Source organism: Epinephelus moara, chromosome 6, assembly GCF_006386435.1.
Source record: "Epinephelus moara isolate mb chromosome 6, YSFRI_EMoa_1.0, whole genome shotgun sequence".
Lineage (NCBI taxonomy): Eukaryota > Metazoa > Chordata > Actinopteri > Perciformes > Serranidae > Epinephelus > Epinephelus moara.
The window spans coordinates 29076777-29220955 of NC_065511.1; the positions used below are offsets into that span (position 1 = coordinate 29076777).

The 144179-nt window shown below is 43.2% G+C and overlaps 2 protein-coding genes across 7 annotated transcripts in view; both read right to left on the reverse strand.

The window, feature by feature from the left end:
- Positions 1-16382: 16382 nt before the first annotated feature.
- erfl3 (Ets2 repressor factor like 3) lies at positions 16383-70609 on the reverse strand. Its single transcript, XM_050047360.1, has 5 exons — positions 69985-70609; positions 29834-30068; positions 18896-19011; positions 17571-18724; positions 16383-17269 (listed from the first exon to the last, which is right to left on the reverse strand). Exons 1-5 carry the CDS (start codon positions 70004-70006, stop codon positions 16592-16594), a joined length of 2205 nt encoding a protein of 734 aa, XP_049903317.1. The 5' UTR covers positions 70007-70609; the 3' UTR covers positions 16383-16591.
- Positions 70610-96126: 25517 nt separating this feature from the next.
- Positions 96127-144179, reverse strand: part of pou2f2a (POU class 2 homeobox 2a) — a 49857-nt gene continuing 1804 nt past the window's right edge. The window contains exons 1-15 of one of the 6 annotated variants that reach the window (XM_050047371.1): positions 120470-120613; positions 115742-115807; positions 115564-115598; positions 114956-115012; positions 114001-114120; positions 112972-113077; positions 112779-112870; positions 112509-112649; positions 112264-112405; positions 112001-112149; positions 111434-111631; positions 111136-111335; positions 108642-108710; positions 108214-108287; positions 96127-104741 (exon numbers count right to left, since the gene is read on the reverse strand). In XM_050047371.1, the coding sequence (XP_049903328.1) occupies positions 104413-104741; positions 108214-108287; positions 108642-108710; positions 111136-111335; positions 111434-111631; positions 112001-112149; positions 112264-112405; positions 112509-112649; positions 112779-112870; positions 112972-113077; positions 114001-114120; positions 114956-115012; positions 115564-115598; positions 115742-115807; positions 120470-120524 (1833 nt within the window). In that variant the 5' untranslated portion in view covers positions 120525-120613 and the 3' untranslated portion in view covers positions 96127-104412. Of the gene's footprint in view, positions 104742-108213; positions 108288-108641; positions 108711-111135; positions 111336-111433; positions 111632-112000; positions 112150-112263; positions 112406-112508; positions 112871-112971; positions 113078-113423; positions 113772-114000; positions 114121-114955; positions 115013-115563; positions 115599-115741; positions 115808-120469; positions 120614-144179 lie in introns of those variants that run through there. The other 5 variants (XM_050047368.1, XM_050047370.1, XM_050047367.1 and 2 more) reach the window with 5 other exon arrangements.

Sequence of the window (144179 nt, forward strand, 5' to 3'; positions counted from 1 at the left end):
AGTGAACGGGACCGGTCTCGGCTGACGTCACTTCACCGGCAGGCGATTGGGCAGGTGTGCGACGTCTCAGGGCCAATGGGTGCGCGCGGCGGTGATGTCATCACGAGTGTTGCCACCAGCTGGACGGAGAGGGCGTGGTCTGGCGTAAACTCGGCTAACCCCGTGTTTGTAACTTGCAGGCAGTGGTGCTGGAGACGAACCGGTGTGCTGAGAGCTGACTGAAAGATGTGCATGTTTGAGATGATGGCACGTGCGCGAGACGGGCATCCTGCACGTGTCATAACTTCGATATATGACATATGCATGGTGACCTTTACCTCTGGGTAGAAACAGAGAAAGCTCACCATCTCGGTAGAGATATATCGCCATAATAGTAAACATTACATAATCCCCTGCTCTGTGTGTAGTAGAAAACCAGACTCATGCTGAGACAGACAGCCATGCGGGATCTCACAGGAGCAACGCCCCCTGTTGGTGTGATCTGATGCATGCATGCTGATCTCTCACTCAAGCTCAATGATGGGAGGGAAGAGATGTGAAGACCTAAAAACAGAAGAAAGTTCTGATTGGCTGAAAGGAGCTGTATATTTTGTGAGAGTGTGTTTACCACTTGTGTGTGTTTGCCTGTGTTTGTGCACGTGTGTGTGGAGCGAGGAGGGGGAGACAGAGGATGGAGAGGCTGGATGTTCATCAAATGTTGATGTAGCGTGACATCTAGTGGTGATTGTCTGGCACTGCAACTTACATGTTTCAACAGTGAACAATTTGTTCACAAATTTCTGCTAAACAAGTTGTTGTTTTTTTAATTCCCTTAAATCTTTCTAAAATCTTTGCCTTTTATTGGGAATTACTGGATTGTTTTCTCATTTGTAGGCATCAAACAATTCACATTAAACAATTAATTAAATCAATGAAACACTATGAAAAGTGAACATCATTTTTTATGGGTCATGGATAGATGTTGCTTCTCGTTAAAGCATCACAAGCCAAAACATTTGGGAACCACTACACTAGAACACTTCAGTTAGAACATAGAAGCTTGCAAGCTTTCAATATATTTGGTGTTTACTACATGTGCTGTAAATCTCTATCGCCATCTAAATCCTTCCCCTATCCCAAGAGTTCTTTCATTCCCATGTAGACCTATCTGCAGCTCAAAACCAGTGAGATGGAAGTGTCATACTGGGTTTCCAAATTTAACAATCATAAAAGAAACTGGATATTTCAGGTCAATACTGAAACCAATATTTGAGAGTTTAAAAAATAGACTAAAAATATACTGGTTGATTTCTTTTGTAGATAAACACACAACATTACAGTTGATGACAACAATCGCTTCAATTTGGTCATTAGAGAATTGTGACCAGGATATGTACTGAGCGGGCCATTTCACAGTTTACAAATAAGCTCGTCAGTGCTCTCTGGTGGACAAACTATGTAATAGAGACCCTGCTTCCTGACTGCTTCAAATAAATCTTCAGCACTTGTTGTCAGACATATTCTATTCTGATACCAGTCTATCTGTGATAAACTAATATCAGCCAGTACATTAACCTGGAGCATGTTATTGTCTGAATGAAGTAAAAATATGTAAAGTGATGCCTATCACCATCCAGAACGGAGGAGATGCAGTCCTACAAACTGAGGGAACTGCACAAGAGAGGTCAGTAGGTTTCTTTTGTCGAGGGCCCTTTGGAGGAGTATTTTATATGAAGGCTTGATAAATAAAGAATTGAAAATGGCTGGAAAACACATGAACTGTCAAATTGGCTGCTCTGTCCAAACAGCAGTCCAAACATTCTGCAGCCCAGCATGTGCACTACATATGTGAACAGTGCTGGACCTGGACTTCTGTTAGATTCCTGCAGGCTCTGCATTGCAGAATATAAAAGTGATAGTCAAGATACATGATAAGGCACACTACTATTGTACTTTTATCAGTGGACAGCATGTAATGTCCATATATTTAAGTTTTGAGTAAAATATCTCAGCAACTATTAAATGGATTGCAATGAAATATAGTACATTAATGTCCCTCTAAGGATGAGTTTGATCTTTTAACTTTTCAACCACTACCATCATCCGTAATGTTATTTTTTAGATGATGAAGAGTAAAGCTTTTACAGCATGCATCTATACACCCAGATGTTTTTATGTACATACAGTATGTGAGGGGTTGCCCTCTAGTTGTGATAAAGTGAATAGGAATGCATCCTGTCCGTTGGCTGTAATTTCGCAATAATCAAAGGTCCAGTGAGAAGGTTTAGGGGGTGTATTGGCAGAAATGGAATATAATATAAGTGTGTTTTCTTTACTGTATCATCATCTGAAAATGAGAATTGTTGTGTTTTCTTTACCTTAGAATGATACATTTCTATTCACATAGGGAGCAGATCCTCATCCATGGAGTCCACTCTTTCTCACTGCCATGATTTTACAGTACCCAAGAACGGACAAACCAAACACTGGTTCTAGAAAGAGCCGTTTGTGTTTTTGCTTCAGCCACCGTAGATAGCAGTCCCTCTGCAAAAAGCCAAACAGCATCTGAAAAACACAGATTTTTAATGCGAAACTGCTTTTTTCATTGTTTTTACTCATTTAAATCATCCAGTCCATTTGTTTTAAACAGCAGGGACCTCTGGATAATTCGGCTCTTGGTAAAAACTTACTGAATATCTGGATCTTAAGTCATCACAAAAAAGGTGACCATACATTAGCAGGTGCTGGGCTAGCGAACTGCAATGAGCTGACCAGCGTCTGAAAAACTCTGATTTGTAACATAAAACTGCTCTGTTCAGTGTTTTTACCTATTTGAATCACTTGCTCTGTTTGTTTTGGAGAGGAAGAGAGCTCTGCAGATAATTGGGCTCTTGGTCAAAACCTCCTGAACAATGAACACTGGAGGAATTCCAACTGGGAGTTCATGCTTGGCACACGGGTGAAGTTTCAGCTGGTTGCAATCTGCAATCCTCACCCCTAGATGCCACTAAATCCTACACACTGCTCCTTTTATTTAAAGACTGAAATATACATAAGTGTTAAAACTGTTGTTAAGTTGATATCTTTTAAGGCTGCATATAGAAATAAAATTATTTTAATTATTTTTTCTTTTGTATATCTAATTACAATTGCCGTTACAGTGGCTGCAATGCCGTACTATGAAGATCAATAAAGGCACATCATGTAATTTTTTCAATGCGTTTTTGCATCTCTTTTCCATGCATTAAACTCCAACAACCACCCCACCTCGTTACCATGTCCCCCATCTCTGTTTCCCCCAGCTCTACTCTCCCCCTCTCCATGGGAGCCTGACCTCTGACCTACACCCTTTACCCTCTCTCTGTGCGCTCATCACTGGTCTGTCAGTCAAACACCAGAGACCCTCCTCTCCTGCTGAGTTCTGCTGTCAGATGGGCCTCAGGTACAGACGGCAGCAGAGGAACACAGAGAAAGGGGAGAAGTAGAGAAACATTGTCAGTCTTGATGAGAAGAGAAAGGAAGACCATTACACAACCTGAGCTTGACAGATTGGTAACTTGGCATAAAATAAACATATACTTTTCCCCAAACTGTAAATCATTTTGAATGAACTAGTCTAAAGATAAGCAGTAATCTCATTTTGTCTCCCCACCGTTCACTTACTGTAAACTAAATATAAACTAACCCCAACTCCACACAAACACAGAAACAGAACCACATCAGGAATGTCTCTCACCTCAGCAGACGCTCACAGTAGCATAACCTCTGACCTTTGCCCCTCGCCTTGACCTCTCACCCAGCCCACTTGGACCATGCATGCCCCATCAAACTCCTGACAAGTGATGAAAATAGCAAACTGGAAGACTAAAAGGTTCTCAAAACAACAGCTTTGCTGTCATGGAGACGGTGCGCTCCAATAAAACGATCAAAACCAACAATAAAACTCAGATTCTCTGGGTTCAGTGTGGATTTCAGGTATACCACCATGAAGTTATCCACCCAGTTTCACCTGAAAGCCGGTCTACAACGGCCCCTGCAGCAATGGATTCTTGTTACCTAAAGGAATGGAATCATCAGAGATGGCCTTGGATTTAAAGTGGAAACAGATACCCCATTTTCCTCAGAGCCCAGCAACTACCAGAGTTTCCACACTTACTTTGGTTGTTCCACATCTGCCAATTTCCACTACTGGGGATAGTAACTGCAAAAAAAGTACACTGATACTCTGGTAACTAGAGATAGCTACTGATAGTCACTATGGAAGACAAAAGCACTATTTCTTCCTGCTTAGGTTCTGCAATGGTTGACGCACTTCCTTTGTGCCATAAATCAAGCCTTAAGGTTCCTGGGAGATCTTACCCATGTGCAGGCAAAAGTGGATAATAAAAGTGAGGCTTGTAGTCTAAACACAGATGGTGTCATTATTCTACACAGGTTTCCCCACACATTTTTACCAACAACTTTTTAAAAATTTGCCATAACTTTTCCGTGTTATTTTACCTGGGGCGTCGGTGGCTTAGTGGTAGAGCAGGCGCCCCATGTACAAGACTGTTGCCGCAGCAGCCCAGGTTCGAGTCCAGCCTGTGGCCCTTTGATGCATGTCTCTCCCTCTCTCTTTCCCCCCTCACACTTCACTGTCCTGTCGATTAAAGGCAAAAAATGCCCTAAAAAATATCTTTAAAAAAAATGGGTAGGCCTATATAGCAACACAGCCATACCTTATTGAACACGCACTTTCCAGGCATTTGTGGATAAGCAAACCGCTAGTGCTTGCTAACATTACTTGCTCAGATATTACCGCCACCAAATAGATGCATGTGCCAATAGACGAGAAAGGCACACATACGCACTTCGCAAATTGTCAAGACTACGCCGATTTTTGGGGAATAGAAAACTGAAGATGCTGTAGAAGTCAATGAAATTTGTCACAGCCTGAGATGTAGTTGGTGATGACACATATGCTGCTACACAGTGTGACTGTGACGTTACTACAGCAGCCTCCTACTCAAGCTAACGTTAGGTCAGTAGTAACTTTCACCATCATCATTTAGCACTTACCACGCTGACAGTGAATACTGATTAATCTTACGTGGCTTTTTATGTACAGATTTTTAACAATAGCCAAAATAATGTACGAATGTAAACTAAAATATTCAGCAAAGATGCACAACTTTTAGATTACTTATGTTTATTAGTCACGCTAGCAGCATGGCTGTATGGATGGCAGTGCATCCTAAAGACTTTGGTGATCTCCTGACTTTTCTTCTGGCATGACCATGGGGATGAAGGTTTTGTTTTTCAGTAAAATGCCTAGATTGCAATCTCATGTCCTCATCAGGATAAATTGTAATAACTTTGGTGATCCCCTGACTTTTCAACTAGGTTTTCAATTTGTCCAGTACTTTGTTTTATGACCAAATAACTGAAAAACTAATATTTCCATCAACCTCACCTGTACTGCATGAATTCCTACTTTGCAAATTAGCATACAAATATGTAAACCTAACATGCTGAATACTAGTTTTGAGCACTGCTGTACTGAAGTGCAGCATTATTTTAATTATATAACATTTTAATATTTAATACTTATTTTTCCTGATTTTATAATATTTCAGCTTTCAAATTATAATGTCTTATTTTGGTTTTAAAAGTTTCAGTTAGGCTTTTAACACATTTTTCAGCCATCAAACTTCCACAGGCTACCTGAAGCTGAGGCTAATTCTACAAAAGCATTTTTACATAAGTGGCCAAGAGTCTCTGAATAGATTTGTACTTTTTTCTCCCACTGAATTGTGTACTCTTTACCTTGGGCTTTTAGTTACAGAGTGTGTTAGTGAAGGAACGGAGGGGCTCTTTGTGTATCATGTGTCAGCGGAGGACAAGGCTGCTCCTGTGGCTTACAGGAGAAGGCAGAGGAGTCATGATGTCTAATAATGTCTGATAAATGCTGCACATGGACGCATGCAAGGTTAGGGATTTAGGGAAGATCATGCCAGCACACACTGGTATTAAACCTTGAGATAAATCCTCTGAGGATTTGAGTAAAAAGATGCCAGCACAAAAGGACGTATGGACAGAAATGTATAAAAATCTCTGTATATTGTATATCGATGCCACTGCCTCTGTGTCACTGCTGAATGGGAAAGGTAAAGATAGCACATCGTAGCATCATTAAAGAGGTGGCACAGAGAGCCGACATCCATACAGGCTGCAGTATGGAGAACAGTAGGCCCTTGTGCTCACTGCATTCTTGTTCACAGTAACTTTACACCACTCAGCTGTTCCTCAGGGTCCACGTCATGTCCCGGAGCTGAAGACAGGCCTCTCATGGACAGGCGTCCTTGGACACACAGATTCCTGCCTGCATTTGAGACAAGATGAGAAATGAATGGTTACTAAGCTTTTTCAAACCAGGGCACCCTTTTATGCTTACCCATTCTGTCTCCCCGTCACTTCAGTATTTTTGTTTTTCTTATTTCAACTTTTGCATTCAGTTTTGCACTTATCACATAGTGTATAGTGTAGTTTCATATCCGTATATGAGTAGTATATCAGAACACCACTACTCCAATTATATGAAGTTCCCATTCATAAAAATCAGGCCTTCTACAGCTTAAGGCAAGTTTGATTTAAGACTTTTTAAGACATTTTAAAGCCACTTGGAATTAAATTTGAGACCAATTTTACAATAACAAAACATGAAGGAAAAATACACATTTATTACTTAGGGTCAGGGACAATTTTACCCAAATATTTATAGAACATGACACATGAATTGTGGCAAAGGCAAGTGTAGAGCAGTACCCGGAAATACCTTCCGTCGATTTTGTGTTTCTCACCCTGCATTTAGGATTCCACTGCCTTGAGCCATGTGGCTGTAAATTAAATATGAGTGTTGTTGGTTCTTCTGTTCTGATCTATATCTGATTTGATCTGATCTATATTAATGCAAGAGGCATTCAGGACATTACAGGAAAGAAATGTTAATTATTAATTATTTCAAGATTCCATTGCAACATCAGAAAAAAAATCGATTCATGAAATTCTCTTTCCCATGTCTTAGCATTTTTAAGAGTATTCAAAGATTGATTTTAGACATTTTAATACCAACTAAAGCCTTGTTTTTTCATTTATTTAAATGATTTAAATGCCTTCTCAGACTTTTTAAAGATATGTTTGAACCCTGGAAAATGAGCTGTATCAACAGAACACACCTAGGTGTTGCTTTGTAATGGATCAAAACCAAATATATGCTCTCACCCATAAATCTACCAAGTTAGCCTTTTATAACTTCACATTTAACAGGGTTTTTATTACAGTGATTTTGATGTCTACAGCTTATTTCTTCAGTTTTGATGAGATCTTAATTCTTTAATGTGTTAAAACCTTACAAGAAATGTACAACAAAAGAAATGTAAATGGTCCCCTTCGCCCATCCTTGAGGCACCCCACCTCACTTTGGGAACCACTGATTTAGTGAGCAGAATGGAGTTCAAAATTTTAGTTGCTGTCTTGATATCTTACATCCTATTGCCACTTTATCTTATCTGATCTATTTCTATCTTATTTTATCATTATAATTTTTTATCTTATTTTATATTTATTTTTTTAATCTTATTCTGTCTTTATTTATCCTATTATATCCTTACTGCGTATGTGTTTTTAATTGCTGAACTAACCCATTCTCTTGTCTCAACACATTTCATTGTGCTATTGATTCTGTACACATGACTAATAAAGTAAAACTGAAAGCTTAAGTGAACTGAATAAAGTCTGAGATTTTTTCATTCATTGAGTGACTTTAAGTAGCAGAAACCAGTTAATAAATGAAAACAAGCATCTGATTCATGTTATCATCTCACTGGCAACTGAGTAAAAGAATAAAATGCATCTCCACACAGTTGATAGTACTAGGAAATACAGTATTTCAAATCAGCTTTAAGCTGTGTAATATGCTGTGCAGTATTACAACAACAGGGGGAGACATTCAATGTGAAATGACTAAGCAGATAAAGCAAAGAAAACCATTTTTGTTTTGGTGCATAAAAATGGCAAGTTAGACCAAGTTCATGGATTCTTATTTACTCTTCACACATCAGATCAGACACTGACATTTCAGTCCCCTGTGTGAGAGAACAATTAATATATTTCTATTGAGTTCAAATAGGTCGAAGAGAAAGATTGGCGGGAATGAAGGAGAAAAAGGAAATACAAGCATCAGAGTTTCAAACAAACCACATCAATGTGCGCACACATTCGTCTGTGCTCGGTGTGACAAAGTGCCGTCGCTGTGAAAGTGCCTTACTCTTGTGCGGTGCAGCTTTTCTCTGTATGGTGGAGGATGTGGTGAACTTACTAGCATGCCTCTGTATGTCACTATACCGTAACTCTCACAGAGGATGCAACAGCTGTGTGTCTATGTGTGTGTGCATTCACAAAGACTGATTGCTGTGCAGCGAGTGCATAATGCACAGGTTGTGGTTATATGTGGAGCACGGAACCGGCTCTGCGCAGGTTTCCGCGAAAGCAGGCGCTCAGAGGAAGCGAAGGGAGAGGGATGTGGCACAGGTGAGAGAGCACAGTGGTTCCTGTGGTCTTTCTCTCTTTCTCTCTCCTTCACTGTGAATGGAGCACCCGGATGATTGGTGTGTCAACAGATGGGGGCTGGGAATCTCTACACACACACATGCGCACACACACAGATACAGATACAAATACAGTGACCCTCAGCAAGGTCAAAGAAGGGAAAACCAGGTTACGTGAGCCGTACGTCACGCACTGACATATTGGGAGCACAGAGGCCTCTGTGTCAGTAAATCCTTTGAATCACTGACTCCAACATTTTTCACTAGTGAACCCTTAAATTGAAGTCTGCTTGTGACCCCTCCTCATAAACTGAATATGTCTATGACTTATGAGAAGTTGGTCTACAGAGTAATTTTCCCTCTTAACCCTCATATGGTTTCACGGGAGTAACTGTTAGAGGCCCAAGGAACTAAAACTTAATATTTCTCAGAAAAGTCAACAAAGATTAGAGATTAGAGGGAAGTCGTAAAGAATTTGTGTAGCAGCAGCATCTCTCCTATCCCATCAATCATCACCATGACCCTCCAACAACCCTCCTGCTTGGGGCTCTTGATTGCACCATTGCTTTAAAAGATAGTTTCAGATTTTGTTACTCACCTGCCCATACAAATGTCGAAAAAGTCATGGGTTGCTGTAATCATTCCTCCTCTCCACACAGTCCGTGAAGTGAGCTTACACTGGTGTGACTCACAGTCTTTTGAGCACAAAATGTCCTCTATCTGTTACAATCCCTCCACCGCTACTCAATGCAGAAATACTGTCTGGGGACACAAAACGGAAAGTTTGTATTAGAAAAGCTGAATTTGAAAGATATCCATTTGATTCATCTTACTCATACTTTTGAAACTGCTTATTACTTTGAGGTGCACCTGAATGCATTTTTGTATAAACACAGGACAGTGGGTTTTCTACCAGATCTCTTCCACCGTAGTCATATTAGGAAGCGATTAGTTTGAAGAGGAGGAGTGATTAAAAACACAGATAGTAGATCAAGTTTATCTATTAAACATCATGGTCAGCAAGCAAACAGTTACTTGTTTTCATTCTTAAAAATGTGATACTGCTAAAAATATGAAGAAAACTTAAACCTTAAAAAAACATGAACTGTGTTTTGCACAACACCCCTGAACAAAAGTTGATTCTTATGTCTTAATGTAAGACGTATTTTGCTTTTGCTTATATTTGTGTATGCATGTCTCTGTATACTTGTGTGTCATGAGACTGAGCCTTCATTTTGTGGTGTTTCATGTTCTTAATTGCATTTTATTTCTAACCTGTCCCATATGACATTAAGACACTCTAAGTGCCATTCAAGGCCAGCCACTCTTTACCCTAGCAGCTCATCTTCCTCCTCCTCCTCCTCCTCCTCCCCTTACAAACATTTGCCTGTAAGTGCGCTTAAGACAAGGGAGCTAGTACTGACGTCACGTTAAAAGGTAAATGGGTGAGCCTTATGTGAGCATTATGTGGGTGAGTGGGCAGCAGCACTGCAGACAAAGTGCTTTTCTTTATCACTGCTAAACATATGACCTCAGAGGCCTCTGCATCCTGGCAGCCCCGAGTGAGTGTGTGCGCTCATCTCGTCCACACAACCATCAGGGATCATGAAGTCCAAGATACAAGAAATGTCCTTGCTCTTTAACAATTGAAAAAAAAATGAGCGATTGAAATAAGGAAGAAAAAAATGCTTTCAAATATTTATCCTGTAAATCAACTTTTCTCATTTAGTGTCGTCCCTGCTGAGTCAGCACACATGTAGGCCTGATTCACTCTTCTGTCCTTTGTTTGGGCAAGTAACATCCTTAAATGTGCATGAAGCACCTCTTCACATCAATGACACATTAATTCATTTTATTTAATCTATAAACCCCTGGACTTTAATAGCTCATAGGTGTTGTTAACGAGTAGGCTTGCAGCAGTATGAGATTTTCACAGTATGATATTTTCACAGTATGATAACTCAGAAAATATTGCGGTTTACTATAAGTCAAAATGACCCTTAAAGGAATGAAACCAGAGGGGTTAATTTTTTGGTTGAGCAAATCATTTACTATAATTGAAACTTGAAACCATTTTTTGAATAAAAGTTTGTGATAAAATGATAAAATAAAGTTGAAAATGACCGCTGCAACCCTTCTGTAGACCTTTTTTTTTTTTTTTTTTTTAAATGGGAGTTTGTGTAAAATCCACCTTTTAAAATTAACTAAAATAAAGCTGAGATTCTCTGTGTAGTTGCATTTTGTTTCGATATGTTAGATAAGCAATTGTACACGGTATGATAATGCTAATCGTCGATTTCAGTACCTTAAAACCAGTATACCACTGAAACCCTTGTACATACACATACTTACAAACACTGCAACTGTACAACTGTCTTTGTATAAAGCAAATTGTGAGATACAAAATATAATAATAATAAAAAAAAAACAAAGACAAGAAGAAACAGTGAGGAAATTAGTTACAAACCAGGGCATGCCTGTCTGTATGGGATTTTTTTAAGCTTACATTACTCTTTGGACAGTGCACATTTGTTCCTCCAACATTTAGACTAAGCGTTGTATGTTTTCCCATTGTGTAAATAAACATTTCACAAAGCATTCTCATTTGTTATCTTACATTTCTTTCATTTTTAATTTTTAGCATTCAAAAAGTGGCGGAAACATGTCTCCAGTGTAAAAGACACCCATTTAAATGGACTGAAACATCTTTTGCTCTTTTTACTCTTTACACAAATATTTTTAGATTATTTGTATGCATGAATGTGTGTTCTCATGTTTGTAAACCAGTTTGTCTCTACTTGCTTCTAAAATATCTTTAAATTGAAAAACGTACACGGTAACGTCACATATAAAAGAATAGTTTGGCGTTAGAGGAGTTAAAAAAGAAAATGGCCTCCTAGCTTACCTGTTCGTTGGATAGGAAGCCAACGGTCAAGCTAGCAGCCGGTAACCTTGTGAGTGTAAACCGGGAAAACGGCTAACGTTAGCCTGGCTCTGTCAAATGTTAACAACATCCCACCAGCACACTTTAAGCTCACAAAATAAAACTTTGTATTTGGTTGTAATCCCCAAAAACACAGACGAATTAGAAAACGACCATTTTAAAGAGGAGTTGCGGTTTGGACAATTTCTTCGCTGTAGATCGTCGCCAGGCAACCAGCGGAGACTCCGGGAGGTTTAAGGTCACGGGCAACAAATGATGCTGCGTTCAAGTGCTCCTCGGATGGTCCCTTTTTCCAACTTGGAAAGTCGTTCTTCCGGCTTTGGTGTGCTCATGGTCTTAAAGTCATAATGTGGAAACAACATGTGTTACAAATAAGATGTGTTGAATGTTATTGCTCAGAGCATTTAAACAACACGTTGATAACAGTTTGAATTTTTAACAGTGGTACTCAATTTATGGCCCGTGGGCCAAATCTGGCCTGTGATCAGGTGCCAAGTGGCCTACCAACCATTTTCTAATTCCCAATGAAAATAACTTGATTCACAATGCGATTTTTTTTACTCTGGATTTAAATAATGTGCCAGAGTGTGTGGAAAAAAGCCTCAAAATACAGTTGGCTTATTTTAAAAAAGTGCCCAGAGGAGGTTTAGGCCAGGCCCCGAATATCATTAAATCCTAGAAACACCATTGTTCAAACATCAAAAGGTTGAAAACGGGCATTTATTATATATACTGATAAATATTTCTAATGTTAAAGTTTTAAACTGGCGTCTAGCCTCCTTCAATTTTGCAAAAGTGGCCCCTGGGCAAAGCAAGTCGAGAATCCCTGCCCTTTAACTACTAAAATATTGCTTTACCTGACTAGTGCTAGCAAATAACTTTTCGAACTCACATTGTCACACTATGTGGACAGCAATTGAAAATGGAACGCTTTTTAACCATGAACTTAACATGTACCTTAGTCAGCCATGTTTCTGCATATGTGACGTCAACTCCGGAACACGTGCCAATATCTTTGACTTCCTGAGTTGTTTTTCTGACTTGAGGGGGTGTTCATGTGGATTTTCCCTGTCGGAAACTGATTTTTCTGATTATTTCTACACCACATGATTGCAGGCTTAAACTGTTGCCTTCCAGAAAGCACAGCTGTGAGGACTTCTTTTTTAATTAATTGTAATTTTGAAGAATATAAATTCCACAAGGCCTCATATGACTGCCGACTTGCTGTTGACGAGACAAAAGTCAGGGGGTTAATCTCTTTGTTTACAACTAACCCGGTAATAAAACACCACTGTCTGATTGTGTGTCATTAATAAATATGGATGTATGAAAGAAGAGCAGACACAAACAAACACAGTGATATTCATATTGGGTTTCAACCGGTTTTAATTAACCCTGATTACAGCTTAATTACAAGTTTGAAAAAACAAAACAAAAAACAAAACACGAAAGAAGTGGAGAAATTCAATGTTACATCATGGTATTAACTCTCATCTCTCCATCTGAGTGTTATGTAACTGCTCGGGGGAGACGAGGCGAAAGAAGAGAGACTGAAAGAGGGAGAAGATAGACCTTTACACAGTCAAACAATACACATCTTTTTTCTTCTTTTAAAATGATACAACCCCCCCTCCCCTCCCACCCACCCCAAAAAATGAAAAAATATACAGAGGCAAAGAGAAAAAAGTAACATTATAAAATAAAAATTACAATACATGACAAAAAAAGATAAAATCACTCCCCCTCTGTCCCTAAATAAAATCCTCCGCTGCTGCTGCCCTTCCCTCTCAGTCCCCGATGTTATTTCTCTGTCAGCATCAAAATTAATATTACACATTTTAGTTATATTACATTTGTAAAAACTAAAGACAAGAAAAAAGGTCTCTGGTTTGGGGGCTTGAAGGTTTAAAACAGGGAATGGAGTTTGGGGGGGTTCCACATCATCCAAAATGATGTAACACAACATTAAAAAGCAACAGCTAACAGAGCCATGGAATAATAATAATGCCAGGTGGAGAGGTAAATAACCCAATGAGAACAATAATAACAACAATAATCAATAGCAATATTGACATCAGAAAAATAAACTGAGAAAACCTTTACTCTTCTGATAGAGAAATGTTTGTGCTGTTCGTCTACCGTTCTTTGACTGTAGAGGCCTGAAACAGGATGTGAGAGAGCCTGCGTTACAATCAATCTTTATACCCTGCAACATCATGACTGAGTCAGAGCACGCCGCAGTTTGCAGGAAGTCAGACAACGCCTGAAACACAGCGAGGAAAAATGAAACAGAAAGAAGAGAGGAACGGTGCAGAGCAGATAAGACTGATGTCTCATCTGTTGCCGAGATATGAAAAGTAGTAATAAGGCAGCTGTCAGTTCAAATACAGACACAGGACTTAGTGGGTTGAGTGTGTGTGTGTGTGTGTGTGTGTGTGTGTGTGTGTGTGTGTGGACATGTTGTGACATGCTCCAGCCCAGACCACAGGGGTCTGATGAGGAAATTCAATCAACTCAGCTACACAGACCGCCTGGAGGCCATCTATCTCACAGTTCGCTGCTATAGATCTGTCTTGTCGCTGGTCAGGCGGGGACAGGCCGCCGGTCAACACGGCTCAGTTAACCAATCAGACACCTGGATGACCTGGCCGCAGAGACGAAAAGCTCCAGGATGTTAAAACATAATCACAAGTATAATTATTTGTGTATGTGTGAATGTGCATAGTTTGAGGAGAGGGCCTTTAAGGAAAGGGCCTCGCATGTCCGACGTTTCCAGGCTGTCTTACAGTAATGATTAACCCCTTAAATCCTGCTCTCTCCCCCTTTGCCCAACCCAGAGCTGCTGTGTACTTTGGAGCATTGTGCTAACTGGCCTAAGAGAAAAGACAGGATTACTACTTTATAACCCATGAGCTAACTCTGAGCACACCCACCCACCCACACACACACACACAGAGGGCCTGGAGAGGTGGCCTGGGGCCAGCACAGCTCGGGCCGGGGAGAACCCTACTGTGCTGAGCGAGACTGTGCAGACAGGAAAGAGCAGAGTGCTGTGTGCTGAAAGGGCAAGCTACTGCAAATGAAGTGAACAGCAGAGTGAACCACACATCTGAATCATTAGCAGTCTGTTCGAGTCCTGTTTTTTTTTTCCCTTCCTCTTGCTGGTCTTGTTCTGGTGGACTGGCCTGTGCTGTTTTTCCTCTGGCTCTTTTGTCTATGAAACAAATGTACAAGAAAAAAAACCCGGACCCGGACCCGTACCCGTACCCCGCGTCAGTCTGCCCACCCCACCCTCCATACCACATTTCCTAGTAAGCGGCATGACATGTCTTACCGCTCAAAATAATCCACTTACAAAAAAATCCTGAATCAATCATATCATTAAAATGCTATCGCTCTTTTAAAATCTCACTTTCTTTAATAATTTCATTTAGAATATATAAAGATATAGTCTGTATGTGTGTTATCAGAGCTCAGTTTGCACTTTTGTACATGCTATAAAAACAAGGCATAGAGAGGCAGTGTCTGTGTGTGTGTGTGTGTGTGTGTGTGTGTGAGGTCTAAGATGTTCTCTGCTCTCTCAGACTCTCACACTCGTGTAGTTAACAGGCCTGGCAGTCTCACACACGCACACCATCTGAGGATGACGCCACTACAGAGCTGGAGGTCCAGACAGAGAGCAAGAGGGAGCATGTTTAAGAGCTAAAGGCAGTGTTGTGCATGTGTGTGTGCTTGTGTGTGTTTTGCTGGTTTAGTTTAACACTATCTATGATTGTTAGAGGAGCTTTAGCTGGTGAACTAGGATTCTGTGCTGCTGGGACTTCCGCGAAACAATTTTCAGTGTACAAGCCATGTTAGGTGAGGTGAGAAGGCTAGTTAATGGTTACTGGAACCCCTCAAACCCTTCCCCTCCCCCTGCTGCCTTCTCCTCATGGTCCCCTCAGCAGTCCTTTTCTCTACGTCGAAGTACTTCTTCATTTTTCTCTTTTCCTTTCCTCACATCTCCCTGGGGTTAAAATTATTTCTGTGAGTGGAGTCGTGATCTTTCCACAGGTGGTCCGCAAGAGAAAGAGGGGCAGGACAGGAGAGAGACAGAAGGAAGGTTATACAAAAGTCAATAGCTCTGAGAGAACAGTGTGCCAGAGTCAAAGTCTGTGGATGTGTAAATGTGAACGTGTGTTGAGTCTTGCGTCGCGGTGAACACTGTTAAGTGTCCATAAGCAATGCTTCCAATGTGAATCCCCTTCACTGTTGGCTGTTTTGTTTTTTTTTTGCTTGTGTGTGCTTGTGTGTATGAATCCGATAAACATACAGCAATAGGCTTCCCTGAGTGGAGTGGGCCAGGTTTAAGAGTCAGTCAGACAACACCCAACAGCCCCACTCTTCAGTTTTGGAGACACAGTTTCCTTTTTTCCCCCCATGATTTTTCAGTATCTGTCAAACGTAACAAGGGTTTCATGAGTCAAAGATTGATTACTTCAGTCCTCTCCTTTCTTTGCTCTCTTCCATGTCACTCCAGGGCTGTGGGTTTTTAGATACAGGCACTTATCAAAGTCCCGTCAGCTCATAGGAAAAGTAGCATAGGGGAGATCGTGCACATCCTCATCCTAGGTGTGTTGCTGGGTTTTAAGGGAGTGTGTGTCCCCTGAGCAAAGTGCTGACAGGCTGCTGATCCTACTGATGGGGCCTGAAGGCGGGAGCTGTGCTACTGGGGCAGGGCATCTGGAGCTTCACTGGCCAGGTGGGAGGGGATCTTGGAGCCAAGCATCATGAGGGAGCCTCCCTCAGATTCCAGCCCTGTTACACTCACTGTGCCTGGGATGGCTGAGTCTGAGTGAGTCCCACCTCCCAAAGGATGTGTCCCAGANGGGGGGGGGGGGGGGGGGGGGGGGGGTCCTGACAGAACACGAGTCTTTGAGGTGTTGGTTTTCTATGCGTGTATGTTGGACTGAGCGCTCAGTTCACTGGAGGTTTCAGGAATCTAGTTTGTCAGTGTGGGAAAGGGATTACAGAGGGGACATTTACATACTCCTGTGCCACCTCCAGTGCTTCCAGAGCAGTAGTGTTTGGGCTGTGTCTCTCATCAGCAGTCTTTGTTCTCCAGAGACAGCTGGGCAGTGGCACGATGCAGCTCAGCGCTCACCCTCCGCTGTGAGGCCAATGGCGTGGCTAAAGAGCCCTCGTACGCCAACGGAGGAGGACTGTCCCCTTCTCCGCTGCCTGTCCCGTCCTCCTCCATCTCCATCCGTCCATTACTTTGCCTCTCTCTTTCCATCTCTTCCTCTGGTCGTACTTTCTTATCGTCCGACTCCTCCTGCGAGGCCTCCATGCGCTGGTCTTCGCTCCAGCGCCTCTTGAAGCGCAGCTTGAGGGGGATGCACTTTGTCTGGGGAGCTCCCACTGAGCCCGTCTGAGGTGGAGGGGTGTTACCTTCCCCTGGTTCAGTGGGTTCACTCTTGAGGGTGGGCAGCATACGATGCACATTGGAGTGTGTGTGCTGCGAGGTGAAGAAGGGCATCAGGCCAGGTGGAGGCGGAGCAGGGGCTTTGAAGACATCCTCGTCCAGGTCCTCGTCAGGATGGGGTTGATGCTGGGGCGCAGCTGTGCCGTTAGCAAGGTGGTGGTGATGTTGGTTGTCAGGGGCTCTGGAGTGGCGTGAGGAGAAGAGATCAAACTCCTCATCTCTCTCATCTGGGTCCTCATCACTTATGTCAGTGACCTCCACCTCTTCCTCTGACTCGATATCAGAGATAGGCTCCACCTGAGCAGATGTAAAAATGGGAACAGAGACAATGATGAACACAGCAGCAAAAACAGGAAATGGAGGAACTCACTGACAATGAATTATGACATTTTAGTCCAGCATTGTTTTAAGAAACAGAAAACACCACTGAAGCCTATTTTAATCATATAAATTATTAAAAATGTAGCTTTAATAAAAACAAGTTTGCTCTAAGACAATGTCTGCCAGTGTTATTATTGTATATTAAATATACATTTAAGATGTCACACATTTCCCTGCATAGACCATAATGGGGGATATTTGGGTCCATGTATCTCACCTTTATCTTGGGAAGTCCTGCGCTGTTTAGGGACTGCGTTGAGGATGAGGCAGAGAGGAGGCCTGAGCCGCTGGCTGAGCTCAGGTCACTACCGAACGACAGCGAGGAGCCCAGGCCAGAGGTAGACGACATGGACCCAGATCCTGAGGACAGGGAGCTCTGCCTGGGTTTACTCTGGCTTTGACTCTCCCTCTGCTTCCTTCCCAGTGGTGGTGGCTGCAGCTTGAACTTGAAGGGAGACATGTGTGGAGGCTCCTCACCCAGGTGGAGTGGGTGATGCATGGGATGAGAATGGGTGTGAGGGTGGGCAGAATGAGGCGGATGCGGGTGGTGGTGGGCGGAGTGACCCAGAGGTGGATGGTGGTGCCGTTCTCCTCCCCTCTCTCCTCCCCCTGCCGTCGCTGCTCTTTCTGCTCTCTCGGCTGCTCCCCTCTCTCCGGTCAGACCGGCCTTGTCTGCGGCGGGCCGGTGGGGCTGAGGGATGACGATGTTGGGGTACTGGAGGAAAGCTCTGGGGCTGAGGCCGTAGTTGTACACTGACTGGGTGTGGGCCTGTAGGTAGCGCTTCATGTCCTCTGGGTTGAAGGAGAAGTGGGAGCCTAACATGGGTGACAGGGTGGGTGAGGGGGTGTAGGGGAGGTGAGATGTCGGGGTCATGGAGAGCGCTGGGGACAAAGGAGGAGCCAGGAGGCCAGCTCCTCCCGGCCCTGGCAAAGGGGACACAGGGAAGGGTGACAGAGACTCGGGGTGGATCCGGTGCCCTGTGTGACCACGGGAGCCTGGGTGCCCAGCAGGGTTACCTGGCCCTCCATACATGCGGAACAGGGTTTCATGAGACAGACGGGGATGGATGATACTCCGGTAACCTCCTCCTCCGCCACCACCGGGTCCTCCTCCTCCACTCACACCCCTTTCTCCCCTCTCCTCCCCAGCTCCCGTGTTGCCCTCCTCAATCTCAGAATTGACCGAGGTGCCATCGCTGCAATCGCTGACGGAGCCTCGCGCCATCCGTCGGGCCACAGAGCTGAACATGCCACCGGGGCTGCGCAGGTCCTCGTTTGGGGAGAGGACTTCGGAGGGCGTTGAAGGAGGAAAGCGAAAGTGAGTCCCTGCACCGGTGGGGACAGGAGGCGCGCTCTGAGGCACACTGCTTCCTAGAGACGTCAAGGGAGGGAGAAAAAAAAAGAAGAGGGTGGAAATACTGAGAAATAATAAATTATGTTTTCCTGTGTAATCCTATGTAATCATGCTATCCTATTGTGGGATTAGAAGATATCTGAACATGCACAGACATGCACACACAGCACTAGACTATCCAGGCTTACCAGTGGAGCCCATGTCGATGAAGGGGTAGTTGACCAAAACAAGTTTATTGAAGTTGAATTTATAGGTGAACCTCTTGCCTTTGGTCTTATGGAGGATCCTCTTGTTGTAGTAGTATCTGAAAAAGAAAACAAAGCAAAATATTAAGACTGTGCTCACACGTACAAATAAAGACACACATCAGGGTTAAATAATTGACTGCATTTCTTAACCACCAAGAAATACAGATACTAATCCCTGGCCTATTGACAACACCTAAACATTTAATTTAAATTCACACCTCATTTGCAAATATCATTTTCTTCCTGAAGTCAATGAGACTATGACAGATGCGCCTGCACACTCAAGCACACACTTTAATAAGCATGAAGTCTTTCATGTTGCCCCCCCTCCCTTCTAATGATAGATATTACAGAGTGTTGTATGACATTAGCACAAAGCAGACCCAGTAAAGGGAGGGGGGCCGGAGGAAGAGGACGAAGAGAGGGGAGAAAACAGATAGATGAGAAGCGGTGGGTGGATGGACTTGTGGAGCAGCAGTAATGTGTGGAGGGGTAAACAAATAATTTAGAGACCAGAGGTCAATGCACGATGCCAAATGTGGATTGTAATAGGTTGTAAGGCCACAAGGGTGTGTGAGGAGCTGTGTTTGTCTGACAGGTGTGAGTGGTACCTTCACTAATTTATATCAGTCTAAAAGGAGGTCAGGAATTAGAAAAAAAAGTCTTTTTGCTTCTTTTAAATTCAGGTTTTGACATACACACAACATTTTCTGTCATTCATTCTGCTAGATGGACCCATCTCTTTATGTAACAGCAAAGCAAAGCCACCAATAATTCACCCCATCTTTATCTGTTTATGTAATGGCCATTCTCTGTGTTTTTTTTTTCAAGCTTTCTCTCTCCCATGGCTCCTGCCTACAGTACAAGGCTCCATTTTTATTAACCTTTGTCCAGCTACAGCTCTTTATGTAACATCTCTCTGCTTTCTTCCCCAGATCCACATCCACTTTATGTAACCTCTAGATCCCTGGCTGCCAACCCTCACACACTGAGGGAGACGGAGCGAAGGAAAGAGGAAGAGATAAAGAGCAAGAAAAGGAACAAAGATGGTGTGTTTGTCCGTGAGGGAGATAACAAGCTTGTGTGGCATGCTGCTCACCAAAAACTACCACCTATCCTTTCCAACACTACCCCTGGCTATCGAACACAAGATTTATCCAGACTGCGCATTTGCTCATCATGTCTGCATACCTACCTACCTGCTTTTATAGCACTCGGCTCTGCTTTCCCTTCCTCCAGCCATGTGTCTGTTGGCACAAGTTAAGTGAAGTGTGCTGACAAAGACAGGGGCTTCAGGGTATGCAGGTAATGCAGAGTTAATCAGAGCCCATTGACTATCATTATACTGAATAGTAGTTATCCAGACGGCAGTGTGTGCGTGTCTGTCTGTTTGGTGGTGGGGAGGTGTCGCCCTTCACCCCCTCTTATTATGCTTATTACACAGACTGGTTGGGCCATTTTGCTCTGGGAACAGACTGTTGCTCTTTTTCACTTGTTCTCTTCAACCCTCCTCCTCCTCTCCCTTTATCCTACTGATACCTCTCTCTCTTTCTCTCATCAATTCACCTCCCCCTCTTTATCCCAACTCTCTCCATGCGCTCTCCACTCGTCCCCTGAGGCGATGGGAGAGAGAAAGAGAGAGAGCGAAGGAAAGACAGAGAGAGACAGGACAGGCCTGCACTGTTGAAAACATTGTTTACGCCAGGCACAAAGCAGCATGTAATTTCTGCTCTGAGGGAGACACTCACAAGGGCCGGGAAGGAGGGGAGAGAGGCTGTCGGGAGCAAGGGGACGGACAGAGACAGGCAGGAAGTCAAGCAGAATTAAAACCACAACAGGATTGTGATCAAATTAGCTGATGATAGAAAAGTCAACAGGCTGTGCTAGGGCCCACATATGGGTCTCATTTAAATACAGATTGCAAGGGTAGAAGACATAATCCAAAGTATCTAAAAAATATTTATCTTATGTATCACAGAGCATCACTGTACCCCGTAATTGAAAAAACATGTAATGACTGCACTTTTATCAACTTCTGGCACACCACACATACTAAAATTCGATATGAGCCAATTACAAGTGCAATATGTAAACTTAATATGGCAGTCTAATGGTGAGGACCCAAAAGAAGCAAAAAAAAAAAAAAAGTCATGCATCGTTCTCACTCGCTGCTAGTAAGTAGCATGCTAGTTAGCAAACACTGTGTAAATAAGCAACCTGTGGTTTAATTTTCTTAAAGGGACAGTTCACCCTAAAATCAAAAAGACATTTTTCCTCCTACCTGTAGTGCTGTTTATTAATCTAGATTGTTTAGATGTGAGTTGCTGAGTGTGGGAGATATCAACCGTCTATTATGATGAAACTAGATGGCACTCGGCTTGTGGTGCTCAAAGTGGCAAAAAATGCATTTGAAAAACTCAACAGCAATGTCTCTTTCCAGAAATCATGACCTGGTTACTCAAGATAATCCACAGACCTTGTTTTGAGCCGTTTGTTGTAGTAACAATTTTCTCTCTATCAAACTACACTCGCCAAACTTATCACCACGCAGAGGGAAGCGTGACTCTGCTAGCTCGTCTAGCACCACTGAGCTAGCTAACGTTACAGCTTAGCCTGCACAGTGATATAATTGACGGCTATAGTTCAGCAGAAATAAAATAGTTCCAACATAAAACTGCTCACAACAAGGTCTGGATTATTTTATGTAGCCCGGTCATGATTTCTGGAGAGAGACATTGCTGTTGAGTTTTTCAAATGTGTTTTTGGCACTTTGAGCACCACAAGCTAAGTGCCATCTAATTCCATTATATTGGAGAGAAGGCAGACATTTCTATGGTTGATATCTCCAACACTCTGCAACTCACACCAAAACAATCTAGATTGATAAACAGTACTTCAGGGAAGAGGAAGAATAAGTACCTTTTGACTTTGGTGTGAAATGTCCCTTTAATTTTGTGTGAAGTGGCAAGTTGTTTTTGTTCCTATCTGTAATATTGGAGGCAGGGGACGCGCAAAAGAGGGATCAAAGAGAATAAAATAAAGATCTTCTCTTCCACAGACATTCATACACAGCAGATAGAGGCTAAACTTCCTGACTCTCCACTGCATCACTTTGTTGTCAATCACTGCAGAGCTTCTGAGAGAATTTCTCCCTCTTTTGCATAAAGTTAAACATTTTCAACTTTTGACCTCTCCCTTTTTTCCATGTTGTTTATAACGCTTTTCATCAGCACCACAGACTACAGCTTCCAAAGTTACGATGAAGTCAAATCAACCCCTCCTTACAACAAAAACTGCTGTATTAGAATGCTTTTATTTTAGAAAGGTGGACCTGAGTGTGTAATTGGCATAAATATGGAACCGTCCCAAAGGCCGATACTATCACTGTGCTGACACATCTGTCTGACCCTGGCTCATAGCAGTTGGATAGTAGGGAGTACAGCCAACTAAAATCTTGTGTGCGCTTGGCTACACACACACATGCAGCTAATACAAAGAACGCAGAGACGCATAGTTGGAAGCAGACAACAACTTTGCGTAATCCTAGCCGCGGCAACTGAGGCTGTGTTTAGAGCACATGGTCACCCGCTCTTTCTCCATGCCCCCTCCTCCTGCGCCGTCATACAGGCAGACAGTCTTTGAAGAGCATTTGAACTCACTTCAAAAGAGAAGAAAGAGATTCTTTGAGTGCCTGTGTTTAGCTGCCCACCGCACTCGCCTTACACACACATATACACACACACACCTCTCCCATATCCTGACTGTATAACTGCCATCTCATTCAGGCATACTCAAACACATGGCCGCATGTGTGCCCCCACACACCCCCAGAACGTATCATCCAGAAGATACGGCTTTATCCCGCTCCCTGTTTAACCAAAAGAGTAGATTGTACAATCAATGTATGTATGGATTTCGGCAAAGCCTTCAGGGAAACAGAGAGGAGGTTTTCTATCAGCTCAGTTGTTACTGTGTGTGATTCTAGGCCAGGGATTAAGGCTGCGATTACACAGACCTGCTGTGGTCCAAAACATTATGATCAAAGCAGAGAGAGACGCACACACCGGAGTGCAGGAAGTCAACAGCAATGAATGAACATAGACATATCAAAACAGCACTTTAACCAGGCTAGACATCATGTAAACACCGCAGTGTTATCATTTACCATTGTTTTATTTTAGATCCTATTTTTATACTGGTGTCACTACTTCACCTGAGTAAATATATAACAGGAAATGGGAATTACGGAGCATTGTTGGGCAGCACCTAAATCTTGGAAGGACAAGTGTCCATAGCTATAGTAGCTGCTGGTCTTATCATCTGTCAATCATTCATCATCAGAAATAAGTAAAGTATGCAAAAAAGACAAAGGCCCATAAAGACAAGCTCTTGATAGAGACAAAGGAGTAAAATACTTCAATCAATGACATCGATCCTTACAGATCTTGACAGCTTGCCATCCTTTAACGGTACAGTCCCTGATGTCGATCTAGTGTTTGGCGTTAGCACCTGTCAGCACTTCAAAAACTTGAAATCTTTAGAGGCCTATGCCGAATTTACAGACAGGTGGGTAAAGGACACTCAGATCTACAAGCCAAATTCCAACGACGCAATCATCCGGACAAAGATAAGCAAGCTAACGTTACGCTGAGTGAATGCTAACAAAGCCTTGGTAAATCGTGCGTAATTAATGTACCAATATTTTACAAAATTAAATACATAATGTTAGCTTACCTTTGTGTCTGACTATATACTATATATACTACATTTGGTGTTTTGAATCTTATTCACTGAGTCGTGTTTTGTGTTAGTTCAGCAGTTCTTATGATGATTACAGTAACCGCCAGTGGATGGCACTCTTACCTTTGTCCTTCCAAAATGGCTAACCTGATGCTGATGACAACCGAGTAGCCTATTTCTTACGTTGAATAATATAAACAGCTTTAACCAAACCTTTCCATTTGCTTATTTAATAAACAAGCCAAACTTCTGAAACTACTGAACAGCCACAGTATTGTATGAAACTGGAAAAAGTTGTTACTTAAGGGAGTTTATTATTTAAAGTTTATTACAAATTCATTTAAATAAGTTGCTAATAGCTCTGTCCATCTGCTCTGTCAGATATGATGACAATATATTCGCTGTCCACTCATATTAATTTCCCCATTGGACTCACGGCCTAAGATAAGAAATAAAGAACTTGACGAAGCAATGGACGCAGATATATTTAAGTAAGTGCTTGTGGTAAAAACGGAAAAAAGAATTGGGCCTAAATGTGTACCATCTGTATATTCAGTTCAGGCAGTGAGGTATTACTGAAGGACAAAAGACCTGTCCGCTATGGCCAACTTTTTGTATTACCGTATGATACAATCTGTATTAGCTTACTAATCTATATCAGTATTACTCTCCCTTTACACACACACACACACACACACAAATGTCAACACTGAAAACGAAGTGAACCAACCTGCTTGTGTGTGCGTGGACAGGCTGTGCCTTGCCCATTGTTGGGCTGTAAATAGGCACTGACTGTGACAGGAAGTTGGGATTACAATACTCCCCATGAGCCCCGTGTTTATTTTCTGCCTCTTTCGTCAGCGTTGGCCGTTACACACACATCCCAGCCAGATCCTTCTCCACACACATGCAAACACACACACCAGCTGCTCACGCTCAGGTGTGTGTGCACAAGTTGCACACGTGAGGGTGCTTTGTGTCAGAGCCAGGTTTGATGAGTGTTTAGTGTCTCAAAGAGGAAGTGTGTTTGTGCAGGGATGTGGGCATATTTATATTATATTATATTTATATATAGTGTGTGTTTATGTGTTAAGAGGGGGGAATCTGGTCAGGGTCTGATTAGGACGATCACATGCTCTGTGGGTGTGAATATGTACTCGAGCACACTCTGGTGTGTGTGTGTATTCCGCCCTCATAGAAAATAAAGGCCTCATTCAGTCAGGGACAATGACATACACACGACGCTCATGTACGCTGAACACATACATGCTGCAGATAGAGACAATGGAAAGACAATGCAACAAGCATAGGTTGAACACAAAGTCATACAGTGGTACTGTCCCTGGGTGCTCCCTCTGCACTTTCCCTCTGGCCCTGGGTGTTTCCACACAATGCGCTGATGCAGAGAGAGGCCTTCTGACCTATAAACAGGCCCAGCCAGCTACATGAGTAACACTGTGTGCATATGCAGCAGTATTTCCTGCAGGATGTTTTGTAGATGTGGTCACTGGGGTTACGTCTAAATGCACATCAGAGCCAGTTTTAGTATAGCAGGTTAAAAATGGCTGCTGTATTTTAGGGTTTCCTTGGATGACAGGAACAGTAGCATTACACCATCATACCATGCCATCATTTCCCTTACAAACAGGCTCTTAGAGGCATGTTCTCATGTAGTTTTTCATGCAATAAACGGTAAAATGTTGTGAATTTACAGGATCACCGTACCCAGAAATCTTGTGGAACCTTCATTCTATTTAAGTGTTTTTCAGTGGTGGCAATTTTCCAGCTGTGGTGGCCAATCACAGTTAAATGAATGTTGGACGTGAAGCAAACACTACAAACATGTGCGCAGCCAAGCATGCATTGGCAGGAGTCTGTGTACAATGGTGCATTTGTGTATGTGAATGTGCACATGTGCTGTGTTGTTAATCTTTGCCAGCTGTGCACGGCAGTCCCCCTGACCTCTGACCACTGTGTTGGAGCCAGTGCTGGCTGCTTACTGGAGGACAGGGGGGCCTGGAGGTCTCAAGGAGCTGGGACCTCTTAGCATGATTACACTCATTAAGCCAGCACTCTGCAATGACTGATTGGCACCAGGCTTCATTTCCCCTACTCTCCTTTGTGCATACAGGTCTTTATATGAGAGAGAGGTGGTGGCGCAGGGAATCAGGAGGAGGGGTGGTGGCTTGGTCTTTTTATTAGTGGACAGGTTGACTTCCTCATCCTTCCAAATGATCCCTCAAGATGAAAATGCAGCTGGTGGTTAAAGATGGTGTCCTTGCTTTCATTTATTACTCGCACCAAAAAAATCAAAAAGCCCTGACTTTAGAGCCCTGACACACTCCGTAACCAGCCTTAATATTCTATTGCTTTGTTTTTTTATGCATTTGATTCAGAAAAACAAACTCATACATTACCAAATTAATAAACAGGACGATAATATGAAAGTCTAACCTCTTTCAACATAAAGCATGCCCACATGCATGCACACCCTTGCACATAAACACACACACACACACACACACACAGTGGGAGTGTAATCCTCTCAACAGGAGTGGGAATTTCACAGCGGCCGTGGGAGCGGGAGACCAAGATGACGCATGGACTGAGGCTGTGTCCCCTCGACGGAAAGCCAACACATACGCACATGTCCGCATACACACACACACAATGCAGCAGTGCTGATTAAGGGAATTTCCACCATGTGCATGGCAGACAGGAAAGAATAAGATCACTGAAGTAAAAAATAATAATTACAAAGGCTAAGTGATGAAAAGAACACTTCAAAACAGGCATGCCTTTTCAAGTATGCGAGCATGTGTGTGTATGCTAATTGCCACATGCCGACTCTCGTCTACTTTATTAGCAGACTCCAGGTTTTCTCCATATGAAGGGCACGAGGTGGCCTGCTCTCCAGCAGTTTGCTCCATATGGGGACTGTTACCATGCACATGTGTTTGTGTGCCTCCGTTATAACTTCATTAATCTTTAGTGTCATTAATCCTCTTGCCACATTACTATTGATGTGCGTCTTGCAAGGCTTCATTTCCAGTGTCTCCTGCGGTGAAGGACATATCTGGTGTCAAATCAGGTGACTACACGGACGTAGGTGTGTGTGCATGTGTGGGTTGTTTTGTTGACTGTTCTTCCCACTCTAAGCCTAAAGTGACTCTGCTCAATTTAGAGGCACAGAGGGAGATGGCCTGGCCGTAGGAGGGTGGATGAGGACACAAGAGCGCCAGAAGGGGATACTCCTGTGTAGAAAACTTTCTGATAATCAGCCTCTAAGGCCGGTCCATCAGATGGCACTAAGACCCGCTATATATACACACTTCCTTTAGCCTAAGCTCCAAATCTGTTACAGCTCTAGAGGATGGACATGCTATAAATACACAGCTTGACCACAAGTATCCGCATCCGTATCTTTTTTCTCTCTAATTCAGGAATCCGACTCCGAGTCTGAGTGTGTGTGTATCACATGCACATATCAGTAGTCCATGTTAATTCCCTCTGTCCCCATAGGATCTCATCTGTATGAGACATTATCTTAATCTCACCAGTGTAAATGACCGCACATAAACCCCCACCCTAAATTAAGCAATTCAATGCATTTCCCGCCTTTAATGGTCTACGTTGGCTTTCTTTAAAGTGATTATCCTAATCTTGGCCTCGTTCGGCAGTAAACATTAACAACAATCCGGGGACACACAACACAGTGAATGAGATGCTCTTTTTACAGCAACAGCTATCAACAGTCCTCCAGAGATATGTGATGTCTGTAATACTGGACTCTAATGTGCTGAGAGGTCACTATGTTATAGCATAGATCACGAGATTGATTAGATGTACAATCAAGCAACACTGTGACCTAATGTCTCACTGTGAGAGCCAAAAACACAAATGAAATCAGAAGCATCTGTTGTGTATCTAGATTTGATCCGTTTTATGGAACCGTTTCTACCTTGGAAAACACCAACTGTTTTGTTGGTCTTGAAACAATTTGCTTTATTGACATGTCAGTCCAATCTGATTTACCTCATGCTTAACAAATCCAATTTGAAGGTCAACAGAGCAGATCTAGCCAGAGAAAGACTCAACTAACCATTGGATGCACAGTTTAAAATATGCACAAATATTATTCCTCACAATAAAGTGAGTGACTGAGGTTTTAATCAGAGTTGTACTGTACCTGATTTCAAAATACTTGACTAATGGTGTTAAAATGTCACATTCTCATGTGATATTAATACCTGAACTTGAAGCTTGGGGTCACGTCCAAAACAGTTTCAAACCAGTGTTGTGACACGCTAATGGGTTTGGCTGAGCAGGTGTCCATTGATATAACCAAAAGGTGTAAAGGTGTGACCGGCCAAATGGGTCAGTGTTGTAACTCCACTTTAGTCGCTAAACTTCTCCAGGTCAATAGCGCATGAAGGCATGTGGCCAGGGTCAGTCTTACGACATTTACACGTATTATAGACTTGGTTAAGTGCTATTAGTGCCTTGGCAGGCATGACTAATGCAATGTCTGGGTGAAACAGAGCCAGAGAGTTAAAGCTATTGGGGTCTATGTGTCTGAATGAAAAGCTTCCAGCAGGTCGTTGCTATAACTGGAATCAAATGCCAGGGGCACAGACCATATTCTCAATTTGTTTCTTTATAATAAATGTAGCCTCAGGAGTCTCTGTGTGTGATTAAGAGTCAAAACATTATTTGCTAAATATATGCACCAGTGCTAGTTTATCTACAACATATATTCACATCCCTTTTGCACATGGAAACCATGTTGCCACCAAGAAGGAAAATGCAGTGTACATACTTGGCCTCATGATAAAGCATTTTAAAATGCCGCACTTCAGGAGTTCATGACCATAGGTGAGGGTTGGAACATTATAGACTGAAAAATAGTCTTCAGACTCAGCTTCCTCTTCACCACAAGAGTCCAATAAAATTGCTCCCGCTATATCAGTCCAAACAAATCCCATTCACCTCTTCCGTCATGCCACTACAGAGCCTTTTCACTACTTCGGTGACCTCCGCTAGAGAGAGTTAGGGCAATCTGGTGGCCTTGTTGTTGGTGCGCAGACTAATAGGTTGGACATCCCTAAATCATGTCCAGCTGAGGACTTGTAATTCCCTGTCTCTCTCTCCTCTCATTTCCTCTCATCTCTTCCTGTTCATCATCTAATAAAAGGCATAAAATGCCCAGAATTATTAGAAAAAGAGGTATGCAAGTCTTCAAAGTCTGCCTTCTCCACAGCCAGGCTTAGGGGTTCCTTAAAGGGTTCCTTCCACAACCTTGACAGTCTCCCTAGTCGAGGTCAGCAGTTCTCCTCCCCTGCTGAGAGGAGCCTGGGAAAGGCACTGCCTGTTCTTCTTGAATTATCTGGAAAAGGAGCAATTTCATCCTCTGTCCATGAGTTGAAACCCAGGGACAGTGCGATCTCAGGCTCATTCCCCTCAAAAAAGATGACATGGCATGCCTCGAGAGCTAGTAGCCGGTCAGTTCACCAAAGCCCCTGCTTTTGTCCACTGACCCTGTACAAACGCACTTCAACTCTACAATTGTCCACCACTCAAAAGATTGTGGCTTCATGTTAACTGTGTTGAAATACCAGGTCTGACAGATTACTGCAGGTTCACTCATCGGACTGGGTTTCAGAGGAGAACCAACCTGTTGTTGATTCATGAATCCCTCTTAGTCTGGCCCTCAATAACCAGTCAATGATTTCGAATTAATATATTTCATCTATAAAAGTTAATTTTTTCTCTCTTACTTAATTTCATCCCTCCATTCAAAGTGCAGTGTGGATTTACAGTATCGCCTTGGCCATTCTAAATCGACAAAAGCGTTTTTGTGTCATTTGATTGCAAGGCCTCTGTAAATTAGTCATTCAACCCGAGCATGTAGGCTCTTTAAATATTAGCATATGGTAAATGTTAATGTGAATATGCTGCCCTGTCAAGTCTACAGATCCTTATCATAATCATGAGATCGCCTGGTGTATTTGCTGATCCCCACAGAGGAGAAGTTAAAGGTCAGGAACAGGAGCAAATAGCGATGAATGAAAATGCACTCCCACATACAGATACACAAAGAATCAAAAACACATTCAGCGTATTTCTCTGTCATCATACCTGAGAGCCCTGCTCAGCTTGTCGTAGTTCATTTGGGGTTTACACTTCCTGGCCCCCCACAGCCGGGCCACCTCATCCGGGTCCTTGATGACGAACTCGCCGTAGTCCCCCTGCCAGGCGATGACGTCATGGTACTCTTCTTTCCTGAGCAGCTCCAGGATGAAGTGCCACAGCTGGATCTGTCTAGACCCGGGGCTAGACTCAGGCTTGTAAGCCCATTCTGGGAAGGCGATCCCTGCAACAGAGAGATAAAGAGAGGGGAACGATAAGCGTGCGTCACCGGAGCTCAACGAATAACACTGAATGATGTTACGACGAGCACATATTATAAATTTCACTGAAAAAAAAAACCTTCTAATACCAAACAGGTGTCGAGCAAAGTATAGCTCACATACAACAGAGCAGCACAGTCAAGCACAGAGTGGAGTGTCCTCATTCATATCTCACATGTAGCTGTGTTCACTACTGTCAAGTCTTCACAGGATTTTTCCTTTCAGTCAATCTTTGAAACAGGTTTGTGGGTTATTCTCAAGCACTTTCTCTTTCATTGGACAGTTTGACACCATGGAAGAGGAAGAGGAAGGGCAGGGAAAAGTAAAGACCTCAAAACAATCTGAGAAACACTAAAACATGCCTTGACCTGCTACATCCCAGGATGCCCCCGTAACTCTAATAGTCTTCATCTTACAAGACGGTCTAAAAGTACGTCCACATTAAGATGGCTGAATCTGTAAAGACCTTTTTTTTCCTTTCTGATTCAGCCCTCCATCCAGACAAAAACTGTGTTTTTGTGTTAATTTTAAAACGCCGCCTGGTATTTCAGCATGTGCGGGGTAAACAGAACTTTCCCAAAATTATTTTATGAAGCTGGTATAAAAGACAGATTTTTATCGCTGCAGCAGGCTGCTTGGATGTGACTGTTGGTTAACAGGTAGTAATCATGGGCAGTGATTGAATAACTGTTTGATACTCATTCAGTTGTCTGACAACAGAAAGAGAAAACTATGTAAATGAAACTATACTATTGAATCTGGCTGTCTTAAAACGCTATAGATGACCACAGAGAGCGAGAGGACACTGAATGGAGGTGTAACCAGGCCTCCAGGTGCAGCTCTGGGCTTTGAAGCCAATTTGACACCCAAAAACACTTTTCCCCATAGACTTAAATTGTGAAAGAGACATTTATAAATGAATGGATATATTTTTTGAGCATCACAACAACTATCAGGAGTGATCTATTTGGTTTGATAACATCTCTACACTCTGGAACAGCTGCACAGTAAAATAATATTATCCTTGTTCAAGACAGCAGAGGGCCAAACCAGAGGTTCGCCGCTTGGCTGGCAGAAGTCTCTAGTGCGCTTGCTCTATGGGCCCCACAATGAGGAAGATAATAATTAATATTAAAGGTAATTTATGTCTATACTCTTGTTACAGGAGGGGGCTGTGTGGCAGCAAAGTTAAGAGACAACTTTGTGTCTAACCTTTTCTGCATTTGTGCATTTAAAATGTCAATACAGTCGATATTATGGGACAGCTGTTGTTATTGACCTGTATTTATGGTTTTTACCAGATGTTGGCTGTGATACAGTTTTGTTTTCTGCAGAATGAAACCAGGGCCAAGACGGAGATTAGGCCCTTGTGTTGTTCAGGTGTTCCACTGTGGCCAGAGGTCTCTACAAACATGACCTAGAAATGCAAGTGGAGATGCAAATAAAAATGTAGACAGCTAATGTGGGGGTAAAGTGATGCTTTTGTATAAACCACATTGCTCTACTGTCATTACCACAGTGGCTCTTCACAGGAAACACACACACATACTGAAACTACAATACTGAAAGTTGTAGTGTTAGTGGGCTTTATGGAACAGCCAGGCACATTAAAAAAACCTTTCCACCTCTCCTCCACCTCTTTCCTCTCATGCAGTCATTCTTTCCTATGACCGGAGGAAAACAACATGGCCAGTCATCTCTCCTGTCTATCCCTCCATCTCTCTCCACCCGTCGCTCGAAGGAAACGCAGAGTAAGAGACAGAACGAGACTGTGGGCGTGGGTATATGACTGTTTGCATGAGCATGTGTGTGCCCAAATGTACAAGTTAGAAAGAGTTTATGTGCCAGTGCTCGTGTTTGAAAATGTTTGTGCAAGTCTCCCACTAACATTCTGTCGCCTGGGTGGTCAAGAAAATTTGACACGACCGAGCAAAATAGACGATTACAGTATAATATTCAGCCAGATATAGCCTGGCCTGGACTTTATTTTATCAACAATCATCCTTATGGTACTGAATATTGCACAAATGAGGACGTGGAGTTACCAAAGAAATAGTATCCACCCTGCTACAGTGTCATGCAGGAATTTTATACATGCTGATGTTGTTTTATAATGTTTGGTGCGAATAATGTTCAGCATCACATTACACTGAAGAAGCAGAAAACTTAAATTAAGCGTATGATGTAATTAAATGCAATATAATGGAAGATAAGTGCTCTTTACCTATTTTTTCCACGAGTTACATATAGAGGATTATCTGATATATGCTCAATGTTAGATATGTATATGGACATGGACTGAGCTTTCTGTCTGTACTCTGCCTTCAGTCGGTTTGTATTTGTGCACAGTTTTTGAAAGCTTACAGACAAGGACGAAACAGAGCAGTGCCACTGAGATCGTGGAGGCATTGTAGCAAATTTCAAGCAAGGCAAAAGCATAGCACACAACAAAGACACTTTAAAAATGGCAGAATGGGGTGAATCAGTATGATAGTGAAAAGAATTCTCTGTCCACATGTTGTTTCGTATTTAATGGCCTCACAGACCATCTTTGTCTACAAAGCTGCCTCGGTTAAAGGTATCACAACCTCCTTCACTGCCACTATGTTGGTTGTTGTCAGAAATTTTAGACAAAGCAGCAACCTCTAGGGCTGAAAAATGAAGCCAAAAACAAAGTACCAAAAACTGCAGTTCGTTACAGCAGAATTAAACATGTTTACAGCTGTGTACAAAAGACAGTTTTGGTCTCAATAACTAATTTCCCCTTCATGACAGCTGTACGGGTCGTTAATTTTTTTTATAAACACACCTGTTTACATTTTATTAAGGCTTCAAGTTACGCATAATTAAGGGCGGGCTGCTGTGTGACAGGATGTCTGCCATTAGTGTCCTCAGGGTCTCAGTCAGATCCACCCCTCGCTCCTACAGTGCCAGCCTCTCGGCCAAATATGGTAACTTCTGGCCAAAACCAAGATGGCGACAGCTGAAATTCGAACTTGAGGCTTCAAAACAGGAGTCCACAAACTAATGGGTGACATTACGGAAGCTACATCAATTATTTTTTACAGTTAATGCTATTGACTCTGCCCTCTAGTGCCATCTAGTGGATGTATCTTTCAACATAAAGGGCAGTGACGGTAATGTTTGAAATAAACAGATCAGTTTCGTACATATACAGAGTATAAATGAGCCTTAATAAAGCAACTTAAACACCCCTCTGTCACTGTCAAAATTAATTCAAAGCTATAACTTATCAAACTAGATTTATGAAATGGTTGTTGCTTTAAATGGGACATGAGTTTGTATTTTTCTACTCTCAAGGTTTATTTCATTATTACTTCCTGCTTTGGGAGGACACAGTAAGACCTATGAGGCTTGAATGAAGCCAGTGTTTGCAATACGTTTAAGTGCACCGCATTCAAATGGCAACGGAGGAAATGAGACAGGCTGAGCTGGAGACTGGAAAACAAACAGGCCCAAATCAACAGATTATGGACGTGCAAGCTTGTCAATGGATTTGCTGGATGACAGCCTGCGGCAGAGATAGATAGCCCTGATAATCTCTGCTGCACTAGCCTGTTCTGACCATTTAGTCACTGTTGCATAACACTAAATTATGTTGATAGCACATCTGCCAGATATTTATGAATCTGTACATAATACCGGAGCCTTTCACCAACATGAGTTAACTACTTTACGGTTTTTGCTTTTTATGCTATATAACAGCAGAGGCAGGCACATTTTGGTTTCCAGTTTTTCACTAAAAATAGGCAGAAAGGAAATTTATGTAGGCTAATAGCGATAACTCACCAACCTCCAACCACAGTGATATCATTTCAAAGGCATGGTCAATGAATCACTCAGTTGTCCCACCTACTCAGGAGTCATTCTGAGACTCAAAATAAGGATTTCTGAATATCAGTCAAACAATGTGCCTACACATTTTCCATCTCCACATTCCAGACAGGAATTTATCTGTGTTAAATATTCTGTAGATAGTAGGTGGCCAATGAGGCAACGAACAGGTTGTGCAAGCAGCTTAGCTACAGATTATTGTTCTTTATAACAAACATCACAATGTGCAAAGTGTGAAATGACCATGGGTGTAAAAAAAACTGCATCAACTGTGCCGTCTGTGGCTGTAATTTCTCAGACTTTCCAGACCTGCATAAGTAGGTAGCAGTTAGCATGCAAATGAACCAACACTCACTCACTGTCATTTAACTTTCTTTTTCCCACCCTCCTTCTCCTCTTTCACTTTCAAACACTTGTTGCACGATCAAACCCTTAGCGAGCTACAATCACAGAGGAACATGCCGGGGGCAATCGTAAACATACTGGCCCAGGCCGAGCCTCCAACAATAACACACAATCACCCACACACACACTCCCACTGCAGAGGACATCACATTCTTTCCAGACATAGCAAACTGATGGTGGCTGTGTCAAGGCAAGTCGAGATGTGACTGGTCAAATCCCCAGTCTGGCTGAGATGAATGGATGACCGCTGACCCTGTGGTGCTGCTGTCAAGCTGGAAACTGCTCCAATGAAGCAGCGGCTGTTCATAGTGGGAGCTTTTACTGGGTGTTAAACTGTCATGTAAAGCACGAGTTGCTAAAAATGAGCAAACAAAGCTCATCAAGCAGACATCAGATGAATATTAAAATGAAATCAACAACATCACAGCTTTTAAGAGTTTGACTTTGTGTGAATGTGAGTCAGTGATTTCATGAGTGTGTTTACGTCTGTCAAGATGCATCTGTAATGAGCTTTTTGACTTTGGCATGGACCACAGCGGTCAATATACACACACACATCATATTTCAGGTCCTTGAGTGAAATGGATCCCATGTAAATATTTGGAGGACTGGCAGCCAGGCTGTGTATGAATAAAGTCAAGAGGGCATTCTCTACCTGAAGTGACACATGATTCATTGTTATAAGCAGTATATAAAAGTGACCACGTTGCATTGCGTGCGTGTGTGTGTGTGTGTGTGTGTGTGTTAGAGATGGTAGGGATTAGGTTTAGAGGAATGCTGAGAGCAAGAACAGGTGCCTTTGTCCTTCTATCCACCCAGAGTCCAACCCAGCCCAAGCTGTCCTGACTCACACTGGATCAGCTATCACACACACACTCTGATCTGTTTCATCAGCCTTGTACACCCAATAGGAGAATTTCAACAGGGAATTTTTGGAATCTGTGTGTGTGTGTGTGTGTGTGTGTGTGTGTGTGTGTGAGTGCTCAATTTGTGTGAAGTTACGATGTAGAAGATAGAGAGAGGAGTAGCAGGCAGGGACGAGCCCGCAGAGTATGACCTAACCCCATCCACCACACTTAACCTCTGTGACCTCGACTCTCCCTCTCTTTGGCTCCTCTCCTTCCTCAACCCCCCTCCCCCTCCCTCCCTCCCAGGGGAGACACCAGATAGCCATTACAGCATGCATGCGCAAGTCTCACACTCTCACACACACATATACATAGACAGACTCAGCATCAATAATGTAGAGGCTGGTGTGGCGGGTTGACGATAGGGGTGCGCCTAATCTCTGGCCTGGGACACTAGAGAGTGCAAGTGCGTCAAGAGGTGTGTGTGTGTGTGTGTGTGTGTGTGTGTGTGTGTGGGACAAGTGAGGGGCAGGTGGTAGAAAGTGATGCAAAGGGGAGGAAGAGGAGGAGGATGAAGCGAGGGGGGTCACAGTGAAAGAGAAGAAGGCAAGACGAGATGGGGTGAGCAGTAGGACAAGTGGAGAACAGAGAAAAGAAAGTAGGAGGAAAAAGGGACGGGGGAGGGAGATCGGGGAAACAAAAGTGGGAAGAGAGAGAAAGAGAGACAATGGCATGAGTGGGAGAGGAGAGAGGGGGTGGATGGAGGGAAGGAAGGAAAAGGAGGGGGGCGGGGGTTTAAGGGAGCGATGAGATCATAGCTCGTCTGGTAGTCTGTTGTCATCCAGATCAGATTGCTTACCCCCCCCCACCTCCTCCTCCTCCTTCCCTTCATCCCCTCCTCCTTCCCACTCCCCTCCTCATCCTCCTCCCTCCTCCTCTCTAGGAGTGCGGATGCCTCTTTTCCTCTGTGTGATCTTGGTGGCAGGCCCCTAGCAGACTTCTAACACTGCTGCTATTCCAGCTATGTGCGCCGCTCACCCGTCCAACAATGACCTCCACTCTCTCTCACACCGCGAGAGCAGAAAGGGGAGGGGCAGAGGAGATGAAAGCAAATGAGTGAGAAAAGAGTGAACGTGAAAGAGAAGATGACAAAAGACCTGGGGAGATGAAGAGACCAGCCGCTGCGTTAAGGCTGGTTAAAGGGCAACTTCTTAAACAAACTTCAACAGATAAAGTTGCTCTAAGAGTGTCTGTGTTCGCCTGCTGCATTCTGGCACAGTTACTCATGACTTAATGTCCTATTTCTTGTAGTTCATAATTCATTTGATGTGTCATGCCTGTCTTGCATTCTCTCAAATGCCCTTCTGACGACACTACAAGAGAAAAACATAAAACAAGCAAAAAGGGCCAAACTATCTTCGGCTCCAGCTTCTTAAATATGATGATTTGCCTCTTTTCCTTCACATACATGACAGTTTAAGGTACCCGTAGCGCTATGGAGCAATGCAGGCAACAAAATACACGTCCCTGGTGCCAGTTTAATGCTATTCAACAACAGTTGGTAGCTGTAATACACCAATAATATAAACAGTAACAGTACGCCAATAAAGACAGAAGAAGAAGAAGAAGACTGCTAGCAAGCAAACAGGGATGTAAACAATGCAAGCTTTGCAAATGTTTTATGAGGAAGGAAATGTATACAGACAATGCATTTGGCGAGAAACAGGGTTTGTTTACAAGTGAAGTCCACATGGTACTTCTGACGGAATAGCTTTTGGACGAATGGGTGAATAAAACAAGACGTTTGAAGATCTTGGGCTCTGGAAAATGTTCTATTTTCTGACATTTTATTGACGACAAAAAAAAAAAAAAAAGAAAATTAACAGTGATTTAATCTGTGATGAAAATACTCGTTAGCTGCAGCTCTAAACATTTGACATCACCCCAAAGGCACGACTGACTGGATCACTGACCTGAAAGTGCCAAGGAGGGCGAGAGCTGATGGGAAGGAGGCAGAGACAGACGGGCAGTCAGACAAAGTAGTAGAGTGAGAAAAAAGATGAGGAGGAGAGATTCCCAGAGCTGCGAGTCCTACTCAGCAGCAAATAAACTGACAGGCCTGTGCCAAACTAACAGTGGAGTTGCAGACTCAGGGTTTTTATACAGGGCCAGGGCCTCTGAACAGCCATTAGCGGCAGTTGGCTAGCGCCGTACTACTTTAACCCAACTCAGCTTTAGCGTGGATGTGGGAAACGACCAGTGCAAGTGTGTGTGGGTGAGGGGGGGTGAGGTCACCGTCGGCTCTGAGAGTCTGTAAAAGCACTAAAAATTGAGAGACAGTCAGTTATTTGCCTATAGCAGTACATTCATACACAAGTATACACAGCCGTGTCTTTGTCACAGCTGCTTGGATAAGTGAAACTGCCTGAAGCGCCGAGCTTGGGGAACAGAGGAGACAGAAACACAAGACCAGGAGGTGAAGGGGAGGGATGGAGGGATAATAAAAGACTTGGAGGGTGAGACAGAGAAAGTAAGAGTGAAAGGAGGGAGAGAAAAGAGGAGGGTGGGCTCTGCAGGAGGAGGAGGAGGAGGAGGGTAATCAGAGCCCATACGCCTGAATCCCAAAGTGTCTGGACTCTTCCCACCAAGTCCATTAAAAATTCATTAGGCCAATACTTGACGAAGACTAGAGAGTGAGACACACAGAGAGAAAGACAGGGACACAGGGGAGTGACAGAGAAAGCAAAAGTTGGGAAACATGATTGGGAAAGAAGAACAATTTGTAACAGAACTTTTTCACTTAAAATGTACTTATTAAAAATGCTACTTGAATTTTGAAACAGAGCAGAGAAATTCAAGACCAATTTTAGAATAACCAAAACTGACATCAATTACTTAGGGAAACGGACAATTTTGCCCGAATGTTTGTAACATAAAATGTGACTTTTTTTGTCTCGTGGTGGAGATAGGGGTAGAGAAGAAGTGAGAAATACGTTGCATTTCTTTGTGAGATTTTTGGCAACTTTGTGATTTCACTCTGCATGTGGCACGTTGTTAGTTTCGCTACCCTGATCTGTGTGACAGTGAGAGGCATTTGGTAAATTGTAGGGAAAAAAAAAAAAAAAAATGCTACCTATAATTTTGAGATTTTTCAATGCAAGGGTAGAAATAAAACAATTCATAAAAATCCTACTTCTCATACCTTAGCATTTTTAACACTTCTGAAAGATTGGTTTAAGACAATTTAATACAGATTAAGGCATTATTATTAGATTAATGAATTCAATGCCTTTTAAGACTTTGTAAGAATCCGTGGAAGTACTAGTGGGTCTGCAAATAACAGATTTTCACTATGGATTAACTTGCTGATTACTTTCTCGATTAACACAGATTTATTTTTTGGTGAGAAATGTCTGACGTCTTCATTGCTTGTCCCAAAATATTCAACTTCTATCAAAGAAACGGAGAAAACCAGCAAATATGTACATCTGACAGACTAAAACCAGACAGTTTTTGGCATTTTGTTTTACAGAAAAAAAACATAGATATACAATTAATCAAGCATCAAAAACAGTTGCCAATAAATCTTCTGCCAATCCACTTATCAGTCTGCTCTCAACTACAAGCAGCAAACTAGTTGACTAATAGCTGGACTGTCTAACTAAAATGTTTTAGCATTTGGCTGCATGTTTTTTGCAACTCAAGTCTATTCAACCAGAAATGGTGGGATCAGATATTTTAAGCCGCCACCAGTGGAAATGTCTAGTGGAGATGCAGATTAGCAGAGCAACTGTTGACTGATTAGCTTAGTTTCCATTTGAATTTCACACTGGTTTACTTTTAATTCTGCTGAACTTGAGTTCGCTTATGATAAATAAGTAGGCAAGTTGTTTGATTAATTACACAAGCTTGGTTTTATTGTAACATGCAGAGTAGATTTTACTGGTTTGGAAACAGTCTTGAAAAGAAATGTGGGTTGTGAATAATCCAGATGGAGGCTAATTTCCTTTGGAGGAAAATGTTCTTGTTGGAGCCAAGAGCGTTCATGCCCCCTGCCTCACCTGAGTGCCAGGGGGGTTAAACATACATCACACAGAAAAACATGTTGGCCTAGCAGACTGCTTAACTATTCTTCGAGGTCACCCACGGTCTACATTTTCTATAGGCTCTTACTCACTGCCATATAGGTGCAGAGGAGAGAAACAGAGAAAGAGCAAGTGGGAAGAGAGTGCTTTGTGGCCTTGGAGAGGCCAAAAATAGCACCACACACACACTTACACACACTGGGGTTATTGTTCAACAGTGAGCGAGAACACACAACATGGATGGGGAGAAGAGGGAAAGTACAGAAGTGCTGAAGGAGGAAGAGGAGGAGGTGATGAGGGAACAAGTGGGACAGAGAATGAGAAGGGCTTGAAGTAAGATTCCGTCTCTCGGCCTCTCTCTGTATAACTCGTCTTCCAGTGAACAGACAAGACGTCTTTTCCAGGAAATTGAAGGGGAGGAGCAAGATGGGGGGAAAAAAAGCACGGCCGTCCATAGGGATCCGCTCTTCCAGAACAAGCTCCTCTCCTGCAGCCCTCCACATCTAGTTCACATACTCAACTGCGAGACAGTAAACTTGTTAAGTCATGACGTGGTTCAAATGTCCATTAGTTGAGAAAAAAGGTTGTGAAGTCTGTGGAAGAGCATGTGTCAGGGTTGACTTTGAAAGCAGAAACTTCAAGCCTACATGTCATTCATCATTTGTCTGATCACTTTATTAAAACTGAGAAGTGCACTCAGCAGAGTGCAGTTCTCTGCCAGGCAGCCGCCCAATCTGATTGCGGCCACTATAGACAGTTCCAGCACACACACCGCAGTGTGTTTCAGAAGAGTCCCAGAAAATACGCACCTTGTCTATCTTTGATGGAGCTGCAGCGCCCACTGTGCCACCTCAGAGCAAATCGAGTTCTCCTACTAAGAGACACTGTATGTGAAATATTGATGCAATGTAATTATAAGGATGAATGAATTTTTAATAACTAAAACACAGCCACAAATCTACGATCCATGTCATTCATGACTAGACCTTTAACGTTTTTAATTTTTTAGGATACAGCAAAGTACGAAATAACAACAATAAACACAACTAAAAAGACAAAAAAAATGAACATATCGTACTTACTGACTTAGGTTTATCACAAGTATCACGGAAAAAAATGACAAAATCAACAAAATCTGCAAGTCTACAAAATCAGGCAGGCAAAAATACTCCACATCTGAAATGCTCCTGGTGTGGTACCATGCCGTGAGGCGGACACAACAAAACCGCGTCACAGCCGTATTACAGAGAATTGCACCCAACGGTACTGTCCCTTTGGACTTCTACACAGTCAAGATGGCAGCCAAGATTACAAAAATGGTTGTGTTATTCATTGCTTATCGTGCCTAACTTTTGTGGATTATACCATTTCAGGTATGGAATTAATCTGCAGGTGTTTTGGTTCAAACTGAGACCAAACTTTTCTATGGATTCAGTTTTTGAGCTACGATAACCACCAAAATGTGGCCTGCAACAGTCAAGGTAAGCCTTGTAGTTTTTAGTCGAGACAATTGCAGTAAACTTGCAGCTCCTACCAACTGATTAAGAGGAGTGAGGAGTCAGCAGTCAATGACGGTATAAAACAGGTTTTTTTCTACAACTATAAATAACTGCAACCACGAGAGACTATTTATCAAAGCAAGCCAGAAGTTTTTAAACCGCTTTCCAGTTTTCCACACAGCCATTTAATTCAGTATATTTTTAAAGTCGACTTGCAGATAATTGAAACCGGTTTGAGCTCGTTAATCCAACACGGTGAACATTTGGTGACATGAGCTCTCTGTCAAAATTACCTTAACAATTGTTATAGTGTAGTTACGAGTCGGCAAAAATACACAATTTTGACAAGACAAGAAGAAAGTTATAAGTTAATTTTCATCAGCAGTGAAATAAATACAGGCCTTTGTCTGCCTAGATCAATAAAAAGTTGATGCACACTCAAACATAACTGCCAAATGTAATGTTAAGAAGACTGAAATGTGCAGAACAACCAGGGTATATCAAGACTGATAACAAAAAGAAAGAAAAAAGTTTGATTGCTAACCACCAGGTAAAACTAACTCAATGAATATGATCATCTACGGGGGGTTGCCTGGTCTCTAAAGAGGCTGAGTCTGTTTGTGGGAGCTTGATATTAGGCTGTGATGACCCCAGTCCTCTAGTATCTAACCACGTGGGACAACTAAACACACTATACAGCCAATGTAACTAGCAACATGTGCACACAGCAGGCAATTTTTCACCTGGGAGCTCTAAGAAAAGGCACAAACACACACACACACCTATCCAGCTTTTTCACACGGGAAATGGAAGACTAAAAGAGCAAAAGTCACAAATGCATGTAGGACGAGCACCATGTGAACAAAAACACTGAGCACTGTCCACGCACGAATACACACAAAGGCCCGAGGCACTGCACCTGATGCGCTCTCAGGTGGGCTGGACAACTGGACTCTTCTCTGTGTAAATACACTCATAAACAAGCCTGGTGGGAGTGTGTGTGTGTGTGTGTGTGTGTGTGTGTGTGTGTGTGTGTGTGTGTGTGTGTGTGTGTGTGTGTGTGTGTGTGTGTGTTCCCCAGAGTGTGTTAAGAGCGGGAGAATAATATTGTGTCAGTGAGAGAAGAGTCCTGTTGCTCTCAGGGTGCTGTTAGGTATATTTACTCTCACCAAAGTGACGCACTGCTCCCAGGACATTAACCTTTCTCCTTAGACATACACATGTACAAATAGACACACACACACACGCACACACACACACACACACACACACACACACACACACACCCTTACTATATGCTGCAGCCAATGTGGCCAGCGTGCACAAGACAGAATTTAAGTTTCTAAATTGGAATTAAGTAGATACAAAATACAGATTCAGATTTAGCAGTGTGATAGCCCATTGACAGCCTCATACACAGTTCAGTTGCTAGCATAAGTTTTTCCTTATCAAATAATAGTAAAATGGTTACAGAGTGAATTTTTAGGGAGATGCATGACCATAACTAAAATCTTGCACTGCTAAAATGTAAAAGGATAAGATGTAAAAAGTTATGTCGCCACTAAATGGCTTCAAATGTTTAGGAAAATATCTCTATGTCTGTGCATCCACGCTAAACTACACGGTCATTTTCCCATGATCGGCCAATCATTTTCTTCAAAGTTACTTTTCGGGAAAAGCTGTTAAGACCTAACACAACCATGTTACAGGCCAGAGGCGCCTCTCTTCTCTTTCACTCTGTTGCCCCACCTCACACGCTGGTGTTAATGTACTTCTCCAGCCAACAGCTTGGCAGAGAGCTGCCAGCTGACGCTTAACCTCTGGTTCAACAACACACTGCCTACACTCACTACTGCCTGCAAGAGTGTGTGTGACTGTGTGTGCACCTCTGTGTGTAGGAGTGTATAGGGATGCAGGTATAGGAATAATCTCAGTATTCATATGATGTGTACTGTTAATATTTTCTTCAAATGTCAAGTTTACCTTTAAGAGCTGAAATGATAAACTCCATCAACATTAAGTTAATTATCTTTTGGTCTTTTTTCAAAATGCCAAGTATTTGCTGGCTTTTCTGTTATACCTGACAATAAACTAATTATCTTTGGGCTTTGGACTGCTGGACAAATAAAGTTTTCAAGACATGAAGATGTCCACATGGGACTTTAGAAGGGGCACACAGACCTTTTTTTTTTGTTGCTAAAAATAAAAAAAACCTTGGTATAGGAGTCCAATTTTGGTTTTAAATACTCAGGTTTAATCGAAAATGCATGAGTTTGAGAAGTACTGAGCATACGCCTGGATAAATGAGACTCAGATTATACAGCACAAGTTGTGTGAGAGTTTGTAGATGGATGCTTTGATATAGTTTTGCTGTTGTTAAACGTCTTTACTTTAATTTAATATATCATTTAATTATTCTTGACTGTAGAAGAGTTTTACGTGGCCACAGGGCAGCGGATATGTGTCTGTGATCCCTTACAATATGCAGTGTGCGTGTTTGTCAGGTCCGTGGGTCAAAGGGTGACTTTGCCACACAGGAGTAAAATAGACATGGCATGATCGAACCATTAATGTGTCAGGTGTGCTTGTGTGCTTGTGTGCTTGTGTGTGTGTGTGTGTGTGTGTGTGTGTGTGTGTGTGTGTGTGTGTGTGTGTGTGTGTGTGTGTGTGTGAGAGAGAGTAAGAGATAGGTGGCACTTTTGGGAGGTGGTTTCCTGGAATGTGGTACTAGAGCGGGACAGGATGTTAGCAACTGTTATGCACCACAACAGATCAGTTTCCTGTGTGTGTGTGTCCATGCATGTCATTTCTGATACACGCCAAAATCTGTCAAGAATCAAAACTGACTCAGGAAATACAGAGGCAAGAATTGAGAGGATGTTAATCAGAAATAAAAGTTGTTTATGTTCTGTAAGAAAAAAGTGGAAGTAGTACAAGCATGTTGGAGGAAAACAGTGAGGCGTGTTTCAAAAATAAACAAGCGCAAATTTAAAAAAGCTGCGACCACATATGCGCGAGCATCCACATGTCGCCCATTTCCTCCAGTTGGCAGTTAACAATCAATCAGCTGACTTTTGGGCTTCATACAGACACACACTTGACCTCCGTGCCAAATTTCAGCCTTCTAGGACAAAAACTGTGGCCACCAAAGAGGGAGGGGAGAATTTTGTGAACCGACCAACCAACCGAGTGAGCGAGCTATAGAGCTGCTGGTCGCAGCTAGAAATATAATAAGAATGAAACGGTGACGCACACTTGTTGCAGCAGACTGTCTTTCAAACAAATGAACATGCACTCAGATCACGTGCAACTACCGGCCTGTACGTGTATATTCACTGACTCACTAAGGTGTGCACGTGACAGCAGGTGCTGAAGATGAGCCAGAATTTCCAAACATAAATGACAGTAACACACACAGAGCTCAGACCTGCTGAAAAGATACACAGAACCAGAAAAACAAGTCCACAATAACAGCTTCAGACTAAAACAGCCTGTGTGTGTGTGTGTGTGTGTGTGTGTGTGTGTGTGTGTGTGTGTGTGTGTGTATATTCATGTGTGAGTGTGTGTCAGTGCTGACTCAGTGCGTGAATGTTTTTGTAATTCAGCCTTCACAACGCAAACTCTCCTCCATTCTCTCTCTCTCTCTCTCTCTCTCTCTCTCTGACACTGTCTCCTAGCAACCAGACACTTAAAGCCTAAAAATAACCCCCCAGAAACGAACAGAACAAAAAAATAAAGCATAAACGGCAATTAATCCTTTCAAGCCTGGAACACGGACTCAAATAGACCAGGTATTAGAAAGGGAAGAGCAGGGCAGGAGCAAGGGAGAGCGGGAGATGGAGAGACACAGAGAGAAAGGAGTGGGAGGCTGAATCTGCCAGCAACAGGTAGTTGTTAGGAGACAGAGATCTGCACTACATAAGTGTGTGCGCACGATGTGTGTGTGTATGAGCGCGTGTGTGCCCACTAGCCTTGGCTGGGAACAAGACAGAACTTTTCCACCCTCTCCAAAAGCAAGGGCTGCTCAAGGCAAACAAGGCTCCAGTGTACACGAACCCAGCAGTCCTGCAACAAGCTGGCAACAAGGCCTGTGTTAAACCGAGTTTGAAGAGAATAACATGCCGCACGTCAAAAATACTTAGCAAGGCCTCTCTCTCTCTCTCTCTCTCTCTCTCTTTGACGGCGAGCACTTTTGTTGTGATTTTTTTCCCTCCCTCCTCTTCCTACAACATTATGAAATAAACAACGTTATGAAACGACGTAAAAGACAACTGAGTCATGAGCACACATGTACACAGAGGCCTGCTGTCTAGCGTCTGAAGCCGACACATTCCACAGTGGATTAAATTTTCTGCGTGATGGCAAGTGAGAGACAAAGCAGTGAGACACCTGATCTTTACACCAGACGTCGAACACTTTAGTTTGTTCTTGTTCTTTTAAAATCAAATCAGGGCTGTGCTGTGCACCTTTATCTTTCATTTGTATCTGGTGGTTTCTGGGTTTGTCTCTTGAAATGACGGAAGCGTGTTTAAGTCCTTTCATGGAGTAAAACTGTTACAAGGGTTCTGATTAACAAATCAGCCAGAAGAAAAACCAAAAAGTTAGCAAGAGATAAACCTCAATTTCTTGCAGTTTGTGTCATTATTAGGGCTGCAACTAACGACTGTTTAAATTTTCATACTTCATCAGTTGTTTAGGCTGCAAAAAAAGTACCAAGAGCCAAGAGGTACAATTAATTTGTACGTGCCCAAGGACAAATGCCGCCCCCACTCCTCCACTCTCCCGCCGTTTAGCTTTCACATTAGTAATATTGTTCTGTACCCGAGTACACTTGCGTCATCTTCTACGTGACATTGTAGTCATCATCTACATGACATATGTCATCGACTTGACATCTTTGTTGTGCTACAGTGTAGAAAAGGGCGCCACAGATGGACACTGCTGCCCTGGGGACCATCATCAGCGGGGAGTGGCGGAGCAGTGAAGCAAAGTTCTACCCCTAGCAGGAGGTGGAACTGCTGCTGTTGGGTGCGGAGCTCCCTGCCTCCTGCCGGGGCTCGGACTGCAGGTCGGAGGCAGCAGTGAAGCTGGATCTGGGTCTGTCTACTACTGTTTCATAGTAGGTTAAAAACTCCTTGTAGTCATGTTTAATAGCAGTCCACTTCTGTGTTTTGGTACATTTGGCGTTCACACCAGATGTGTACCATACCAGAGTACACATGAACCATACTTGGGACCACATTTTCAAGTAGACTCGGGCAAGGACGGCGTACTGTGCCCAGGTACAGTGCACAGTGTTCATACTAATCAAACAAACTCGACTTTAAAGTCTGGTGTACTCCAATCTGGGCCCAGGTCGCTGATGTGAAAGCCCCCGAAGGCAGTGTCTACAAATCTTTCTTTGTTAAACAACAGTCCAAAAGATATTTAATTTACATTTATTAAAAAAATAGGAAAATGGCAAAGTCTCACATTTGAGAGCTTGCAATGAGAAAAGGTTTTCTATTTTTGCTTATTAATCACTTTAACATTTAATCACTGCTCAAAATTGTTGCAGCTTGATCGACCAGTGTTTTAGGTCTTGTTAAAATCATGCGTGGTCCGGATGCAAAGCGAATTAACTTCACATCATTTTTATTACTATGACCCTGACCTTGTCTGGCTGGGCTGAATTGGTGCATTCAACTAATATGTTACTGTGTGAATAAAGCATTATTTCAAAAGCAGATTCATTTGGTTGTACTGTACTTTGTCAGACTTAAAAAAAAGTTCGACAGAACAATCTATTCTGCATGTGATAGTTTTTTAAGTGGGCTTTGAAGGACATCACATGCTCAGATATAAAGGTAGTTAACTCCTTGGTAAGTCAGTCCTTTATGAAGGCTCAGTATATCTCAAAGTGTAGTGGCCAGCCACTTTCAATATTTTGGACAAAAGGCTCCAGCTTTAATTGAAATGCAAACACTGTACAAGACAGAATTGTGTCTACAGCGCTTGCATTTTCAGACCTTTCCAGACACCTTTTCAGATGACAGGTGATGTCAATTAGGTGGTAAAACTTCAAGCCATTCAGTATTCAGTGAGTTTGGCATGCACATGTTGTCTCATTTCCCAAAATAGCCTCACTATAATCAAGGACCCTGCAAATGTTTTGAGCATTTATCCTCTTGATAGCGACTGGACGTTTCCATACAACAGCAGCTGTGATTTAACCCAATTAATTTTTTAGAAATTGGGTGTGACTATGCAGCTTTGTTGATCTAAGCCAGGCTTTTGAGCTGTATTGGTTGGTGACAAATCTATCTGCCGGTAGCAAAATTGCTAAATAAGCAAACTGATCACCCACTACTCGCCCTTTGCATGATGGGTTATGCTGGGTTAGTGTAGTATGAAAAGCCCAAGGTATCACTTTCATTTTTCTTAAAAAATGTGCTGTATTTGTATGACACAGTGAGCAGGACCACAATTATTCTATAATTAAACAACCTAGATTAGAGTGTGCCTGATGGAAATGTTTATTTTTATGCTGATGATGCTAATATTTACTGTTCTGTCAACTGTACTCTGCTGGACGGTCCTGGGACAGTGGCAAACGTTTATTTATTAAAGACACTCTCAGGTTACTACTACCATATTTATGTACTTATTTAACCAAAACTTTTAATGCCCTTTATGAAGGACTTATTTTTATTATTCATTTCCAAAATATGCATTTAATTGAACTTAATGTGTGCTGCACCAATCCACAATAGCATAAAGGGACAGGTCACCTTAAAAGCAAGGTTTATCAGTCTAGATTATCTTGGTATGAGTTGCAGAGTGTTGGAGATATCATCTGAAGAGATGTCTACCTTCTCTTGAAAATAATAAAACTAGAAGGCACTCGGCTTGTGGTGCTCAAAGCACCAAAAAAGTACATTTGAAAAACTCAAGAGCAATTTCTCTCTCTCTGGAAATCATGACCTGGTTACTCAAGACCTTGTGAAGAGCAGTTTCACGAAGAAACTATTTTCTCTATACCAAACTACACCCGTCAACCATATCAACACTAAGTAATAATTTACTGTCCCTGTAATATAGAAGTTATCTTGTCCTCTGCTCGAAGGGGTAAGAGCTCCCACACCTAATTGTCTTGCCAGTTTGCAGGTATTTTCTGTGCTGTTCTTCTCTGAGTTAGCTGCTAACTGCATCTCGCTGCTTTTAAATTCTCCCAACAGTGGGTTGCACACATTACATGTCCTCAAAACGCAATGTCTGTCTACAGAAATCATCAACATCTCTATGGCCAATATCTCCAACACTTAGGAACTCACACACTCAAGAGAGTACTATCATCAATAATTCTTTGGGATACACACATGTGGTAAGAGGTGAAATCATCTGATAGCAATACGATGCATGCAACCCATGATATAGTTTGTCAACATCTGCCTTAACATACAACTTGCAGAGCAACATCAGGCTTATAGTATTCAAATTTCCTCTTTTAGTAGTGCAGCTAGTGCAGCCAGAAGCTGCTGCATATAAAAATGCTTTTTGAAAAATATCTGACTGGACAAAGCAATACATTCATTGCAATGACACATAGTGTGGCCCTGACTTCTGAATAGATGCAAACTTGATGATCTATTTAGACCCAAAATGCATGGTATTCATCTGCTTTTTTCCTGCCGTTTTGATTTTAAGCCTGTAAACAGCCAACAAAGTATCTAACTGAAATGTAGCATCTAATGATGATGCACTAACGGACCAGAAAGCCCCGTCAGATTCTTGTTAACCCCAGAGAAAACCTGAGACATGCTTTATGCTGCTGTCAGTCAAAAAAAAAAGCAACACGTGGGTCTCTTGTCTCATGTTATTGAAGTACTTTCTCCCTAAATTACATGCCAATTACACATTAATGATGGGTAGCACAGCCCTCTCTAATTTTCTGGAGATGATGCTTTATTTTTTAATAAAATGTGGGATTCACACAGCATCGGCAAAATAGCTTAAAGTGTCATTTGTTCACATCCTCTGCCAGACAGTTTTCGATTTTGTGAACCACTAATACTTCTAGACACAATTTGCCTTTATTATGCCACTAGAGCATTCACTACTTAGCTATCTTCAATACAATAAATGGCTATCTAAAGCTATGTTTAGCCAAAATAATTCCCTGGTCCCTGGTTTGATACTTAACGCCTGTGTAGGAAAAAAAAGCTTTCATTCATTTTCTGTTACTTATTCAGCTGGAGCTACCTTTTATTCTAAAGACACAACAGCCACAGAAAAAAAACATCTTCACGCTCATCTTCAATAACTCAAAAGCTCAAATAGGAAGCCTGTGGATGTGCTATATGTGTGTGAGTGTTTGTGTGTGCCTCTTGTTATGAGCTGCATGCTGTTGTTCAGATGAGAGGTGAGAGTGGAATAGGTGACTGGCCCTGGGGAATCATGTTTTTCTCTGGTACTGCTCTGATGCTGCTAACTGTGCTGATGATGTCTTGCATTCACACGGCATTCACAGTGAGTAGCGTGGTACAAACATGGGCACGCACTCCCAGTTTCCCAGAGTGTTTTCTGAAAAGTGAAAGCAAGTATCACAAAAGCTGCCAACTACAAAACAAAAACATACACTGACAGTGCTTGTATGCGGAGGGAAAACAACATCAAAGTATCACTTGTTGACCAAGTGAACATGCTCCCATCCAACACATACACTCCCTTGTAGACTATGTGATCATCAGGGGAGACATAAACCTAACTTAAGGGTGAAGCAGAGGGCTGGTGGCCTGGTATTCTGAACGAGCCCTTGGGTGATGAGTGAACAGGGGACATGGGCAGCTTGCCAACCGGCGCTGTTGTCCCTAACACCTTCCTGCTGCTTAGGGTAGAGCTGCATTGGAGCTGTACATAGCATCCAGCTTCCAAGGTGCTAATTTATGGGTAATTACAAAAATTAAGGATGGGAAGTTTCACAGCAGCATTGCATCATGATGATGGTGAGATAAACAGACTGAAGTTAACAGGTCTGCTCTGATGTTTACAGCTGAAATGCAGGTCTTTACCGGACAGGATTTATTACAGACTGGGGCTGTGTTAGGTAAAAATGATCCATCAGATACCTTTCAATTCTCATTTTGAATCTCAATTATGGGATCAATAAAGGTGTATCTTATCTTATCTTAAAAGATAACTGCTGGTGCTGCAGCAGCGTTTACTGGCATAATTTTACTTCACAAAGCACACTGGCAAACAATATACATCTACATTACCACTGCTGCTCCTTTAATAAAGACTACTTCTCCCAAAAAAATCAACATTTATACATCAATTAGCTACTAGCTATGTGTTACGTTAAATTCGTGAAGAAAACTGTTTTTCTTGTGCACCTCCACAGTGAACAGAGAACCCAAAAAAGATTCTTGATGAATTCAAGTAAACAGGAATCGTGTTTTACAACAGCAAAACTATCAAAATCCTTTTTACAAACTTTACAAAGTTTTTTGCTAAAACAATATGATGTAAAATACTTCCGCCTATTATTAATTTTAATGTGTTTATTCATTCAAATTTAATTTAGTTATTTCGATTGTTTTTTGGCAGACTGGGACTGGTGCTGTACCCCCTCTTGTACGGATCTTGTACTTTTTTTTTTATTATTACAAAGATATCTATTGTACTGTTTTTACACACCTGTTTATACATTTTATTCACACCTTGTGATCTTATGTACTTTTAGGATTTTTCTTGTGTCAGTATGTGTGCTGTGTTCTTGTGATTTGTGTCTGTTTTTGTCATTATTGCCCCTGCTGCTGAGGACATTTTAAATTTCCCCCTGGGGATTAAATAATGTCTATCTATCTATCTATCTATCTATCTCCATTACCCTGTTTGTATTGTATTTTTATTTTGTTTGTCAAGATTGAATGTCTCATTTTATGTGTAGAATGGTCATGTACCAACCTAACCAAAAATCAATAAAAATTGGAATTATGACACACAAAAAAAGCGAGCCCTGACCGCACCTCAGCAACCATGTGCATATGAGCTTAACTTGAGCAAAGTTGAAACGCATGCACATGCTCAGGCGAGCTACTTCACTGTGCATGAGACTGTACTGACGTGTTTAAATCAGTGGTTCCCCACTGGTCCAGCCACGGATTTCTCTTTAGTCATTAGTTAAAGGTCCCACAGTTTATTACATTCAGCGTCATACCTGCGTTTGGCCATGTCGTTGAGCTAGTTTGCTGTCTCTTGCAAGTAGCTGTTGGTTAATCAATCACTCTACAGCAGACAACACTTCAAGCTCTTCAAAATAAAGGCTGGAAATTTACCGTATTTTAAAATAAAGTATGTTTTTTTTTACCAACTTGACACATTTGCTATTTACTTGTGGTCCATTCAGAATGGGCCTGTGACCCACTAGTTGGGAACCAGTGTTTTAAATCATAACATTTTAACAAAAGAGCATGATTTTACGAATTACTGAGAATACCACTGGATAGATGAGACTTGGATTACACTGCACGAGTTGTGTGAGAGTTTGTAAAAGGAGACCCCATTTACTTAAACTCATAAAGAAAGTTCACCTTTTTTCTAAGTCTTTGTTCACCGTGGAGGCATATGGGAAAAACAAAATATTCCTGATGAATTTGAGGTAACACGCAGTGCTTAATTAATATACAAATGGTCATGAAAGTATTCCTTTGATGCATTTAAGTATTCCTTTAATACATAAAATGTATTTCACATTAGTCCACACACCTGGAAATGTACTAAACACAGTGTATTATACAGCAATACAAGCACATTTAAACTATCAGGCAGCGGTAGACTTTTTGCCCTAAGTGGTTCCTGTGCGTCAGCAATGTGTGAGCAGCACCAAAAATACATACTACTTCACTAGGTCCCATCAACCTATTCCTTCCTCCACTTCTAGTCTATTTCTCCATCAGTCCCCCCATCCCAACCCCCCTCATCGCTCCTGTTTGTGCGTCCAACCCTGTGCGCTTTCCTGCCATTCTTCTATCTCAGCTAATTTTAGATGAAGGAAAAAGCTCTGTCCACATCTGCTAGTCATTCTTTAAGAGGTTTGTGTGTGTGTGTGTGTGTGTGTGTGTGTGTGTGTGTGGGGGATTGAGAAGAGAGAGAAAGGAAACTGGGAAAAGGTCAAAGGGAGAGAGAAGAAAGGAGAGGCGGTGGAATGGGTGCTGAAAAGGAAATAAAAGGAAAGGTATAAAACAACCAGGCTAAAGACAGAGTCGCTGTCACAACCAGAACAAACGTTTATCATGACTAAAATACAATTGTTTGGATTTAGAGTGTTTCCTCTACATTTACTTGACAGTGGTGAACCACAAAAGCAACAGACTGCCATCACAAGTAAAGAGAATGCGAGATAAACTAAACATCATAATTTAGCTCAATTTGCCCCAAAAGGCACGGACAGTGCCTTGAGAGGGAGCACTTGGAAACGGTGCTCTCTTTAATGATCATGAATCATCCAAATGTGAATAATTTGTACTCTGAAACAAAAGAAAGATGGAGAACCCACAACCTATAGTTTTGACATCCTGGCCACAGGAGAGGTCAAAGCTCAAGTAAAGGAATGTGATGTGCACAAAATAATTGCAGCAGGATTGTAGTATGCAACACATTCCTTTCCTTCACGAGTTGTAATGCTGCATTTAAGATTTACTTCAGAAGAAATTAAACATAACCCACATTATAAAGTTACAAAAATAGGGTGATTATCCAAATAAGATTAACTTACAGTGTATTTTTGATTAACACTGACTACTTGCTTGCCCTAAAAGCCTGTTTCTTGGCTCATTTTCCTGTAACATTAAACCTGCAAGAGTGGTGTTTACAGTGGTGAGTCACTGGACTAGCAACAACACATGCTGGCTGATTCAATGAATTCAACATTCATCATGTTGTCATGTCGAACACAGATTGTAAAAATATCAGGTTTACGTCTACGAAAGGCTACATGAGTCCGCTATAAAACACGACCCAAACAAAGACTCTTACTGTCTTGACTAGTGTGCGGTGACATGGTTGTCTTTCACCCCGAGTGGACAGAGCAAATCGCAAGAAAAACACACTCTCACACGCACAAAGCCGTAGACAAACACACACAGGCAAATGCACACAGGCGGGATCCTGGCAATCACCACCGTGCCTAACAGTGGGCTGTGAGGGGGACGCAGAGGGCAGAGCACAGCGTGTTTATGTGTTTGTGTTTATCCTGTCGTAAACAGGGACAAGAGACACATGCCGTGTCACCGCCTGTCACCACTTTCTCTTCTTCCCCTACTGTTCTCACCCTTTGCTCCGTTTCTCCTGTTTTCCATCAAGTCCTGTTCCTGTGCCCTTGCCCATGTGTTGCGCCCCTTCGCCCCATCGCTGCCTCCTCCTCCTCCTCCAACCCTCACCACACTTGGTCAGCTTGTTAAGCATGTCTCCTAAAGCTGATTAAGTAGTGTTGATCAGCCTTACGTAACATTCACCTCGTACAGACGTCGCTGCCAGCCAGCCAGCATACGGTCTTTGTGCCTCTGTGTATGTGTATCAGAGAAATCAGAGAAGGAAAATTCGCTAATGAACATTGCCCGGCATGGAGTATTTGCAGTTGTAAGACACACGCACACATAAGCCTGTGTGCATGTATTACTGTAACACTATGTCTTCTTGGTCTAGAGCCAAGTCAACGCATGGTCTCATAGACAGGAGCACCTCTGAGTATGTGGACATTTCAAAATAGTGAAATGTCCACATCCTCATAGCTTCCCAAAGTGTGTGTGTGTCTGTGTGTGCTCCTGCTGCAGTCTGTGTAGATAATCACTGCTTATCCCCCAGTTAGCATGGGGCTGCCAAGCGAGACCACGCACCTACAACACTGCGGCAGGGGTGTGCAATGCACACGCCAGCAGACACACAGTTGACATGACACGCTGAAGGCATAAATGATCAGAAAACATTTTTACAACCACAAGCATACAAACACGCACACTTTAACACTGTGTTGGCGGTGCCTGTAAACAAAGCCCTGCTCCAGATCTCATTAATTGGTGGAGTGATTGAGTTAACGAGGCAGCGCGCACAGGCAGGTTAGAAAGGTCGACTTGCCCAGCTCCTCTTCCCTCCTCTTCTGGTTTGCTCTTGCGCTCTGCCTCGTGGGAAAGATTAGAATCCTCAGCTGGAGCAAATAAAGCTGGACGTTATGCAAGAGCCCGGGAGAGGGAGGAAGAGTGCGAGAGAGAGAGAGAGAGAGAGAGAGACAGAGAGAGAGAGACAGAGAGAGACAGAGAGACAGAGAGAAAGGCTGATGATGATGTAACTTGAGGGAAAAGCAAAATACTGAAATGAACAAGAGAAAGAGAAGAAGAGCTACAGAGGTGTGTAGCAGGAGGCCTTGAAGCAGCTAACCGTACAAACATCTGCTGCTGTCATACCTTTCTGTACGATATGGTGCCAGTCATCCATCTTAACAATGGCAGCCAATGCTCCACTATGCAATGAGCTCAGCGGTAAACACACAGCTGTCTTGCACCAGCCCTCTTCACTTTCACACATCCTTTGCCAGACGCAAAACCAGACCACTCAATGTAAGGTCAATATAAGTGTTACATTTGGTTTCATTATTGCAATGCTCCTGATTCAACCTTCAATGTTGTTCTGACTGCCCTGCTAGACCCAGAGTGGCATCCAAGGTTAGTGAATACAATAAACACTTAACAAAATGTAAACACAACAGAAAGCTTCTCTAAAATGTGCAGTTTTATCACACAACACAATGCCACTGATGTCACAAGTTTTGAAGGAGCATGCCATTGGCATGCAGACTGCAGGACTGCCTGCCGGTGAACTGAATGTTCATTTCACTACCATAAACCATCTCTGACAGTATATCCAACATCCACACAAGTGTAGACTATGTGAAATCACGCCAGCTCAGGACCACATCTGGCTTCTTTACCTGCAAGATCATCTGAGACCAGCAACCTGACAGCTGATGCAACAGTTGGTTTACACAACCAAAATTTCTGCACAAACTGTCATAAACTGTCTCAGGGACGCTCACCTCAGTGGCTGGTCTCAGACAAGTCTAATCCTCATGCTCAGGTCACTAAAATGGAGGTTTAAAGACAGAAATGCCTTCTAAGATGCAGATTTTTCAAAACTCCAGTCACTTTGTATCCATGTGGCCAAGGAAACTGGATCATCTCCTCATTTATGTTTTGTTAGCACTGCTTGGTCTAATGACTACTTTACACTTTAACTAAGTACTGGTGCGCCACATCAAACAGAGGCGTGTGCTGCTCCTAATGTTTTTTGGTCCAATTCAGCGACCACAGTTTAAAGTCTGCAAGAAACAACAGTTTTGGATCAGGCCTGGTTGAACCAGATGAGGACTGGAAGGAAAACTTTCACATGTCCAGAACATCAGTCATATCTTTGAGTGAACTCCTTCATCCTTATATCGTAGAGGACTCAATGGAGATGAGATCTGGTGTTTTGGCAAAGGTAACGTTAGCCTGTACACTTTACTACCTTTGCGATGAGGAGGGACTGTGGTTAACAGAGTTGTTCTTGCCTTCTAGTGTGTTTGGATGGATTATGGCTTAAGTTGGCAAAGTGCTCACTTACACAGATTTAAACACATTTGTAAACAAAATTTGAAAGAACAAAGCCTTTGTGTGCGAGTACGGAAAAAGTATTAGATCTTATGGGAGGCAAAAACAGAGGTGTTGCGTTTATATTTTAGCTCAGTGTAAGTAGCTCTGATAGAGTGCAAACCAAATTCAAATTTCACAGTATGTAAGTGTAACATGCCCTCCCTGAGTGGGGGTGTTTGTAAAATGCACTGTCGCTCTGATCTGTTGCTCTGCTGCCCTATCAGTAAACTAAGCAATTGTTCTTTTTGTTAACACAATGGAATACACTAGCGAGCCAGACTGAACAGATAATCATGACACCAAACCATCTGACTTTAAGTATTGTGTAGGAGCAAACACCATAAATGGAAAAATCCTGGATAAAGGTGAGGGGGGTTGAAAATTCACATTAATTCTACAATGTAGTTTACAGTGTTTGAATAGGACTGAAACAATTAATTAAGAAAAATAACTGCCAACTTTTCTGATATATTAATCGTTTTGGTTATTTTTTCTGCAAAAATTGTGGAAAAAATGCCAATAATTCCCCCAAAATGCTGCTTTTCTTTGTTTTATATCATTATAAAATAAATATTGGGCATCAACTTGGACTCTGGGAAACTGAGACAGATTGTTTTGGTATATTCTGGCATTTCATAGACTAAATGATTAATCTATTATTATTATTATTATTATTATAACAAATGGCAATAATTGTTATTCTATTAATTGAAACATTTTCATGCAGACAAGAACAGGAAGGTCTGAAAGAGAGTATGACACAAAGGACCTGTGTTGGACAAGTAAGTAAGTAAACTTTTATTTATATAGCACCCTTCATAGTACGCGTACACAGAGTGCTTAACAATGCAAACAATAAGACCACAGTTCAGTAGGTCACAATAAACGTGCAACTGAAAATTCTAGAAAAAACATACACACAGGCATATGGCAGTGCAAGGTCAGTGCATGTAGAAGCATAAAATACATAAATAGATAAAAGTAACAATAGAACATGATCACATGGCACTGCAAAGCCAGAGGAAATGAGGAAGACAAGCTGAGAGACAACAGAAAGCGGCAAGTAAAACAATGGATATGGCCTAACACTCAAAAGCTAGACTGTACAGGTGTGTCTTTAACTGACCCTTGAAACTATTTACTGACAGGGCAGATCTCAGACCCAGGGGGAGTGCATTCCAAAGCCTAGGGGCCACTGCCCCAAAGGACCGGTCCCCCTTTGTCTTTAGCCGGGTCCGAGGCACTGACAGGAGGCCTAGGTCAGATGATCTCAAGGACCGGCTGGGGGTGTGGTGGTGAATGAGGTCGCAGATGTAACTGGGAGCTTGGCCGTGAATGGCTTTGAAAGTGAGCAGCAGCACCTTGTACTGGATTCTGAATGGGATGGGTAGCCAGTGCAAGGAGGCGAGTATGGGTGTAATATGGCAAGACTTTTTTGACCTAGTAAGTAATCTGGCAGCTGCATTCTGTACAAGTTGAAGGCGGTCGATGGATGACTGATTGAGACATGTGAACAGTGAATTGCAGTAGTCGAGCTTGGATGATATAAAGGCATGGATTGACATTTCTAGTTCTGAGTGAGACACAATGGAGAGTTTAGCAATGTTGACAAGGACCAAGGATGAGGAAGCAACATGTTCATATTAAAAGCTGCTGCACATCCATCACAGATTTTTGTCTGGGGAAAAAAATGCACAAAAATGTATATAAACTGCTTTTGTGGGTTCAGAAAATTTGTGCGGGTGAAAATATTTGGGCAGACCTCAGTTTGAGCAGATTTCCTACTGCGGAAAAATATTCTTGACCAATTGAATCCTTTGTTTCAACTGATGTCATACTTGGGTCATAGCTTGCTTGCTGCCAAAATGGGGGAACGTCTTATCAATTTCACTTCTGCTTCAGCAGCTGGGATGCAATGAATATAGTTATGTCGCTGATGTGCACTTGTTAATGTTGTATGTTTGTTACAGAACTGGCTAGCCAGAACAGCTGGCATTAGCATTAAATTTGGGTCCAATGGTCTTTGGCATTCTCTGTCTGGACAGATTTTTGTTGTGTGGATTGAGCACAGGCGCTATTTAGGAGGAAACTCTTTTTTTTTTTAAGGAAATGGAACAAGGCAACGTGTATAATTCATAACCAAACCATGTGTGCATAGTTGTCATGAAAATGCTGAAAATCTGTGTCCAAATTTTCCACATTTTCACATCGCACTGGAGTGTGACGGCTTTAAATCACTGATTCAACCCCAACAAAATGTCCTACCTTTACTAAATGTGATTTAAACATTAACATAATTCAACAGACACTCTTCCCTTCACCATACTTATTTCACTACTGTTACTGCTGACTGGGAACCAACTTATGTATGCCATAACACTATCATATACACTTATTATATTAAATGCTGCATTGTGTCACTTGTGATTTAGATGATGCTGTTGATAAATCATGCAAATCAAGTAAAAAACTATACAAACAACAAAACAAAACAGATGTCAGGAGACAGAGAGACAGAAAAAGGAAGTGAAAAAAGACAGAAATGAATGAGCGTCGCGGAAGGAAGTTCACAGAGATAAAACACTGACTGGCAGAGAGAGAGAGTGAGCAGTGAACTTTCTCCCCTCCGTCAGTATACTGCTTGGATGGTGTTATGTAAGAGCTGAGTGTACACACCGATTACCTCCGCTCGGTGGAACTCATAACATGAGGCGTCTGTGCATGTGCGTGTGTGTGTGTTGTGATTTGTGTGGGTGGGTACGTGGGTACATGTGTGTGAACATACAATAGTGATACCTCTCAGTTACATTTCACGCACAAAGACACGAACACACATTATACAGACAGCGCACATACAAACTATTGTCCTGATTCAAAAGGGCTCAGATCATCCGTCCAAGGTGTAAGGTAGCACGGGGGGTTTCCCATGAAGTGACAGCTGAAATGGCTCACAGTTACACCTCCACAATACCAGGTTGATGACACACACACACACACCCACATTCAAAAGAGCAGACTCAGTGCATTGACACACACATCTATTGATTAAGGTGTAATCAGATTTAGGAAATACTTCAATTACTGTACTATAAATTATTTAAAATCTAAATTGTGTTATCTTAGTTAAATTAAGGCAGAACCAGGAGTAAAACAGATTCAGTCTTCCACCTCTGAAATCACTGTAGCATGCAACTGATGTCTGTTTGAGTTTTAATTCGATTACAGTTGTGGAAAATTAAATAATCCTATTAATGTGAACACAAGACATTAACATGGTCTTTGCAATTTTCTTTCCCTTCCTTTCCTTCCCTAGAGCATATATGCAAGTTTTTTTAAACACTGAAGACCCCATTAAAAATAGGCTATGGCTTTCCCAATGACAGTAGACCAGAACCGTGATCCTGGTGTTTCACATTCGATGTCACAGACAGGCCAAAAGCAGGTTAGTAAGCCTGTAAAAAGCAGCGAGTAAAGTAAAGATGTTTATACCTTGAGTCTGGTATAGAATTGCAACTCTATTAATGTTTTTTTGTGCAGTGGGAAAGGGGCTTTATTTTGTAATATCATCTCTGACCATTAATTAACCATAGTTTGATCATTGCTAACCAAACAAACACCTAAAACCAAACTATTACCTTTAATCTGGTTATTTAACCTTTAATCTGGTTATTTAAAGTAATCATGGGTTGATATTTATTATTTGGGCAATTTTGAGTTACAATTTATGCCAAGGTATCAATCATCAAACAAACAAAAAGGCTTCTAAGCCACCTGCCTCCAACAAGCACACTGGAAAAGTGGGCAAGGAGCTTCATTCAACAATACGAAGTGCACATTCATGACTGTCATCTCATAATGAAATTTATCCTGAACCAAATATCAGCAATTACAGATAAAATGCGTGATGGCGGCAAAAATGTTGTTCCCAACCCTAAATTACACAGAAAACCAAGTTAACGCATTAACATCACTGACATGAGTCAGTGAGTCACACACACACGCGTGCGCGCACAGATCCCACGTTCCCACACACACACCTCTGCACTCTGCCTCCTCTCACAACTAACCTAAGGGAGAGAGTGTACCTTTACACAGAACCCGGCTAATACTTGGGCCAGACGAACACAATAACCCTACTAACACAACACCCACACACAAACAGTGAGGATACTAGCTGGGGGCCAGCTGGAGAGAAAGCTGCGTGCGAGAGTGCGTGTGTGATGTTAGATGCACGTGTGTGTGTGAGAGAGACTACAAAGACCCTAGTGTACATTAGTGTGTGTATGGGCGAAAGCAATTCACTAATATTATGGTTACATCACTTTTAATTTGTTTTATGCACTCTTTCTGTCGCCTGCAGTCACGAGCACAACAGGCTAATTTGATTGACATCTTTTGGCAGCAAAAGATGCTTGTTTCCAAGGTTACATGTATACAAAGTTTTATTATTTACCACAGATGCATACAAGAGCGGTTAAAAACCACAAATGGCAGTTTACAGTAAATATGCTAATAACATCTACATCCACAACTGATTAGTTGCCCAGGATTTATGTTGTCATCTCTTTAAATAAACTGTTTTTAGATGCCATTGAGTATAATTGATGTGATGTGCACTGTCTAAAATCATAACACCCTCATTTGGATTAGCTTTTAATCAGTGATACATGGAACAACTTGCTTGAAATTCCATTGAAATGGGTTTAAGAGGCCTCCTGTCCTTCACTTAATCATCTTTTAAGACCCCTTATAACCAAGCACCTTTTGTCCATTTCCTCCATCATGCTTCTGGTTGTCCCTTTTTAGCTCGTCATCTTTCCCCCTTCCCTTCATGCTTTGTAAATCTCTCTACTGCCCTTGATCCATTCTTCCCTACTTTCCTTTTCCCTCTCACCCTGTGACTGGTCAGGGGATCTAGCTCACTGTTCTCTTCATCAAAAGCGTTAATCCCCTAAAACAACAATCACTGTGTGTGCGTATGTACAGTAGGGCCTATATGTGTGTGCGCCCACCCGCATGCAACTGCCTGGTTGTTACGTAATTTCACTGGGCCACATCTGATGCTAAAAATGGACATGGATAAAACTATTGTGACCGAGGGCAGGGCTACCGTACAGAGGCACTGGCGAGCGCACACGACATACATACACACAGACAGCGGGGGCTGGGCAAGCAGCTTATCCCTGATGTTGTGAACTAGGATGTACATTTTAAACCTTTTCCATAATTGATGGTCAGTCAATCATCAGAAGATAGTCATTTAAGTATTTTAGGTTGCATTTGCACATTTTTCTTCTATGAAAACTTCACACATGGGTTATTTTTGCAGCACAATTCAAGTAAATAAACAAAGGATCAAACAAAGAAACTATGTGAAACATCATAAACACAGTCTGTGCAGTCTGCACTGTGAAATGTGTGACTTTGTGTTAATAAATATTTGGCGGATCAGCTGTGCAAGTGAGCTTTGTAAAGAATTCGTAAAAGGAAAAAGCAACCACAGTGACCTGTCTGTCTTTGCCGAAGTGTAAAGGTCCAGACACACCAAACGGGCTTCCAAGGACTAGTGGCAAGAAAGCCCGACTGTTGTCTCGCCTTTTGTCGCCTTCCTTAAAAATTTCACTTGATGACCACACCGCAAAGACTACAGCCAACGGCCAACTCGTACGTATGTTTTGTACCTAAGTGAGAGGAAAAACTTTACATACCAGCAGGCGGCGGTAGTTTATATTTGTCATTCAAAGTTAGCTAGCTGGCAACTCAATGTTGTAAATACAAATGACACTGAATTGGCCAAAAAAAAAAAGGCAACAAGGGCTGACTGGTACCAACGGTGCGGGACACACTGCAAGACCTAGGGCAACAGCTGCTCACCGACGGCCCGACATTGACCAACGGCTGACCTTCAGCTTGGTATGTCTTGGTGTGATTTAAGAACGATCCCGTCTAATGACAGGTTTGCGTCAAAACACCCAATGGTAGTTGACTGTGGAGACAAGTCAAACAAAATAAAAATAAATCAAATAGGATATGTGATATGTTTGGGAGAGTGGAGAGTGGTAAAGCACATACTGTGAGACTAGCTGGCACACTCACTTATGGACAATCTCCTCAGGAAATATGCGATAAGACGAGCACAGATCTATGTGTGTGTGTGTGTGTGTGGAGGAGGATATGCTATATGATGTGCAGTGCTGATGGCCGGCTTTGTCATTAAAATTTAATCACTCTGCTTTCCTATAAATACCTTTCCAATGATCCGATGCATTATTCAGTTTCTCTCAGGCCTGCACACACACACACACACACACACAGATAGACAAGCAGAGAGAGCCACACACACACACCTGGAAAGCAAAGAAAAAAAGCCAGTGCCCTGAAGGAAGGAAGTCTTATGAACATTTAAGAGGACGATGGCCAGTGGGCAAAAATAGAGTCAGATGTTTGTCCTGCTGTGAGTGCAATCCACCGCATTTTATTCTGCCCATGACCACACATCTTGGAAGGAGCCCAGGGCTGTGTGTGTGTATGTGTGTGTGTATATATAGACATATGTTGAAACCACTACATGCACTGAGGCCAACTTGCACTTGATACCAGCTTGTGGTCCAGTCTGACTTTCAGCTCATATTGTGAGTTTTCAGGTCGACTTGGAGGACGTTACCACCAGCCGCCACCTATTGCTGATACATTTCGACAGTGACTGACAGCTTTCTGTACTCTTTGAGCCATGTTAGCAGACAACCACGCTGTATCTGGCCATCGAATCGTGCTGGCTGGTAAATCCAGGTGTCCAGTGAAAGAAAGCGAGACAGGGTAGGGTGACATGAAGCAGAAGAGAGGGGGAGCGAGGAGGAAAGAGGAGGAGGAGGCTAATGGAAGAGGAGCTGCCACTGGGGTATTAGTCCATGGATTGGTGACACAGAAATGATAGTGAGAGGGAGGAGAGGATAGTGGGCTGGGAGGGTCAATCGATGCTTAAAAAGGTTTCACTCCCCTACAGGGACGTGTGCATCTGTGTGTGCGCAAACACACAACAGCCTGTTCCAAATGAAAACACTATCTCTCTCTCCTACACACACACACACACACACACACACACACACACACACACACACACACACACACACACACTTCATAGGATGGCTCCATCTGGCTCAAAAGTCAGAAGTCTAGCGAGAGAGCAGCATTCGGCAGCCGGCCTATGATTCCAGCAAGAGGTAGATAAGCAATCACTTGGTCTAATTTAGGCCGAGACCGTGGGTTTGTGTTTCTAAATCTTGAAAATAAAAGACAATGCTTACTGTATTGGGTTGTCCAGAAGGATGAAATTAGATCAAGTAACCACAGCTGATAAAATGCAGAGGATGTCCTCTTTCCACTTATCTCTTTCCCTCACACACACACACACACAAACACACACACACACACAGAGTTTGCTACTGCTTACCCTACTGGACAGAGTACCATTTTGCTTGCAATTATTTGGCGTCTGTATGTACACACCTGCAAACAGTCCAGCTGCTATTTTGCACTATATGCCTTTGCTCAGAGCTGGCTTCCTTGCCGTTAAGGTGGTGTTAACTAAAATTCAAAGTGTACAAGTTTATAACACCTAAAAGTACACCGAATCAATCATTTTATTAACAACTGTTTGGGACACTTTGTTCCCACACAGACACACTTTTACCTCCGACATGACATTCCAAGCTAAGACCCTGCCTTTCAAATGCACATAACTTTCTCACTCACATACATAGGCTGTGATGAGTTGGCTCAAAGTTCAAAATGAGCTCTGACGTACAAAAGAGAACAGGTCTGAACATGGAGGGAGAGAGAAAGAAACAAGGTAAAGACACAGAGAGAGCCAGCACAGTGAGAGACAGACAGCCCGAGGAAGAGGAAAGACTGGTTGAAAAGAAAACTCCAAACGTGATCTTACATTCCTTACATGGGGTGGAGGGAAGGAGAGAGAGAGGTAGGAAGAGAGAGAAAAAAAAGAGGGAGGAATGGGGGAAGGGAGAGAGGGGAGAAGAGGCGGAGGAGGGTGACAAGAGAGAAAGTTTAACTTGGCGCCAGACAGCATTTCAATACCCGACAGCCAACCACACAGACGCTTGCACAAAATATCGACACTATGCAAGTGGCACAGAAGTCCTTTTGGTGACTTCCCATCGTCCGAAATTAGATTAGATATTTGCCCTCCACCCCCGCTCCCTGGGTCCGGCACAGAGGCAGATTCCCAGATAAAAATAGCCAGAGGAACTATTCAAACACTGCTGCCTTTCTGCAGGGAGTGTCTGCTGACTGCACTGGACTTAAGGGGTTAGAGAGGGGTTAGGAGCTCCACTCACCACCTCCCTGAACCAGAGGGCCTGGGACAGCAGGACAGCCCAGTCCTTATCACACTTATGCACTTACAGACACACACGACCACAAAGCAAATTCAAACTCCTGTGTACAAGTTGTAATTTTTGCAATTAGCAAATAGAGAATACTCTCTCTTATAGACTGCTGCTGATGTTTTCAAATTGCCAATACTGTACATGATTAATAATGGATTACTATACGCAATTTAACACACAACCTGTGGGCAGACAAGTACTTGCATTCACTGAAGGCCTCTGTTTAAATAAAGGCCCTCATCTTACACATAAGACTGACAGAATGCATGAAGGCCATTAAAAAGTTCAGAAAGTTTCACAAATGCGTGCGTTAATCTTAATTCACAGTGCAGACAAGATCCTTTCCTTTTATTCTGATCCTGCCTGGAAAGTAAATCAGCAGCCAAACTGTGTGCTGATCCCCACTGTAAAGATGCCCTCAGCATGACCAGTATTATTGGGGTTAATCTAAGAAGATTAGGAGTATACATTACAACAACACGAGGGCCGAGCCCTACCACTGGCAAAAACGGCCACTGTCGGTACAGCGGCATCAGCACAGAGGATTACGAGAAACTACCGTGTGTGTGTGTGTGTGTGTGTGTGTGTGTGTGTGTGTGTCTGTGCGTGCAGCAGGCCAGGCTGGGCTGTTGTGGTGGGGTTCAGAGGTGGTGCACCGGGGCAGGGGTGAAGGAACAGTTAGCTTCATGACTGAGTGACTGACAAAGTGCTGTCATGGTCTTGACATCCAACACCCTGATTATACTTCAACCAGCAGAGAGGTGACACTCCAGGCTCTAACCTAAAGGACGGGTCATTATGTTGTGAGGATCCAAAATAAAACCTCTCATCTGGAAGGATCAGAGGAATACAGTTACCTGATCTCAATGTGTGTGTGTGTGTGTGTGTGTGTGTGTGTGTGTGTGTGTGTGTGTGTGTGTGCACGTGCACGTCACCAGACTCAGATCGGTTTCAATGGTGCCGCTGTCACCAAGAAGCTGTTAAACATACACCCACATGCAGCGACAGACACAGACTTTGTTCACAAGTAATACCTTTGCACAGCTGCCCACCCAGAAAACCTTGTCTCCTTCATACACACACTTGATATTCTTTTACAATAACATGCCATTCTGCGCCGCGCTCTGAGTCACCTCTGTAGCTCTGTAAACTCCCCATATTACATTACAATACACATGCATGCGCAAACACAAACAGCTGCTGAACAGTGCAGGTCAATCCATGCACACCAACACACCCTACTGCATTCCCAACATGAATTTTGATACCCATTTGAAAAGAGACCCTGTGTGTGTGTGTGTGTGTGCATGCTGGAGTGAATGTGTATTTTGAGGCTGCTAGCTTTAATTTAAATCTCTTAAAATAATAATAATATGCATTATTAATTTGAATGCATTTTTTTTCAAATCAGTTTTATTCATATTGTCCTGAGGAGGTATTAAAAATATGTCTGTATATGAATACATGCATGCCTTTGCAAGTCACAGAGTGAGTCTGTTCAGGAAAGGCTTGCAGAGATAGTAACTGTTGTGTTTTCCCCTCATGTGTAATGCAACACAGCCGGCAACTATTAACCTTCTATGCAGGAATGTGGGAGGTCCAAGAATTCCAATAAAAAGCAGCAGTGTGTGTTGAGTGCGTGTGTTCTGTGTATGTGTACTCACATATATGTTAGTCAAAGTGTTACAGTTATCTGTCAACAGTCGGTCCCATCCAGACATGCAGACCCATCCAATTACTGTCCCTGACCAATAACCAATACGGTCAATATGGGGTCATACTGTGGTGCAACCAATGGCATTACAGTAAAACTAGGCTCACCTCATATCACAGACATACACACATGCCCTGAGGACACAGTTAGCTCTGCCGCTGTGTTATCAGCGCAAAAAGTGAATTTTAAATGGAGCTCTTCAGTGTCGAACCTCACAACCGTGCAGCTGATCAAACAGGTCCGAGAGGCCAATAATCTATAGGACTTGATCGCCAGATCTGAGGTTAATGTGTGGGTCCCTGGGGCAAGCAGGGGTGAACAGGCCGCTAGCGGTGCTGGATAGCGGTCAGAAGCACCAGGGCCGCCAAGGGTAATGCTGCCTTGTTGGCTGTGGTCTCTCTGGTCTCCCTGGTCAAGGGCGGCACAGGACTAATGGTGGGGAGGTCCATTAGTGTCGACTGGCTGAGCACATTGTTCCCTTTGGTCACATTCCTGGCTAAATACAGACATTTCCACAACTGAAGGCCCCCTCTACCAGAAGTCATTTGTCAACTTAATGTCAAAAACTGCCATATCGAAACTTTTACGAAGTACTGTTTCTACAAGGAAAAGTGGGCAATCCTGCGACTGCGCTAGGAATGCTCAATCTATCTCTTTAATATTGAGTGTAAAATTCAATATTTTATAACAACTTTAAGCACTACATAATAATAAATATCCTAACAAGTGTGTGAATAAGCTGCAAAGTGCAGCATAGGATTTTAGCCCACAGTTTTGAAAGCAAATGTATTTTGGCTTAATAGCTTTAGCAGTATTCATAACAGCTGATAAGTTCAAACCAGTTGATTTTTGGCAGCTGTCTCAATTTTGCCACCTTTTTCGGATACAAGATAACCACTTTTGTTCTGGAACATCATCTGCTTCGGGCTTAAAGCATGTTGTCTGAGCCTGATCACAGCAGGGCACTGTCCCATAAACCAGGCTGTAAAACTGTATTGGGATAATGGGAGGTAGTGGTTTTGCTGTGGTCAGCACTGCGAGGGAGTTTTCACAGATAAGGCTAATCGCTGCGCTTATCATCACAGCGGTTGTGTGTTGAGATTGAAAAGCATATGCTCGCAATCGCACACATAAACCCACACAGGGAAAAGGTGAAATGTTCCCTCTCAGTTCCTTGCACACAAGCTACCCTTTTGTCTCCTGTCCTGCCACATCATAAGGCAGGACTGTGACTGTGTGTGTGTGTCTATGTAAATGGTAAAATGGCTTCACAGCACGTCAATCACTCTGGGTGAGCAGCACAAAACAATCGTCATTAAACAACGTAGTTGAATGACTGATGAGAAATAGACTGGGATGTCTACATTTATCTCAGTCTTTCTTTCACCCTCTGTCTCTCTCTCTCTCTATCTCTCTCTCACACACACACACACACACACACACACACACACACACATGCGTTTCACACGAATACAGAAGTGCGGTCTCTTCACTTGTCAAAAGCACCACCAAACTATGAGATACTCCGCACCATTATGAGTACAATGAGAGGTCCCTGGCCCCACAAGTCTACACACAATCGGCCCCAAGGCCTGCCCCACTCCCACCATTGTCCCATGCTCCACACACACACACACACACACACACACACACACACACAATGGCCACTCCAGAGCCAGGGGTCCCACTGTGCAATTCCATCACACAAAGACACACACCAGTCCTTATCCCGTCAGAGAGAGAAAAGAATGACAGAGGTGGCAGAAGAAAAATTGTAACCCTTGGGGAGCGATGGAGGAAAATGAGTGAAACACAAAGTGCAAAGTGTGTGTGGCAGGAGTGTAGATAACATATTAGGGAGGGTGAGGCATACAGTAGGCAAGTTATTATTATGTATGTCCTTATCACTAGAGCTTAATCAATCATTAGCACAGCCTTTGAGGTATATAAAAATGTGGATATATGACCGTGTTAACTGTAGACAAGATACCAACAACTCCCTTCTGCTGACTAATGCAACCTGTGGAATACTTTACCACTAATCCCCCAAACTACATCAAACACAAACAAAGACCAGGTAAACAGCAGTGATTAGATATAAATTAAATCAGATACTTTCCAACACCACAAAACCAACACCAGTCTGCCAGCAACAACAGACGCAGCCATAGCTCTGCCATTTCCTGCTCCATCATATCAATTCTCTATCTCAGCAGAAATCCTATCAGTTCACACTAATGAAGTGACTGTGGAAAACGGGAGTGCGAGGGGAAGTGTCCAGTGATGGAGAGACAGAGGGTAAGCTCCATATAGAGGCAGCTTACCGTATGGGACATAATCCTACATCTCCAAACATCCTAGGAAGGGATGATTACATTCTTTATCCTACACATATCCCCGCATTGTGATATCCTTCTGCGGCTGAGAAACATGTTCACTCTAAGTGATGGGATGTGCAGAAGTTAAGGGTTAAAACTTGTGCCCTGATTGCAGCAACAGCAGGAGATCAGACAGATCAGGGCAGCATGTCGGATTAACCAGTTCCATAATTCAACTATTTAAAGGTGCTGTTATAAGATCAGATTTGTTGTTAGATAATGCCTCTCAGACAGTGTTGCTATGTTTACCAACCAGTGCTGACAGGATTACTCAATTAGTTATTCAACAGAGAGTTCATCAAATTCAATTTTGACAACTTACAAATGAACTGGTGAAACTTAAATCCTCACAGGGGGCAAAAGGCGGCATACCTTTCTACTTTTTAATAATAATCATTTGCCGATCGTTGATTATTGATATCCAGTAAAGTGTTTCAGTCATTTATTGAGCAAAAGAAACCAAACGTGTTCTAGTTCCAGCTTCTTTATGTGACATTTAAGGACATTGTAGTATACTGAATATGTAAAGCCTGTTACCTTGGTGTCAAGGAAACTGTGAAAGGCATTTGCATATGTTTCTGTGTTTTCATAGACCAAATGATTAATCAAGTAATCAGAAATTGTTTGTTACAGCCCCAGAACTTCAAGATTTAACTTTGAACTTAACATTATACACACAAAAATTAATTTAAAAAATAATCAAGAATCAAAACAATAATTCAATTCACACACACTGACCACATACATCAAACCCATAACATAAGCACAATCAATTTTTAGTACCTTTCCCTGAAAGGCTTAAGCTATCTGCTGCCACACAAACACTGAGCTCCTTGTAATAAAGGGCTACTTGTGGTGGGATATGGTGTGATGTCATGGCAGCCTCCTCGGGGCTGCTGCAAGGAGTGGGTGTGTGTGTGCAGGAATGTGGAGGGTTGAGGGGCTGAGGCTGGGTGCAGCAGGAGTCAGGAGGGGACAGGGTGGGGGAAGGGAGGGGAACGTCCCAAGTGGAAAAGGGTCCCACACAGTTTGTCAGTCACTCACGCGGCCCCATACCACATGCTTACCAGTAACTTCTTAGGAAGTCATCACAAGGAAAAAACAACTCATTATATGTGCATTTTGTTTTACACAAAATAAATAACTGTTATATACTTTCGGATCATATCCCCGAGGTCCCTTGTGCATAAAGAAAACTTAATTATGTGAACTGATACAAATCAAACTCAGATTTGTTACTACAAGAAAGAGTCATGTCAGGCTGAGTCTATTACTGACACTCAAAAATAATAAACTGAATAGCTGGCACAAAGTAGTACTTCCACTTCCTCCTTTCTGGAAAAAAATGCCTTGGCTTCAAGAGAAGGGAGCAAGAACAAACTTATGCAAGCATTTCAGGAATTAGACGCACACACAGACCTCAGCTGACTACTGGAACCCCCCCCCCCCCCCCTGCTCTCACTTCAATATGCTGACAAGGCCAAGTCCCTCACAAATGTATGATCAGTTAGTGGGTTAATATCAGCTTGCTCCGTGTGTACCTGGCTAGATCCAATCACCCTAAACACCACCGCCAGGAGGAGAGGAGTCTTAAAGTGACTTATCAACACGACCACATCTCTGTGTCTCACTCAGCCAGCACAAAAACACACTCACACAGTGCTTCCAGGATTTTCAATCTGTTCTCTGAAAGGTGGTGGATGGTGAAATTAGGTTGTCAGGGTGACACAGAGGATGTCGCTGTAACAACTGTACAATAGTTAAACCACTTCCTCTTGAACCGGAGTACAGTATCTAACTTGCACCAGTTTTCAGTATCTTATCTAGATAAACCACGCTCCGCGGCAGTGATCCTGAGAACTAAAATCAACAGGTTTTTTGATTGGAAGCGGATGCTGATAACTATCTGGCTTCATTAATCAGAAATGCAGTTAAGTGTTAGCTTTGCCGACAACAACCACTGCAAGTAAACAAGAAAGACAATGGTGGGTAGATAATCATAGCAGGAGCAGGAGCAAACTTACCGCTGTCTCCAGGTGTTTTCATTTTTCTGCTTTAGCTACTTTAGCTGGCCGGCTAAAGTTAGTCAAACAGGATGAATTCCACACAGTTGCTTGTGGAAAGAAAAGTCAGTCTGTCGGCCTCTTCCTCCCCCTCTAGTTCCCAATCTGGAAAACTAGGTGAAGATACACGGCAAACTTTTGGAGCTGCTGCTTCAGCGGCTCTCTGTGTTACCGAGCCGCCGCGCTCTCTCGGTCCGTTTCCCCGGCTCTCTGCCGACCGAGCAAACCGAGCGAAGGGCTTGCTTTCCTGGGAACCAAGCGGTCAAGACCTCGCTGTCGGTCCTCGCCTCTCGTCCCGTAACTCGCCTGAAATCAAGTTGCGGCGGAAAGCGACCAACCGTCCCGACTCGAGCCAGCCGAAAACCTTTCTCTTCTCCTCTAACAAGTTGTTTCGCTAACTGTCCGGTGGCTGTTTACTCCGTCTCAACCGCATCTTCGTCGCTGTTTGACATCCCTCCGCCGCGAGGCTTTGTTACTTCTTTGACAGAAATTACCGTTTAGAGAGGAACCTCTTTTTCTGTAGACTTTTTTAAGTCCTCCACTCTCTCACACCATTCAGTGCTACTCTCTCCTCCCCCCGTGCGTCTCTCCGTCCTCGGAGTGTCGTGTTTCGCTCGCTCCTCTTCTGAGCGGGGCCCGCCCACACTGACGGGAGAGAAGGGGGGGCTAGCGTGGCGAGTCACGCCCACTCACCACGAGCCGGGGCCCGGGCTGGCGTCACTGCAGCACGCGGCGTTGCCTTGGAGACCGCCACAGCGCGCTGCCGTGGTGACATCACATCCGAGTCCTACGATTCGAGAGGCGCGAGAGCTGCTCGGTTAACGGTGTCCGTTTACGTCAATCAGGGGTTACGGTTCTAATGAGTCCCTGTCATATCGGGATAATTACACTTATTAAACTGGCAAATTAAATATGAAAGCGTCAGTTAGTGATTAACACTGAAAACAGGAAATTAAATATTACAGCATGTCTTATAAATTCAGCCACCCTGACACACTGCTGCGTTTATCTGCACTGATGGAGAGCAAGCTTATTTAGGCTACTCAGAAGAATACGACTGTGAACAAGTTGTTTTTTTAACTTAAAGTGAAACTATCCTGTTTTTGATTATTGTTTTGTAGGTTTTCTGTTTTCCTTGTTACTTATTTCTTTTTGCCTTAGATTTTTTCTTGTATATTTGTTTTACTCTACAATGTAATGTTTGCTTGTGTGGACCCCAGGAAGAGTAGTTGCTACCTTTGTAGTGACGAATGGGGATCCAAATAAATAAATAAATAAATAAACCTTCACTCAAAAATAGGATACATGTGCAGAGCTTGCTTTCACGTGCATCTGCTGAAGGGGGAAAGTTTCTCTGTGCCCACCTTAAATCTGAACACAGTGATGTAGTGGAAGCTGATGAGGTGGGTGTACTGTAGTACTCAGTAGCCGGATAGCTTACCAGGGAGGAAGTGGGAATACTCTCCTAAATATTCCAACTGCTTCTTGGCTGGTAGGTGAGTATACTATTGTAACCATATTTACTGCACACATTATATTTTTAGGTTATTTTTATCACTTAAATTACTGTGTTACTTAAGCAGTAATAGCTTCAGTCGTATTGAGTTACTGGTAAATTATTATTTGTAATTTATAACACTTTTTATATTGTTTCATTAGTATTTTCATGTGCTGTGTGTAAGTGGAGTCAGTGTGTTCCCTTGGTTATGAGCTATCTGGTTCCTACCTGCCCTATGTTGTGGGGTCAGGTCTGAGTGATACAGGAGAGAGAGTGAGTGTCTTGTGCTTAATAGTGAGGAGAAGCTGCTGTATCCCTAAGTTGGGGCGTGTATGTACTATCTTTCAGTGTCATGGTCCAATATGCAACAGGTGTGATGAGAGAACTTGAATCCCCCACTGAGAGGAAACCTTTCTGCATCTTAGCAGGTAAACTTTTGAAATGAAACATATTTGCATATTAATTGATTTTTTCAATGAAAAGGAGGAGATGTTATTTTCTTTTTCAGGAAAAAAAGACAAAATTCTGTAGCTTCTAAAAAGAGAATATTTTCTGGTTTCCTTAGTCCTGTACATCTACAACAATAATATTGTTCAAACATCTCATTAAAGGTGATTTAGCAGATCTGTGAGGCTGTACACTGGCATAGGGGTGCTTTGAGCAAAATGCAAGTGCCAGCAGGCTAACATGCTGGCGAATAACATGTTTACTATGTTCACCAGATCATGAAGAAGATAAGACAGAAGAAGATGTCCCCTCAATATTTAGAACATGTGCATTTGTCTCCAAAAACATGAAGGAAGCAGAGGACTTTTATTTTGACAAAATTAAAGGCATTTACAGCATAAATTGATGCAGAAAGTGCACAAATTGGTGCATAAAAAATCACTAGAATAAAGGAAATTAAGTGAAATTCTGTGACATTAATTTTTACAAAAATATGATAATATTTCTTCAGGGAGTGTGGTTAGTTACAGTGTGGGCTCAACTGAAAAGTCAGAGGATCATTAAAGTTATTAGGATTTTTATGGCTCACAAGTATGAATATCTGTACAAACTGCATAAGTACAAACTTTCGGCACCAGAGGAAAACTTAAAGGATCACCAAAGTCACTGGGATTCATCCTATGGTGATCATAAACATCGAATCCCAATTTCAAACAAATCCATCCAACAGCTGATGATGAGATAGCTGGAGCAGTTGACACTGGGCGAGAGGCAGGGTACACCCTGGACAGGTCGCCACACTATTGCAGGGCTGACACATAGAGACAGACAACCATTCACTCTCACACCTACGGTCACTTTAGAGTCACCAATTAACCTATCCCCAATCTGCATGTCTTTGGACTGTTTTCCAAGGAAGCCGAAGTACCCGGAGAAAACCGATGCTGACACAGGGAGAACATGCAAACTCCGCACAGAAGGGCTCCCACACCTGGGATCGAACCAGGAACCCTCTAGCTGTGAAGCTGTGAGGTGACAGTGCTAACCGCCACGCCACTGTTCCTTGTTACTAGACACCCAGTAGTTAATTAAAGGTAGCCCATAATGTATACAAAAATGCTGTCTGTAATTTAAAGCATTATCTGTGATTGCTATTGAGTTTAAGTCCAAATTCTGGTGTAATTCTGATGAAAGTTGGCGTACAGTAAAATTATTCTTAAGTACTGTTAAATGTACTTTTTTACTTTCTTTGCAGTCAGCGCTGTTTTTGATTTTGGCACCCACAGCAGCAAACGTCTTTTACATTATTTGAATTTCTACAGAAATACAAATTCTTCACATAAAACAACGAAATTAAGAAGAAAAAGAAAAGCTTGTGGTTAATTTGAATATGAACCTGCATCCTGTTCTGTAGCTGGTTTATCATGCAGCACTAACTCCCTTTTCCTCTTTTTTTTTTTTTTTTACAGGTGCAGCCATCTGTATCTGGCCTTTAACTCACAATCAAACACACATGTACAGTGACCCAGAGTGTGCATTAGCATATGCTGTATGCATGTGCATATCAACAGAGATATCCACTCATGTCATATGTAACTCTTTCACTTGATCAGATGTTCAGCATGCCTCGTTTGATCGTGAACACCGGTGTCATGCCCAGACTTGCTTCCTGTCTCCTGACCTTCTGCTTCCTCGCGTGGCGCTGATATGAAGCTCACACGTGTTATTGATAAGAGCATAAGAGTGGGTGAGGCGTCATACATGGGAGGTGAAGTGCATCTCCCCTTTTGCCTTCTCGTACATTGGCACCTGGTGCAGTGGATGGTGGCTTTATGTGTGTGCAGTTTTTTGTTACCCCGTTGTGACATCAGCGACACACACCACTGCCCTGTCTTGTCAACAGGATAAGACTGAGGTAGTAAAACAAAGTCAACAAAGTCCCCTGACAGCAGCAACGTCCCTACGGTGTGATTTACAAACAGGATTTCTCCTCCCTTCGCTGGCCATTCTCTGACAGGCTCAGGAAACCCACTCTGCTCCCCGACTGATAAGCAACTGGGCCTAAAGAGAAATAAAATGGGACGCTTAACCTTCACATTCAGGAAACAGCTATCCTGTCCTGTCTTCTTCGGAGCAGGAAAACCTCAGCACAGAGATGCGTGGCATTTTCTCAAATGCAGGTTGACAATAGGGCAAAGAGCTGGGAACAAGAGAATTGCCCTATTCCCTTGTTTCTCTGTTTGTTGCTGTGGCATGCATCCACCACATATCTATAATTTTCCTATTTTCTGATATCTGTGTTTCATGGTTGAGGTGAAGAGCTCTTGAGCATTCCTTGGGCTCTTCACACAGAGGAAGAGATGAGAGTGAAGAAATCAAAGAGAGGACAAGAGGAAAAGCTCCAGAGCGAGGAGGAGGAGGGGAAAAAAAGAACACCTGACAGTCAAATAAGAGTGATTTAGCAATTAAGTGCAGGGTGGACAAACAGCTTCTCCTCTTTGATATTTCTGTGTGTATTTATATGTGTGCCTGTCATTGACTTGTGTGAGTGCGCTCTATTGTAACTCAAGCACAGGAGATGACATTTACAGACAAATCTACAGCACAGTACATTCTGAACACTGATAAACACAGTGCTTCACCCCGCACCTTCTCCTCCTCCTCCCTCGCTCTGGCTGTTTATCCACCTCTCCTGTTTTCTCTCCCCCATTCCCTCTTTACTTTGCTGCTACGCCATACATTTGCAGTCCTGTCATCTTTTACCACTCATCCATCCATACGTCCGTCCACCCTCCCTCACTCTCACACCTCTTCTATTCCTCCTCTTTCTCCATCCTCTGCCACCTCTCCATGCCTGCATCGCTCTCCCTCCCTCACACTCATCACTAACTTCCCCTCTTCAGGTCATTATTATTTGAGCTGTAAGCTCAAGGTTGCTGGACTCGTGAGTTGAATGTGTGAAAGGAAATGTAGTTTCTATTTTCATCTGTTTTGGCCACGAGTGTATATGCACTGCTCGTCTGTTCTCAGGTTTTACACACCTCATATTTCTTATTTTCCTGTTGAATACAACATACAGGGCTGAAAAGTGAAGCTATCGTGGAAATGCCAAAAGATGACAGCTATATGCGGGGCAATTTTTTTTATTGTACTCACCCGTTTATGTTTTATAAAGGCTTAAACTTAAGCATAATTACGAATGGGGAGCCCTGTCTCACTCTGAAGTCGTTGAAATCCGGCACTTGGACAGTGACTCAGGCGTCAGAAACTAGCAAAAAAGGTGTCCTTTAATGTTGGCATGGTATGCGGCTGGTTGGCGTTATAGTTTGACGGTGCCCGGTGGTGTCATTTCTGTGCGACCCTGCTTTCGTGAGTAATCCATCCAAGAGTAATGTGTGTGCAAAGCTGTATGAAAGCTTTGTTATACATAATTTTAGTGTAGCCTAACTTTATCTTTTTTTTTCGCTGTGAAAACATTAGACTACCGACAGGTGCTTGGTCTTGTCGGAAAGCTGCGGTTCTGCTGTTTAATGTGATATGAGTTCGCTATGACAAATGGTCGCGGAGAAAATCCATAGAGAAGAACAGGTGTGAATTTGGACGTGCTATACGTCGTTGCTTTTTAACCTATAGGGTTAAAACGTCTCTTGGATCAGCTGGAAACGTTAGCCATGTTGATCTTGAATGTGACCGCTGCGCAGTGGCGCTGCCTCATGTGATGTCGGATAATCCGAAAAAATGAGCCAGGCTGATATCGCCCCACAGGGTTGGAACGCGACCTCACACTGCATCTGATTGGATATTCAGAGGCAGGACGAGCTGTTTCAAGTGGAAATTATCAAAATATTTAATATATTGTGTGTATATATGACAATAATGATGATGATAATCATACATTTATTATCATCATCTTTCTTTTCTTTTGTGGCTTAAGAAGGGGCAGCGTCCTGTCGCCCTCCATTGGCCAGCCGCCCCTGTCCGGTTGTATGTTCCATCCCAGAGGATGGCAGAAAGTTGAAATATTTTAACTTTGAACAGCAATACCATCTACCATCTTGGCTACCGGCATCCTCTGTTGGCCTCACCTAATTTTACAGTCCTGCTCTCCTCCATTAAAATGATATCTGGTGTGCCATCCGTTGTCTGCCTGATTCCATGTGAACGCAGCATAAGGCTTAAAGTCACACATAATTAAGGGGTTGTCCTCTGGTTCTCAGTCAGATCCACCTCTTGCTCATCTAAAGGTCCAACCTCTTGTCCAAATATTGTCACTACTGGCTTAAAGAAAATCAAGATGGCGATGGCCAAAATCCCAAACTCAAGGCTTCAAAACAGTAGCCCACAAACCAATGGGTGACGAGATGGTAGCTACGTCCATTATTTTATACAGTCTATGGTTTAATCTCAGTGAATGTGCTTATTTTAAATACCCTAAAACTTTAAATGAAAGAACTTGTGTGATTTCAACATTTAATTTGAAATTGTCAATTACATTGAACAAGATGTTCAATATAATTAGGCACACACCACAGACAAAATATAGTATATTTGTCCTGTAGTTAATTATAGTGCTGTCTGTTGCTGTTGTTGTTGTTTTAGTGCATCTTGTAACAGATGGTGGACCTTTGCAGTGTGCATTGTTTTCAGTAAAGATATTACAGTCAGTCTCATTAGGATGTGAGCCCTTGCCAATTAATAGTTTTTAGGTTTTTGGTTAAAAAGAAAACACTCCAAGCGACTTAGCAGTTATCGTGGCAGGTAGCTCAACATGGAGAAGTGTTTCTCTCAGAATTTGTGAAACTTTTAGTATCTTTGGGCACTTTGGCTTATGCTATCAAACTGAAATAAAGGTCTGGCATACTTGTTTCATAAGCAGTATCCAGGGCTCCCTGGGGCAGAGAGCAGAGACCTTTGTTGCGTGTTATTTTCCATCTGTCAGCTTTATACTATAAACTCTGTAACACAGGTGTAAAATGCCCTGAAAACATTCTTTAAAAACTTGCATCTATAAAAAAAAAAAAAAGTGCATTAGAAGTGTCTAATCAGAATGATCAGGACAACATTTCAGATTTGACATTATTGGATATTATTTTCTGCTGTGTAGGAGAAAGTACATTTTCTGTATGAGCAGTGCATTTTTCACATTTCATTTTTGAAACTGTCACATGTATTTGGCCATTAAATTTGACCCGGCTGGATCCTTGGCGAGTGAACTTGATGATGTGTTTGACAAACAGAGTGTATCACAGAAAAGCCTTGTCCTATTGGTTCCACATCATCTGTAACTCCCTCTATCTCCCATCCCGCCCTTTTCCATCCCCTCCGTGCTTTATGTGACTCTGTCCGTTCCTAATCGGAGTGACAGACAGACGCTCCGCAGAGAAAGACGGAGAGAATGAAAGGGAGAGCGGAGATTTGTCACTGGAGTGTTTGTGTGTATGTGAATGCTCGCAGTTGGGTGGGTGTGTGTGTGTGAACATCTCCAGATATCTTCCCTATAGATTGAAGGCCTCACCCAGCCCCCATCCTCACCACTCTGAGCTAAGGGATGTGTCATCCCAATCAAGAATGGACCACATGACTGTGCCAAACAATCACAACTGATATCAACCTTAGTGTACAGTGGCTCAAGAAGGTCAAAAACCCTACAGACTTTTTTTAGCATGTCATCCAACCAGCATTAATACACACTCCGGTTTCTTCTGGTCTGCTCCTCTGCAACACAGATGGCTCGAGTAAGTGTAATTACCGTGGACAATGGGTGTGGTGGCCCACTAACCAGTGCCACCACAGGCAGTGCAGACACTCACACACACACACACACACACACACATGCACGCAGAACCTGGTTTCAGCAACCAGTGGAAGCCAGGCAGGATTATAATTCCTGGACGGGGCGTTAAACAACCAACAGAGGTGTAATATTTACATAGAGTAGGTGATGATTCATACCACTGGTGACGTGAACAAGTGCACACACTCACTCACACACACACACACACACACACATGCATGAGCAAACACACTCTCCTTAACGCTCTCCTTCTTTGGCTTTCTTTTTCATTCACCTGTTCTTTATAAGTGCTTCAGTCATCTTTAACTTCCAACAAGTGATCTTACATAATCAACTTCAGACAGTATTGTATGCAACGCCTGCAAAGTTAAACCTCTCGTTCAGCTTTAATTCTTCATGCGGAGAAGTTCTTGCACAGAACTTTGACTGAGGAGAAAAAGGTTTTGCTCCTTGTGTGACGGTGAAAGGAGAAGGGAAGATGGGTCGCTGGACTAAAAGGCGTGTAGGGTGAGAGCAGACCGGATGAAAGAAAAAGCCGGCAGCTGAGGGGACAACAAGTGCAGCGGGGTGTCGGTTAATGCCTCCCCCCCTACATCACACACACACTACACTCACCCTCCGACCTCACCCCTTCGAAACGGCAAGAGCAAAAAAAGGACAGAGAGAGGGAGAGAGGAAAAGAGAGCAAAGCTGTGGAGAATAAGGAGTGGGAGCGAGAGAGAGGGAATAAGAGAGTCAATGGGTTCTTTGTCATCAAAGAACTTGTTTATTTTCAAGCTTGCCAGTCCAACCGTCGCGAGACACAGCCAGATATCACTCCCCCTGTCTTTGTGAAGCACTTTTTCGCCCTTCTTACCCCAAATAGGGTCATAAGGGGTCAGCGTTTGAAAACTTTTTAAGTTATTGTGAAACAATTTGCAACGTCGATTGATATTTTCCTCTCTACGAACAAGAATTTGAAAAAAACATCTAGGGTGTTCAACCGTCTAGTTGAGACCCGTAGCCCCTACACAGTTATCCTCTGTCCACATTCTCCCTCCCTCCCTCTCTTCCCCAGCTGGTATTCGCACATGAGTAATGGGATTACCACAGCGAGTGGTGAGGGTGGTGGAGGAGGGAAGGAAGGCGGGGTGGGGAGGGTGACGTTGGAGGACAAGTGAGACAGAGGAAGAGGGGGTTTAACGGGAAGGCCGAGGTGGCGGCAAGAGGTCCACCTGGGAGAAGCAGAAGACGACAAATGTGGGAAATAGCTTGATGATGGTAAAAACACGCACCTTACACACAAATAGAAACTTCTGACTTCTTCATGATGGCTCCATGATTGCACCGACTGATTTTCTCAGATTCAGGGCCACTTAAAGAAACCCATCATGTCTTACTATTTTCATCCGCGAGGCCCTAGACAGAAAAACCACACTCTCTTTCTGTTGGATTACCATGGCAATGAGGGAGCTATTCAAGAACAAAAAGCTCCTTTTGCGGTGGGTAAAGTATGGAAAAAGCAAGCGGCCAGTGCCCATATGAAAGCGGGGTGGTGGGAGTTGGAAAGAGAGGGTAATGTGAGAGCGGGTGGAAGGCACAGAGAATGTGTGTTATATTAAACCAATGTCTGGCAGGGTGTCAAGCCTGTAATATATACACAGAGCGAGGGGAGAGGGAAGGGGAGCAAGAGCAAAGGAAGGGAGATCAGTTAATTTAGCTCCGGGGACGTGACATTGATGGACGGGGGCCATGGGGGGAGCACTGAGGGGAGGGAAAGGAAGAATGTAACCTGCTCAGATGAGGGGGGGATAGAAGAAGAACGTGAGTGAGGCAGGAGGAGTGTTGAGGAAGGTGCAAGTGTCAGGCTGGAGAGGAGAGAGAAAGGTATGCCTGGCTGTGTGACAGTAGCTATATTGAGCACAGCGTGTGTGTTGACACTGTCTCCTGTATCTCACTGAGGAACAAACTCTTCCTATTGGCACAGTACAGAGCTTCCTCTTCCCCTCTGTTACTCCTCTCAACCCCTCAGTGACCAAAGTGCACGCTGTCTCCCTCACATCCATCCCCTCTGTTTTCCTTCCTTATCTCTGATTTCAATATATTCTCAGTCTCACCACTACATCTTTCTTACTGTCACCTCTTTCCACTCAGTGCAATTGCTTTAGACTCACTGTACATCTCTCTCTTCATCCTCTCTCTCTGTGTCAGTTGTATTCAGTTATGTTTCGTGCGCATGAATGAGAGGCAGCTATTATTGCATGGGCAACAGCAGCCAGACCTTTGCCAAGGCCTAATATCCCATTGCCTTTACTTTTACAGTCAATATGTTAATGGCAAGAGATGGGAATTATAACTGCTAAAAGAATTTGTTGATTAGTTGATCAAAAGTCAATAACTTCATCTTTTTTTTCAGTAATTAAGGTTTCACCTGCTTCTGTCGCTCCCCTCAACTCTATGGAGCTTTTTAGCCAACACATTCTCACTCCGACCTCATCACATAATGTTTGGTCATGGATTTTCCACGTCCAGATACTACGCGCAAGGTACCCCGGGTGCGATGGTTGTTGACATTTTGGGATGCCGTGTCAGGTTCTACCTGTTACATGCATCGTCTTCTTTTAAAATACACTACCGTTTTCACAGGAAATTTACTGTTTACATATAGTCTCTTTCAAAATAAATGCACTATGTCAGTAAACCACCGCAAATTGACGTTTTTTTCCTTCAACAACTAACGCACCTGGTTGGGTTTCGGCAATAAAAGCACATGGTTAGGTTTTGGAAAAAAACAGGGTTGGCTCTATAATCTTGCGGGACACCAACGCCGCTGTCCCAGGTGAAAGTCTGTGTTTGTTGGACCCATCCTCCTACCTGCCCTACTCGGACTTTCACCATCTTTCGTCCTTGTCCCCTCGAGTTTCCCTTTGATGCCGCAGAGCACCGCACAACTATAATGGCGACTGGCTGTGTATCATAACGACGTCAAAGGACATCTTTCTTTGTCAGTGTCTGAAGCCGCAAGTCACTGCCCAAGCGCCAGATTTCAGCAACTTCGGAGTGAGACCGGGTTGTTTTAGCAACTCTTAGGTCCCTGTTAGCGTGTCGGTGGGGAATATACTGTATTTCTCAGGGGTTGGTAGAGACCAAACCAGAGCTCAAAGGAGAGTGAATATTGGACACACATTCATCAGGTGGTCAAAAACACAACTCAACAAAGAAAAAAAAAGTTAGTGTAGGTTTAAGTAATCTATTAAGAGTAAAATTACTTGACTTGGACGGTTTCTAAAATGTGAGAGTTGGCTGTTTTTTCTTTTTGTTTTATTGTAATGTGAATTTTTTTGATTGTTGATCAAGCAAAACAAGCAACTTGAAGACCCTGGGGAGTGGTTATGGGCATTTTTTACTATTTGCTGGTATTTTATATACATAAAATGAATCATCAGGTTAACTGATAGAGGAAAGTAATCATTATTCACAACTGTAGTGACACTATAAGCCGGGGTTTGGTGTGGCAATTTGGTCTGCAGATGTTGGTTTCCTCCTTTTGGGGGTGTTATTGTGATGGTGCCACCAAAATCAGTAGGTTTCATTTCCACTGCATGGTATGGCACTGCTTTACTCAACACGCCTTCTTTAATGGTTTTCCACTGGCAAAAGTTGTGGTTGGTACCTGGTACTTTTTTGGTACCATGTTAAAGTTCCAGGCGAGCTAGAGGGTTGAGTTAAAATACTGCAGACCACTGACTGGTCAGAAAGAAACATCTCTGGGGACATCCTGCACAAACCCGCCATTTTTAAATAACCAAGTTACTGTCGATAGTGATTTTTAAATTAACATGATCCAGATTTTAAGAAATGGCAGGCTGCAAAACTACACCACACACTATGCTGTGCAACTGAAAAACTGCAGATGATCCTCGGTTTGGTTGCAGAGGAAAGAGTTCAGCGAGTGTCGCATTGAAGATGATGTCACAGCAGTTTCATGTGGCGTCACTGGTCAGCAGAGAGTCCTACCCACACTGGGAGGACACTATCTGCAGTGGAAAATAAAGCACAGAAAAGGTCCTGGTGCCAAAAGTGAGTTGAAGCCGAACCATGCAGTGGCAATGAGGCATTAGTTTTGGGAGCATGACTATGCACAGCATATATTAGCAAGTTGAGAAATGTGCTTACTTGAAAACTGGAAGTCTGGCCCGATGGTGGCTCTAGACAAAAGGTCAGAGAGTCAGACATAAATAGTTTAATATTTAAATCTGCTCAGCAAATTTCATGCCAGTTTCTTTTTCAGCTTCAAAGTCAGAAACAGATGGAAGGAGGTGATCACAACCTTCACTGCTTTGCAGAGATAATGGAGGACTTTTAATAAAACATAAACAATAACAACAGATTAAAGGAATAAGGAATAAGAAACAATAGTTGCGTGGCAATGTCCTACCTTTCATCCCTTATAGTACAAACATTCCTGACTCTGTTCCTCGCTCTCATCCATATGTGTCACAGCAAGTCCAGAATTAGATTAGGTTTCTGAATCACTCCCTCTCTTGTGTTTGTGTGAGGCATGTACTGTATGTGCGGAAGAGGTCAGATCCAGTAACAGCCTCAGCTTCTCCCCTCCCTCTCTCACATCCTCAATTAGTCATCCTCACACCGGGCTAAGTCTGGGTCACTTGCCCCCTCCTTAGATTGGATCACCCAGAGGTGCTTGGCCACTAGCCATTGAATACCCCTAACCCACCCACTCAATACCACACGCTCATCACATACAGAGAATAGCCCCGAGCCCTGGACAGATGCCCCTGCAGCCACATAACACCCAGGGGCTTGTTTCAAACATGAGTTCACATGTTTAGGTGGGGGTGGGATGCAGCAGCAGATGACGTTCAGTGGTACATTCATGCATTCTACTCTAAGTGACGTTTGGGGATATTTTTAAAGTTAAAAAACATTTTAATCACAACACTTAGCAGCCACAGTGGCTCATAAACACACACACACACACACACACACACACACACACGCTAGCCTCTCTCTGACACCCAGAGGACGATCTGGAAGAATCCGGCGGAATCCGTCTCCTTGGCCAGTACCCTCAGTACCCCCTCCCCCCCTCGTCCTCATCAGCTGGGCATGGAGACAGCAGGCCTGTAGGTGGTTCAGCTATGTGTCATACATTACATGCCAGTGCAGGGGAGGAGGACTGACACAGAGCATGTGTTACACTTGCTCAGTTTGATGTGCTCTGCCCTCGCACAGGCACCACTGTGGGTGGCTTAGCTATGTGTCATAATCACCATCATCCTTTTGCTTTGTCGGATTTCTCCTCATATGTGCGTGCCTGTGTGTGTGTGTGTGACTGTTGTTGCTTTGCTATATTGTAGGTCCCTTTGTGGAGGTGCCGCGCAGTGGGCTCATTCACAGTGTGGGAGCTGCTGTTGTACAGTGGCACTGATTCATTTTTTTCTGACCTGTGTGTGCCACTGTGTATCGCAGATTGACGGGTTATGTTTTACATCATGCGAGAACTAAACTAATTATCTGTTTACTGTGTTGTGTATTATATCCAGAGCTCATTACAGAATATAGACTATAGATAATAATCAGAGTAGAAGCTACAAAACATTTTTACAGTGTGTCAAAGAAAAAAACAAACTCAAGGTCACCTCACTAGCTTTTTCCAGAGCTTTGAACCACATCTTGTGGACTTTCTTATTCGATGAAGAGTGTCACGACAAAGTTGTTGAGGCTGTTTAATACTGTATATTGGCCACATTGTCAGGCAACACAATCGGCAGAAAAATGTTGCCATTTTAAGTTTCTGCAAACCACACGTATGTTATATTTGCTCATTCTTATGTTGCAGATACATTGAAACTTTATGTTTTTTAATGTTTCAACGACACTCTGGTCAATATGTGGTTAGGTTAAGGCACAAAAAAGCCCACTTGGTTAAAGGGAAATTTCGGTTTATTTCAACCTGTCTCCTATCGTCCTAAATTTGGTTCAAGTGACTAGTGACATACAGATAATAGTTAGCATGTTAGCCGTTAGCCTAGATACAGCCGTAGCGTCAGACCTGTTAAAACGTAAGTGAACAGGCATCCCTTCAAGTGCAAAGTTAGTCCACTAAACAAGCTTTTTTTCACAAAGACCGCCTCATATCGTTAGGATAAATGTCAGAGAACATATAGAAAACGACATGTAAACGTGTTGTCTTACCTTACCGGTGTGTATTGTGCATCCCTAAATGTAACATATCTGTGGTTTGCACAAACGTACAAAGCCAACATTTTCTTCTTGCGACTGGGCTGTGTCAGATATTAGGCTCACATGATTGACTGTCCTTATTTCGTTTCGGCTGGCTGGTTGCGGGTGGGACATACCAATTAGCTCAGAGGCCGAGGTGTATCAAGTGCTCGAGTGCTGGACCGAGAGAGGGCCTAGACCTCTTGGCTTACTTGTCTTTTGCCAAGAACAGTTAAGTCTCAGTAAGTGACTCTCTATAATCTTTAAATTCTCTGGTTCAACATAATATGTAGCAACAGATGTCTGGTCAGGGACGATGCATTAAATGTTTCCTGGATATTTACTGAACATTGTCACCACATCAGTAAACACACTCCACTTGTCCACTTGTTGCTTAGTGTACGGCTCTATACAAAAAAATAGATAAGTAAAGATATAAACCAGCATATTCAGCTGAAAGTAAACACACTCTAAAAATAAACACATCTCAAAAATGCATCTCCAAACATAATCAGTACTGGATTATTTGCCAACTTAAGTTTTTCACTTTAAAACATAGAATACTAAATGTTGTTAACCAAAACAGATAATAACCATACAATTTCTGAAAGAAAGGTTTGGCACTTACAAACAGAGCACGCACACACACACAGGCACTCATGTATATCTAAAATATAAGTAACTTTGTACAGAGAAGATCCTACTTTAACAAGAGACCTTCGCCGTTATCCCATCTAGTACGTTTATAGCCACACTGGTGTAGCTCTAGCATTGGTTCAGACTAAAATATCTAAACAACTACTGGATGGATTGCCATGTAATTTGGTACTGATATCCACAACCAAGTCACCAGAAAAAATGTTAACATTTTACGCTTCTGCAAACCACAGACATGTTACATTTGTACATTATTATGTAGCAAATGTATTTAAACCTTATGTTTTAATAACACTGTGGTTAACGCGTGGTTAGGTTTACGCCTTATTTCCATTCACGTATGTGTACAGAGACGAGGCAACCAGAAGTCCATTCATTCCTATGGGAAGCTGAGTGATATTCGATGTGCCTGCGAAACTCCTCCCCTCCGTAATATTTCGGTCTGGAATTTGCCCCAGGTTTTTTTTAACTTTTGCAGTGGATTTGGGAGACACAGTGTGCAAGCTTAGCTAACAGGCTATTTCCTGCAATTCAGTTGCCCATACTGATTGTCAAGAGAGGTATACAATATATACAGTCAGATTGTCATTATGACTCGTTCAGCCGTTAATACGTCTTATTAATGAAATATTTCACAAAACATGCCACGTACCTGGCAGGTCAAGTAATGTTCCAAGCTCATATTCAACTACTTGATGGCTAAAAAACGGACAAAATTAGCCTCTCCTATCCATCCGTAAAGAAATGCACTTCCTTGCGCTGAACACTAGAGGCATCATCTGTATATTTACGTGTCTATGGACACCAGTAACATATGTAAGTAAGTGGTGTAAGACACAAAAACCACTTGGTCATGGTAAGGAATATATTATGTTTTGGCTTAAAACACCTGGTTTTGAGGGGACAGTCCCTGTGGGAAACACAGCGATGTCTTAGTAAAAAACAACTACTTCTTTTGGCACTGTCCCTGCTGGAAAAACAGCAACAGGTTCCTAAACAACGTCCATGTTTGACGGCAAAAAAGTTGCTAGAAAAACAGTGATGACTGTTGTTGGTGTTGAACAGTTGTCAGCAGCTTAGCAGGTGTCTCGCTTATGTATGAACGCCCTCCTCCTCTAAATAACAAAGTCAGCTCATATAAGCCACTTTAGAAATGTTGATATGATATGAATGAAACGTGCCAATGTAATGTATAAGCAGTTAGCAGAAACATACAAGACCAACATTTTAATCTGGCAGCTGGGCTGATATCCATGGCCTAAAACGTAAGAACGCTGGTGATCCCCTGACTTCTCCTGTATCACCGCCAGTAGATATGTCCAGCATTTGGTTTATCAATAAATACCTGCAAATCTAATGACATTCCCCCTAGCCTCAGCTGTACTTTGTGTGAAGTGCTAATTTAGCAAATGTCATATTTAGCTTGTGTCTAAAATGTCCTGCAGCTGCTGTTGTCCTGGCAGTTGTGCATAAACCATAAAACATTCCTCACTTACAGACAACCTACACTTAAAACAACGCTGTCACAGTAACGGTTAGGTCGCACAAATGCCTGTTTCATTGTTGAATGTAAAAGTTCACTCTTGACCTCGACCCTTACCTCAAGGTCCACTTTCAGAAGCTTTATGTAATCTTTCTCAGCAGATAGAGTTAAGATTTTTTTTCTGCTATAACAGTTTTGCTGTTTGCTCTGGATACGATATAGGACTGTCGTCAGATTGTCCTGGTGATCGTTGAGGAGCTTTAAATCAGTGGAGAGAATGTAAGTCATCATGTGTACCACTGTGGGGAAGAGAGGAGGTGTGAGCATTATGGAGGGTTTCTCTGGGTGGTGGGAGCTCTATGTGATGTGTCATTCAGGGGGGCGGACGGCATCCCTGCTGTGCCCACTGTAGCAGTGCGTTCATATGTGTGTTTCTGAATGACGTTCAGATCTCCATAAAGCTGTTGTGATGAAGGAATGGAGGAGGCAAATGCACTAAATGACTGTCGCATCTTTATCTCTCCCACAGCGCTCTGATGTTAATTTCCGTGGAGTGTCGGCATTCTGCCTTCATTCAGATTTTTGGCTTTCTATTGACAAGGTGAAGGCAGAGGGAAAACAGAAAAGATGAGAAGAGGAGGATAAGAGATCAGAGTGGCTGAAACATGCGACATCCACAGTCTCGCTGCGGGATATTTATGTGATGCTGATTACACCATTGTTCCAGATTTACCCTGAGGCGCTAAATTGTAAACACTTAACTGAAATTGAATAGATGGCAGGAAGTCAAAGAACAGCAACAGTATAAAATGAGAGTTCATCAAACTTAAAACTGGAGGAAGCATGGCTTGCTTCAGACACTTGTTTCTTTTTTCTTCGTGTACTTAACCACACACCTCAAAGTGACTGAATAACAATTCCACTGGCGGGACAAGGCCAAATCTATCTCTAATCTTTTCAAACTGTTCGATAAATGGAAGAAAATCCATTCATTCAATTCATTTGTGTATTAAAAGAGATTTCTGTTGAAGTGTTAAGAGCTAAGGTTACTTTTCTATTATCATGATGAAGAAAAGATGAAAAGAAGACGAAACAAAACATGTTAGTCAAAGGACTAAAAACAATGGCGATGTCCTTGTTGTACCCACTCTGCAGAGATGTGTAGTTTTTGTGCTATACATTATAAAGCAACAATGTAGTGGCGAGGAGGACAAAATAAAGTTTGCTGAAAAGTGTTGTGTCTGGTTGAAAGTTTGAACAGTGATGTCACAGTGTCCTGGAGATCAATTTGACATCACTGCAGCAAAGTGAGAAGTTAAACCACTGGGGGGCATCAAAATCATAATTCCAGGAGGTGCTAGGTTACTCTTTAACTCTTCCCCTCTCCCTCTGAGCTCATATTTACTCCATGAAGATTTTATCCTGCTTTAATTCAATGAGACTGTGTTTATTTTTATACACCAGGATTTTTTTTCTTACATTTTGCTGTTATGGTTTGGCTCTGGTGAGCTGGAATGATGCCAGGCGTTTATGTGTCATATTAGCAAGGTTACTATGTTGTAACCCCAGTTCTATTAGCGCAGGTGGAGCCCACAACTGGACTATATGGGTAATACACTCCTCCAATCAGAAGCGCACATTCACCCACTGAAATTTGCATGAACATAACTGGACAATCAGGACGTGTCTGAATATGTGCAGACCCCATAGTATGTAAGGGAGTACCATGACGATGTCCGCCATCCTACACCCTCTTCATGCAAGTGGCGCAGGAGCATACCTAGCAGTCCCTAGGTAGAGCGCTAACCTGTGCTAGTACAATTGTAGAACTAGAGTTACAATATTAGAACCTTTGTTTTATCTCACACAGGCTCTGCCCTCTATTGGACTCTATGGGTAATACTCTCCTCCAATCATGAGCACGAACGTGCGTTCCAAATCGCATACCTTTTCTTTTTACTTTTACTGTTACATGCAGTACTCTAACAATCGCGACGTTCTACTTTCTCATAACATTACGTCCTCAACTTCGACCCTCTTGCTTTTATATCCCATACTATGGAGATAAAACAAACGTCATTACTGCAGATTCGAACATATTATATTTGCGAAAGTGAAATTACATCTGCATTTCTCTGTCATTTTCATTTTTATAGTTTTGTCCTTTTGTTGTTTGTAATATTTCTGATTATTTTGTTCACTTAATTAATATTCCAATTATTACTGTTCGACTGGTCATTAGTTACTTGAATGTGCTGTCATCTGTTTGCGGCTCAGTCGATGTGACATATCATCATCATGATGAATGAACGCCCTGTGGTGACACAACATAACCCAGCCACACAGCGACTTCATCTGTGAAGAAAGCTGACTGTCGTGGTACTCACTTATCTGTGGGGTCCAAATGTATTCAAATAGGCATATAGCCTACATTTATGTTAATTTCGGGGGGCGAATGCATGCTCTGATTGGAGGAGAGTATCACCCATAGATTCCAGCAGAGGGCGGAACCTGTGTGAGATATAACCACAAGGTCATCGCAGTGCATAAACAACAATCTCAGTAATTTATTCATCATTTAAGTTTAGAAGTTTAGCAAATACGGCAAACAGACACTGATTCCAGCTTCTCACATGTGAAAATTTGCTGCTTTTCCTTCTTTTATGTTATTGTAAAATAAATATCTTTTGGAGTTTTGACTGTCTTCAGACAAAAAAGCATTTAAATGACATCATCTCAAGGTCTGTGAAGTTGTTATGGGCACTTTTCACTACTTTATACACTTCAGGTAAAAATTATCACCTCTCATTAGTAACTGACAGTTTTGTTAACTTGTTAGTTAATGTGTTACTTGCAATTCACAAATCTGGTGCCTGAAAATTACCAGCTGGATCATCTGCAAGGATCATACTAAAATAAATCCTGATGAGTGAGAAGATGATTTTTTACAGTGAGCTTCTCCTACCTGGATAATTTTCTCGTTAAGTGCTTTAACACATGCACTACTTTGAGTAAAATACAATAAAACTCTTTCCATGGCTGGCTTTGGTAGAGGGCAGGAGGTCGATGGGTGAGTCAACAGTAGTTTATACTGACACACACACACACACACACACACACACACACACACACACTGCTGCTCAGGGAGCGAAACCAGATCTGTCTAGTGGCACTTCACCGCTGGCACTGTCTCTCACTGGCACCGATAAAACACACACACACACACACACACACACACACACTGGCACTGTTCCTGGTCAAACTGACAGCTGGCGTTCTGTCTTCTCGTACCACTGACACAGTGAGGCCTTATTCGTAGCCAGTTCCACCTTTACTGGGGTTCCTCCAAAGCCAGTGGAGTTGCGACTGTGTTAACTGACTCCTCACCTAACCAGATATGTCGCTCTCCAGTTACCCGCCTCATGCCATAGAGTGGCTTTACCGTCATGGAGAGTGACTTTCATTTCTGAGATGATGTCAAACATTTAGTGCTCCAACAATGGTGCGCACTAAAGTAATGATCCCCACCAGGCCCACAGAAAATAATTTGCTCCCTCTTATAATAACTATCTGGAGATACTGTGACATTTTGACTCATCGCTGTTACATAGCAACAACACTGAGTCTAAGAAAAGTACTTGTGTGATTATCTAATTTTGGAAAGAAAAAGAAAAACAACTATTAGAAGAATATGATTAATCTGACCTGAAATAAACCATCAGCATGAGTTACAGTGTATGGAAGAAGTACTGTGTGTCTGAATGCTCTGTGAGAAATCTAGCAGAAGTTAAATGTCCAGTGTTTAGGGGGATATATTGTCGGAAATGGAAAATAATATGATAAGTTTTCTTTAGTGTATAATCACCTGAAAATAAGAATGGTCGTGCTTTTGTTTCCTCAGAATGAGCTGTTTATATCTACATAGGGAGCTGGTCCTTGTCTACGGAGATCGCCATGTTGCACCGCCATGTTTATACAGTTGCCCAGAATGGACAAACCAAACACTGGCTCTGGATTGGGCCATTCACATTATCATGCTGGCCACTGTAGTTCATACCCCCTTCGCAACAAAAGTGTCGTAAAAAACACTGATTTTTAACGTCAACTGTTTTATTCAACCCGGTCTCACTCCGAAGTTGGCAAAATCTAGTGCTTGGGCGGTGACTTGCGGCGTCAGACACTGACATAGATAGCTGTCCTTTAACAATGGCATAATACGTGGCTGGTCCCCGTTATAGTTTAACCACGCTCTCTGTGGCGGGGGGAACGCGGCGGGACAAGAACGAATGTTAATGCGGCAAAAGTCCATGTACGGTGGGCAGGAGGCATGGTGGATGGATCAAACAAAGACAGACCTTCACCTTGGAGGGTGGTGTTTGCTTCCTGTAAGATTATGAAGCCAAACCTGGTTCTTTTTTCCTAAACCTAACCTAAGGTGTTTTTGTTGTTGGAGGGAAAAAAAACGTAAATCTGCATTGTTGTACTGACGTAATGTGTTTATTTTGAAAGGGATTGTATGTGTATGGTAAATTTCCTGTGAAAACGGAAGTGTAATTTGAAAGAAAACAATGCATGTAACAGGTGGAACTTGACACGGTGTCCCAGAACATCAACAACCAATGCACCCAGGGTACCTTTCATATTGTATCTGGGCGTGGAAGGTCCATGACCAACACTCATATGTGACGAGATTGGAGTGAGAATGTGTTGTTTTATTCAGTGATTTTATTGGTTTAAATCTCCGGAGAAAAAGAGACCTCCGCAGATAATTTGGCTCCTGGTAAAAAACTCCTGAACGTCTGGATCAGAAATGAGGTGAGCACACATTAGCAGGTGCTGGGCAAGTGGCCTATCTGTGACATGCCAAACAGTGTCAGACAAACACTGATTTTTAATGTGAAACTGTTTTATTCAGTGTTTTTACCCGTTTTAATCACCTGATTTGTTTGTTTTGGAGATGAAGAGACCTCTTCGGCTGTCAGTAAAAACTTCCTAAACAATTAATACTACTGGAGTTCTAACCGGGAGAAGTTTCAGCTGGTTGCAATCTGCAATCCTCACCACTAGATGCCACTAAATCCCCCTAAATCTTACGGACTGTGTCTTTACAATGTTACTGTTTCCAGTATCAAGAATGAACCCTAAAGCTAAACCTGAGGGTAGATTACAAATAAAACTTTACACATTGTTGTTTTCTGGTTGATTTAGTATTTTCAGACTTGATATTTTAAATTTCAAATATAAAATGTGCAAATTCTTGATGGTGTCTTCTTCAGATTTCCTTAGGTGAGGTGGGGGTGATGTGCACACTGGGGAGATTCTCACTCTGTACATCAATATTTGTATTTCTGCACTCAAATATTTTACATAAGATAAAATACAGAAGAACTAACAGCTAAGTGCTCTTGGAGTATCAAAGTTAAAATTACACATTAAGCAGAAAACTGGCCCTTGTGAATTAATGTATTATTATTAATACTGAAGCATTAATATATAATTTTTATTTTGTAGTTGCAGTGGGTTGAAGTGGAACTAATTTTAATTATTCTGTATACTGTTAGGTTGTAACTGTTGTTAAATAAATGTAGTAGAGTAGAATGTACGATATTTCCCTCTAAAATATAGATGATTCACAGTGTTGTGTACACAGATGTCTGAGTACTGGATTAAATGTAGTTCCACCACTGAGTATATAAAACTATAAACAAAAGATGTCCTTAAAGTGGCTTCATTTTGGGAAAGCAGAAATATTACATATCAGTGCGACAACACAGCAACACAGATCTACCCGAGTCACCCTGGTGATAGGATCACATGCTCACCACCGCCGTCCGTGACTCAACTTGGAGGTGGGTGTCTGAAAGCTGTCACACTTACACACTCCAGCATCCTACCTAATCATCCACCTACTGTGCCACACAGCAGGGTGGGGAGGAGGAGGGGGGGGAGACAGACTGAAGAGGAGAGGCAGTTAACAAGAGAGAGAGAGCGATGAGCCTGAGGAGGTGGAGGAGGAGGAGAATGTGGAAGGAGACAACAAAACAGTCAGACAGAGAATCAAACACTTCTGGAGGAGAGGACAAGGCCAAACGTATGCGATGCTGTTTGTCAATTAGAAGATTTGTGCCCTGACTCAGCGGAGAGAAAATAAATGGAGGGAGAAATGAAGATGATCTGACTCCTCCTCTCCCCTCCATCAACAAGTCTGCAGAGTGAGAAGTTATCTGCAGGGTGTGGGGACACAGGATGAGACTCTGCAGCCCTCGCCTACATGAGTTCCTCCTGCTCAGTGTCTCAGGAAATTGATCTAGTTTGGGTCGATGCACTGTACCACCGGTCTAATACTGAGTAAACATAACCCCAGTACCCATCGGATAATACCACTGACGTCCCCAAACAAACCTAAGACAATGGATTGTTTTGACCCAGCCAGTGTTATTTGCCCAAACTAAAATATTGTTCAGTGCTGCAATGATTTGTCGATTAATCACTTAGTTGCCTGACAGCATAACGATCCAAACACCCCGAATGTCAGATTTTGTTTCTTTTTTTGGTCTTGTATCTTAGGCTGTGAAAAAAGTGGAAAAAGTGTGACTGATAACCCAGGGAGGGGGGCCCTCAAAAAGCCTGGAATGAAAAGTTTTGTTTGCACTTTTTTATTTCTAAATAATTAGTGCCACAACTAATTCAAATTTGGAGGAATAAATCAGCTGAAAGACTGAACTTTGCATTTAAAAACAGTTGAAGCTCTCTGAACCAGAGTTGACCAAAGTCCTTCACAAGCATAAAAGAAACTAACAAAATACAGAAACACAGGGCAAACTAACAAAAACAATATGTAGAGTCAAGATGTCAAAGATCAGCTCACATTAAAAGCCAAAGAAAAAAGGTACGTCTTTAGTAAAGTCTTGAAAGATTCAGCGGTCTGAGCAGTTCTTCTCTGCATGGGTAAACTATTCCAAAGGTTAGGAGCAGCCACAGAAAAAGCTCAGTCACCTCTATTTTTTAGACTAGATCTAGGGCCATCCAGCAACATCTGACTGGATGACCTCAAAGCTCTAACAGGTGTGTGGATGTGTAAAAGCTCACATAAGTAAGGAGGTGCCGTGCCATTTAAAACCTTAAAAACAAGCAATAAAATCTTAAAATCAATCCTGAAGCAGACAGGAAGCCAGTGAAGTGAGAACAAGACTGGAGTGATGTGCTCATGTTTTCTTGTTTGAGTCAAAATCCGAGCTGCAGCATTTTGCACTAACTGCAATCGACGGAGTGATGACTGGTCCAGACCCACATAAAAAGAGTTACAGTAGTCAAGCCCAGTTGTTATGAAAGCACGTATGACTCTCTCAAAATCCTTGTAAGACAGACACGGCTTGACTTTGGCCAGAAGTCTCAGCTGGAAAAAGCTGGTTTTGAGCTAATTTGCTTGTCGAATTTAAATGTACTATCAAAAACCACGCCCAAATTTTTAACAAATGGTCGAAAGCAAACTGAGGGGAATGAAGAATGGCTAACATCAAGGGTGGAGCAAATAAGACTGATACAGAACAGGTGTGAAGGGAAGACTCTGGCAACAGGGAGGGACTAACGAGACAGGTGTGACAGAAAACAGGCGGGAAAACACATAAAGACAGGAAGTAAAACCGGACACGACACATGAGGAGAGAATCTACAAAATAAAACAGGAAGCAGATTAAACATGAATGAATAACATGAAACAAGGAACACAAACAGAAAACTCTCCACTCTCCACAGTATGAACAGTGGTTACATGAGCCTCAAAACCAGCCACAACTCAGCCCCGAGCAGAGTGACCGTTTAGTACCAGATCTGTGTGCTAGGTACCCCAACAGAGGGATGAGCAAAAATGGGGACGGTACAGAATGGTTCCATTGGTACCATCCACAACTTTTAACAGTGGAAACGGAAAAAAAGTGTACCAAACTGAACTGTACTGCTCCGTGGAAACGGGCCTTAAATGCAGCCAAAGTCAAGTGAGTGACTGTTTATGCTGCTGGAGGACCAACATACACTGTAGTGTCTTTCTCAAAGAAAGGGAAATCAGGGTTCCAAAAATTAAGAGAAAGAAAAAAAATGAAAGGCAGAAAGGAAAGGGAAAGAAAGCAAACTGACTGTAAAAAATATTTTCAAAAGGTGTGTAAGAGAGACAGGGATCAAGAGAGGAAGGGCAGGGGGCCCACAGAGAACGCTTATGCATAGGGCCCAAAATTTGATGCTACACCCCTGCTCAGATATGTTTTTATTCCATAACTGTATGAACAGCACAAATCACCTGGAATCGCAATTCACATCATGATTCCACCACCCCTAAATCTGACTCTGCATCCACACTCACACCTGTACAGGAGTAGCAACCATTGCTCCCCAAAAAGCCGGAATCATAAATGTGTCTTTCGTTCTGCTCATCCTCATCATCATCTGGTCACAAATTCACTGGCTTCCACTGCACATCGACCTCAGTGTCCTCCACGTCTTTTTTCATTGCTCCTTTGCACATGTGCGTCAGTTCAGGGCTGTGACCAATTTACACTGGAATCTGATTTTGGCCACATTTTAAAAAGTAATATGAAAAGCCAAAGAAAAAAAAAATCAGAATTGAGCATGACTATTTCTGACTGCTGGTTAGACAACACAAGACAAAACACATCTGAAGGAAATTGTAATGGATTTTCAAATGTAGTGCCGATCAAATGATCTGCAGAGGGATCAATAATGAAAACAAGTGTTAGTCACAGCTCTGAAACATGGTCACTTTGACCCAGAGTCTGACAAAACAAGCTGAAGTTTTACCGTAAACCTGTCACAAAGCGACCTTACACCAAACATATATAGCAATTTCACTGTGGCAGACAAATTTCCAATGTCAGAATAAAACCATGAGAGTTTTACCTCACTTCAATGATGTGCTTATTGCCAACAACCAACAGCTGCGCCCTCTCCAGCACCAAACAAGGAGCAGCAAAGCGGGTAGACAGTGAACATGGAGAGGATGTCGGTTAGGCACAAGAACTTGGCTGTCTTGTACTGTTGAAAAAATGGAGAAACACCGAGTTTTGGAGTGAAATTTGTCATGTATCTGATCCACTCACTGGCACTTACTTTAGCATACTGTCATCATATGACAATTTTCGTCTTGTGTCTTCAGGGCCATGTGTTTTTGCAGACATGTTAGCAGTTGTTATCATGTTATCATCTTAAAGGGAGTTTGACATGATGTTTTCCACCAGGAGCACGATGGGAAATAATCTCAGGAGGAACTTTAGTTGTTGTCTTGCAAATTTTGTTAAACTCAAATTGTCTTTGGATGTGAGAGGGTGTTAAGACTTCAGTGTTTTAAAAGTATTTTCAAAGCCATGTAGTTGCATTGTGTAAAAATGCAAAGGGTCAGTTTAAAACAATTTGTAACCACACTAGGGTTTTCAGCTAATGGTTTCATTAGTGATTCATCTCCTCTTCTGATTTATTAACTAATTATTGATCTAGACAACATCAGAAAACAGTAAAAGTAAAGTGCTAATCACAATTTTCTGCAGCCCAGAGCAACATTATCACATGATTTGTTTTGTCTGACCATCTGTCCAAAACCCAAAGAAGATTCGTGAGTTGGTGAGTACGGAGGACCTCAGGTGTCATGGAAATGATATTAAAGATTTCATCTATTGATATCTGATTGGGCAATAAATGAACCAATCAATCCATCAATAAGTTTTCTCAATGGATATTTAAATGCTTGACACTTGTGGCCCTCCATAACTAAGAGAGCAAAGAGCACCACAACTACCAGCCCAGAATGGTTGCTGATCTGTGAGGGAATATATCAAGTCTAACAGCACCCTCCTCTGGAGAAAAACAGACATGACAAGTTGAAATACATTTCCTGTTTCAGAGATGAGGTTTCCACGTGAAACCTGTGGTTCGAGACGAAAATTGACACTCAGACTCGAGACGAAACAAGACAAGAGGCGGAGGAGGAGGATCATCTGTACAGTTTTTGTCTCCTGTTTTATTTGGATGAATGAAACACTTTCAGTTACAAAAATGACTTAAAATGAACAACACTGTACAATGAACAAGTAGAGTTATTTTTCTTCTTTTTTTTTTGGTTTTCAAGATAAATACACTAAAAGGCTAACTTGCTACCACAAGGGAGAAGAAGGGGGGAGACAGAGAGGGAGATGGGGATTGGAAGAGAGGGGAGGAGGGAGGACGGGGGGGCTGCTCACAGGATGGAAGACACAAAGGGAGGTGTGATGGTGATACAACCATACCTGCACACACACACTCACATACACACACACTCACACACTGACTGACTGTTGTGACAGGGGGGAATTGAAGCTACGTGTACTAGGAAGTTGGCAAACAGTACACTACAGTTGACAGTCCTGTGTGGGGCCTTTGTTGCTGTCCAAACAAGGAATCTTTTTGTCTTGTTTTTTGCAAATTGCTGCAGCGAACCGCACCACTCCCACTTTCCAGCAACCCCCACCCAGTCACACACACACGTGCTCGCCCACAGGTGGAAATGTAATAGACAGAAGCCCTCCCCCTCTTTAACAGCTAACAACAAGAAACCACTTCCAGAGAAAAAAATCGTAGACTTCCCCTCGTCAATGTTTGACAGTTCACTCTTTCACACATACACACACAGGCATAGACAAACACCTGGGGGTAAAGGTCAGACAGATAGACGTTAGGACCAAACATTGGGTGAACCAAATGAAAAAGGGGGGGAGGAGGAGGAGGAGGAGGAGGGGTGGGGTGGGGGGGGTGAGAGAGGGCTGATGGGAGTCAAGCTGTACTCTCCGGCAGCACGAGCAGAAGGGACGAGAACTTAAGAAGGATCAGAACAGCTACAAAGATACCAAGAGAAACTTCATTATCATCATCATCATCATCGTCGTCGTCGTCATCATCATCATGATCATCATAATTATGAGAAGATTATTTTTCCAATGACAAATACTTAAAAATATACATTTCATCATCATCTTAATTATCATTATTATCATTATTATTATTCCCCTTTGGATAGCCGAGGTTAACGCTTTAAAGACCGGCTCGCTAGGTGACGGAGGAGAGAGCAAACAGGAAAGGGTTGGATGGATAGAGATAGAGATAGAGGTGAAAGATGCAGTGGAGGCTTTGTGTTGAAGAGAAGGTCAAGTTAGAGCTCTTTGGTTTTATTCTTTAACATCTGACTCGCTTTGCAGTGTTGCTGGAGAAACCTTTGGACTAAAGCTGTATTGTAGAAGAGAGAAAGAGAGAGAGGAAGAAGAAAGGGATGGAAGAGAGGAAGAGCATGTGTGGTGTGGATGAGAGTGGGTGGAGGAAGAAGAAGCAGCTTGTTTGTTTGTTGTTTTCTTTGCTCCGTTCGGCAAGTCTCACTTTCTCCGACAACAACTACATCTCTCGCGCTTCCATGTCCAGAGGTATTTGCTTTCTAATGGAGTTTTCATATCTTGACAAGTTCAAGCATTGATTCTTGAATTTTAAAGGAATACTTTGACATTTTTGGACTTCCTTGCCGAGCTTTAGATGAGAAGACTGAGGTAAATATGTAGCTACAGCCAAGGGATCGTTGCCTCTACTTAGCATAAAGACTGGAAACAGGGGGAAACGGCTAACATGGCATCATCCAACTGAGGTGGCAATCATGAATCACTTTGGTGATTCAAATAGTTTTGTTTAGTTCAGTTTGACATTTTTTCCAAAGCTAAGTGAATGCATCAGTGCTCACCGCATGCAGGAAGCAAACTCATCGCCATTCATATTCTCTATGTGTTGCTGTATTCTTCATTTCTTCATTTTCACTCTGTCGCTGGTTTAAAGTTGTCACATTAAGTACCAAACTGTTCATGTACAACCTCTGCTTTAAAGACTAAACGCTCAGCAGACACTTACACTATTTTGTAACAGTGTTATCACAGCATATGAGCCTTTAAACCAGGCAGTAATGTACTGTGAGTCAAGGCTGACCTTCGAACAATGCTCTCGGTCACCAGTGGGGGGAGCTCCACAGCTAAAAGCTACTGATTCAGTATATTTAGTTTAGTTTTAATATGGTGTTGAAGATTTTTTCACGTGTGCGGAGCACCCCAGTTGACAAAATCTGTCTACAAGTACCTCTAATGCTCAGTAATTTAAGGTGAGACACCCCAGGTGAAACATAGTTTTAATGCACTGGTCAATTTTGAGGTTTTGGGATATTTTGTCTTCTTTCAGACTAGTGGAAAGAAAACATCCAAAATAAACATTAAGGTGTTAATTTTAGTTCAGATTTATGTTTTGGAAATGTATGCAAAAAGCGCATATTTAATTATATAATGCCTTTTTGAAAACGGGTTCCAGAGTGCAATTTTTTGGAAACAGCACCATCTGCATTGTCATGTAAACTTCCACCTTCAATCACTAGGCATGCGCAAGAAAGTTAGCCATCACAACAACAATGGGCTCTGTTTGTGCTGCTCACCCTATTGAATTTATCAACGCTCCTCCAGCAAAGTGTAGATTTACTGTGGCAACTCCACCTTGTCGTCCGTGCAGACAAATGTTCGTGCGGCTGCCATTTTGTTTGTTTATACATCATTGCTCTTTAGAAGGAAGCGCATTTGCACAGTTGTGTGTTGTTTTACTACAAAGTCACACTGCCAACTACTGGCCTGGCATGTATACTACAGCGTTTTTGGTCATTTTTCCGGATCCGATTGTTATCAAAACGTTGTCGTCTGAACGAGGAACTTTATTCAAAATGAAAATGAGAAACGATTCTGTTTTTAGTGTATCGTTTTTGTGTAAACATGGCCTTAATGTAAATAATAAACTGGGTAATATCTATATGTTCACCTGGGGTATCTCTCCGCTACGTACTTCGTTTACACTGTACAAAAAATGTAAAAATGCCAATTTGCTGCTGGAGCTATTTTTTGGACTGCTGCAATGACTTCCTGGAGTCATGTCGTCTGCACTCTCAGCAAGAAAATTAGTATTTCCTAAAAGTTAAGCTATTCCTTTAAAGCTCCTTTTATAGATGCTGTTGTAAAGGTACATCTCTGAGCCTGTGGAGACGATGCGATTGTGTGGAGAAAGGAAAAGAATCTTCTGGAGGAAAGTGGAGTTTCCGAACACTCCAGCGGACCTCAGGGTTTTAGGGAGTGTGTGCATCGTGCTGGATCCCATGGCAGGGCATTGACTTTGGTATCATTCACTGGGGGGTATCCCCACCGGAGAGATCTACACTTTACATCCGGTCCCTCAAACCCTGAGGTTCACAAAAAAAAACAAAACAGAAGAGCCTCATCGGAAATGCAGCGGAGCTCTTCTTCCATTTCCTCTGAATGCACAGAAAACAACAAAATGGACTCTTGGAGTTTGATCACATGCACACCTCTCCCTCCAACTTCCAACGTCTCAACACACACCTAGTTGTGAGAAGTGTCTGGATGCGTCACCTAGCAACCCCGATCTCAGCCGTTCCCCAGCTACCTGCCCTGCGGCACTCCCTGCTACACATGGACATCAACTGGTCAATATGGCCCCTCATCAGGCAATGAAGACCTAAAGGCGAGAGAGGGCTCGGCGACCTTGGTGATAAAGTTGCTCTGAGGCATGAATCTTAAAGCTTTTTTCAGCCCAAAAATGGATCCAGATTTGATCCTAGATCTGCGCCAAAGAGCAGCTTTAAGCCCACAGTCCGTGTTTGACAGGGAGGGAGCAGTGAGGGACAGATACGAGGAGAGGGCTGTGTTCAAAGCTCAACACAGACAGCGGGGGGTGTTTTCCAGGGGGACAAGGTGTGTTTGTGTGTGTGTGGACCGGAGCATGAACCAGTACGGCCTTTTGACCTTAAATGGCACCTTCTGAAACCCACGGAGAAAAACTGCAATCCAGTTGCTGATCTGTTCCCAGATCAGTCTCAAACCTCTGTGTTTACCTCCATAAGGACAACGACCATAGACCTTTACTGTGTCTGCACCCGGCCACACCAACACACTGTTCACGTGTACCCTGATCCCCACTTGAACCCCGCATTTTAAAGCATTCATCTATTTGGTTTATCATCAAAGAATATGAGGTATATGATGAACTATCTCTCTTTTACATCCTACAGTGGATGAAGAAAAAAGTTTAAACCAACTTCTAGAGAAGTGGAAAGAAAAAGAGACAAAAAAAAACAAACCCTGAAAGAGACAAAGTGAGAAGTCAGAGGGCAATTTACAGCTGGGAATCTAAAATCACCCTCTCCTCTCTTGTCTCCTTCTTTCCTCTTTATCATGTAAAAAACTTCAGCCTTTGCCCCAGTTGATCTTCTTCTTTTGTGTTTTTGGTTGTGTAGCTGTAAAGCTTTCAGTGTGTTCTCCCTGTGGAGAAAATATCGAGAACAGAAGCAGCACCGCGTCTGAAAGAACACCTCATGCTGTAACTCAGGCAGTTTTTCACACATAAATCATATTTATGTGTTCTCCATCAGAACAGAATTTCAACTTGCCATTTCCTGTCTTATTACCAGGAGAAACAAAGGCTTGAGTCTGTCCGCAAAGCCTCTACCAAATTCATTTTCCTCCTTTGTCCTGGAAATAATGAGGTGTTCATCTGCACAGTGCTGCCTCTCACGACTGTGAGCTTCCTCTCCCCTTTAAGAGGAGAGTCGTCTCAGTGAGGAGGAGAATATCTTTATGGCTGACCATCCAATCAGCCATATTCTCTTAGTAAGTCCCTACAGGATCCGTGGTTGCATTTCTGGTATTATTTGGTTTAAAGAAGCAAGAAAGAACTTCAGTAAGGGGCAAAAAAAAAAAAAAATCCATCACAAATATATCCCAGAATATGAAAAAAGCACCTCTAGAAATAAATTAACAAATAAATAGCAAGGCAACAAAAAAGATAAGCAAAAAAACAACAACCCTAACCTGAATAAATAGTACAATCAAAAGTCTAAATCATCATTAATAAGAAGAAATAAAAAAAAGTCCAAAGAGAGATAGTTAAAATTTTTGGTCTAAAATCAAGTTATTATCATCAATGTTTTTTAGGATCTTTTTTTTCTCAAAGTCTTTTTTGTAAGTTTTTTCTTTTTAATACATTAGCGATAAGTAAGCAGTAGAACATAGATCTTTTTTCTACAAAATCTATAGAAGCACTAACAGATACATTCCGTCTAAGAGTCAATGTGGAGAAAAGGTTTCACCTTTAAGGTACAAACCCCACATCTAAAGTTTGGTTCGTGAGACGATTCTCGTATGTCGACTGTTTTCTGGTGTGGATCAAACCAAATATTCTTTGGATACGTTTACGTCCAACTCTCAAACCGTCAACTTGACTGAGGCCGCTGCTGTGTGTGTTATTCTGCGTCTGACATGTGTGTTAAGCCGTCTCTAGGGTCAAAATTAATGACAAGACATCACTGCAGACCCTTTTTACTTTTCTTTTTTTGGACCCATTCGGCATCCCATTAACACTCACACAGAAAAACGCAGTGTCACCTCGGACAAATTGACCCATTTCTGTGCCCTCATGCAGAGAAGGCAGCACATGTTCCTCTCTACTGTGTTTGGTTTGGTTCAGTATTTGGTTTGGCATTTTTAAGGTTTTGCTATTCAACTCTTTGTTTTTGGCTTTTTGTGTGTATTTTTTTATCTGCCAAGACAGTCTGTTTCTTTATCTAATAAAAATCTGGAAGCTAAATTTTCACAGTATTTTTTCCAACCACCTGATAAAAATCTCTAGCACGACTACGAAAAAAATAAGGAGCTCTTGTAGTAAGTAAGCGAGTACGTTATTCCAAATGAGTAGTAAGCACTAAAGTACAGTACATAAAACGGCATCAAGAGACACAGCAGAGATAAAACAATCGGAACCAACCAACAGAAAAATAAAAACAGATTTTTTTTTTTTTTAGAAGATTTCAGTTCAGTGAGGTCATTTGCGTTTAGCTCCATCCAGGACCAGAGAGCTGAGCTGGAGAGGCAGAGGAGGGGAGGAATTGTCTGTCCTTCTGTCTGTCCGCCTGTCTGTCCAATCCCTCCATCCATGCTACACAGTTTCAGAGTGGGGCGAATGCTGCAGCCCTAAAGCTAACAGACAGACAGACGGCTTCACCTCTTTCAACACCTGCACTTTGTCCTCCTCCCCTCCTCCCTCCAGCCACATTTGGTTAGGGTTCTTTTTGGTTTGCTTCTGTCATTCCTTGGGTTTGGGTTTTTTTTTTGGTTTGGGTTTATTTTTGGTATCCTTTTACAAAAAAAAAAGTGTGACGCCTTCTCCCCTCACTACAGTGTGTCCCTCCTTCGCCCTGCCCCAGTGTACCCTTCGTTCAGGGGGTTCGGAGTAAAGGATCAGTTCCCTAAATAAAGCTTCCCCCGTGGGTTTTTAGGACAGGCCAGGTGGAGGGGATTACCACCAGGGGGGCTGACGTCCTGTTCTCAGCCCCTCTGTGTCTTTATTGTGTTCACATGTCTTGGCTGAGGCTCTTTAAGAACAGCCCAGCCTTGAGAATGCTTTGGTTTCCATTTGAGAATTAATGGCAGTCTGAGGTGGAAAATGACAGTGAAATGTGATCGATGGAACGATGATAGAAACAGACAAATACTAGTAAACATGTCTAGACAGACAGGTGTCGGGGGCGTCTATGCTGATTGACGAGGCAGGAATGAGAGCCGGCTGTGACTAAACTTGGCTTTATTGACTTATTTAGCCTTCAGTCTCAATGGTTATTACTTCAAATCTCCAATCACGGCCCTATTTCATACTTTCAAAAATGGTCGACCACTCTTAACAAATGTCAATTTTCAGCGTGTGAAGTTTTTCCCAGGGCATGTTTCATTTAGCCACGGAGTCACCGATAATGGGTTATCTTTAAGAGTGAGGAAAGAGCGGTCTGATTAACAGCGCAAAATGTCACATGTTTAGGTCTTAACAAATTCATTCACACCTCGAAATCATCTCGCAGCGTGCCAACTCTATTTTGGATCTATGGCACTTGGTGAGTGTCTTTTCACCTGCGTCATCTCTGTTCCTGCAGAACAGTTAGAAACAAAACAGAAAGACAACACAAATGCATATGATGAGGACGATGATGATGATGACACTGATGATGATCACACTGCAGAAGCTAACGCTAAAACAAGCTGCAACAATAAATAGGAGTTGGATTGTAAAATGGCACTAATAAATAATTACAAAAAACAAATTCCAACTGTACTTCTCAAAGTGTAAAAAATAGATACTGAATAACAAGCCTCTGTCAAGGAAACGTGGAATAATAAAAGAGAGAGGAAAGCTATTCTATGCTCTTCGAACCAGAGGTAGGTAAAGAGACTAACGTGAAGATACAGCGGCAATCATTCAAACATGAGCTCTCGACTCATTCAGTAACAATCTTTTACAAAATTATTCAATATATCTAGCATGAAAACCTATAAGAGACACATGAGTTGACACAGACAGGATGAGTCGATGGCAGGATGGATTGGCTCTTGATGTGTGTGTTGGTGTGTGTGTGTGAGTAGCAGTAGCAGTAGAGTCCTGGTCCTGGATAGCTTCAGTATTTACACGTCCTTTGAATAAAGCTTTTCTCTCCGTATTTTTGGTTTTTGGTATTTGGGATTTTGGTATGGTTGTCGTTTTTTTTTGTTTTTTGTTTTTTTTTGTCATTGTGTATTCCTCCTCCGCCTCCTCCTCAGGTAAATTTTTGGTTTAAACTTATCCTCCCTACTCCTCTTCCTTCAGACCCGCAGCTTTTCGAAAATAATTTAAAAAAAGGGAAAACGTAAGCACAGTCCTCCTCTCCATTTTTTTTTTGTCCTTGCCGCCATTCCTTTGTCACATAGTAAAGTTATCTTTTGTCATTTTTGGTTTATGCACTTCGACATGCTTCTCCGCCGTCTCTTCCGTCTCTTTGTTAAAGAGTCATTGGTTTGTTTTCCCTCAGAGAGAAAGAGTGCAGAGGCACCATGTCGATATCACGTGTTATTGACAAAAAGGTCCCACGTTGCCTCCTCTCCATCGGTTTGGATAGATAAAGATTTTTGGTTTCAATCTTCCCCTTCTCCCCCCTTCTCCCCTCCTTCACTTCTCTCCCTCCCTCTCTCCTCTTTCATTCTGTGTATTTTTGGCATCGAAAGACTGGGAGAGAAAGAGAGAGAGAGCCATTGTGAGAAAAATAACGGAAGAAGAGCGCAAGAGAGAGAAAGAGATAGCTTTGGTGTGAAAGGCGAGGTTCTCGTTTCCTTCTCCCTCCTCCTCTCTGATTGGCCCTTGGCGCGGTCACTCAATCTTGGCCCCGCCCAGAGAGGGCGGGCTGTGTGCCATTTCGCTGGAGGAGCAGGAAGAGGCGGGGCTGGAGCAGGGGGAAGGGGAGCAGGGGGTGGGGCTGATGCTGCTGGCCGAGGGGAAGGGGGAGGCCTGGGAGGCTTTGGCTACGGCGGCGCTGACCATTCCGGCACCGGGGTTCTGGCCCATGTGGAGGAGGGCGGGGTGGTTGAGGAAGAGGGAGGAGGGGAGGCCCCCTGCCTGGCCCCCAGAGGCCCCCAGCATCACCTTACTGGCCCCCTCAAGACTGGAAAGAGGCAGCTGGCCACCACTGGCTGCTAGGGCTGAGGGAGTGAGGAGAGAAGAAGTGAGGAGAGAAGAAGTTAAAGGAAAATTCCACTTTTACAATATAGCAGGATAGTTTTTTGGTATTATTTTTAGCACAGTACTACTTGTCACTGTGTATTCCTCATCACCTCCTTCTCAGTAGGTTAATCTTTGGTTTAAAGTACTCCTCTTCTTTAATACCCTTTAGAAATTAAGGCCCCGTTTATACAACGATTTCAACTGAAAACGGTAAACTCTAGTTGCGTTTTGGCCGATTGTTTACACGACAGCGGCGTTTTGGGTGCCCGAAAACGCAACGATTCGAAAACGGGTTCCAGAGTGCAACTTTTTGGAAACGGCAGCGTCTCCATTGTCATGTAAACTTGCAATATGCAGTTCCTCTGAAAACGGAGACTTTTCGCACGTGCACATTATGGTTCCAGTCACTAGGTATGCCAACCGTCACAACAACAACAATGCCGAGCTCTGTTTGTGCTGCTCACCCTGTTGATTGGAAGTGAAGTGTAGATCTGTTATTGTAGCAACTCCACCTCGTCGTCCATCCAGACAAAGTTATCTGTGCATGCTTTCGCCATTGTGTCTTCTTTGTTTTGGTTTGTAATCACCGCGTTGTAGAGGAAGGCGCTTCAGCGCAGGCGCATGTCACGCCGTGGTGTTGCTTTGCAAATTTACACTGCCACCCATTGGCCTGGCGTGAATAGTACAGCGTTTCAGTAGATTTTGCAGGTCCGTGTGAACGGGGATCGTTTCAATAACGTCGTCATATAAACGCATAAGTTTTTTAAAACGCAAAGGACAGACTTTTCCGTTTTTAGAGAAACCGTTGTTGTCTAAACAGGGCTTAAAACTAACACAGTCTTCCACCCCCTTCTTTCGTCACATAGTAAAGTCTTCCCATGCCTTCTTACATATAAAATTCAAGGACTTTTAAAGGATTTTTCAGGCCCAATTCCTTAAAATTCAAGGACCTACACAGCGTAGTTTGAAACACAGATAAAGGTTAATTACTGTTACAACACTGAGAATTACTATAATGAGAACTAGCAGGCTGTACAGAAGCTCATAGACAACAATTCAAGAAAGAGAGAGGCTCAAATAGGTAAACACTTCATAATTCTTCTTCTACAGACGGCAGACAAAATCAGAAGAACTTAATTTTTGTTCTTTCACAAAATAAATTATTAGAAATTTTAATTCAAGCACTTACAATGACCCAAAACAACCAGTCAAAGCGGAGTCAAAGAGGAGTCTCTAACGCTGCTGTCAATGTTAGCCTGTTAGCTTGTAAACTGTCAAACTAGGCAGCGCTGATCAAATACAAATCATGATTCTGTTACTGCATTGTCTATTTCTTGTCTCAAATGTTTTCAGAAACCTATTTTAGTGTACTGTTTAGCTGTAAAATGAGAAAGTTTGCTCCAGCCGGTGGGCGGTGCTTTTGGCTTGACTGTTTCCGACATGCAGCTGGATCACAAACTTTCTCATTTTACAGCTAAACAGTACACTAAAACATGTTTCTGAAAATATCTGAGGAGAGAAATAGGCAATGCAGTAACAGAATCTTGAAGTGATCAGTGCTGCCTCATTAGACTGCAGTTCACAGAGTGATTGACATGATTGACAGCTGTGTTAGAGACTCTCTGGCTCTGACTTCCGTGAGCCGTGGTAGATTTTAACAAATGCCATTAGGGGCAGTAGGAGGAGGAGGAGAAGGAGAGGGACATACATTTTTCACAGACTATTTATCCTATCTTCCTCTTTCAGAATATAGTGACAGTTTCAGCGAATCTCTTAATCTGTTAAGTTACCAACTGTAGCTTAAATAGGAAAGACTCAGCGCTTTTGAGTGGTTGTTCTTCATTATGAAACCCTTTAATTTATGTGTTTGGTCTATCAACACTCTTCTGTTAGTCTCTTTCAAGTAAATAATTTCCTACAGTACCCCGCCAAGCCAGAGAACGTGCCTGAACGTGCTGCATTCAGCAGAGGTAGGTGGAGATAACCGTCACCACCTCTTTTAAATGGAAAGCTAAGGAGTGTGGTTTCTCTGGAAAAAGAGGTGCACCTGTCTGTTTTTTATGAGGAATCATTTGAGTGGGAGTTGAGAAACTTTTACTTTTTCCACACACAAACACAAAAAAAATTTAAAAATTTCCAGCAGAGAATAACTAAATATTATCTAATGTCTGTAGCAAGATACTCTTTTGGGATCAGATACAGCACAGCAACAGGTAAGCTTACATGAGTGGTCTGTTGTTATGGAAACAAGGTCGATGATTGGCTGTGAACACCGCTTCATGCAGCGCTTCTTTCATACACAAAATGTTTCATGGGAACATGGACTAATAATGTTTGTGATTGCATAGCAACAGCAATACACATAGTTTTTATCCATTGGAGAAGAAGCATTAAGCACCCATTGTACTTGAAGCGTCTGGTGGGTGCACTGCATTATGGTCTGTCAAGGGTACTTTTGGTAAAGAAACTGTTATTTCTGCCTCCTCAGTGATCGATCTCTTGGTGTGTGAGTGTTGAGTGTCAAAGTGGTGCGAAACAGTGAGTCCAAAATGCAGCTCTTGCTCTGCGAGGGTCTGATGTTTAAAGTTGACGGTTTAAATGTTCATCATGTCGATTATTGGTACACATGTTAGATATAGTGCATGAAACATCCCAGTGTTGCATCATCACGTGTTTAGGTGAATTTCTTTTTTAAGCATCAACACATTTGACCAGTGATGAGATGAAGAAATGAAAGGCTAAAGATGAGTGAGACACAGACAGACACACACATAGAAACTCAGCCCACACGTTACCGTAATGACCGTCACTCACACATACACACGTGATGGGATGGAGTCATGGATGTCGATGGTAACATGAAAAACTCTCCCTCTCTGCGTCTCTGTGCCTCAGCTGCTTTGGATGAGCAAACACCCTCAGCTGCCTATTCATCCGCGTCTCCAGTCAGTAGTCTACCAAGTGCGATTTGATTCACCTACCATGCATAACTGCATTACTCATCATCACACTTCTGTTTTTAATACATCTCGCTCCCCCCCTCTTCTCGTCCTGACGCCAGAAAGTATGATTAAAAATTAGCTCTGCTGACGGTGGTGGGGATTGTTTAGTGGTCACTTCTTCAGGATCGTGCTCTTATTTTTCTTGTGCTATTCTTGTGTTGTTCTCAAGTGTAGGAAGGTGTGTGAGAGGGGTTGCGTCGTGCACAGTATGTGTCTGAGTTTTGAGCGTGTATGTGTGTGGGAGGAAAATGTATTGCCAGGACATAAAAACTCTTCTCTGCGTATTTTTATGTATTCTGTGACCCTAAGATTTTCCCAGAGAGTAAAATATAATGTACACCACCTCAGCCGTGACCTCTAAATTATATTCTGTTTATCAGTGAGCTTTCTCTTTTTTTCCACTTGCCCGAAATAAACCCATTTCAGCGTCTCTCTTTCTCTCACACACCTTGGATAGTGGCCAGGGGATTGTTACCGAGGAGGGCTTGGTTCATCCCTGTGTTAACTCCCATCACAGTGTTCCTGTTGTGTCACACAAACACACACACATACCGCACCGTACATGTGCAAGCATATATACGAACACAGACAGGCAGAGGAGAAAAGGTGAGAAAAAAAGCAGGTTTAGCAGCAAGGACAAGCGGAGGGCAAATTTATCCCTGCACATATAATGAGCTGTGGTTTGCTGACAGCTGGCTGTACGGCTGTAAACAAGAGGTTAGAGATGCAGAAGGAAATAGAACATCTTGCAAAAACACTTATTAACTATGCATTTATGTTAGAAGTGATTCAATACAAGAAGACAGGATTCTGCACCAAACAACAGCACTGTATCATCTGCATGTGTGTGTGTTCATGTGTCTCGGTCGCATTCACCTCAAGTTTGCAGCAAAATCGGTGATGTAGTTAGACACGTCACCGTTCTTTTTACCCATACGCCATAAGCTGTGAACACAAGAACCACACACACAAACACACACAGGGTTAGAGTACACTGCAGCACAGGGGAAGCAGTGCTGCCCAGTGGCATGTTGGGATGTTGTGTGCGTGCATGTGTATACAAACAATCACTGTGTGTGTATATGTGTGTACAGTGCCATCAATTTAACTACAAACTGCAGGTGAAGCGAGCATGGTGCAGTGCAGTGTTCATGCTGTGCATGTTTATGGAAATGTGTGGTTGTGTGTAGTGGCACTGTGATTTGTGTGTGTTTAACCAAGAACCAACCCAGAGGAGGGAGCACATGAGGTCAGTCTGAGCTGCTCTGCACTGGCTTCCTGTTACATTAAGAACTGATTTTAAGGTCCTTTTCCTTGTATACAAAGCCGTAAATAGGCCGGGACCGAGCTACATTGCTAACTCCTAACTATTTGCCTTCAAGAACACTGCGATCATCTGCTGCTGGTTTACTGGAGCTTCCAAGCAACAGCCGAAAGAAAATTGGGGATGCAGCCTTTGTCATTTACGCCCTGAAGCTATGGAACACACTACTTATGGATATCAGGGAAGCCAGCTCGCTAAATATTTTTATGAAAAATCTGTTCACTCGCTTTAACTAGCTATGACTTTCCTCACACAGGTCTGAAACACTTTCTTTTTACACTTAACACTGCTGCAATTAATTTAAAATGGTATATCTTCATTGATTTTATGATTTGTTTTAAGGATTTTATTTTTTAATTTATGGTTTTGCTAATATTGAGCTATGATGCCTTTTCTTTGTGTTTTAGTTTCATCTTAAATTTAGTTTTTAAAACTGTTTTTAAATGTTCTTTTGTAAATTGCTTTGTGGGGCTGTTTTATATTCATTCTGCCTGGTTTCATGCGAAGCACTCCGTGAATATAACACCCTTGTTGTAAAGCACTTAGTCCCACATTTCTTGTATGAAAGTCACAATATAAATAAGTTTATAATAACAATAATAATAATAATAATAACCATAAATCATGTACTCTATATAAAGATAAAGCTTCCTCCTTCTGTACAAAAATGAAGCCCCAATATTCTTGGTATGGGCGCTGCCATCTTGTGCTAGTGACGTCGTTTGGAGCCAGAGTCTGTGCAGTAGCGATCGGGAAGTGGAGCTAACTAATGACTAAATAATCAAAACCAAACTGATCATAAAAAGACCTTAACTACCTAAAATGAAAGAAACCATCTTTGGGAAAAATGTATTTGACATGTACTCTGATCTTATAGTTTGGCCCATGTCCCATTCGCTAACATAGAGGGGGCAGGGTTTATGACATACACTGCAGTCAGCCACCAGGGGGCAATCCAGATGTTTCAGCTTCACTTTTGAGGAGCTGTCGTGTCGTCCATCTTTATATACAGTCAGTGGTTTAAATATTTTGCCTAAGTGTATTCAGTTGTGGTTGCTATAAAGCATATTGTAATTCAGATGAATCTTAAAGGGTTTCTCACTTACATAGTTGGGCAGATGTTGTAGGTTTGGTTTAATTAATTCAGGCTTTGTAATTCTTCTCTCAAAAGCCATCATTTTGAGATCTCTACTGCCAACCTAATATATTGCAGATGAATAGAACTTTGTCTGTTTTAAATGTTTTTTTCCTCCAGAAACTGTGTATTAGTTATTAGTTATTATCATTTCTAAAACACACTATTACATTTTAATAGGGACTAATTCAATAGTAGAAAGTAATTCCAGTTAAACTGTAATCTATACTGTGGTATATTTTGGACTAATATGGACATTGCTACTAAAGAGAGATTTTTTAATGAAACAATTTAAACCACATCTTAAACTAAATTCCCCTCCATTCTACTGGGATGGAGGCAGAAATCTCAGGGGCCAGGTTTGCTCAATAGAACTAGTTTGTACAACATGTTGTCTGACCTCGTCGGAAAGCAAGGCCGGCGTGAAAAGCCAGCCGTCACAGAGAGCGACGATGATTGTTGAAATGTGGAGATAATGGCAAACGTTTTCAGACAGTCTCTCCTTGAAGGCATTCCTAGCGCTGCACTCGTTTGTACACATGAAAAGAGCCAGAAATAGTTGTGTATGGAATAAAAAAAGAGGGCTAAGGGAAACTTTAAACACTGCCAGCTTTCTCTACTTATCACAAGTGGGCGTGAATGTTAGATTGTTAGTATCAAAAAGTTACAGATATTGTCGGATGTCAGAAAGATGTGTGGTGCAGTGCCATACTAATGAAGCACACTGGCCCCCTACAGCAACAGATATCTTAAAAACTGGCATAAAAGGAAAACTATCTGGCTACATATCCCACAGGCAAGTGGAAATGGGTGTTTTTTTTTTTTTTAGAATTTGGATGAACTGACAAGGTAAAATATTCAAATTTGCCCTGACCATATCTGCATATTGTGAACGTCTCATGGTCTCTTACCCTGTGTTAAGGTTGAGTGTGCTGTGGCTGGGAGTGGCTGGGCTGGCCGTGCTGCGGGGAGGAGGAGGAGTCACCGGGGAGGGTGCGGAGCTGAGGGAGGGGTGGGTGGAGGTGAGGCTGGAAGTCAGGGGGCAGACGGGGGACATGGTGGTCACTGTTGTGCTGAGACTGGTCACGGCCTGCGACAGCTGGCTGGACATCTGGCAGACACAAAGGAAAACAGATTCAGGTTTCTGAAACTACAAACAGCTGAAAAATGGGAACATGTTTATCATCAACTATTCCTCCAGATATTTACCATGTGAGGGCTGTAGCAGGGTGGTTTGTGCGTTGGTGGGGCAGTGGGGGGCTGGCTGGGCAGGGGAGGGGTGGCACTGGAGGGATTGATGCGTTTCTCTTTCTGCCGGCGGTTGCAGAACCAGACCCGGATCACCTCCTTCTCCATGTTGAGCTGCTCTGCGATCAGCAGGATCTCTTCTGAGGTAGGCTTCTGGTTCTGCGAGAAGGGAGGGAGACAGGAATTCACATTATTTCAGCAGTGCTATGTTTTAGCCACATCATGACATTAAAATGCTCTGCGGAAAAATCACGACTTAACAAATTACTGTCCAGGATTTAGAAGATGCTTTAAAATCGCTTAAGATGCCATTTTCTGTTTAACAATAATCATTAATCAGCTTTTTTAAAATTCTAGTCCTAGACCTCTGCAGATAATTCAGCTCCTGGTAAAAATAAAAATAACACTGAAGGCATTCTTTACAGAAGTTTCAGCTGGTTTTAATCTGAAATCCTCACCGCTAGGTACCCCTGAATCTCCCTAAATCTGACACACTGAACCTTTAAATAATGGGGTTTATGATCTTACCGTCATGAATGCGCGTTCCAGGGCCACGCGTACATTCGTCTCGATGCTGGTTCTCTTCTTTCTGCGGCGACCAGGAACCCCATCAAAGCCCAAAGTGGGAGAGGACAGGGAGCTGGGGCTGGGCAGGGTACTATCTATGGACATGGTCTCTGATGAAGGAAAGCAAACATAAAGACAGACTGAGTGTCAGACTAATTGCTGTATTCTTTAAGCACCTATTTGAAGTATAAATGTAAAGTACTGTTATTTTGATGAGGGCTCACCTGCATCATTGAGCCACTTCTCCAGCAGTGGCTTCAGCTTGCACATGTTCTTAAAGCTCAGGTTGAGGGCTTCAAAGCGAGAGATTGTGGTCTGACTGAAGTCGTTGCCATACAGCTTCCCCATGGCCAAACCAACATCTCCCTGGTGGAGGGATGAAAGAAGTGCAGTCAAAACACATCAAAGACTAAGAGACTGCTAATGGAACCTGCACATGCACACACTCACAGTAGGTGTCTCTCCCTACCTGTGTGAAGCCCAGTTTGATGCGTCTCTGTTTGAAAGTGCGGGCAAACTGTTCCAGCTCCTCCAGGTCACTGGGCTCCTCGGGGTGAGAGGTCACTGAGGGCACTGTGGTCACACCGCTCACCTCCACACTCTTATCTCGCTGTGGCAGGTGCAACGTCAGAGGAATGAAAGTGAGAACGAAGAGGGAGAAACAGAAGTGTTTGTTTATTGCTGGTGCAGAGGCTGTGTTTTCTTTTCCACTGACTAAAGCTTGAAAGTTTTCTCGTACCTGTGCTTGGAGTCCCATTCTATTTGGAGCAGACAGCAGGCTCCCTTGGTTTTGCTGAGGTAGCGAAATGAGATTTGGTGTTGATAGGAGTCCTGAGGAGGAAAAAAAAGAGAAATTTATCAACTATAATTACAACAAAAAAAGTATATTAACAACTTATTTCTGTCATAGTTCCAGTAAGAGGCCGACCCACCTTGCTGGCCCTGCTGTGCCGGTGGGAGGAGGAACTGGGCAGGAGATGGGAGCGAGTGGCCGGGCACCAACACCAACTGCTGGAGCTGCAGCAACTGCTGGATGTCCTGTTCAGTCAAGAGTGAATAGACAGATCAGAGAGAGAATACGCTTCTATTAAGTCATAAGGCTAAATTGAAGGCTCAGTCACATAAAATGTGTTAATGTGTTATCTCTCTCTACCTGAGGAGAGAAGCATATTTAGACGTGCTGAAAACATCGTAGTAGGAGGAAATATGTTGTTATTGTATGACAGATGAGAAAAAGAGATGGAAAATGTGTGCATTCGTGCAAGGTGGAAAGTATGAATCATGAAATATACGATAGACATGCAAGAAAAATTGTTCCATAGCTTGATACTGGTTCCTCAATCAAGCCGCTCACCAGGAAGTGGCTTTGATTGGCAGTCAGTACCTGGGCGGTAAGCTGGATTGGCTGGGAGAGGGTGAGCTGGGGTGGAGGAGGTGGGACACTTTGGGCTGTCTGTTCTTGTGTGCTCTGTCCCTGCCCCTGGGACTGCGACTGGGCCTGCTGCCCTGTTTGTCCCGCCTGATGCTGCTGCTGCTGTTGCTGCTGCTGCTGGGCTTGCTGATTTGCTGCTGCTGCTGCTGCGGCTGCCTGAGCTTGCTGATTGGCTTGGGCAGCTGCATGGGCAGCATGAGCGGCGTGAGCTGCACTGGACTGCTGCACAGCTGCAGCCAGGAGCTGCGCTTGAGCCTGCTGCAGCAACAACTGTTGCTGTGCTGGCAACAGTGCTGTCAACTGGCGAAGAGAAAGATGTGAGGAGACAGGAGAGGAGAGGAGAGGAGAGGAGAGGAGAGGAGAGGAGAGGAGAGGAGAGGAGAGGAGAGGAAATGAACGAAGGAAATGGACAGAGGGAGACAAAGAAGGAAACAAAGTGTTCAAAAAGCAGCACAAGTGAAGCAGCAGGGTAAAAGCAAAGCAAAGTGTGTGTCCAGGTGCATATTAAAATATTAAAAATCTGCCTTACCCCTGCTAGCTGGGAGCCGGTCAGCATGAGCTGTGTATGTTGCAGGGCCGTCTGTGAAGGGGTCGGGCCGTGAGAGAGAGGAAGGGCCGGGGACATCTCACCACATTCCTCCATCTTAGTCTGTTTGAAAGACGAAGAAAAGGGAAGCAAATGTAGAAGCATTAAATTTAAATATATATAAAAATGAGTTTTGCTCCACCAGAACATTTGCATCACTCCTTTACTGAAAAAAAAAAGTAATTACACTTCTCCTTCCTGACAAAAATGGCACCGAGTAACTATTAAAAAAAACACTCACAGCAAATTTAAAAAAACACAAGACAGGGAACCCCAGAACTTAAAACAGGTCAAAAACCAAAGCTAAAAACTACAACTACACAAGCTTACCTGGCTATTCATGATAATGATAGGCAGTGTTGATTATTTAAATTCAATGAGTTTTTCAAATGAATGCTTATAATCAGTCACAAGTACGCTGATGAGAAATGTGTCTCTATCTGTCCCAGGCACCAAGAGTCCACTCGTCTCTCTCCTAACACAAAAGGAGGATGTTTCCTCCAAGAATCAGGCATGTTGTAACTGGCAGGGGGAAGCTCTTCCAGCTTACTGTTTTGCATATATATGCAAATTACGACCATTCCACCTTTTGGTGAGAGTTGTAGCATTATAGATTTATTGCTATTCTCAGTGCGCTTTGTGAAGGGAGCGTGCCATCATACTCTCTGCTCTGAGCGAATTTGTTTACATTCAGTTGACACTGTATGAACCTTGACGTTGAACACGACAAAAGAACAATTGAATGCGCAGCAACGAATACAAAGCCGAGGCAGCTATACTGTCAATAAACCTATTGTGGGACGTTAAAACACAAAAGATGCACAAACAGAAGACCAGACATACGCACAGACATGCACAGGCAGTTAAGTGACACGGACACACACACACATGCACCCACCTTGCTGCTGCTCAGGGTGGGTGAAAGGGGAAAGGGGTTGACTTTCATTGACTGAGCCTAGAGGAAACAAACCAGACATCTCATCAGAAATGACTGCCAAAAATGACTTTAAAAGCATTCTGTTTAATTTAATCTATTTTCTTGCTCCTACAAATAGCTGATTTATCAACAGGTGTTCTTTTATCAATATTTGTCTTTTTTAACAACTGTTTTAGTGATTCATCAAGCAAAAAAGCTGAACCTTTACTGCTTCCAGCTGCTTAAATGTGAGGATTTGCTGCTTTTCTCTGTTTGATTTCATTGTCAATTGAATATGTTGGACTGACACCTTTGCCTCTGAGAAACTGACAAACATCATACAGTACCTTTTCCTGTTCATACCTCCATGTAAAATGTGCTTTAGCGATGCTGTGTTTAAATATGGTCATGCCAGTAAAGCTACTTTGAGGTGAATTTAAATGAATATAGACTAACGGACACATTAATCGAGAATGGAAACAATCAGCCACGTGACTGTCTGATTCGCGCTGATATCTCTTTTGGAGCATTAATGATGTAGGTGAAAGAGGAGGGAGATAGCCCGTAATAATCACAGGAGTCAGGCGTACCTGGTGATTTGATTCAGGTCCATTCCGCTCTGAATCTGCGTGGGAGGGAGAGGAAAAAGTGAGAAACTGATCACGTTAGAGCAAAAAGTCACGCACACACTACTGCGATTTACATTATAATATACAGCTGATTACATACAATAGAAATGTACTTTATATATCTGTTACTACATCTCACCTGTGCCCTCCAAGGGTGAGTCAGCCCCTACTTTCTCAACCTCTACTGGCTTTGACATCCTGATATCTGTAACAGGAAGACACACACACACACACACACACACATATAAATAAGTCAGCAATGTTGATTCTTAAATCTGTGTCAGACAAACAAAGAAATGCAGACAGAAGCATTTAGAAAGCAGGTGATCAGAATCTCGATGACGAGAGGGGAAAGAAGAGAAGATGGCCAGGGTGTTGAATATAGATAGGTTAAAGTGTTTTCAGGTCACAGGCCATGCCTACACACACTGTACACCAAACAGTGTGGCTGAATCATTCACTAGTTGAAACCTACCCACAGCCATTCATTCTTTCCAATTAGCGGTTTAACAAAAGAGTAGGTTGACCCAAGGTGTTTGCTCTTTCTAAATTTAACTCAAGTTGTTTACGTGGGAGCACCTTGCCACTAAAAGTGTCACATGTTGTGTGTCATTCATTACAAGACCCCATCACTTCCTGGTTGATACTGTATTGGGACAGTCCCATGGCAACAGCAGTGAAGACAGGGAGGCATGAAATTTAAGTCTTTAAATCTATCACAAAAGGAGTAGAGCATTTTGGCAGCAGAGAGCACTGGAAAGATGGGAATGAGGATGATTTTAAGAGTTATGGCGGAATATATTTGTGTGTGTGTGTGTGTGTGTGGTTTTGTTTTATTAATCACCCAATGGTATCATCTCACTACAAATCTTTTTATTTTTTGGAAACCACAAACTGAAAGACAACTTTTTGTTGTGTCCATTTGAAACCTTTTTTTCTCTCGCTCTTGTTCTCTCTTTCCCTAACACACACACGCACACACCACACATGCACGCAGAGCTACTTCCCTTTTGTGAAAACATGCAAATCCGCCCAACGACCAACTAATTATATCTGCCACCTGCATAATAAACTCTCAGTCTCCCTCCTTTTTTTCTCTCTCCCCTTTCACCCTTTCCTCTCCCTTTTATCTCTCCTCTCTTCACCCTGTTGCTTCTCTTGTTGCAGATGATAGCACGCTGACGCTGTCGCAGTTTTTAATTTGCCCATCAGCTTATTGTTGAGCTCACATCAATAAGACACACTATAAATACAGAAAACACTCTTATATGACTCCCGCAATGCCAACAAGTAAGTGGTCAAGCATGGTTTTCACCATCAGGGGGCAGCAGTGACACATGGAGAGGATGACCGCTCCGCTGACCATCACTGACCTGATGCCACTTTTAAATAACCAAACCGTCAGTCCAGTGCAGTTGTCATGAAGACAAGATAGAAACAATGAGCCACTCACATCCAGCAGCACGAGCACATTTGTTGCAGTGACACACATGTGTGAACAGTGGACTTTGGTACATGCAGTGTCTTTAGGGGAAGGGGGAAGTGGCGACCAGCTAGAAAAGCTCCACTCTGCTGCCACACTGGTTATAACCTTGGGTCAGGAAATATACACGCACACACTGACCGCAGGGTTTCCCTCAAATAAATGGACTTCTGCAAAAAAAGCTAATTTTGTCACCAGCCATGTGGATGCAAACATCTGCTTGGTCTTTTATTAGGGTCTTTGTGGTTATTCCAATATTACATACATACATACATACATACAGCTCCTGTTTTGGAATTACATGGCATTGTGGCTATTAGTGAAACTGAAAAACTGCCCGATGTTGCTCAATTTCCAGTGAAAATGTAAAGTCTTCCACTCATGATGCATGCATTAAAAAAAAAAAGAATTACCATGTGTCACCTGTATTACACTGAACTATCTTGTGTTCCAGTCATCAGTGTGTGCAGTGTGTGTACAGTAATACCAAAAACCAAATATAAAATGACTGTCCAGCTCATAAAACAGCTGTAATGTGAAGTTCCCAAAGTGCTGCCTCTTGCTCTGTACTGCCCGCTCGCAGGACACCCGGGGAAGGTGTGTATTGATTCATGGTTCAAAATGGCCTACAGACAGTAGCATGGTGGATAATGTGGTCAGTAATACAGTGGTGGGACAGTATATCAAGATGCTGTGTCTTTTTCTCACTTCCCCTCCCGACTTCCCCTTGTACCGGGTTGAACGCAGAGTGCTAAACCCAACACTTACTGTCAGCGAGGCTATTAATATTAGCCTGCTCTCTCCCTCTCTTTCACTCTATCTTTTAAAAACCTCCCTTTCTCTTTTACAACACATTGCTGCACACACACACACAGACGCACAACTAATTTTGCTTGACACAGAGCAACGTTTTTAGAATTTTAGTGATGTTGTTTAAATAAGTATGAGAATAAGAGGCAGCGTCTCTTAACAGTGGCTCGTTGTTCTACTTTGGTAACAAGTTAATTTACAGAAGTGTTTCTCAGACTACTTTGTTAAATTACTGTGTGTATTTCGTCCCTCATTAAGCTGTTATGCTAATCTCACAGCAAAGCTCAGGGTTTAACTTTGTTCCAGTAAGAGAAGAGGGCTGCATCATACTTGCTGTGTCTTAAACAGAGCAGTTTTAATGCTGTATAATCCTGTGTCATGAATAAATGATGCAATAGTAAAGGAACAAGGAACAACAGTGACTGTGCTCAGTCTGGACTGTTTCTGTTACTGTCCTCTGGGTATTTTGGCTGAGATGAAACTCCGCTGCAACTACCCTGAATCTCCCCCCCAACCCCCCCTCCCCATAAACCTGCACCCCACTTCCTGATTCAGGACACAACCCTGGCGCCAAGGGGGGTGTCTGGGAACTGGAGTCACCGCACCTACTAACTATGGATTTGAAAAACCAAGGGGTGCCCAATTTGATTGCAAAGAAACGCTTTCCGACTAAAACTGTGCGCCCAAGAGTCGACCAGCTTTAGCACATCTGGACGGGGGTGAAGACATAAGTTGATGTCAAAATTTGAGAATGAAAAAAGGATTTGAACAAATGTAAATAAATTAAAATAAGTGGATGAAGAGAGGCTTTAAAATTTAAGTGAAGAATCACAGCGGAAAAATCTAACAATAATTTAAAAAGCTACAAAGGTTTCAAAGCAGCATCATTACAGTCTGTGCTGCTGACGTTGTTGGCGGTTTTATCTGCATTAAGCTTCTGTCTGTCTTGTGAACTACACAACAAAATTACTACAATGATAAAACTGAGCTTTTAAAACACTTCATGAATAAAAGAAAATGCTGTTGGAATAAACAAGGATGTCACATTGTCAATGAGAACCTCCCTGACAGCACAAAATTATATAAATAAGTGAAAATAAATAGTGAGTAGTTGAGAGAGGTTGTAAATGCAGAAGGCAAGAAGACTACACTGACCTTACAAATAATTAATATTGAAATTCCTCATTTATTCACTTATAATTCTGGCCTAAATTAACAAAACTGTGTAATCAATTTTTAACTAAGCAAAATGAATTTCTGACATTTTCGTTCTCACATGAACCCTCTAACCTATTACACCAATATTGACCTTTGTTTTATTTGTACTGAGATCTAATGTTGTGCGTTTTTTGCAGTATGGTGCTCAGGATGCGTCACTCTGGCCAGAGTAATGTACTGAAGGTCACAGCAGTGACCACATCAGGTTACGATGTGACTCTGTGATTTTTTAGTCCATGAATCACTCCCTGATAAAAATGAAACATGTAATTTTTAAGAAATCATATCAGGACATCAAGGGCTAAGAAATATGAGCTAATTGACATTTAAACATTGATTTCTGGTAATTGGTGAGTCATCCAAAAACCTGCTGCGCTTCTCTTTACGACTCGCTGTCGGTCAACTGAGACTGTGTCTGACACTTTCTCTCAGCTGAAGCTGACCACCAAAACAAGGCCGAGGGGCAACAAGAGTGACATTTCTCTGCTTTGTTTTCATACATTTTAAAATACTGACAATGGCAGCTATTTGAGGCATTTCCCCTTTTGATTATCTGTCTTTTTTAAAAGAAGTATCTTTGTATCTAAATGCTTTCAAAATGTGTTTTGAATTAATTGACATACATTTCAATTTCAAAATAGGCAAAACAATAATCAGTGCAACCCCCCAAACCTCCCACACATACACACACACACAGAAAGTTAACCCGGGTGTCAAAGTTGCACGGTAAGAAACCTTATCAGCTAAATATCTATAAACTGAAAACAAATGCAACACTGCCGCAGTGCTAGACACTAAAAAGAAAAGGCGTTTTATGATGACAAATGAAAAATAATCCCAATATACAAAAATACTGACTGCAACACAGGTTTTTCATCACAACTGCATTTTAAAAGACATTTCCAAAAACTTTCTTCTACTGTATTTTTCTCAAGCATTTTTAGCATTCAGTATTCAGTATAACCACACACACACACACACACACACACACACACACACACACACACACACACACATAGGCATGCTATGGGCTGGAGAGGTGGCTGACCTTTCCCTCTGCATGCGACAGGCGTCCACCCATCCATCCATCCATCCATCCATCCATCCATCCATCCACCCACATCTTTCTCTCCGTACCACCTCTCTCTTTGATGTTCTCTAATTAGCTGAGCTTGTTAGACCCAGTGGCATTAATCAACAGTGAAGACACAGTTCTCTTCCTCACACACACACACACACACACACACACACACACACACACACACACACACACAGTGCCCTCTCCCTCACGCAAAGCTTAATTGGTCTTGTTAAATGAAGGCCAGCAGAGAGAGGGCTGCACAGACAGTCACTCACCTGGCAACCACATACTGGAGAAGTCCTTTGCTGCTATTGCTGCTGTCTTGGTCATATCTGTGTCTGTGTGAGAGGGTGTGTGTGCGCGGCGCGCTACGTAAAGAAAAAACTCTCCCTCTCCCACTCTCTCTCTCTCTCTCTCAAACCAAAAAGGAGGAGTGTATTAAATCATATGGTTAGAGAGAATTACTCTCTCTCTAGTCCACACCCCCCAAGCCCCACCTCCTCCCCACATCCTGCAAACAACAGGAAGTAAGCCTCAAAAGAGGAGGAACTCGGCACAGAGGGGAGAAAAATACAAGACTATAGAAGAAGAAGGAAAAAAAAAAGAAAGGGGGACATGCAAGAGGTTAGAGAGTGGGAGAGAGTGAGTGAGCGAGGAGATCGAAGAGATAGATGAGGTGAAAAAGAGGGGGATGACGAGTGCCGACGGAAAGTGATGGCGCGGCTGGAAACAGCCACTCACTCACTCACTCACTCACGCAAGAGAAAAACAACAGGCTTGACATTCTGACCGACGAGTGTATGATACACGATATGTGACACAGTATACCTTAAAAAAAAAAAAAACTATCCAAAACTCAACTGAGCTTTGAGTTTTTCCTCAACTCTAAGCTCTTCTAACAAGCTCTCGTGGTTGGTTTTGTCTACCATGAGTCACGACCATCTCTCCTTGGTCATATCAGCGTCTATGACTGTGGGGTTGTTGTTAGTGAGTACATCAGTGGGAGGAAGGTGGTCGGTTGAGGGAGGTCGGCACCAACAAGAGAAGATGTGAGACATCCTCAGCTAACTATACCAGCCACAGCTCCACTCTAACCCGAGCGGAAGGAAAAAGTCAGTCACAACACTCACTGTACCACTGACCACCCCACACTGTGGGCTGCACACAGTGATGCACCACACAAAGCCACACCACGAATCTCTACATGTGACGGATAGTTGTGACCTGAAAGTGGAACATTGCAGATTAACTAGATATGAGCCACTATCAGTGCCACCCACTAGGATTAACAGATAAAGAAGCTGTTAAATAAGTGAAACTCTGAAGTCAGGGAATGATCTCAAGGAAGCAGAATTGCATGTTTCAGCAGAAATACTGCCTAGATTTTCAAATCTGAAAGTGTCAACGTGCTGCTCTCACAGTGGGCCAAGCCGACCACAAGGTGGCACTCTTGATTCTCTAATCCTGATGAACAAATAAGCTACCTTCCTGGAAGAGGGGAAGAGCGGACCACTGATCACCCCCCTCCCTCCCCTTCCTTCTCCCTTGGTCCGAGTTCACTAATTCAAAAGCTAACGGCAGCAGAGTTCCCAAGTTTAACCTTATAAATACTTTATGTGGTGATTTACAACAGCCCAATGTACTGCTGGATAGACGCTCACTAAGAAGTGCATATAGCCCTGCACTGGAGGTGCTCTGTTACACAGAGACATCTCTTTTAAATCTGTCCTCAAACACATACAAATACTGATGTTCTGAGATACATGAATATATATTTACTATGAGGAAAATATCAGCACAGAAACCAACAGATTTATTTAAAAAAATCTCACAAAGGCACAATGTTTTTTTTAGTAAAAAGATGGATTTACAGTTGAGAGGATTGGTCATTTAATGACTGGTTGACAAAAATAACTACTACTACTACTACTACTACTAACTATTTTGATAACTGATTAATCTTTTCCGCAACTTTTACAGAAAAATGCCAAACTTCTCACTGTGAGGATTTGCTGCTTTCCTTAATCAAAGGTAAATGTGAACTAAATGTCTTTTGGTTTTGGCCTGATGATCGGATAACACATGGAATTTAACGTTTCCACCTTGGACTTTGTTTTATGACATTTTATAGACAAACAATTCATTGATGAATCTAGAAAATAATCAACAGATTACCCATAATGAAATAATAGTTATTTACAGTATTTTCTCTCCCAGTTCTTTCTGTTTTTGGAGTGCTAATAAAACAAAAAACTATGATCACAGTCAGACACCTTAAGATGTAGGTGGGACGTCAAACAGACTTAAGGCCCGAGACAAATCTTCAGTTTCACCAATTTATTTGGCAGCGTTATTTTGTTTATCAGGATGTGAACAGACAGACTGCCAGGCCTGTCCAAGGACACTGACAGACTGCGCGTTGGGAAGGGGGCGTTTCTGTGGGTCAGAGGTCGTCTGGGCAGCCTGGCTTTGGCCGTGACCTTTGTTCAAACTCCAATCTACCCACATAACTACCAAAGTGAGTCTCTGTGCGTGACTCTGTGTGTGTGTGTGTGTGTGTGTGTGTGCAGATTTGTTTGAGTTCCTCCAATAGCTCGCTGGTGGATCTAAGTGTGTGTGTGTGTCGTACAGTTCATGGCCATGGGGGGTCTTCCTGCCCCAAGGAGGTCTGAGCCTTGGTTACCATGGAGACCAGACCTAGTAACACTCCAGATGATTTGCCACTTAGTTGATATTGGGCCAACGGCAAATGCTTTCAGTGGAACACGACATATTAACACATACTGTATAATAAACAGTGATATTACCTAAAAAAATTGAATAAATGAGCAAAAATAATGAATAACTAATTATTTTGCTGATTTTTAAGTGATATGAGCGATGTTTACGCAGAGTGTGCCACCACTAGAAGTTATGTCTGTAAGATAATAAACACACACACATATATACACACACACAATCTGATAGTGGGACCCCAGGGAGGAGGATGGGGGGAGGCTGAGGCCTCTAGAGCACCATCAATCACTCCACTGTCAGAGAGACGGAGCGGCAGGGAGGGAGGGTTGGGGGGGTTACTAAGAGGGAGAAAAAGAGGAGTAGTAAAGAAAAAACGGGAGGGAATGAAGGAGAAGAGAAAGAGTGATGGGAATGAAGGTGTGAGATAGAGAGACAGGAATAAAAAGATTTGAGAGAGGATGTTAGCTGCGGGTGAGGACGCTGTGTGTGTATAATGGGTCATTGCAGGGACAATTCAGAGGTCTCCAAACCAGTTCAGTATGCCTCCACGGCTCGGTCCTCCTATATCTAGTGCAGCCTCAGGCCTGGAGCACACACTGGCTCTAATTCATATAATCCATCATATTCCTCTCCTTATAGAGGGGACAGAGCACGGCTCAGTGATGGACCCACCAAGTCCTATACGTAGCCCAACAGCAAGACTCTATTCTACAAGGTGAGAGATCTGAAATCCAGTCTAGTGCATAGGTGTGTGTGTGTGCAGGTGTAGCCCCATGAGGAGTTGCAGGATTATAAACAGTGGGTCTGGCAGTGTGGAGACTACAGAGGTTGAGGTTTTGTATGAGAAGCAGCAGGGGCTAAAACACACTCACACTGTTGGCTGCCATGGGACCTGCGCCATCTCACACACACATACACGCCGCCTACACCTTTACAACACCTATTCCTCTCCTGTCCTAATACCTCTCAATCGCTCCTTTTCCTCTGGCCCCTCCACCCCTCCATCCTTCTCTCACACCATTCCCCTCTTCTCTATATCATCTCGGCAGCCCGTGGGGAGCCGGGCTTGTCTAGACAGACACCGTTCTCTCCCACGGCGCTACCAAGGTTGAAGCTCAAATCTTTTTCTTTTCACCCTTCTCTTTTACCCCCTCTTCTTCTTCTTCTTCTTCTGGCAGAAGAGCGAAGGGTCTACTGGGAGGGACCTGCGGCCTTCATCACTGCCTCGAGGAACATGGAGGCCACTTTAGACCAAACTGCTCACTTACACTGCAAAGCAGACAGTTGTGTATAAGCCTCTATATTCTCTCTCCCAATTAAAATACAAAAAAAAGAATGCACTTCAGTTATGGCATATGTCTGTGTGTGCTCCCTCCACCCACCCGTCCCCTCTTTCACCTCGGTGTGTTCTTCACCTCCTCTGCCTCTCTTCCTTCAAACCCTCTCATCATCATCCCACTCTTTCCTTGCGACCTTCCCCCTTTTTTCTTTCTCCAATTCAAACTTTCTCTTCTCCTCCTCTGTCTCTCTTTCTCTCTCAGACCTGCTGGTCAGCAGCAGCTGTGACATCACTGGCCACTGTTCTCGGCTCGGATTGGACACTCGGCCACGTTGCCAGGCAACAGCAGTGAAAGGTCTCAGTGTGAGCGTGTGTGTGCGGCGCGCGCGTGTATGTGTGTGTTTATGTCTGTTTATAGCTACGTGAGTGAAAGGTGTGTGAGCGATTTTCCTCGCCTTGCCCTTTATCTGTGCATGAAGAATGATCAGAACAGATCTACTTCTGTGCTTTATCTCAGATCAAAGCATGTAGATGATTGGGCTGCCTCACCACTCTACTCCACCACAGAAGAAGAGGGATCTATGTGCATTGCGTTAATGAAAAAGAAAGATGGTACGAGTGTGCGGGCGTGTCAGCGTCTGCACTTGCGTCGAGCCAAATAAATGTGTACGCTCTTGTGTCGAAATACGGGTATGTGTCTGTATGTTGTGTGTGTGTCTAAATGTGTGTGTATGTATGTGTGTAAGCCCCCGGGAGCGGGTGGTTATTGTATCTGACACAGCGGCTCTTTCTCGCGCCTCATATTTCTGGGCCGATCGATTCCTCTGACTCCCGACAAGACAATAATCGCACCTCCCTCTCTCACTCCATCACTACCATTATTACTGACCTCCCCAGGGAACGAACGGGGTGGAGGGAGGGAGAGGGAGAGAGGGATGTGGAAGGAAGGAAGGATGGAGGGGAGGGAGGGTGAGGAATGAGAGGGGGACATAGAGTTGACAAAATGAGCCTATGATGATGAAAAAGCAAAAAGGGACAATGTTGAATATGAGGCGGCCTGGAAAAGGGACATCAGTGGGGCAGAGAGGAAAAAAAGAGGGTGAAGTTGAGATAAGGTGATGGAGGGATGAGGTCCGGGGGAGAAAAGAGAGCAGGAAAGATAGGGAAGTGACATCCGTGTGAGGTGATAGAGTGAAAGAAAGAATGAGAGGAAGCATAACAGGAAAGGACGGGAAGGAGGCCGGTGCAAAAAAAAAAAGAGAAGGAAAAAACGAGCAATATAGATCATGGCTAGAAAAGAAAGGAGGACACAAGTGAAGGAGTGCAGAGACACGGAGGGCTGAACGGAGGGACAATAACGGAGAGAATTAGTGGAGGAGAGATGAAGGATTCGCACTATCTTCTTCTAATAAAGGAGAGAATGAGAGACAGGGACCAGGGGAGGGAGATAGAGGAAGGGGGAGGGAAAGGGTGGGGGTTAGGCTGAGGTGAAAGAGAGAAAGACAGAAAATATATAGGAACACACTCACGCTAACACACACATAGAGCGATGGCTGTAGCGCGGTGGAGGTCAGCGCTCAGAAATATTATTAAATTGACAAGAGTACAATAGTTGATTGGCAGGCTGACTCCTGCACTGCCATTCAGTGGAGAAGAATAGAGACAAGGGCTCACACACACACACACACACACACACACACACACACACTCACACACACAAACATACACACACACCACACAAAATGCATGCACATCTGCAGTTTCACAGTACAATCAACACAGCATGTAGGGATGTAGAGACACACACACACGCTGTCTTTTGTCTGTTTTGTGCGTGCGTGTGTGTGTCCGTGGTTGCCTGCATGAGCCTGTCACTGCTGTGTCTCTATGCTTTGAATCCAGATTACAATTACAGTAATTGGCTCTCAATTCAAGGGATTGCTGTTTGACCCCCTCACCTCTCTCTCTCTTTTCCCTCGCGTTCGCTCCCTCACCCATCCACACACATTTTGCCTCTTCCTCTACTAACCCCCCCACCTCCTCCTCCTCCTCCTCATCAATATTCCTCCGCCTCCTCTCTACCTGTATCGCTACATCCATCTTTCTCTGGGTGCAATCCCTCTCCCCCTCCCTCCTTTTCTCTACCTTATCCCTATTCTCCCCTCTCTACACACACACACACACTCACACACTTTATCCCCAGATATAACTATCCTTCCTTCCTGTTTTCCATCCATCCTACTCCCTAGCTGTTCCCCATCACACCACCATTTTTTTGCCACTTTTCCCTCCCTCATCTCCCCCTTTCTACCTTTCTCTGCAATAGTTGGGGAAACAGGGAATCTATTGTATACTTTATTCATGCTGTATTTATTATGGAGAGATAGCTGCTCAGCCATACAGTCGGGGGGATATATCGTGCATTTGGGGAAAAGAGGTGAAAGAGCGATAGATAAAAAGACGGAGGTAAGGAAAGGGGGTGATAGAGGTGGTGGTGGTGGTGTGTTGGAGAGGTGGTGGTGGTGGTGAAGCGAGTGAGAAGGAGGAGGGGGGTTAGGAAATTGGTCTGGCTAGCGGAACAGCTTTTCACCTCTCTCCCTCTCTCTCTTTTTCTCCCTCTCCCTCTATTTCTCTCTCCCTCTCTCTATTCTGCTTTGTATTCTGCAGAGATGACAGGGGGAAAGCTTTATTGCTCCGAGTTTGTATCGATCGGGGCCCTTCTAAGGGGGGAGGCCGGGGGACGCGCTGAGCAGGCCCTTTCTCAGCGACCGCAGCTCCAACAACCACCCCCTCCTCCTCCTCCTCCCCCCCTGCCCAAGCCTCCCCTCCTCTCCTACTCACCCCCCCCCCTCCTCCTCCTCCTCCTCCTCCTTCCAAACCCTCCTCTTGCTCGCTAGCTTGCTCTGAAATTCAAATTCAAGGCTCTTATTCTCAAAGGTTAGGAGAGGGAGAGCACGAGACAGCAAGAGAGACAGAGAGATTGAATGAAAGAGAGACGGAGGCGTCTGCCTTCTTCCCCTGACTGAGGCCTTGAATGGAGCTGGGATCTGATAAGAAGACCCCACAAACACAAACAAGGGAAGAAACAGAGAAATAAAGGAGAGCAAAAAAAAAAAGGCAAAGAGGAATATATCAACCCTCTTCTTTTCTTCCTTACATCCTTTCCCCTCTCACTAACCGTCCCCGTCCTGTCCTCCTCCCTACTGTATCTTCATTTTTTTTTCCGAGGTAAGAATGATTTTGTTGACAGGTGAAGAATGAGCCGGGTCCGGGCATGCATAAACCTCTCTGCTTCTGTCCTCGTTAGAGGGACACTAGGGGAGCAGGGATCCACTGGAGACAGAAAGAAAGAGCCCATGTGGATCACATGGAATAGTTCACTCATCTGTTGGAATGAGTACAAAATAAAAAAATCACCTCTCACACCGGCTTGCAAAACAGAAATCTCGAAAAAGCAGAGACAAGAATTGAACAACAAATCACTGCGCTTCAGCCTTCTTTTTTTTCACCTCCTCTGTTTGACAAGCATTAAATAAAAAGGGGGCAAGACCTGACGTCAAAGCCGCAGCCAACTGACCAAACACTTGACTCATACATGGAAGTGTCCCTGTGTACACACACACACACACACACACATAGCCTATTTATCCGTTAATGGCATGCACAGTGTTGCAGCGAGGCTTGGGAGGAGAACAGATTGTCCATCAGGGGGTTACAGGGTTCAAGTCCATGACCAGAGGGCTAGAGGAAGGTTAGGGGTTTGTAGGTTCAACTCCCAGGGGGCGAGGAGGATCCCTGCTGTCTACCGTCCGACCCCAACCATCCCCCTTAAACCTCCTCCAGGACAATATAACCCCACTGCATCACCTCCCTCCGCCCTCCTTTTCTCCTCTCCATCCTGCTGCTGGCCCTTTTAAGCCCTGCTTAGTCTGATCACACACGTGTAAACCTGAGCCTAGCCTCCAGACTCTCTCCATTTGTCTCAGATGTGCACATGCATGCGCACATGCCGGCCTGCTCATAAACAAACACAAACACACATGCAATCGTGCAGATAACTCCCTGACGCACAAACATATTCACAGAACTCCGATGCACTCGTACAGTTCAAATACAAATGATTTGCTCTTGCTATCTACTGTTTCTCCATATTACAGCAAATCATTGTATTTCTGACCTACATCATGATTGAAATGGATTCTTTCTTTTTTCCAAATCCATCTCACTTACTCCTCTCGTGAAGACCAAACAGAAACACACGGCATTGCCTTAAGCTATCAGTTGCAGCAGATGTGAGTGGATATGAGATATTTGTGTAAACATTGGATACATATACTGTATATATATGTTGTCACTGATATTGCCTGTGTGGTTTACGTGCAGCTCCAGATTGAGTTCGGTGATAGAGTATACATCAGAGACGTCTGCTGGATGCTACATGCCTGATTCATAGAAGAATACACACACACACACACACACACACACACACACGCATGCGCACGCACACACAGAAAAATGAGCTGCAGGCCTGTAACCTGTCTTGTTGGCTGGATGCATTATTAAACACGCAGGATTTCATATGTAGAAACAGAATATGAATGCTGCACTGGGTCCAACCGTGGACATTCGCTTGTTCGCTTCAGTCTTCATTCTTTTTCTTGAAACTCTTTAACTTATTACACTAAATATTTACCTTATACTTTAGGAACTGTATTTACTTAATATTCTGCTTCTCTATATTGTAATCCTAATACTGCTGCTTTTGTTTTCTCTGCATATAGGCTGCATCACGTTGTTATTGTGTGTCTATCCATGCTGTTCCTAAGGTTACTTACTGAACCAAAGGTCTAAAGATAGATGATGGTGAACGTTGTACAGATTTTAAATCCCTCTGAGACAACTTTCTGATTATATATAAATAAAACTGACTCAATTTGACTTGTTCTGCTTTTGATTCCAGTTGATTCAAAAAGTCAGTGGATCAATTTGAAAATGGACTGAGGCCTTCTACTGGCCGAGGATGTCTGCTTTGACATCAGAAATGGGACATCATATTTTGGAGATGAAAGGTCACAGGCCACATGGTGAACGTATAATGTCATCCTCCTGGTGATCACGGGTTCGAGTCCTCATAGGAAGCCGCCGTAACTGGGTGAAAACCACTGAATCCAACTGATTAACCAAAAGGGCCCACACACAAAGAGCGGTCGAACAGCAACTAAACCACAACACGAGCACTGTGTGTGTTTACATCTGTAGGGCGGGCGGGCCGGGCCCTGGCTCTCACGGTAATCGATGAACGAGGGAGGAAAGGGAGGTAGCGGGCGAGGCAGGGATGTGTGTGGGGGAGGGCGGGTGGGAGAAAATCGGTAACGAAAGCAGGTTATCTCCCGTGATTAGGGGAGGGGGAATCCCCGTCTGGAGGGGGGGGGGGGCGGGTGAGGAGGGGTGAGGGAAGACCGGGGTTCATTGATAAAAAGGGAGAGAGGGAGGGAGAGGGGAGAAGGGGAGACTATGTTTGGCATCGAGAGAGAGCAGACAATTATCTGTATTGATTAGAGCGGCCCAGTACTGTGAAGACTGAGAAAACTATGACTGGATCAATAGAGAGAGAGAGGGAGGGAGGGAGAGGGAGAGAGGGGGGAGAGAGAAAGGGAAGGAGTTAGAGGATAGACAGACCAATAGAGAGAAACAAACGACGGAGATAAAAGATACATATAATGCAAAACATAAAGAGATAGAAACATAGTTTATGGTGCAAAGCGAAGTCAAAGACCCAAGGTGGCATAAACGGTGAGAGGGGAGCTGGGGGGGTGAGACAGGGAGAGTCAATGAAAGCACGAGGAGATACATTACATTGTTGATGTCATTACTCTTTATCATTGATTTGTCAGCACAACCACAGAGTTCATTCAACAAGCCCACCAGAGCCCTCCCATCACCACAGCACACAGCTAAGCAGAGAGAGAGGCAGAGAGACTGAAAAAGACATTAACTAAATACACACTGAGCGACCAAAACCTGATCATGGAGACTGGTGGACACAGACAAACCTGGCAACCCAGAAAACACTGACTAGGCCAGTTCTGCCAGCAGCAAAGGGTAGACACCCGGGATGTATTAAGAAAACTGGGTGTCCAAAATGGTGCCCATTTTCACTGACAGGGCATGTACAGCAAAAAAAGTTTCAGGCTTCTTCATTTTTGGCCCCACAGGACATCCACATTGGAGCCCTTGAAAGGCCCTGACACATCAAGCCAACGGTTGCCTGTTTGTCAATGTCGGGTCATCACTGAGCATCTGTTGCCCTAGTTTTTGCGGTGGGTCCCGCACCGTTGGCCCTTGGCGGGTTTTTTTCAGCTGATTCAGCATGTTGAATCGGCGTCGGAGCCAGGAGAGCCCACCGGTGAGTGAACTCACTTTGACTGACAGTTTAGCTCAGTGCACAAGAAGAGAAACAGAGGTGAGGAAAGCAAACAAACAGCTAAAGTCAAGAGGGCGTGAGATCAAAACAAACTTGTTATATAAGGTAAGGTTACTTTTAGGCATTGAGCTCTTTAGCAAAAACAGTTTGGAATTGCTTGTGTTACTGTTCACCCACGCACAGTAAATATCCTGTGTTCTTTCAACATTGAGTTATGTTGTTAATGTGCTAACTGGCTAACCAGCACCTTGAATCCATCCTGTTGGTCTTCCAGTTACCCTTATGAATACAGACTACTGCTGCCCGCTGGTTTGGTGAGTTACTTCCTCTCACACAGGTGCAGAATATATATGCTAGCTGGTCACTCGCAGTCTTTGCGGTGTGTTCAAGTGCAACATTTTGGACGAGACAGAGGCAACACAACAGTCGGCCTTCATTGCCACTAGTTATTTGATGTCCGTTTGGTGTGTCTCTCTGAATACTTGATATGGCTTGAAAATACTGAGTTTGTATGTGCTTCCAACTGTGGATGAGAAAAAGTCTTTTTGGGACAGTTTGTGTCGTGTGTGCTACAATACAGAGAGTGTGGCCCCTAGTCCCAGGCTGTTCCTGAGGGCTTAGTAGAGACAGCAACACTTCCTGCAACCTGCTGGAGCCTGTGTTCAGACAGAAAAAAAAAAAAGTTCTTTACCAAAATAAAACTTCAAGGGTTCCCAAAATACCAAGAGTTTAGACCCCAAAAATGTCAATATTTACTCATGGGGAAAACTTGCAATGCCATTATTGCAGCAAAATATGAGGGAAAGTCAGCGAAACACATGAAGCCTCCTTGTTTTCCTTTTATTTATTTTCTCCTATTGTTATATCTTATCATGTATATTACTTTTTTTACTGTTGAAATGATTTATGTTTGTGATTTATTGCTCTTAGATTGTTTAACCTTTTACAACATGCTTTGGCAACACTGCGCTTAATTGTGGTCGTGTCTGTAAAGCAAATTTGAATTTGAGAGAGAGGTGGAGAGAGAAAGGATCTGAGACGAGAGAGGGAGGGGAGAGTGTGTGTCGGAGGGGGAGCTTTGAAAAATATCAGGAGGGAGGCAGCGCTCAGGTAGGGGGCCTTGCTGTGGGGCCTCTTTTTGTCCGGAACAAAACCAAAATGGTGGAATAGGGGTGGAACAAAAGGTACACGGGGGGGAAACAGGAGAGTGACAACCTGTGCTGAGTAAAAACATCCTGCTGGCACACACGCACACACGCACACGCATTAATCCCTAATCAGACCCCATTGAGCGTGTGTGCAAGTACCCACTCACTACACTTCCGGTTGCAACTTACATTTCATGGAATCCTTGGCCACATTACCCAGGCAACCCAGACACACACACACACACCAATGTAGGGGGACCGCATCTGTCATGCCTTAATTTATTGAACATTACAAGATGATAGAATTCAGCCTCCTACTCTCTTGATATCTTTTGACACTGAAGAGGAACGTATTGTCAGAAAAGGTTTATACAAAAGCAAACAAATAGATGAAAAAACATAAACTCTGAATGGGGGAGCCGGGCTGGATATTGAGGAAACCTTTGGTAAGGGCAGAAAATGTCAGGTTTGACAAATGACCTTTTAAACATGGAGCAGATGTAGAGAGTCATGTACACTGTGGACAGGGGGCAGCTCAACTGTCTGTCTTTTAACAGCAAGTGAAAAGATAAGCGCCACTGTTCCATACTGTTAAAATAAATATACATTACTGCAAGTTTAAATCCAGAACAAACCAAAGTGATTCCTAAATCAAAAGTGAGTTTTATTCTAGCGGGAAGGAGGTGGAAAAGGCAGTTTTTGGACGTGTAATAAAGCCACAGAGGACGGAACAAAAAGAGAGGGGGAAGTGTAAAAAAAAAAAAAGCATTTGAGATGAGGGTGAAACAGATGGAAGAAATAGTGGTGTAGAAAAACATGAAAAAAAAAACTGAAAGTAAGAAGGAAAAAATTTGACAAAGACAGAGAGGAAGGGGAGAACAGGACATGAATTACAGGTGTGGAGTTATGCATGCATGACATCACTGGACCCCTCCTCCAGCCCTTGGGAATGGGCACCTTGGAAACGGTCGCTAAGGGAACAGAGTACTGAGAGAGAGAGAGAGAGAGAGAGAGAGAGAGAGAGAGAGAGAGAGAGAGAGAGGGGTGGACAAGATTGTTAAAAAAAAAGAAAAGAAAAAAAAAACAAGTGGTACAAGATAGATAGCTAATGAAACACTGAATTCAACCCCAGACAGGGCAAAGTCACGTGGTCGGAAAAAAAACTGTTCATTCCCTAACAAACCAGCATTTACCTTCCTCATGTCCCATTCAGCAAATGGGCCACCTCTGCTCATAAAGGGTGAAAAAGCAAGCTCCATCACAGCTAAAGCCTGCATTGTCCTCCTCCCCCATATACTGTGACCTCTCATCCACTCCAGCATTTAGAGAAGGGAGATTTAGTGCAGCACCGATGCAGCATGATGGTAAAAACCGGCACATGATAGAGAGGCAGAGATGGCCTCGGGTCTCCGGTTTTAACACGTGGAGAACTATTGATGGAAAAACATGTTGATGGACAAAGAGACGCTGGTATAGTGAAATGTCAGCTGTTAATGTATATGGGTGCTTGGAGGTCATTTCGGCCAAGAAGCTAGAAGCTCCATAAGTGGATTGAGAAATTGAAGTTAGCACACAACACCCACTTTGGTCTTTTGAGGCGTCGGAGTAATGAACACACAAACCCGAGCCCACAGGAAAGAACCGCCGTGCCATTCTGACCTCAGCAAACTCTCCTCATCCCTGCAGACGATGCAGTGTCCACACTCGCACATGCACAGTGGCTGAATGGATGCACTTTGCCTGCCTCTGTCCTCTCCTTTGACCAGTAAACATCATTCCCAGCTTCTAAGTTTAACGGCTGATCAACATTGCTGCATACTATCACCACATCAGATGGCTGCAAAGAAACAAAAATATATTTTGCATCACCAAAGACTTGCAGAGTTTATGCACATAACAAACACCCACATTCAGCAGTGCATTCGGAAAGCAGTATCATATACATATCAAAGCCTTAGATTTGGTATGTAATATAGATTTAGTATGTATGCATAATATGTGATCAATATCTGTTGCTGAATAAAACATGCTCCTGGCTTTTGACAGGCCGATTTGAAATGGAGATGCTATGCTAATACCAAAGGCTTCGGTGAGATTGGCCCTGAACCCTCCACATACCAGAAGTTCACATTTAGACGCTCTCACCTGCACTCTCCATAATGCATGAGCTGCCTGAATATATATCACCCCCCTGCACAGCTCACTCACACTCACACACGTCCGTATGCACGACAATGCAGCAACACACCAGTGTGTGCACAACGATAGGGGCTTATACGCACAAGATAGCCACGTACTCCTCTATGCTGGCACATACGCACTCACCCAGTCCACCACAGCTGTGCACAAAACAACCTGAAGACATAGACTCCATGGTGAGAATCTGATACCATACATGTAGAAAAGAAAGAAATACAGCGTGGAAAAAAGGCCTATTTGGTCTCAGGGGGAGAAGAAGAAAAATGAGAGAAAACAAAACTTTGCAGTAATTTAGAAGCAGCATTTGGCACCCTTAAATCTATTTACTGACAGAATTTTTCAGACAGAAAAACGACATAACTGTTATAAAAGCTTTGATTGCTATGGAACATGTAGGGGCCACATCCAGTAAAAACTAGAAAAATGGATGAAAAAAAAAACCACACTGTTTTTCTTCTTTGATCAAGTGGTGTGAGACACACAGGCAGTGCTTAATCAAAACACTGGTAAGCCATCCTGAACTTCTGGGCTTTCAGCAGCAGGAAACAGGGTCAGGGTTGCAGAACAACTCAGTGTGAACTGGTCTGGAGTTTGTGTGTGTTTATGTGTGTGTAAGACGGCTTGTGTGTGCGCGTGTGTATGGGTCTGCTGTTTACTTGTGAGAGACCGTGTCAGTGGTGTTTGCTGGCTGCCAATTAACACACACACACAGTTTTTGAAAGGTAGAGTCAGCCGAAGCGAGGGATGAGGAATGGAAAGTAAGAAAAGTAAAGGCGGTTGAACAGTTGGTATTGCAGTGGGGGAACATTACAGCTTGGCAGATTATGATTTACTTTGCATTACGCTCTTACGATAGCCAATAGTAAATATGCATTTACAGGGCAGTATGTCTGTTTTAGAAGACAACTGGATTTACTTAGTGCTTCTATCTCTCTCTGTCTCTCTGCCCCTGCTGGTCTTTAACCTTGGCCTCTGGTGCTTCTGCCTATCGCAATAAAGTCACCCCCCTCCTCTTTACCTCTCCCTCCCTCCTCTCGCTCTCTCTGTCTTTTCTTCCTCCTCCACCTCCTCCTCCTTCTCTCTGTCTCTCTCTGTCCCCCCGGCACCACTGTTGTCCACTGTTCCACTCATTCATAGTAAACACTATTGATTTTCAGCAGGGAAAATAAAAAAAAAGGCCATGAATTTTAATGCCCCTATCTGTCCCCTTCTCCATCTCTTCCTATCCCCCCTGCCTCTCCCTTCCCTTCACCCCCCTCCACCTCCAACCCGTCTTTCCTGAGGGGAGGATAAAGAGATGGGGATCGTGCGTGTATGTGTGCGCCGTATGTGTGAGTGTAAGGTGGTGCTATACTGGGAGAGGGGGGGTTGCATTTCTCATTTCCCAGCTGTGCCTCTCTCACACAACTGCTCCCCCCGTCCTCCTCCTCCTCCTCCTCACCCCATACACCTCTCCTTCTCCCTACTACCCTTCTCTCCTCCTCTGTCCTTCTCCTCATCCCTCTGTCGCTCTCCTCTCCTCTTCACACCAGCTTTGACTCTGGGGAGAGGAAGCAAACGAAGCTCTCTCTTACACACACACACACACACACACACACACACACAGTGATTGTCACACACAGATAGGGGCTGTCCCGTTCTGCTGGTGTACATGCACTTAAACAATCACATGCACACACACTGCAAGTGATACAACTGCCCCTTGGTCAAGGCCACGCACAGGCAAGACAAACACATACATATAAATGCCCTGATTTACACACACACATAAACACACACACACAGGCACCATCAAGCGACACCAGCCATTCACCACGTTTCAGCAGCGGTGGAGTCAAGTATTTAAAATTTCCTTCTATGTTATTCTCTTCCTTTTTCTTTCCAATGACTTCCTGCTCCATCCTCGCTCTCGCCCCTCTGTCTCGTTGCCTTCATCTACCTTCAAACACCCCTCCTCCCTCTCCCGTCTTTTCTCTACCTCCCTTGCCAGGCCTCTCTCTCTTCTACTCTGTGTATTGATTTTGCTATAAGCGGTGTCCCGGTTGCGACAGGTTAGCGCAGACAGACAAAGGCAGACTTCATCAACCAGCGTTAAACACGGGAGCCACGTCCTCAATAATCACTCCATCACACAAAAGACGACGAGAGAGAGGGAGAGCAGCAAGTGGAGAGGAGCATGTAGAGAGTATTGACGAATGGCGAGGAGAAGAACAGGAGGGGGAATAAAGGGTGTTGGAGTGTTTTCAAGGTTGTCTTTTTGTTTTTCTTTAATTTGCAGGAAATTTTCCACCACCTGGATTAGACACCAGGAGGTTCACGCATACGCACATAAACAAACCTGTCTCTCTTTGTTTAATTTGTCTGTTGCTCCTGTTTTACTAAACTTGGCACTCGGCACATGCATATGTTTGAGGCGTGCTTCACGTTCAGAGCAACACCAGCTCCAATTAGTATCTTATTAAATTTTTGGTTCCAAAGGAGGAATTTTCTTCTACTAACCTCATTACAACAGCAAGCGTATGTGAACTTTGCTGGTCTATTTAAAACAGTCCGAATTCATGTGTGTGTGTGTGCGTGTGTGTGTGTGTGTGCGTGTGCATTTATCTGTGTGTGTACGCAGACAGTTTTCATCTCCACTTAATCTCCTGGTCCTAATTCAGAGTGTACATTGAGCCGCCTAATAGGATGTGACTGGAGCGCCTGCTGCAGCGCTAGCTAGCTAGCCGCTAATGAGAGAGCCGCCACAGCCGGAGAATCAAAGCGCTTCATCAGCACTCCTAATTACTGTAAACCTCGTTAGCTGGCTGTAGAGCTAACATCTGCTCTCGCTAACAAAGTACATCCAAATATAACACGAGGCCGGCCTGGTGCGTCCGGGTGAGAATCATAGAGCGTGTTGCTACCACACCACACCCTGTGATTTCATTGTTCTAGCCTGTGTTGCAACTGTAATGGCAGCAGAGGAGGTTTGCTGCTATTAGGGTTGAAATGCAAAGCAGAGGAAAAGAGTCTGAGTTCAATACCAAGTTTACATTGTAATAAAAATCAAGGCACATTTTTCTAATTAGCTGTGGTTACGGAGGGCGGCTGCTGTTACAAAGCTCGTCTGTGATGTTGTATCATACACTGAGGTCTGAGGGTGTTAATGTTGCCCATCTATGAAGCAGCAGGTGTGTGGACAGCAGGTTTCCATGTAGCTCTGTCTGTTTGCCTGCTCACCCCCTCTCTGTCTCTGATCAAAGCACTTCCTTTCAACCCCCACCCCCCCCCCCCCATCACCACCACTACCACCACCACCTTCTGCTGTTCCTCTCTTCGTCCTCCACCTCCCCTGGCCTCCACCTTCTCCCCCATCATAATTTGACTGATGATTACACTTGTCACTCAAGGCAGCATGTGGCCAATTAGGAAGAGGGTAGACGGCGAGGGGAGGGGCGAGCAGGTTGTGATGAAGGGGGTGGGCGGCAGGAAAAAAAAATTTGGGTTATAAGTTTTCATCGCTTGTTCCACTCAACTTCGCCTTTTTAGCTCTTAGCTGTAGGAGAAACAAATATTCGTTTCTGTTCAATTTTCCTTAAGAGACTCGAGAAACATCCAAGAGCTGCTCTTTCTTCCCCTCTTTCCGACGCTCCGGCCTTGTCTCACACTCTCTTGGCCACTTCAGTATCTCTCCATGTTCCAGGGTAATCACAGACTCATTTAAAGTCACTTTTGTACACTACCTCTGACTGGTGGTTAAGAGTGCGACCGCAGACTAGGCTTTTATGGGCCTTAATGTGTCCTACAGACACTTTGGCAACCAGGCTGCTGCTGCTGAAGATGCGGGCAGAGGCGGGGAGGGGGGGTGGGGGGGCAGGACATATGAGGCCAACAGCCATGGCGACTTAACCAGGCTGAAAAAAGGGGGAACGAAAGAGGATGAAAGAGGAGGGAGGGAGAGGGACGTGCACGACAAAATGGACAGAACATGGGAGCGTCAAAAGAAAGGGGAGAGAGAGGTCACTTAGTCACTCCTTCGGCACCCCCCACACTGCGCCTCCTCCCTCGTCCCCTTTACAAGCAGACAAAGGGACAGAGGGGTGCAGCCCTTGTACAGGAGAAGGAGGGGTTTACGCCTCCCTCTGTCATCCCCCCTTTCCCTCTGCCCCCTAATATTTATGGACGACCAGTGAATATTATTGGTGTGGATAGATGCAGGTACGAAGGTAGCCCAGCTGTAGTAGCTGAGTAATTAGCAGCCCACTGGGGGTGTTTCAAAATCTAAAATGTTAATTTAGACTGGAAAATGATCTATTGGAATATATTTTTTGACTTTAAAATCATTGGTCATTTTTTGGAGCAAGGATGTAGGTTTCGTTTCAACATTGGGTGGGCACATATAAAACAGGGGTTTCGGGGGTCCTCTTCTACAAAATTCTGACCTGCAGTCTGGTGAATTTTAATGCACCAATTTGTGCCTTTTCTGCATGAATTTATGGCACTAATGTCTTTACATTTGTCAAAATAAAAGTCCTCTGCTACTTTTACGTTTTATTGAGGTGGAAGGCAAACGCGCATGTTCTAAATATTGAGGGGGGCAGTGTCCCCTGTGTCCCCTCTACACCTATGCTAAGGAGTATCTTATCAATACCTTGGCACTTGTTTTCACAAGCAACGAGAAAAAGAGTGGGACTATGCACTTATAAAAATAAAGGCAGAGTAAGAGAGATTGCACAAGGGAATGAGAGGGAGAAGAAGTGGTGGAGTACAACAGATTAATTTCAGAACAGGGCGCTCCTGCCGAGAGAAAGGATGGAGAGCAGGAAGGATAGAGGGGATAAAGAAGAGGGAAAATGCAGAGAGGAGGAAGAGAGGAGGGAGATTAAACATGCATTCAACTCTCTCAAAGGGCTGAGCTGCTTTTGGAGACTCTCCGTTGTGTGTGTGTGTGTGTGTGTGTGTGTGTATATGTGTGTGTGAGAGAGAGCTGTGTGCACTCCAGAGGGTGCATTTGCGATGACGTGACATTGCTTATAGCAGACATGTTCGCTGCCTCTGCCTCAAAACCCGATCGGTAAGCACTCTCATCCACCCTGCCTCTGAAGGACAGCAGTGGAACCCCAGAGGTTAATAGGACCCCTTCATTACCATAAATCTTATCAGCTAAATGAAATGGAGAGAAGGACCTCTGATTTAGTCGTCCGCTCCGCCGGGCTAAGGGGAGACACCCAATCAAACCCCTGGATTTTATTGGTCTTTTTTATTATCTAAATGTACTGGCACATGAGCGAGGTGGCAGAGGTTACAGCCTGCGGCAATCAACAACGAAAAAAGACAGCAGCTGGCGAAAACACGTTGTTGGTGTGTTTATGAGAGCACAGTCAACTCAGCAAATAGGCTGTTCAGACCTTGCATGTTTTGTTACAAAGAAACGCACAAAGCTTTGAGTCCCACTGACCAGAGGAATGTAGAGAGTCTGAGCCTTTGTGCTGATGTTTGAATAAATCAGACAATCTTGGGTGGAAAAAAAAAGCACTAAAATCAGATAATCAAGAGTTCAATATGATCAGCAGGAGTTCAAAAGCTTGTTTTGACTGCCTAGTCTGATGTGGGTGATTGGCAGCGTGTGGCGAAGCCTACTCCAACCCTGATCACAGCCATGGCGCCACTGACCGAGCACCAACACACACACTCAGAGTACAACAGGATGCCCCCCGCGTAGAGGTCAAGTATGCTTGAGTCTCCCATATATACGTCATCTGTGTGTTACTGAAAGAGAAAGAGAGAGGCAGCGAGAAACACAGAAAGAAGTATAAATCAATGCCCAGAATGGAGTCAGGTGGTTTTGTATGTGTTTATTCCTGCTGATGTGTTGATTAACTGCCCCCCCACACACACACCCACGCACACTCCATCTATCCCTCCCTGTGTGTGTTCTCCAGGTGATAAGTCTGATTAAGTGGCCTGCTCACCCGGCCTCTGATTAGGACTAATGCTGGGCTGTATTTCACTGGACACAGCCACCAAGTGCACAAAATTATTCCTCTGAAGTGCGAGTCCGTGTATGTGTGTGTCAATCCCATGATATAGTGTGCAGCGAACACATTGGAGAATAATGGACGGCCTGTAGATGCTACTCATCAAGCTCTTTAGATGAATATGTTTGCATGATTTTCTTGCCATGAATGCTCCGAGTGTCTTTGTTGGAGTATGCATATTTGAAAGGTCATTGATTGGTGACAGCGTGTGTGTGAGTGTGTTTATATGTGCGTGTGGTGATGGTTATTAATACGCTAATGGCTGATGGGGATGTACTATATGTGTGTGTGTGTGTGTGTGTGTGTGTGCTCTGGTCCGTCCTGTTCCCTGGGAGAAACTCAATACCACTCACTGTTGCTAATGAGCTTTGGGACCTCATCAGCATTAATACTACATTAGTCTCAAACCAACACACACATCAATACACACACACACATACCATATATAAATACAACCTATTGGCGCATATGAGCACCTGTGCAAATCCATAAAGAAGGTAAACAGTTAATAGGATTAAAAAGAATTTATAACATAAATAACAGTGTTATCAGTACACACTTGGATTTGTGTGGATTAATCCAAAACCGTGTAACAGCTTTAATTCCCAAACGTATTAATTTAAACAGAATATTGTCACCTTAAGTACATAACTACAAGGGCAGCTCAGAAATGATGCTTTACTGTTATAAACAAGCCATTTCTGCCGCCAGATGATTTTACTGGTATTCAATGATTACTTACAATAAATTTCTTGGAGCAGGATTTCAAGCGCTGTCAGTTTCATTGCATTAATGCATCAGTTAAGCATAAGACGTCACTGCCGTGGCTCCTTTGGGCCTCGTTACATTGTCAAACTGTGTCGGAGACATATACGTGAGCCTTATATACGTAAATAGCCAAACCGATAGCCCCATTAGCTCCTGAAGCATTCTGCCGTCAGCCTGCTGCATTCAGGACCCTGTGGCTGGCTCATATACTGCAATCTAATTCTACTACCACAGGGAGAGGAGAGGAGGGAGAGAGAATTGTATTGTGACAGAGAGCAAGAGGGAGTGGGAGGGAAAGGGAGAAGAAGAGGAGAGAGAGGGCTACAGAGAAGGAGAGAGGTAGCTTAATGCAATAAAGCATGTAGTATTGACATCTTTCTCGTGTCTATTGATTCCCCATTATGTTGCTAACAAACCCAGGTTGACATTTTGTCATTTGCAATCATGTTAACACTGCGACTTGCACGCTCCCCTCCACAAACCGATCTATACCTACACACACTGGTTTGCACGTGTGCTCATGCTTGCGCACACACACTCTCTCTCTCTTTCTCACACAGACAGACACAGAGCAAATGGGTAAGCACATGCATGGTCTCACATCAGCCATCAGAGACATGTGGCAGCGCCCTATAAACATGCAGAAATGTCTTGAAAGTAGCCAGGAAGCGCAGACACGAGACTGTTGACTTGGTGACTGATGGATTAAGACTGGACATTTTATCGGACTAAAAAAATCAGATTAGCCTACATGGTCGGGAAAAATTATGAGGAATACAAAAATCAGTAACTGTATTGTTAATGTTGCTGTGAAATCCACAGACAGAAACAGAACAAGTCGGGTGTGTGTGTGTGTGTGAGAGAGAGAGAGTTAGAAGGTATATGGTAGGAGATGGTGGTTAATGGTGTGTGACAGAAGGTGCGTAGCTGAGATGAACTGAATCTAGGTGTTTGTGTAAGTGTATGTGTGTGAGAAAGAGAGAGGGAGGGAAAAAAGCAGTCTCTGGTCTCCTTGATGTCCCATCATATCAAGTCATATCATATCATATCAAGCCCTGCACTGTGTGGGAAACCTGCGGTTTCTCCTCTATGTCCCATTAAACTTTCATACACCAGTTAATGCTGATGGCTTCACAAACCACTTTACTACACATACACACACATAGTTCACATAGCGGTGGCCCTGACCTGTACCTTCACAGACACAATGCCATTAAAAATAGAACAAAACCTGGATCAGTTAAAGCAGCTCACTACCCAGGTGGAAAACGGTCTAACATCCTTGTTTTATGCTATATGATGCTTCGTCTGTTTCATGACGATGTGCCTGCGTGTGTGTGTGTGTGTGTGTGTGTGTGTGAGAGAGAGAGCCCCCATAGGGGTTGTGCATGAGTGCTCGAGGCCTGTTGTTACATGAAAGAGAATGAAAACACAGGGGGCAGAGAGGGGTCAGGTGGGGCTAAATCAAACCCTCCTGCTGTGACCTCTGACCTTGTACAAAGCTCCAACTCAAAGGAGTCAAGGAGCTGCCACCAGTCAAAGAAACAAGTTAACTGAGACCTTGAGTCAAAAGAGCTAAAACTCCCCCCAAAGAACCTGTGTGTGTGTGTGTGTGTGTGTGTGTGTTAAAATCTTCTGTATGAGCTACCAGTGGAGGTTGGGGAAGCTCAGCTCAAAGGCACAAGGCCTGAACTAAACAGCAAGTTACTGAGGACACTTCTGTGGTGTGTCGACTCTTTCTGGGTGAAAACTTCCATGTGATGCCATCCCTTGTTGTTTTCCAATGCACAATTCTTTAGGAAACAACAGCACAGTCTTGTTTCAGTCCTGAGATGTTGAACTGACCCTGCACCCTTTACGCGACAAACCCTCTGAGTTTGAAAAGGACAGCACCTTGTACTGTGTTATCAGAGTGGAATAAAATCAGCATAGCATTGTGAATCACTGTTATCCCACCATCTAAGGAATCCAGCAGCCTGTGTACACATCCCATCAGTTTGCCTGCTTATTCAGATGCTGGCCCTGGCCCGGGACACCGCAACATAATGGCTCATCCGTGGTTTACTCTCACCTCTCAAGCTCAAACTGGGTTTTCCTCTCCCTCCTCGTTTTTCACTCTGTCATCTACTCTTACTTTCACCCACTTCTCCCTCTCTCCCGCTCTCTTTCCACATTTTTTTTATCTCATTCTGACATTCGCCATTTTTCAATGTGCGGAGCGCGAAAACTCCTCCTCCCCGGTCCCCACTCCTTCACCACGTCCTCCCTCCAACCCCTCTCCCCCTTTTTTTCTGTGTATATCTCTAGAGATATGATAGGTAACAGGTTCCTCTCATCCCTCTACCCTCTATTCCTCTCCCCTCTATCACCTATCCGTTTATTGTCACATGCTGTGCACTGCTGACTGAGTATGTGGAGTAAGGGTGAAGCCTGCATCTCTGAAATCAAATGGGCTTGAACTGATCTGGAAATGAGAGGGGAGCTGTGCACTGAGGGGGGGATGCCTGCCCCTTTAAGAGCCTATCCATCGGATAAGGTGCACACCAGCCACATTTACGCACCATTACGCACTGATACGCAAGTTGTATATGCATTAGTGAATAACTTCAATACTGAAATGCGTCGGAAATGCAAGCCCGTTGACCTCATATGGTATTTTCCCTCACTTCCCTACACTCTGCAGTCCTCTGGTGTGCACACAGGACAGAAAGCACATTAGAGCCAGCGCATCCTTCCCTCTCCAAAGATGCAGTGGGGGGAAAGGGTGAGCAGCTGTTGCATGTCTGAGAAACAGTCGAAGCTGGACTGAGCTGGAGCTCTCTCACAACGACAGTCAGTGACATACTGAAGCCAGCCTGGCTGCTCCCACCATGCGTCCTTTTATTCCGCTTCAGCGCAGATGAAACGCAGACGGCGCCCCAGCCCCAGCCGGCACCCTCCCCCCCTCCCTGACTCCACACTCCCTCTGCTCCTCCGCTTTCAACCGTGCAGCAGCCAAGCAGCGATGGGACAGAGAGATGGAGTCACTGGAAGTGTATTTCCAGTGTTGTTTACAAAGATGCGAGCCTTGTCCCCTAACCAGCATGCAAGTCAGAGCAAAAGCTGTCACCGTGGCGAATTAGAGATGTTCGCCAAGCAAAACCGAGTCACCAACAATTCATCTACATGAATAAAACACAATGTCAAAACAATATGAAGTAAAATGAGAGAATAGCGGTGTTTTCTCTCTCCCCTCTCGTTCGTTCGTACTCCTCCGTGCACCTACTCTCTCCTTCTATCTCCCCCTCTCCCTGCTTCCACCGGCCCAGGAATCGATCTCCGCAGGATCGATAAGTTGGCATGAATATTCCCTGCCTGCCGAGAGTCTAGTTGGGGAGAGACGGAGGCTGAGGCTCAGGCGCAGGCAGTGGAGGA

Excerpts from the sequence above, each read along its gene's own strand:
- erfl3 (XM_050047360.1), bottom strand. The coding sequence starts at position 70,006 with ATGAAAACACCTGGAGACAGCG. Across the intron at positions 30,069-69,984 it reads GAAAACACCTGGAGACAGCG|GGATCGCCTTCCCAGAATGG; the intron begins GTAAGTTTGCTC and ends TCTCTGTTGCAG. Across the intron at positions 18,725-18,895 it reads CATCGACATGGGCTCCACTG|GAAGCAGTGTGCCTCAGAGC; the intron begins GTAAGCCTGGAT and ends TGACGTCTCTAG.